This window comes from Lactuca sativa, chromosome 4 (assembly GCF_002870075.4).
Source record: "Lactuca sativa cultivar Salinas chromosome 4, Lsat_Salinas_v11, whole genome shotgun sequence".
NCBI classification, from domain to species: Eukaryota; Viridiplantae; Streptophyta; class Magnoliopsida; order Asterales; family Asteraceae; genus Lactuca; species Lactuca sativa.
The window spans coordinates 357,045,179-357,189,357 of record NC_056626.2 but is presented as its reverse complement, the minus strand read 5'-3'; positions in this window follow the sequence as shown (position 1 = coordinate 357,189,357).

The window sequence follows — 144,179 nt, the reverse complement described above, 5'->3', positions numbered from 1 at the left end:
AGAAATATTCTAACGGATTCCAGCCTTGCTACATGAGCAAAAGTTTCTTCATAGTCGATTCCTTCCTCCTGACAGTATCCTTTCACCACCAGACGTGCTTTGTTTCGTATCACGTTGCCTTGCTTGTCCATTTTATTTCTGAAGACCCGTTTGAGACCAACAACTGAGGCATCTTGACGAGTTGGAATGAAGCGCCAAACTTTATTCCTTTCGATTTCATTCAGTTCGTATTGCATAGCTTGAACCCAATCGGAGTGATCAAGAGCAGTGTTAACTGTCTTTGGTTCAACTTTTGAGACGAAGGAGTTAAACATACAGAATTCTACTTTTGAAAATAAGGAAGTTTGTTTTGCCTTAAGTTGTGATCGGGTCAGAACCTTTTCAGAGACGTTACCGACAACCTGGGAAATAGGATGATCTCTGATCCATTTGACAAGAGGAGGGTAATTTGGATCATAAGATGGATCCAATTCAGCGTTTACCATCTATTCTAGTTTAGATTGACTGTCATCGTCATAAAGCATATCGGCATGCTCCCCCTCGACAGATAAGCTTTCTGGTGTGTCTTGAGTTTCAGGAGCTACAGGGGTTTCGGGTGGTGTCGAGCTTCCGGGTGTTGACGCACCTTCGGGTGTTGTAGCACTTTCGGGTGTTGTAGCACCTTCGGGTGTTGTAGCACTTTCGGGTGTTGAAGCACCTTCGGGTACTGTTGTGCGTTCGGGAGTAGCTTGAGAACTGTTCTCCCCCTCAACATGTGAACTCGTCTGTGATGAAGAAGATGGATCCTCCCCCTCAACTGAAGCATCGTGATGTGAAGGTTCGTTGAAACTTGATCCTACTTCCTTCATTTGTTTGGCAGCATCTTCGATGAGTTGCTTCAGATGATCTACTTTGTTGTCTGCTGCACAGGCTTCCGAGAAAGTAGCCTTCTCTGGTTCATCGAATAATTCAACAAACTTCTCAAATAAGTTTGCAATCGAGGCTGTGACTTGGCCTGTTTGAGAAAACATTTCTCCAACTGTCTCTTCGTTGGCTTTTAGCTTTTTGACATAGCTATCGTCAAATGTCACATAATAAGTCTCTTCTATTTTCCTCGAGCGCTTGTTTAATACCCTGTATGCTTTAGAAGTGAGAGAATAGCCCAGAAATATCCCTTCATCGGCTTTGACATCGAACTTATTACGATGTTCTTTAGAATTGAAGACGAAGCACCGTGAGTCGAATACATGGAAAAATTTGACATTTGGCTTCCTGTTGTTGATGATCTCATAAGGAGTAAGTGTGAATCGCTTATTGAGATATGACATGTTCTGCGTAAAACAAGCTGCAGCAATAGCATCAGCCCAAAAATATAAAGGTAAAGAAGTAAAACTTAGCATGGTTCGGGCCGCCTCACACAAAGATCGGTTTCATCTTTCGACAATCCCGTTTTGTTGAGGGGTGTAGGGAGCTGAGAAGTTGTGACTGGTTCATTTGTCGGCTAAGAATTCTTCAAATTCTTTATTTTTGAACTCCAGACCATTGTCGCTCCTGATGTTGCGAACGACTTTCTTCAGCTGTACTTCAACCTGCTTGATGAACACCTTTAGCTTGAGAGTCGCTTCAGATTTATGCTTCAGAAAGAACACCCATGTAAAACGCGAAAAGTCATCAACAATGACAAGAATGTACTTGCTACAGCCGATGCTTTCGATAGATGATGGACCACACAAATCAATGTGAATTAACTCTAGTGGTTCAACAACTTTAGTGTTTACAATTGATGGGTGACTTTGACGACTCTCTTCCCCATTTCACATGCAGCACACAAATGTTCTCGATCGAACTTGGGCAATGGAAGACCTCGAACATGACCTCCAGTGATAAGTTTGTTGATGTCCTTAAAGTTGAGATGAGAGAGCCTTCAGTGCCACAGCCAGCTTTCGTCAGATTGTGCTTTGGATAATAGGCAGATAGTTGGATTCCCTTTGATGGGCTTGAGGTTCAGGGGAAACATTACGCCTTTGCGCTCCGATTTGAGAATAACTCTTTTCGTTTTCTTCTCAATGATTTCCGAACCCTCATCATCGAATAAGACCTTGAGACCGGTACCTCCAACAAGCTGAGATACACTGATGAGGTTGTGATGTAGGCCTTCAACGTATGCGACCTTCCTAACCGTAAAATCGCCATTTTTTATCATTCCATAGCCTTTTATTGTGCCGAATGAGTTGTTCCCGAACTTGACGTTTCCACCCTTTGAAAGAGACCGAAATTCCCTCAGCTCTTCCTTCCTTCCTGTCATGTGACGCGAGCAGCCACTGTCAATGTACCATTCTTCGTCAAACTGCTTGTCACTGATAACCTACAAAAATCAAGCAGATTTAGGAACCCAAAGTTTCTTGGGTCCACGTGAGCCTTTCACAGGAACAGGAATAGTAAGAGAGATGTCAACAAGATATGTTCTTTTTATTAATGTTGTTTCATCTTTCTTTTTAATGTTGAAAACCTTAATTTTATTGGGATTTGTTGCTTTCAGTTTGGATTTTGGTTTAGGTATTTGGACTTTGGGATGATTTTGATTTGTTTCGACTGATGAAACCTTCGATTTTCCTTTCAGATCTGTTGAAGATTTAGGTTTTTGATTGCGAACAGAATTGAATTTAGAATTAGGTTGAGAGGAATTAGAAGAATTAGAAGAAGTAGAACGAGAGAATTTAGACTGAGATGTTTTCTTGGCTTGAGGTTCTAAGTGCCCCTTTTATTTTTGATCATGAGTGGGACCGAACCTAGAACTTTGGTTGCTTTTGCTCTCAGAACCGAACTTATGCGTTCGGTAGATAGTGTTCTCTGAACCGAACCTTTGCCTTCGGTTGTCATAATTTTCAGAACCGAACGTATCCTTTCGGTTGTTATGACCTTCTTGCGATTTAACAACATTTTCTCTGATTTTGAGTTTCTGTCATGATAAGAGAAATGGGTGTTTTGAGATTGTCAAAACTGTTTTCGTTCAGAGAGATTCTTCTTGTATCTCTGATTCCTTTGTTGTTTTTGATTTTTCACCTGCTTCGGTTGATGATGGATATTCACTTTTTGTTTTTGCTTTCTGTCAGCTGGTTCACTTTGAACTGATGATGCTTCGCTTGAAGGAGTGACTTCTTTTGCAGAAACTTCTTTTTCTTCAGGAACATCTTTTGTACCACTAGTACTTGGTACGTCGAAGCTATCAGGCTTGTTCAAAGGCTCTAGCACATATCTGCCTTTGGTTTTCCATGACGTCCTTTCTAATAGACCAACGGTTTCATCAGCATTGTCGATAGGAGCGGACCAGAAGAACTCATCACAACCATGAACATTATCTTCGTTTACAATTGTTGTGAGTTCGGCTGTCTGATGTTCGGTTACACCTGATTTGGAGTTGTCCTTACCTTTTGGTATACTACAGCCTTTTCTTCAAGGATCGGGGACTTTTGTTGGGACAGTCGAGCAAACTCCACAGAATTTTCTGAAATAAGATTCTTGTGGTTTTTGGGTTCATTCTTGACAAACTCTGAACAGTTAACTACATCATCTACAGAAATTTCACTCATATCATCGTCCTCATTAAGCTCAGATGCATTTTCAACATCAATTTTATTTTCTGGGCTCAAGTTGGCATTCAATGAGTCAAACTTTTGTATGGTTTCGATTCTTAGTTTTAGTTTATCATTTTCATCCAAAAGATTTTTCAGCGTGTCCTTATGGTCCTTGGACTTTATGAAAGATTCGATTTTGTCTAAGCCATACATATATGTCGGATTAACATCCTCATACGAAACAACACTTTCACAATTGTATGCTTCAGCATCGGTTTCATCCTCCTTAAACTCAAGGAAGGGCAAAATCATGCGATGAATTTTCTGCCCTATTTCACAGTTCAAATGAAGTTGAGTGATATTAGTGTAAAGACGCTTAGCGATTAAACAAAAGACATTTCTCTGTTTTAAAAGTTTTAAATTGTCTCTTTGTAAATAAATGTTTTCATCCTTGGATTTGATTAACTCGACTCCTTTAGCTCGATCCACATCCTCCGTTCCTCACTCTTTGAAGACACCCTGCTTATTTGGTCAGTTAGGTTAGAATTGGTGACCCGTGTTTGAGTTAAACTGCTGTCTAGATGAGAGATTCTTGAATTAACATTTTTTAATTCTTTTTCATATGAACTTTGTGGGACTTTGAATGAAACAAAAACTGATTGTACCTTCTTTATTAATTCATCAAGCTCGTTAAACTGCACGCTGAGAGGTTTTGCTGTGAAGCATAATTCCTCTCGCTCCTTTGTGTCTTCATTCCCACCATCTGTGTTGTATCCCCTCATTTGAGATAAATCCGACACCATCAAGCACTTTCCACCACTACCTTCATCTTTCGCCACATAAGCCTTTCCATGAGATGGCTTCCTTACTTCATCATCCTCAGAATCGGTTGACCAGACCTCCACGCCACCGAACTCATCATCTGCTACCGAACCCTGCACAATTAAAGCATTCATTGAAGGCTTAGTGACAACTTTCTTTTTCTTTATCTCTTCCAGCTTTTTCATTAACATAGCTTCTTCATCTTTCTCCTCATCCTTTTCTGCCATTTTCTTGAGGAAACAATCTTTGGCATAATGGTTCTTTCCTCCGCAATAGTATCAGTTCACACCCGAATCTCCTTCAGCTTTCGGTTCCTTCTTTGGTTCTTCTGCCTTCGGTTCTTCCCTGACTTTTTCAGAACTATAACTTCCCTGCCAATTTCGGTTCTTATTGGTAGGGAACCTTTTCTTGATGAACCTCTTTGGGTTTGACACCATCATTGCATAGTCTTCAGAGGTAAGGTCATAATCCTCTAAGTTAAGGTCTTCATCTTCCATCACAACTTTGCTTTTGGACAGAAGGGCCAATGATCCCAAGCTTGAAACCACATTTTTCTCCTACAATACAATCTTTTCTTGGGATTTCAAAATCCTTACCAGTTTTGCCAAAGAGTAAGATTTGAATTGCTCATGTGCTTTAACAGTGGACACAACCGCTCTCCATTCAGATCTAAGACCGTTTAAAAACGTAACCTTTTGTGCAATCAACTTTCTTTCAATATCATGTTTAATCATCTTACTAAGAAGATGATTGAAGCGATCGAACGTCTGAGTTACAGTTTCTTCAGGACTCTGCTTGAATTCACCAAACTCGGACAAAAGTAAGGTTTGAATGGAATGCTCGAGATCTTCGTCTGTGGAATATAACTCTCACAGCCTATCCCATATTTCCTTAGCAGTGCTACACGAACTCACTAGCCTGAAAGTATCAGATTGAAGAGCGAATCTGATTAGTCTCAATGCTTTAATATTGCACTGAAATTTATCTTTTTTGTCTTGAGCAATATCTTTTACGTCTTTCAACAGATCATTATACTCTTTCTGAGTTTTAATGATTCTTGATGTTGCTGAATGAGCGAATGGTCCAGACACAATTGCTTCCCAAATAAGATATCCGTTGTCCTCAGATCCAACGACATAATCTTCAAAGTGATGTGCCCAGACTTCGTAATCCTGGGTGTAAAGGATGGGAATCTTCGTAGTTGATCCAATGCTGTTTGAGATGTTAATGGGATTTGACTGAGACCCGTCCATGCTTGATCAAATAACCTGTTTAAAAGATCAGACTTGTAATATATTAAATTAGGGCAACACGAATAAATGCTGAGCTACGTCAATTATGGGATGACGGCTCAATAAATATTAGTTAATGCGGAATAACCCTAATTGCAACCTTTTTCACAGAAAAGATGTGTATGAATTACACAGCCTCTTGCTCTGATACCAATTGATAAGTTATTAAATAAACTTGAAGATCAATTAGATCTTTGTAACAGGTATTACGATAAACACAAAACAATAAATAAGACAAGTATGGATCAAAATATGTCGAATGATTAGATCAAACAATCATCAGCAGAGCTCGACTAAGAACTTCCGCTGTCAAGGATTTAGGGTTACAAGAACGATAATAAAACTTCTGAATTAAGCTCTTATCAATCTATTCTATCGTTACTATCGTTAACCTAAGATGCATGCAAGCACCTATATTTATAGTAAACCCTACTAGACTCACGGATGGACAGGCCCATACCGGAGATACAAAAACGGACTAGCTAACGAGCCCAATAGACGCAACATATTACAAAACACGACCCAACAAAGTACAACGAGGAATGTATAGAAGTAATTACAATGATGAGCTAAACGAGGAATAATATGTAATATATTATTCTAATGATGAATAATGGTTGTATGCAATCTTATATACTATACCAAGTTGAAATCTTATTGTGCGTGTTGTTAATTTTAGTGATTGACCCATTAGGGGATTTGTAGGTTTTCAATTTGACATTGTACAAATGGTTGGCTCACTAAGCAATTGCTTACACTTGTTCTTCTTGTGTTTTCCATATTTTCCTTTCGATAGTACAGTTGCTTAGGAGTGTGGCTTTTTTAGCTTTGGAACTTTATGAGTAGTTTATTATTCTTTTTAGTTGATACCAATTGGACGTCTTTTGATGGTTATTATAATGCTTTTGTTTCCCATACTTAAATAGTTATCAGATTGGGAACTTTTGTACCTTGATTCGGTTAAAAATCGTAAAAATAAAAGAATTTTGTGTGGACAAAATCACGAAATTACAGCTGCTGCATGAACAAATGATCTTAGTGCTCATATTTTTTTAACAGAAAAGAAGTAGCTGATTAAGACACAAGGCCTAGGTGCAAGCTTTAAAAACCAAAAGGATCATCTAAGCTAAAAACTTCCTTTAATTACTTATATTGATAAATTTTCCAACCATAAAGACCATTCAAGCAATTTTGATTATTTTTAGAGTAAATTAAAATTTTGATCCATGTAGCTTGCAAAAAATTGTGGATGTAATACTAAACGTTTTCAACTTGCACCACTCAAAATTGGAACTTTTTATGATTTTGGTCCATAATAATTTTGAAAATACTCTTTTTCACTTGCTACTTGTTTTTTCATTTTTGTTTATATACTTTTGTGTTTCAGTAAATATATAAAACTCAAGTCCAACCTATGTCACCCACCATACATCTCTCTCCCTCCCTCCCTCTCTCTCTCTCTCTCTCTCTTTATATATATATATATATATATATATATATATATATATATATATATATATATATATATATATATATATAGATCCGGTAAGAAATTTTTTTTCAACTTATTTTTTTGGCGAACAAAACAAATGAATCAATAATAACATGATTCACCAAAAAACATTCGATGATTCATTTTTATGATGATTTTGTTGATATTCATTAAAATTGTCATAAAAGTGACTTTTTTTTTCTTGATTTACCTAAAAATGAATCATAAAGGTGTTTTTTTCGGAATTTTTTCTTGTGAATCATCTTAGTTTTTAATCACCTAATGATTCATTCTATTTTTTTGCTAAGAAAATATGCATATAAAAAATTTCTTACCTTCCTACCAAAATTTTCCTTCTTATTTGATCTTGACTCTCTCTCTCTCTCTATATATATATATATATATATATATATATATATATATATATTTCGTCCTAGATGTTGAACGGAAGATCATATACTCCTCTCTTCAATAACCTATATCATACAAACACCATTGACATTGTTACTAAAAGTTATTAAACTATATCTTTGTCTTGCATCCACACACCATGGGCATGTCTCTCTTCTTTAAACTCTATCCAACCAACACCATCTATGTCATGAATTTGGGCCACCATGAATATGAAATGAATTTGCATCCATTGTGAATCTAGATCATTATTAACGTGATGTAACAAGAAAGGGTTTATGATTGATTTTGAGATTGCGTATGAGAGATTTAGGGGTTTTAGAGATGATTATAAGGATGAGATAGGGTTTAGTGATTGCTTTTGAATTAAAATTGGAATATAGAGGATTGAAGGAGTACTACATGGTCTAAAATGTTGATAACACATATTATATATATATATATATATATATATATATATATATATATATATATATATATATATATATATATATATATATCGTGTGTTATCATATTATTTTTGTGTTATGTATTGATGTTATTTAGTATAAAAGTTGCTTAATATGCTCTAAAGTTTGGAAAGATATAATACGTTACTGGAGCAAAAGGAAAAAAAGTGGTTAGAAATGAAGTTGGAATGAAAAAGATAAGAAAATATTTTGAATAATGGTAGACGTTAAGCGTGCAATATGCACTAAAAATGTGTCTGTGAAAGGATAGCTTAGAGGGCATGGGACAAATGTGTAGATACATCGAGTCTATCCATATATAGCCTAAAATTTTGCACTTAATGATCATTATGATAATCTACCACAACTTAGTACATAAGTAACCTTCAAAACGTCGTTTTTAGGGTCTAGAAGGCAGTCGAAGGGCAAATAAGCTGATATAAATCAAGGATTTGAAGGATTGAAGAGTAGGAACATTCAAAAATCCATAGAGTTTGCTTTATTGACCATATTTGGCATTCTTCATGATTTTTGGTTTGTTTTACTTTTTGATTTATGGATTAAACCACTTTTCGTTGTGTCTAGAGTATATGAATCTTTAAGATTATGGTTTAATTTGACCAAATCCTAAGCTTAGGTTAACTATGAATAAGATTTAACATGTTCCCTTACATTAGAAGATAAATATGGGTAAGAGTTCTTATGACCAATAGGATTAACAAAGATCAAATATTACAAGAAAGAAGCTCATATTTTTTTTTATCTTAGAGATTAAGTAATTACATTATCATTATATTAATTATCTTTACATTGAATAGGGTTAGAAGACAACGAATAATGAACAAATATCCATAAATAACCATGATTTTGATATATAGTTTATCTGAGTTGATGTGCAAAAATAGTCTAATAAAATAAGCTTAATTCAAACTACAAATCCAGTTTTAAATTTATAAATCATACATACTAAACTGGCTACTAGCACTAGACAGTGTACATGATCATAAATAGTGAACTCAAGGGGAATCAAAGTGTACTAATATAATAAAAAAAGGAATTCTGAAATAAAAGAGGTACTATTAATTAAAGGATACATTTGATTAGATTTTTTAATCACTATAGAAATGTGGTTAATTAATATGAAGAGAAATGGCAATTAGATAGATATCCGTTAGGTTCTAATTTGACTAACCTAATGCTAATATCATTAGTCATATGATTCTACGTTATCTACCAGCAATGATAGCTTTCCTAGAATTCTTCTATTTGTTCATATATGTAATGAATTAACAAGTATGATTTTCCCAAGGATAGTGGAAACCTCTCAAATTGTCCAATTTAATGGATCAATCATAAATATTAATATCAATTCTATTATGTTTAACCTATGGTATCTCTCCATTAGCAGCCACTTCCTACACTCTTGAATCGGTTTTCTAACTTGGACAAGTTAACAAGCAATGTGATTCAAGATACATAATTTGAACCTAAACATAAATCATGCACTTAGTTACACAAACATAACAAAATCATTATCAATACTTATGGATCTTTACTCAATCATTATCATATTATATTAAATAACTATCAAGCTCCTTTAAATGAGTTAAACCATAGTCATATATCTTCTACATCCAATAAAAATATAAGGACTTAGCCTACATATTAATCGCTAAATAAGATATAAAGTTATACTATATAAGTTCCAAATCAAAACAACCAAAACTAAATACATTTAAGCCACATCTAATGTCTTTCGACCTAGTACGATAATTCTACTTGGTCTATAATAGTGGCTTAGTGAATGGATTGTCAATAGTCTCTCATGTTCCTTATACGTTTGTGACATATGCTCTATAGTCAAGCAACTACACCCGTAATATGACAAAAGATCTCAACATAACCATCAATGCTTAGAACAAAACTGAGATCTATGTTGAACCAATTTAGACACATAACCTACTTTATAGCCTTATTAGTTGTAATAAGTCTGGCTGGTATAGCCAAGGAGACAAAAACACAATGATTGAAGTGTTTGCCTCTAGAGTTCCTTAGGGACGGGTAAGCGGCAAGCTTACAATTGCATTCCCTTCGCTTACCTGGAAGTAGTGACCTCCAGTAAGTATGCTAAACAACCAATGACTCCATACCTTCTCATGATTGGAAGTCATTTAGAGAAAGGACTAACAACTTTTTTATGTCTCTTTTCATACTTACGGGGAGGAGGCCATAATATGTGAAGGCCCCCACCCTTATCGGTGAATGGGTTGTTTTTTCGGTCTACTAAAACAATGAATATATGGGCCTATCCAGAGGGTCTATTAGAGCCTCAGAACCATGATCTAAAAAGGCTAGAATATGTTCATATCTCTTAGTTACGAAAAGACAGAATGTATGAAGGCAACATGGTTATAAAATTCGTTTTAGGAGAGCAACACAAGCTACAATGGCAAGCTCAACATGTCTTATTTCGTGGTAGAAATGTCAGGTTGTTTTAGCTACTATTATTTCCGGAGCAGCATAAGGAACAACAAGCTAGCAATAACAACAACATCAACAACAACTTTTTCAAAGCACTCTTTCCTTACGGTCACTAGTTTCTCACTGTTGATTTGAGTTGTTAAGCCGATCAACTCTTTAGTTAGAATCGCCACGGAGGGAACTTGTACTATCACTTTGGATCTTTGTGTTGGGGGTGGGGGTGGGGAACCACTCACTATGACTAGCGTCCCCAGGTAAGTAACCTAGTGCTACTTTTTATAACCTAATCAAACAATATCATAATTATATAATTTTGCTAGCCGACCTCTGCCCGCTCCCAGCTGCTTGTCTATCGCAAGTCAGAAGATCAATCCACTGGTAAGAGCTTCTGGTTGGCATGCTTCATTTAATCCTACTATTGTCGATCCTTACATTTAACAATCCTACATAGGTTAGAGGACAAAAAAGAGGTGATTTATAAGTAAAAAGACATCAAAGCCTTGTAAGACTTATAACATCAAGGTCTTAAAGAACTATATCTTGATGTTGTCATTCTTATTTATGTCATCTATTCTTGTATATTACTGAGCTAATGTAACTTATTAACATGTCAGCTACAAATTTTAATATTGCATCCTACATATTTAAGTTATAATGTGGACGATCTATAAAAATTATTTCTAGGTGTTGTATAATGGGAAACAGATGTCTAACTACGAAGTTGTTTTAAGTATATTGTGTTAAACACATGCCTTAACAATTTTTTTCCTAGTTTCTTATTTGTTAGTTGTATACAACTATATTATATATACTCTCTAATTATAATTAAATTTTAAATGTTCATTATGTATTAAAAAATTAAATTCTTTTAATAAATATTAAATAATATTTCATTTTAAAGATTTGATTAAATATTAAATTATTAATCTTGATATAATATTTTTATATATTTTGTGACTATATATGTAAGAAATTACCATCTTTCGTAATTTTAGGATTTTTAGATGAAAGAATATGAAAATGTTATATTTATAGTTTTTGCTTTTTATGACACCATGTTTTTATTAACAGAAATTAAATATACTCCAACTTTTTCTAAGGGAGTGGTAATATTTTTAGCATATTGACATGTAGGATTTTTAAATTTTTTTTTCATGCCATGTAATATATATATATATATATATATATATATATATATATATATATATATATATATATATATATATATATATATATATATATATATATATATATTATTTTTTTTTCTTATTTTTAAGAAAAAAAATAATAAGATTTTCATTTTCTTTTTCTTCTCTGCTCTCGCTACCACCTTAGCATCTCATTCTTAGCAACTTGCTTAACACCTCCTAAAAGTAGTGCATAACACCTCTTAGCATCTCTATTGGGGGAGCTCCACTCCCTATAGTCTAATGACATTTAAAGAAAATTCAAGCATTACTTGGATTGTCAAACGGTTAAGGGGCAAGACACACCGGACTGATAAAAGATAAGCGGTTTAAGAGGAAGTAAAATAAAAAAATAATAAAAAAAAAAAAACAGGAATTTTGTACAATAATTAAAATTAGGTGGAAGGTATACGGTACTAGCACCCAAAACTGGATGCGTATCTCTTTTTAATAAATATATTTGACTACTTTCAATAATAATAATAAAAGGATGATTGCAAAAAGATATTTATCATTTTTTGATCATTTTATTAATAGATTTGATATAATTTTAACCATTGAATTTAATATATTACTTTATTGAAATTTACATAAAGTAATAAGAAATGTAATAATTTTATATAAGAGATAGTTAGAAAGATATATGATATATTGTTTTATAAATTAAAGAAAGTACCATGCACCCTTTTGCACATAAAGGTTAAAGCATAACAAATTGAATAAATTGTTTACCAAAGGTCAATCGGTTAACATAGGTAATAAAATATGTTTTTTTTTTTTTTTTTTTTTTTTTTTTTTTTTTTTTTCTTTCGTGTGTTCAGTTTACCTCACTTGATTTTCTATTTCGATTAGTTGATTTAAAATGTTCGGTTCAGAGAGTCGTTTCCCTTAACATATATAACCAAAACCTAACCACCAACTTTGGAAAAATTGGTTTAATCAATTCTACTTAAATAAAGTATTTTTTTCATTTTTTAACACAAATTTCATACCTTAAACATCATTAAAATATATAGACGATGATATATTGATGTTCTTTTTTGTGATACCTTATTTTAGGTATATATCATATCTAAAAGAAACTTATGATGAATGAGAAATTAATGACAAAAATGAGGTAGTTTGATGAATTCGATAATCACTAAAATGAGGAAGTTTGGTGAGTTGGATAATTTGGTTTAATGGATTCCATCTACATAGGTTAGAGGGAAAAAAATGACTTTATAAGTATATAGACATCAAAGTCTTGTAAGACTTATAACACCAAGTTCTTAAAGAACCACTTCTAGCATTTATGTCATCCATTTTTCAAGATTATTAAGTTGACGCAAACTTGTCAACAACAAATTTCTCTTACTAACTTTCAATGTTTAAAACGATATTGCATTGTGGGGTTACTTTTCTTTGTCATCCAAGTTCTTAAAGAACCACTTCTAGTATTTTGAAAACTATCAAATGTGTACAAGTCCACTGGATATTCAATTCCACACTAACTGCTCCACAAAATTTCTCAATTAAAAATATAGGGAAAATACATGCAATAATAAAAAAATGTAGTTTTTTTTTTTTTTCAAAATATAGACACAAAAATAGATATTTCTCGATATAGATATGCATTCCGCGGAGGTAGCTCCGCGGAATCTACTGTAGCTCTGCGAAATGGATCTTGAGTTTTTTTTTATTTTTTTTTATTTTCACATTGATTCTTCGGGGTTTATATAATTCCCCAACTAATTATTTTCAAGTAAATATTATAATAGTATGATAATCTTTTCTTAAAAATAATTATTTGGGGGAATGAATCTAAACCCCGAAAAATCAATGTGAAAAAAAAAAACACTAAAGATCCATTCCTCGGAGCTATCTCCGCGGAATGAGTTCATTCCTCGGAGGTAGCTCCGCGGAATGGATCTTTAATGTTTTTTTTAATACATTGATTTATTTACGATTTTGCCATTCCGCGGAGCTACAGTAGATTCCGTGGAGCTCTGCGGAGCTACCTCTGCGGAATGCATGTCTATATCCGGAAAAGTCCATTTTTATGTCTAGTTTTTGATAATACCCTCCATTTTTTTACTATTACCGGTATTTTCCCAAAAATATAACCCTTTATGTATTGTTTGGTATAACTGATTGGACAGTACAAAATCCTTTAGTAGGGTGTTTGATATGGATGAAATAAGAAGTCAATGGGACAAGAACTTGGTCATGGGACTAACATTTGTAAATTTAGTCCCACCAAAAAAGGGTGGAATAGAATTAGACAAAACAAATAAATAATTTTAAAGACGTATACACCCTCTACGCCTCTCACGACTCCTCTCCTCTGCAGATCATAAACATGGATAATTTTTCATCATTTGCCTCTATAAATCGATCTTTTGTTTGTCTCCACATTTCAGTAACGTAATTTCTTTTCAAAAATTTCGTCTTACAACTACACATCCAGGAGAGCTCACAGAGGTGCTAAGTCCCTCCTCTTTTTTTTTTTTTTTTTTTTTTTTTTTTTCCTGCAAAATGTCGAAGCGTTTTTCCCTTGAGCATAATTATTCTAGAAACTAGACATTTGAAATAAATCTTGGTTAAAGGAAAAAAGAACTCATTGAGAACTCATGGAGCATACGATGTTGCCATATTTAGTAGACATTTGAAATAAAACTTTTTTCTCTTAAGCATAATTATTCTTTTGTATTTGTTTTTTTTTTTTTTTTTTTTTTTTTTTTGTTATTTTTTTTAGAAATCGACTCATATAAGTATTTCTTAGACTATAGTTCCAGTATTTCTTCAACTATGGTTCCCATCATTGCATTCATGTGATAGTAGGAAGTTTGATAAGAGCAAATATGATGTTGCCATATTTAGTCATATATTTTTTGTAATATCTTGATAAAATAAGTTAAAATTTCATATATTTCAAGATAAATGATACTTAATATGATTTGAATTGGATAAATACAGAAAAAATCGAAGTTAATAAGTAAAAGGTAACTATTTTTCAAGTAAACTGTAACGTCCAAAAAATACAAAGTAAAAATTTGAATTTTAAATAAGTTAAAATCATTCCTTTATTGTTCCAAAAAATGACCATATTCAATTAATCACAAAACATTAGAGTAATTCGTAAAACATTCAGTGCATAATAAATCTTTGAGGGATGTAGTGCGATCAAGTCGAACCTTTCTTTTGAAACCAGAAGCACCTGAAATATTTTAAACATAAACTGTAAGTACAAATCTTAGTGAGTCCCCAAAATACCGCATATCGTACGTACATATCAACCTAAGGCTGTAACCGGTCTATTTCACCCTTGTGTCCCTTCCGAGTCTCTAAGTTCCTTCTGACTTCTTGAGACTCTTCTGGCTCCCTGAGTCCCTTCGACTCTATGAGTCCCTTTTTACTCCCTTTGTATCTTTTAACTGGTACGAGTCTATTTTACCCCACTACATCTAAGCATACAATCATATTATTATGAGTCACAAATACAACAAGCATATAAAAGCATGTCAGTGAGTTACATATGGACAACTATCAACCTACAAATGTAATCTAGTGAGGCGGAATTAGTTCCTTTACCCACAAGTATAACAAAGAGACTCACCTCAATCCATAGCTGGGTAAAACACATAATCGAGCTGCTACTATCAAAACCTCTTTACTCTAGACCTAACCAAAACAACACCGATTAACAATTAAGGAAATTTTACAACTTAATAGGTCCAAAAATAATAGGGCTAAAGTCAAACTAGTCAAAAAATCAATGGTCGACCCTTTGTTGACATACATGCTCTGTACTCTAGCTCTACGATGGGCGTAGAGCTTCAATCCAGAAAAACGGGCCTCAATTAGGCTATATGGGGCGTAGCCTGAACTACACATGGCGTATTGCCTCATGTTCCAATACTTGCATTAAACACTTATTTCATTAAGACCTTTCACTAAAAGCTTAGATGTGGTTCCTAATAGCTCCATAGTAGAAAAAGTTTCCAACTTTATCCATTAGGATATTCCAAACAACAAAGATCTAGTCTTTAAGTCTCAAAGGGACTAGAAAATGCAATTTTGTCATCAAAATCCATTAAGTCTAAGTCTCCAGCCTTCAAATCTAAATCACTATAATGTTTAGATGGATAATGCTTCCAACTTTATCCATAACAAGGTCACAAAATTTCAAGATCTAAACTTTATGTAGTCAAATGATCAAAAAGTGGCAAATATGACAAATGATTAGATCTATGAAACCAATGAACAAGTTAGAAGCTTTTTACTCACAATGGTCTAAAAATGATGTAATCTTGATAGATTTATGCTTGAAAACTTTTTCCATACACTTTGTCACCTCCTTAATCTTCAAGGTTCAACCTTCAAAAGGAGAAATAATCTCATAAATGATGCCAAGGATCAAAATAAGCAAGAGGAAGGCTAAGGTTTCTCAAGGATAGATCTTAGGTGATGGAAGCTAGAAATGAGAGTTCCCTATAAGATAGATCCCTTAAATATGGCTCAAAACCGAAGTTTTGGGGTTTTGGTTTGTTTAGATTACATCCTGCATAATCATAAATTATGCCATGCGTAATTCATTAAAACCCATTACGCCCTGTGTAACCCAAAAATCCCCAATTCCCACTTCAACTTCGTGTTTAGGACAGGATCCTCAAATCATTTAGGATCCTCAAACCTTATCAAATATGTAGGATCCTCAACTATCTAAAGATCCCGACTATTACCATTATTATTACTTACTAACATTTATAATGGTTATATTTAATTTTTAATTGACACATGTGCAGAAATAGTCAAGATAAGACATATTCTCAACAGAGAGTCATCTCAAATATGCTAAAGACCCAAAATACCAAGTCCAACAACGTTCATAGAGCTGGTCAAGAGGATCCTAAGAATATCTAACATCTTGTTAGCTAGTTTAGACTATAAAATAACACATGTATCTCGCACATGACACACCCTACTTACTCTTAGCATACTCTACGAACTTTTTGACTTGTTCTTACTAAAATACTCTCTATAATTATCATTTTATATTAACAAATTCATCAAGGAAGGTGAATATTATCACTTCCCAAGGTTTTGTGCCGGAGATCCTTGCAATGATCAAGGGATTTCCTTGTAAACAATTGTGTCATTCTCTTTACCTTTCTCTGTTGCACAATTCGAACATCACAACCTCATATTCAATTTGGTTGATTTATACTTGTGTAATTTTCGACCAAAAAAATTTGGCGCCCACTGTGGGGTCGTGGTGTTCAAAATCCTCAAAAGATCATGTCTACACAACCAATCCTTTCTTCATCCTCCGCTTCTATTCCAACAAAAAACTTACCACTTACTCCAAGTGGACCACCTGGTCAGAGGAAAGAGCCTGATACTTCCTAGAGAAACATCCTTCCGAGCATCAACCAAGGAAGTTTGGGATCTTTAGGACTCCAGGATCCGACTGCTCCGGTCACTACTGTGGAACTCTTCACTATGATGAGGAAAATAACGCAACAGATGAGTCATCAGCAAGAAGTGGAGAGGATGAAGGCGGAATTTCAGACATCCCAGGAAACGATGCCCACAGTTGTACAACAAGGATCCCGAACTTCGACAAGGAGGGATCCTCAGGAAATCACCTTGGGGATGACTATGAACAATCGAGCATCTATGATTAATGATCTCGATGAACGTTTCAATACTCCTAGCAATCTTGATTCTAGTAACTTCTTAAACAACAATACTATCAATACTAACTCTATGAATATTGATGTAGGAATATGTCCAAGCATGGCTAGGGAACTTCAGCAGTTGAGACAGATTATCTCAAGCATACCCGGGGTAGTTCAATCCATACCAGAGGCATCTCCAACAAGTCACATGATCCAAATTAATTCGTGACCAATACCAATTAAATAATATGATTTCTAAATTAATATATTATTATTATTATAATATATTAATAAAGCACAAATAAATTCTTTCTCAAATGTCCATCCTATCAAATTGCTCCGGTGAATGCAACCCAGAAGGACCATGCTACTATCGGGTCAAGTACATACTGGTTATAGTTATGGGCTTAGATACCTAATCCAAAAGTTTGCCACTTGGACAAGTCTAATAAGTATACTTTTACTGTAACTTCAAAATCCGATTAGCAATCATAACTCTCAAAAGCCACTATCGAACTTTGATCTTATCAGTAGCTCTCAAAAGCCGTTGTTGAACTCTGATCTTATCACTTGGATAATGGATCAAATATTACTCCATTCCACAAGATATCGTATGGACATGAGACATAGATTATAATCATTCTCTCTTTGTTTCCCGATTTCCGATTTATGAAAACTGACAACAGACTACAATTGAAGACATCAACTAAGTCCAGGCTTGGCCAACCGTTTAAGATGTCATCACTAAATCATCGAGGGGCGCACAAATATCGCTTTTATACCACTTTGGGTAAAAGGAACAGATAAACTTTGACTTATATTCTTGCTCAAGTTACACATCAAATCACACATAACAATATGTTTGATAACACCAAGTTACTGATGCGTTTACGTATCATCAATGTGCAACCGACTTGTAAACTACAAATCATATGTCTCTGTTTCAAGAATATAAGATATTATCGTTTCACAATCACCCGTGATAAAATCCATGAAGTGATTCACATAAGAGTGGGTTTAATCCAATACTTAAATCTTATTATTGGAGTACTCATTAAGACTGCAACAAACTTGTGCTATGTCTAAACACTTAGACAATCTACAGTCGGATTCATAACAATGTTACCTCATTACTTACTTCTAAAGTATGATTGACTGTGGATGTTTGAATAATCTTTATTATTCGGGATGTAAAACATGCAAAGTCAAACACACGAATAAACCAATCCAATATGGTCTCAACCATATTGATTACACATTATTCTTTGTATAATGTTTCGACTAATCAACTTAATACTTGAATTAAAACACTAGTTATCCCATGCTCCAAGCATGCACACTATGTTTGCCTATGGTCCTTACCTTGTGAAATAGATCAGTCGAGCACATTTCCAATGATGTTCATTTCACAATTCCCTAATCCTTATTATAAGTGGAAGAATACAAAATTCTTGCCACTACTAGAATCTTGTTAGATCTAAACTCACATGCAATGATCCTTTTATAATGTTATGGCACCAAAGTCACAAAGACTTTGTTAATGATATTACAAAGCTTTCCATTTGGAGATTATTACTAGACAACTCCATAGATATGAAGTCTCACATTCAAATTACATTCCTTTGAACATCCTTCTTGCATAAAATTTTCTAACCTACACACAGATTCTTGACATCCAACTCCCATTATGGAAACATTTCCATATTTACCATATGACAACTCATTCTTAATAGAATCCTATCTATTCATAATAATGCCAATTTGATCCATTCATTTACTATACTTCCAACTACCCATAAGTGGCCAATCCTTAGCGAACCTTTGATTGTTCTTGATAGTTGTTTAACTCCTTTAGTCATATCTGGTTCTGGTCCTTTTTCCCTCTTAATGCCCTAGGCATTTGGAACAGACAGAATGGTCGAATATTATAGCATACACAATCAATCCTATACCCGAAGCATATGGAATACGATTCATAATGTTTTACATAAAGACATGATACTTGATCAGTCGTTTGCTATAGTATTGCCATATATCGAATCTCTTATGTTGAAGCATTTCAACATGACATTTATGACCAAGTCTATTAAAATTTCAATCTAAGCTTTTAGATTCGAAATGAAGTATGATTGCCTTTCCCTTAAATCCTTCTATAGCGAAACAACTTTTCAAACTTTGGAACTTTGCAAATCAAATTTTGTTTTCTATAAATAGCATTGCCAACTCACAACACCTATCATAATGATTATGCTCCCACTAGCAAAATAATTATGTCCTTACTAGCATAACACTTATGCTCCCACTAGCTATGACATGTACCCAGAAATCAGATGGACTTCTAGAAATCAATACTTATTGACTTTCTTACCAAAGTTCAGATTTGTGATACAAGACGCTTCTATAAGACTTTATCTAGGCTTCTTAAACTCATACACGGTTTCTTATATAGCACATATGTGTGTCTAAACTATTTCAGAACCTACAGCAGTAATTCCTAAATGTTCAGATTATTTGCCATTTGTCACAATTTGAACTATGAAGAGGGATGCCGTAATCATAATAGAATTTGAGAATGAAATTAACACAACTACTATCTCTTTAAATCTACTTAGTGAAAGAATTTCCTCACAATCCTTTTATGAAGCGGAGAGAAACCTTTGCCACTTAGATTATATGGTACATGTGATCCTATCCATGTGAATTTGTCATAAACATAATCACAAGACAAGGTTTGTGACAAATCAGAAATCATATTGACTGAACTTGTTTAATCTTAATTTGTTTCCATTTGGTAGCACAAAGGCCTACCATTGCTTCCAAGGTATTCAGTAGCCCACCACACTAATCAAGGTGTTTTCACTTATACAATCAAATGAGGACTCATAGAACTCACATGTATAGTCGACTTAACTGGAATGGCACGAAAACAAGAATATGTCTACACGATGGGTTACAAACCTCAAGTTGTGTGCCAATGATAAACAATAGTTTTATTCTTGATTAGTTCTAGAAGCTATTCAAGATCATTAAGAATGACACTGACCTCTTGACATATAAGATTCTCTTGCCAAGAAACATTCCTTGACAAACAAATATTCAAGAGTTAGTGCGGGTTCTTTTCAAGAAAAACACTTCATACAATTGGTCTTAGTTGGTCTTTGTTTTATCCAAAACATCATAACTACCAATCTCAAATGTGCAAGAGTAAGAGAACATTTTTCTACTCCACATTTCATGATGTGTTATAAACCTACTTAGGATATGTTACTCATAACTCTAAGACTCGATTTTAGAAAAAAGTAGGACTCATCTTCTTGATTTAACCATTTCAATAATTCCCGATTCCTCTTCTAAGCCCTTAGAGGATCAATTGCGAGATGGTTTAATAATCACTAAGATGATCATAAAACACGATACTAAAGTACTCTACTTTTTATCTTTCTACCTAATTGACTCTTCTTATTCGTTCTGCTTATACTTTGAAACTTTTCAAGGTATTAGAATTATACTTAAACTTGTATGCATAACTATATTTACTGATCCATTAGTAAATTATGACGAATAGACTTTATCATTCTTTGTGGTGGATCTGATTTGTACAAATCAAAGTGTACAAGATCCTTTAGTCCTTCACTTAACTCACATACATATGCAAACAAGGAATTAGTCTCAATTTTCCTAAGTACTAAGATTTTCATACATCATATAATTCAAATCACATGATTCCAAGTTTCTGTCCAATTGAAACTTGGGAGATGAGAAACTTTCCTTACTTAGAGAATTACGAGATTACCATAATCGATATAACTAAGAATCAAACCATTTTCAACTGTTCTATTAACAGAAACATATAAATAATAATTTTCACAAGCCACCGTGTCTTTCTGGGAGCCCGAAACCGGTGCAAGTCATGGACTGGATCTCCGAGATGGAGATAATGTTTGAAAGTTGCGAGTGTAGCAACAGACAGAAGACCGCTATTGCAATTGCTCTGTTAAAATCTAGAGTACTGAGCTGGTGGAAGTTACTGGCCGGTTTGATGCCCAAGGGGGAAGCTAGCAAGATGTCTTGGGAAGAGTTCGTGGTGCAACTAAAAATGCAATACTGCTCTGAGCAGGATCTTTTGGAAATCAACAATGAGTTCCAGAATCTAAAGAAGGGGAAATTAAGCTTCACTGAATACGCTACAAGCTTTACGGAGAAGATGAAGCTTATTCCATACCTAATTCCAACTAAACTTTCCAAGGCCAACAAGTTTGCCAATGTATTACCAGCAGACTTTTGTCCGATAGTCAAGCAAGCAACCACTCTGAAAGCCGCCATCTGGGAAGCCAAGAATGTTGAGACCCAAATAAGGGAAAAGGGTCTGGAAAGAGCTGAAGTTGGAGAGAAAAGGAAACATGAAGGATCTTCAGCGATCAACAAAGAAAACAAGTTCTCGAAATCTAGGGGAAGAGATGAAGCTAAGTGCAGTGAGAAGTGTAAAAAGAAACACTTCGGGAAATGTAGTGAGGAGATGACTTGCTACAAATGTGGGAATACAGGGCATTACGCCAACTAGTGTGCACCTATCAAGAAGGTGTGCTACAGATTTAACGAAGAAGGGCATATTTCTAAAGACTGTCGAAAGAAAGACACACTGCCACAGCTGAGGGCATTCCATATGCACCTCGACGAAGCAGAAAATGAATAAGGGGGTGATAATTGTAACGCATGTAGATCAGGGCTAGTCAATTTAGAGACGATAAACATCAAAAATGACTTTTTTATGGAAGATTATTTAGAAGGAGTAATCATAACTAAGTTGTAGTATATGTTACAAGGATTCCGTACATATAAAGAACGTCGAAATCTGAGTTATAACGAAAAAGTTATGACCTGTCGAAGTTTCGCGACAGAACCGGCACGACACAACGCGACGTAAATAGTGAATTTATGTTAGAGCGATATTTGGCCTTAGCAATCTAAATGAAAGTCGTAGAATACGTTAAACCGAGAGCGTGCATATAAAGAACGCCCAAATCTGACTTCGTATGAGGAGGTTATGATTTTTCTGAAGTTTCGACTTAGCAATATGCAACCCGAATACTCGATTTGAGATCGAGCGGTTTTTAGCCGAAACAATCTAAACAAGAATTGAAGATCTCATTATTAGTAGTGCAATGATAAAAAGACAGACGGAAAAGGACGTCGGATGAAGAAGTTATGAATTTATAACGGAGTTTTCCTGTCCCGGTCTACTAAAAATAAATAATAAAAATAAAGTCAAAATTAGCCGACGGAGTCTAAACGTAAGTTGTAGAGCGTAGTTTCACCTACGTGTGGATATAAAGAACGTCGAAAACAGTGTTTGTATGAGGAAGATATGAATTTTTGAAGTTTATTAAATGATTAAAATATTAAATTTAAATATAAATTCGGATATTATCCAGGGGGGGGGGGGTTCACCAGGCTTATCTGGGGTACGCCCAGTGTACTTGGATTCACGCCCAGCGTAAATCGAGAATCCAGCCCCTATAAAAGAAGTCGAGGCTGACGAGTTCTTAGCTCCTTTTCTCTTCTTTCTCTCTCGTTTTTGCATCATTTTTCGTGCAAGAAATATCTTGAAGCCCCAGTATTAATCCCAAGCCCCGAAGCAAGTCCTGAAGCCCCAAAGATCCTGAGAAGTGAAATTCTCGAGCTGAAACTCTGCCCGCAAGAAGCCAATTTTTGTGAAGATCTTCCAGATCTACCGAAGAATACTACTTCTACAAGCCATAGTGCTGTCCGATCATCTTCTAATCAAGTGAGTGTGTAGTTACTTTCTTTTAACACATAAATACGAAGTATTTGCTATAAAATACGTGCTATGTGTCTATATATTGTTTTTCTATTTGATATGGACATAGAATTGATGTTTTATACAGGTGTTAAATGATTTAAACTGTGTAAGTATTTGTATCTTCGAAAATGTTGGGTAGAACATGGGTAGATGGGTATTTGGTGACTATGGAGTTAGCGCCTATTGTATAAACCTTGGTGACTATGGAGTTAGTGCCTATTGTATATAGCTTGGTGACTATGGAGTTAGCACCTATTGTATAAACCTTGGTGACTATGGAGTTAGCGCCTACTGTTGTGTAAAATTTGGTGACTATGAAGTTAGCACCTGATAACTTTGGATTTAGTACCTGATAGATAAACTTTGCCAACAATGGACTTCATGCCAAACCCATAGATAAATCCTTAGGAATGAATGGATGAAGGATTGTTGATTCTTAGGGTAAACCTTTAAGAAATAAATGAGATATGGGGATGGGTGTTTGGGTTGATTGTTTGATGATTGAATATAATAAATGTATTATTGTGGGTTGAAAGGATGAAAACCATATATGCTCACTAGGCTCCCAAGCCTGACCCACTTAGTTTTCTTTGTATCACAGGTATCGATGCGAAGACCCATTTCACTGAGAGATTAAAAGAGATGTAAATCACTAGTGTAAATGAATGTATGATATGTTTATGCTTATGTGTCTGTATCGGAACATGACATCCTGAGGTTTTATTATTAAATAAAAATACATTCTCTTTGAGAAATGTTTTGATAAGTTATTATCATATCTTGTTTTGGGAACAAATTCTGCAACTGTTTTATTTAAAAGATTACTCTGATTCTAAAAACAAAGCATAAACAAATTGGTCTTTTCTGGCCGTGAAATTGGGGATGTCACACCTGAGCAGACTCTCTCTTGCTGATGTGATGGATATCATCATGGCATGTGACATGGATGACAAGCAAAGACAAATTAATCATGCCAATTCCTACTCAACTGCAAGCTTAAGGAATCCACTAATAGTGCATTTTTAGTTGTACCATCACATCATGCTCCTCCATCTTTTGGTCTACCAATTGCATCTCCCAACTCTTCTGTGTCTATTTCCACCACCAAATCTACCTCGCAGACTCCAGCCGTTGCCAAAGGAGTTGAACAAAACATGGCTATGATGGTTGGATTCATGAACTGGTACAATGTCATTGTTTCTGGTGAACTAGTTCCTCTAGTTATGATTGAAGAACTCGATCAAATTCACCTTTCGGATGTAAACGAGATGTACATATGATGGCAAATTGCTATGGCAGTGTTCAGGGTAAAGAAGTTCACTCAGCAAACTGGAAAGAATAAGTAGGGAGTGAATGTGGATAAGAAAGTGGGCTTCAGCAAGAGTAAGGTGAGGTGTTACAACTGTCATGATGCATGTCATTTTGCTCGTGAGTGCACCAAGCCAAGAGTGGAGAATAATGCTGAGAGGGCTTTGGTTCCAGCTGGAAACAATAGAGAAGTGACTATGAATAATGAGAATGCTATGGTGGCACAACAATTTTCATGGGAAGATTAGATGCAAGCTCTTGATCTTCCTGAAGATGGAAGAGCTAATCTTGCCCAGATTGAAGATGGTGAGGATGCATATTTGGCTGAGGAGAAGATGATGGAGTTGCAGTTCGCTTTCATGGTCTCCACCATTCCTACCACCAAAGAGGAACAACTATGGAGGAATATCATCAGATCTTGGTATGTTGATAGTGGTTGTTCCAGGCACATGATAGGAGACATATCTCAACTGCATGACATTTAAAACATTAATGGTGGTTATGTGTTCTTTGTGGGAGGAGGAAAGGGAAAGATCACTCAAATGAAGACCGTTAGAAATGGTGTGTTGAATTTTCAAAACATCAACTTCGTTCCTGAATTGAAACATAGTTTGTTGAGTGTCTCTCAAATCTGTGATATAGACTTCTCAACTCATTTCACCAAGAAGGAGTGCTTAATTCTAAAGCCTAGTATCGTTATACCAGAAGAATGGATCTTGGTGAGATCCAAACGTCAAAACAATGCCTATATCATTGACATGAATCACAACATCTTGAAGAACATTACTGAAGGGTTTTGAGCATTCTAACACTCCTAAGTGTACATGCAACCATAAATACCTTGGATCTATGTTTTCTCTATTATACATACAAATATGAACATCCAAGGTATTATCCTAATCTAGCATACAATAGAATGATTATAACAAGATAGAATACATGCCTCTTTGATGTAGAATGTCTTCATGAAGCTTGAGTGCCTAGTGCCCAATGTGTGACACCTCAAATGGTTCACACAGCATCATATGCACTTGGAAGACTTAGAGAGAAATACCACACTTCATGAAAATCGGCTAGCCCTTTCTTATTATTCATAGTGCCGATTTTTCCAAAAGAATATGATCTTATATAGTTGTTACAATTAGGTAAACCCTAATTTTCATGGCTTTCCATTTCCTTGGATCCATGGGTTCAAATACACCGTGGAGCATCGTATGGGTTTTAGCCCAACTTGATAATCCATGGAGCATTAGCCCACTATACAAGTATGGATGATTTACACAATCAACCCATATATTTAATTAGTCTTCTTTTGATCACTTAATTAATTCTAGATTAATTCTTGTTCAATACTAATTAAATAATCTTATTAATATATTATAACTTATTATATATTGACAAACCTTAAGTGTTATTTCTCTCATTATAGTCTATCCAAATGCATGATGCCATGCACCCCAAATGGACCATGTCGGGTCGGGTCAAGTCTTACTAATTATTGTTATGGATTTAGACGTTAATCCAATAGTCTCCCACTTGGATAATTCTAAAACTATTATTGCGTATGACTTTAAGAACCGACTGGCAATCGTAGCTCTCAAAAGCTTCCGTCGAACACTGACCTTGCCGATGATCGCTGACCTTTGTCAATGACTTATCCATTAGATAAGGGATCATATATTCCTCCATTCTAGATATCATATGGACTGAGACATGGATTATCAATCATTCTATCTGTCCATTTGTTGTTTCCCGATTTCCGATTTATGACGACTGACTGATTGAACAGATCAAATCAGTCCTGGCTTAGCCAAGCACTCACATGTGTCATCGCTAAATCATCGAGGGGCCGACAGATATCGCTTTTATATCGAAGGTAAAAGGAATGAATAAACTTCGACTCATATGGCTTGTTATGCTCCTTGTTGAATCATACACAAAGACACGTTTTATAATATCGAGTTACCAATGCAGTTTCGTGCAATCAATGTATAACCAACTCATAGTAACAACTCATATCTCTATGTTTGAAGAAATAAGATATTATCGTCTCATGATCACTCGTGATAAAATCCATGAAGTGATTCAAATGAGCACGGGTTGAATCCAATACTCAGAACTTATGAACACTCACGAGCGTTGTAGCACAACTTTGTCCACCAACATGGACCTCTACAAGCCAACCCATGACAGTCTTGATTCATATCTACTTCCAACATATGACCGACTGTGGATGGTTTTGAATAACTTAGTCATTCCGGAAGAATAACCTAGTTATTATGGAAGTCAAAACATGCAAAGTGAAACACAAGAATAAATGAATCTAATATGGTATCAAAACCTATGAATATAAATAAAACACTTCCTATTTATCACCATACTGATTACTCATTATGCATTGTTTCAGTTTTATCAACTTTATACTTGAATTAAAAAACACTAGCTGTCCCATGCTCCAAACATGTACACTATGTTTTTCTTAAACAATAGCTTTGCCATACAGCAAGTATGCACTCTATGTTTGTCTATGATCCTTACTTTGTGAAAGAAACCAATTGAACATAATTTCAATGATTCTAATTTCACGCTCCCAAATCCTTATCGAAAAATGTGAGAATTTCAAATTCCTATCATTTATCGAAATCTGTTTAGATTTTAAACTTATATGCACTGACCCTCCTGTAATGAATATGTACAAAGTCACAAAGACTTATCAACAGTCATTATAAGGTATTCCAATGGAGATCAACTCCATGGAAACTAAGTCTCATATTCAAAGTACATTGCTTTGGACATGCTTCTTGCATTAAGTTTTATAATCTTACACAGATAACTTCCACCTATGGAGACAACTCCAAATTCTCATTTTGACTATCACTTCTGAATAAGAGATGCCTCTTTTCAGAATATGTCAATATGGTCTTTCCAAAATTCACACTATACTTCCAGCTGTCCTTCAGCAACCAATCTTTGGTAAACCTTAGGTTGTCCTCAACAATTGCTTAATCACTTTAGTCATATCCAATTCTTGACATTTTCCTTCTTAATGGCCCAAGGTATTTGGAAAATGCAGAAAGAATAAATATTATAGCACAAGTAATCGATCTTGTACCCAAAGCAAATGGGACACGATTCTGTTGGTTAAGGTGTCTAAGTCCAAAACTTATTTGGTATATACTTGACCCGACCGGCATGGTCCATTTGGGTTGCATCTCATCCAAACTATTTATGGATAATTTTATGAGAGTTATACACATATGTTTATTAATATATTATAAGTTATAATATATTAATATGAGGTTATGTTATTTAATTAGTTTTAGTCTTAAATTAATTATGAATTAATTTGGAGATTAAAAGGAAGACTAATTAGATTATGGGCTATTGATTTTATATGGTGTGGGCTAACACTCATTTGTTAATGGGCTAGGCTTGGATGGAAGTCCATGGATGATCCATGGAGATTTTAACCCATGGATCCTTGAAAAGGAAAGGTCATGGGTTATTAGGGTTTCACCCTAACCATGCACACTATATAAGCATGCTTATGGAGCATGAAATGGAAACTAGTGAACTAGTGTGTGTGAGCTTGTGTGTGGCCAAAATATACAAGTGTGTATACTCTCTCAAAGTTTTCCAAGAGTTTGTGGTGTTTTGTGATTCCATTTGAGGCATTCACACTGTTGGTGCTTGGCCCTCAAACTCCTTAAGAACCAAACTCATCAAAAGGTATGTAATCTCTTCTAACTCTTTTATGTTGAAATGTTCCCCATGCCATGTTAGAGAGGTTATAAACCTTGGAAAATTATTATTTTGCATGTATTTAGACAAACATAGATCAAAGGTTTATTAGGGTTGCATGCACACTTAGGAAGTGTTAGATTGCTCAAAACCCAACAATGGTATCCGAGCCTAGGCTTGCTTGTTTGATACTTGATGCAAAATAGTTGAAAAAGTCGAAAAACTTGTTGTATGACTGATGTACTCGCCGAGTCCATGGGGGGACTCGCCGAGTACAAGGCAAAATTCACCCTACTCGCAAAGTAGGTTCATGCACTCGGCGAGTAGAATGATCAGAGTGCAGAATTTCGACTTTTGCTGCTGGAAAGGGACTAGAAACATTACCCTAAACTGTTTTGGTGTTTTAAAACTTATTTTAGTTGGTGTAATCCATTTACAATAGCATATATCAAAATTCCATGATTTTTATGTGTTCATATAATTCTTGAAATTTTGAAGATCATGTTCATGTTCTTATGAATTTAGAAGATGATAGGAATTATTTGCTGAATTCTTTAGAATTAATTCTTGATCATTTATGTGTTTTAATGGAATCCATAATTTGTCCTCAAGTTATGGATATCCAAAGGTCACTTTCTTTAACACACACATTTAAACACATAAGTTACATGAAAGTGAAGAGTCTTCATTTTTATGAACCTTTAATTCATAAGTTATGAAATGAAAAGTTTTCGATAGTTACAAAACTTGTCCTCAAGTTTTGGAATTTGTAAATTTTCACACACTTTAATAAACTTTAATTCCAACCCTTAGAGTTTTAATAGTTAAAATTCAACCCTTATACTATTTATAACATTAATGGTTAATTATTATATATATGTATAAGAATAAGTCGTTCTACCGTTAGTAGGCCTCATTCATGAAGCCGGTCTATAAGGTGGGTATAAGGTTGTTGCGTATAAAATGGTGACTTAATGGGTGTCCATTCTCACCCACCGTTTGCTTGACTGGTGGAGGGTCGTTAGCCGAACGGGTAGGACAATGACTTTAAATCCTCATTAAAAGTATAATGATTATTATAAAGTAACTAAACCTTTTAATTCCCAATCTTAGTTATTTTAGGAAAAATGTGAACATGGTGCTAGTCCATGGAATTCACACTTTGTACCTTACCAAGTCGTTGGTGGAGCGTGTGTGGTTAACCGGCACACTAACTTGGACTAGTAAGGATCACGAAGGGTGACTTAATGTTTGTCATAGATCAATGGAGCGTGTGTGGTTAACCGGCACATTGATTAGGTGATAATATTAAGGGTCCAAGTGAATTAGCATGGTTATTCACACCTTGTTTTGTGATCCTCGGCATCCCAGTCACAAAACTTGAAGGGCACAATCGAGATTGAAACATGCCATTGAAAAGTTCAATGAATCTCAAAAGAATCTAGGAATTTCAAATCCAATTAAAACCTAATAATCCATTTTGTTTTTCATGGTGGAATTTGGTGAATCGTCATTCACCTACCTTTCAAATATATTATTACTTAGATTACGGCATCCCTCTTCTAAGTATAATATATTGTGATTGGGTCCTAGCCTTAATATTACATTTGGGTGTCTTATTAAGGATTCTATATATCTAATCTAAACTTGCTTTCTTCTTTCAGATGTCTTCCAACACTAATGCATCAGGCTCTAACCCAACTGGTTCTTTCTCTCTCATGAATCTTTGTGGGAGGGTCATCTTTGATGGTTCCAACTTCATGGATTGGATTAGGAACATCAGGATGGTTACTCGTTATGAGGACAAGGAATATGTCCTCGATAAGGAGTTAAAAGAACTTGATGAGTCTACTGCTACTCCTGAGGAGATCGCTGAATTCAAGACACATGAGAGAGATGCTACTAAGGTGGCATGTATCATTGTTGCCACGATGATAGCCGAGCTCCAAAAGTCATATGAAGATTACTACCCTTTTGAGATGCACCAAGACCTGATGGAAAGGTACCATCAGAGTGCTCGTCAGGAGCGGTATGAAATAATCTCCTCCATAATAACTACCCGCATGAAGGAGGGTGATTCCGTCACGGCCCACATGCAAAAGATGCAAAGGTATGTGGACCGTTTGCTGAAGCTGAATGTTAACATCCCTGAGGAGTTGGCAATTGACATCATTTTGCACTCCTTACCTTCTTGTTATGACCAATTTCGTATGACATATCATATGAACAAGGAGGAAGTTACCCTCAGCAAGCTTCAAGGACTCTTGAAGACCGCTGAATCCGGTCTTAAGGGCAAGGCGGTTGTTACCTCTCCTACTTCTACTCCAACATCTACCCCTGTTTTGGCTATCGGGCAAGGCAAAGGGAAAATGAGGAAGCACCCTTCGAAGGGTACCAAGGGAAAGTCTCTTGAAGGATCCTCATCGAAGACCAAGAGCGGTTCTGTCACTCCTTCTGCCATTCCCAAGGATGCTGAATGCTTTTATTGGCATGAAAAGGCACACTGGAAGCGAACATGCCCTAAGTACTTGCAGGATCTAAAGGATGGGAAAGTGAAACCCACCCATGCAGGTATTTACACTATATTGTCTAATTACTCAACATATTCTAACTCTTGGGTGCTTGATACAGGATGTGGTATTCACATATGTTCTGATTTGCAGGGCCTAAGAAGAAGTGAGGATGTAGAGCACGGGAAGATAAACTTGATCATGGGGAATAGGAAGGTTTCACCTATTTCCAAGATTGGAGTTTATACTTTGTTGCTTAATAATGGGTTAAAATTAGATTTGAATAAATGTGTGTACTCGTCTGATATGGCGAGGAATATTATTTCTTTTCATGCTTTGTACAAAAAAGGTTTTACCTTTTCGTTTGATAATGAATGTGGTGGTATTAATGCTTTTAAAATAATGTGTTTTATTTTAAAGCGTTACTTTGTGATGGTGTGTATGAAACTGTGTCGATTGTAGACAACTTAGGAAATAATGTGTTGTATATTGATTCTTCTACTAGCCTAGATAAAACATCATTGTGGCATTGTCGTCTAGGACATGTAAACAAGAAACGCATAGGCCAACTCCAAAAGAGTGGAGTCTTGGAATCATTCGACCTTAAATCGGATGATAGTTGTGAATCTTGTCTACTTGGAAAGATGACAAAATCACCCTTCACTGGAACTTGTGAGAGGGGTGAGGGTTTGTTGGACCTGATACATACTGATGTATGTGGGCCATTCAAAACCGCCACAAGGGATGCGAATGGTATTATGTGACTTTTATTGATGATTTTAGTAGATATGGGTATGTCTACTTAATCAAACATAAGTCAGAAACCTTTGAAAGGTTTAAGGAATTCAAACTGGAAGTAGAAAATCAATTGGGCAGGAACATTAAGATGCTTCGATCCGATCGAGGTGGTGAGTATCTTAGTACCGAGTTCCTTGACTATCTTAAGGAGTTTGGGATTGTCTCATAATTGACTCCTCTCAGGACACCACAGCTGAATGGTGTAGCTGAGAGGCGTAATCGAACCTTGTTAGACATGGTTCGCTCTATGATGAGTCGAGTTTCGCTACCAATCTCTTTTTGGGGGTATGCCTTAGAGACTGCCGCCCATATCCTTAATCTAGTCCCTACAAAGAAGGTTGCCAAAACACCTCATGAGATGTGGACTGGGAAGGTTCCCAATTTAGACCACATCAAGATTTGGGGTTGCGAGGCTTTCGTGAGATGTGAGACTCATGATAAGCTCGAACCCCTAAGTGAAAGGTGTATTTTCATCGGCTACCCACAGAAATCCTTTGGTTACCTCTTCTACAGACCCATTGAGAATGTGGTCTTTGTAGCAAGAAGAGGGGTCTTTCGTGAGAGAGAATTTATAAGCCAAGGAGACAGTGGGAGGCAAATTGATCTTGAAGAAATTCAAGAAGAAATTGGTGAAGGAACCTCAGACACTAGCAATCAACCTGAGGAGGAAACTCCTGTTGAGCAAGCTGACATGTCTGTACCTCCAAGGCGTTCCACACGGGTTAGGAACACACCTTCGTTTTATTATGGCTTTCATATTACTACGGAAGGTGATACGTTTATCAGTGATAGTACACTGGTAAATTTGGATGAACCTAGCAGTGTTAAGGAAGCCATGGCAGGCCCGGAGTCTGCTAAATGGAAGGAGGCTATGGACAGCGAGATACAGTCCATGTATGATAATCAAGTCTGGAACTTGGTTGACAATGTACCAGGCCGTAAAACAGTCGGGTGCAAATGGATCTTCAAGAAGAAGACCGACATGGAAGGAAAAGTGCATACTTATAAGGCTCGACTGGTTGCGAAGGGTTTTAGTCAAACTCAAGGTATTGATTATGATAAAACCTTCTCGCCAGTAGCAAAGATTAAGTCTATTAGGGTTATGCTAGCCATTGCAGCATTTCATGATTATGAAATATGGCAAATGGATGTCAAAACCGCTTTCCTTAACGGAAAGTTGGCTGAGGATGTGTACATGAATCAGCCAGAGGGTTTTGTCAGTGCAGAGTACCCCAATAGAGTATGCAAGCTTGAGAAATCCATTTATGGATTAAAACAAGCATCTCGTAGCTGGAATCTTTGTTTTGATGAAAAGGTAAAAGAGTTTGGCTTCTCGAGAAACGAAGATGAGTCTTGCGTGTATGTCAGAGCTAGTGGGAGTATAGTTAGCTTCTTGGTATTGTATGTGGATGACATACTACTTATAGGAAATGACTTCCCAACCTTGCAGGAGGTTAAGTCATGGCTTGGGAAGTGCTTTGCTATGAAGGACCTATGGGAGGCTGCCTATATCCTAGGGATAAGGATATTAAGAGAAAGGAGTAAAAGACTAATTGGACTTAGTCAGAGTACCTACTTGGATAAGGTGTTGAAAAGGTTCAACATGGAGAATTCCAAGAAAGGAGATTTACCGATCCAAAGCAATACCAAACTGAGTAAGACTCAGAGTCCGAGTACAGAGGCAGAGATAGCTGAGATGAGCCAACTACCGTATGCTTCCGCTGTTGGCTCGATCATGTATGCTATGACTTGTACCCGCCCTGATGTGGCATTTTCTTTGAGCTTGGTCAGCAGGTATCAGGGGAACCCTGGCAAGGCTCATTGGACCGCGGTAAAGAACATTCTCAAGTACCTGCGGAGGACTAAGGACTGGGTCCTTACCCTTGGTGGGAGTGATAACTTGAGAGTATTAGGGTATAGTGATGCTAGTTTTCAGACTGATAGGGATAATTTCCGCTCTCAGTCGGGCTGGATCTTTACCTTAAATGGAGGGTAAATTTCTTGGAAGAGTTCCAAGCAGGAGACGGTGGCTGATTCAACTTGTGAATCAGAGTATATAGCAGCGAGTGAAGCAGCGAAGGAGGCGATATGGCTAAAGAACTTCATCGGAGACCTTGGAGTTGTACCAGCTGTTAAGGAACCTATGGATATTTTTTGTGACAACAATAGTGCGGTTGCCTTAGCCAAGGAACCAGGAGATCATGGTAGATCCCGACACATTGACAGAAAATATCACTTGATAAGACACAAGATGAAGAAGGACTCCTCGTGGCAAGGAGGATATCGTCGGATGAGAATCCTGCAGATCCCCTTACGAAGGGACTGACGAGGGTTAAGCATTTTCAGCATGCAAGGCGCATCGGGCTGAGGGACGATATTAGTTTTACAGATTAGATAGTTTTTCCTGAAACTTGTAAAATGTAATCAACGTTTGATGATGAATAAAATTTGTGATTTATTTATGAGTAAAGTGTTACTATCATTGTCAATTATTTACTATTGTTTCAGTTTTGCATGTTTTGACTTCCAGAATAATTAATTTATTCAAACCTCCACAATCGATCATACTTCGGAAGTAGGTATGAATCAAGATTGTCATGAATTGGGTTTGCAGATGGCTAAAGGTGTTTAGACATGGAAATGGTTGCTGCAACATTCATGAGTACTCATAAGTTATGAGTATTGGTATAAACCCACGCTCACTTGTATCACTTCATGGAATTTATCTCGAGTGATCGTGAGACGATAATATCATATAAATCTTTAAACCTAGAGTTATGAGCTATTACCTATGAGTTGGTTGTGCATTGATTGCACGTAAACGCATCAGTAACTTGATGTCATAAAACGTGCGTTTGTGTACAATTCAATAAGTAGTAGAACAAGCATATCAGTCGAAGTTTATCTGTTCCTTCTAGAAATAGAAGCGATATCTGGGCCCCTCGATGATTTTGTGTTGACCCATGTGCCGGGCCCGGTCAGAACTAAACTGATGTGTTCAGCGAAGTTCTTTGTCAAACAAATCGGAAATCGAGAAACAACTGCCGGACAATAAGCAAGACATAGTTCCATGTGTTTGTCCGGCTGATATCATGAGAACAGAGGATTATATGATCACTTGTCTTAAAATGGCGCTTCATAGTTCGACGGAGTTTTCGAGAGCTACGATTGCTGGTTGGTTCCTGAAGTTATATAGGCAAATACAGTTATTAGACTTATCCAAGTGGGAGTCTGTTGGATAAGGTGTCTAAGTCCATAACTTATTTGGTATATACTTGACCCGACCGACATGGTCCATTTGGGTTGCATCTCATCCAAACTATTTATGGATGATTTTATGAGAGTTATACACATATGTTTATTAATATATTATAAGTTATAATATATTAATATGAGGTTATGTTATTTAATTAGTTTTAGTCTTAAATTAATTATGAATTAATTTGGAGATTAAAAGGAAGACTAATTAGATTATGGGCTATTGATTTTATATGGTGTGGGCTAACACTCATTTGTTAATAGGCTAGGCTTGGATGGAAGTCCATGGATGATCCATGGAGCTTTTAACCCATGGATCCTTGAAAAGGAAAGGTCATTTATTAGGGTTTCACCCTAACCATGCACACTATATAAGCATGCTTATGGAGCATGAAATGGAAACTAGTGAACTAGTGTGTGTGAGCTTGTGTGTGGCCGAAATATACAAGTGTGTATACTCTCTCAAAGTTTTCCAAGAGTTTGTGGTGTTTTGTGATTCCATTTGAGGCATTCACACTATTGGTGCTTGGCCCTAAAACTCCTTAAGAACCAAACTCATCAAAAGGTATGTAATCTCTTCTAACTCTTTTATGTTGAAATGTTCCCCATGCCATGTTAGATAGATTATAAACCTTGGAAAATTATTATTTTGCATGTATTTAGACAAACATAGATCCAAGGTTTATTAGGGTTGTATGCACACTTAGGAAGTGTTAGATTGCTCAAAACCCAACAGATTCATGATGTTCCATATAAAGACATGGTTCTAGACCAGTCTTTTGCCATAATAGTTTTTGTTTGCCATATTCTCAAAATTTTACTATGAAAAGGGATGCCATAATCATAATCGAATTTTGATTATTAGCATAACACTTATGCTCCCACTAGCTTTGACATGTACTAAGAAATCAGCTATTGACTTTTTTTACCAAAGTTCAGATTTCTGATATTAGATTGCTTTAATAAGACTTTATCAAAATCAGACACCTTATCTTAGATAGCTCACAAGTGTGTCTAAAAAATTTCAAAACTATGAAAAGGAATGTCGTAATCATAGTCTCAATTTGTTAGACGTTTGCTATTTCTCATAAGTCCATGTTATTGTACACTACTAACGACTTTGAGAATGCAAAGATTACTATCTACTTAGTGAAATTGTTTCCTCACCATTATTTTCATGAATCGGAGAGAAACATTATGACACTTAGATTTTTTATGGTGTATGAGTTCCTACCCATATGAATTTGTCAAAACCTTAGTCACAAGACACGGATAATGACAAATCCAAACACATATGGACTGAACTTATGCAATTTTAACTTCTTGCCACCTGGTAGTACAATTCCTGCCATTGCTTCCAAGTTGTTATGCAACCAATTGAGAACTCTAAGAACTCATATGCAAAGCCAACTTTAAATGAATGGGCACAGAATATGTCAACACGTTAGGTTATACACCTCAAGTCGTGTGCTAGTGAATAATTCCAGTTTTTATTAGATTTTGAGATTTTCAAGACCTTTAAGACTCCCACTGTCCTCTTGAAATATAAGACTCTCTTGTCAAATATTCAAGGGATAGTGCAGATTCTTTATCAAGACAAACACTTCACACAATTGGCCTAAGTTGGTCTATGTTTTATCCAAATCATCACAACTTACCAACTTCAAATGTACAAGAGTAGGACACTTTTACTCTTACATTTGACACATGTTTTTAAACCTTCTTTAAGACATGTCACTCAAGTTACACTCTTAGAGTATAACCCTAAGAATTTTTTTGGAACGAAGTATGACTCATCTTCTTCATTTGACCACTTCAAATAGCTCCTCTTCTTAGCTATCAGAATGCACTTAGAGGATGAACTATGATAAGGTCTCTTAATCATTAAGATGATCATATAACATGATACTAAAGTACTCTCCCATCTTTTTAGATTTGAGAAACTTTTATCCTTCTGCCTAATTTGATTCTTCTCATTCGTTCTGCCATACATCAAAAATTTTTCAATGTATCAGAATTATACTTAAGCTTGTAAGTATAATCATATTTACTAAACCTTAGTAAATCATGACGAATAGTCTTATCCATCTTTTATGGTGGACTTCGACAAGTGCACATGAATGTGTACTCAATCTATTAGTCCTTTACTTAACTCACACATCCATGTGAAAAAGGAATTAGTCTTAATTTTCCAATGCTTGAAAGTTCTCATTCATCATACTATAAAACTTGTATGATTCAAAGTTTCTATCCAATTGAAACTTGGGTGATGAGAGTCTTTCCTTATTTGGTAAATTTAGACACTACCACAAATGAAACAATCAATTTCATATTTCCAGTCTTGCTATTAATGGAATCGTATAAAAAAATTTCACAGATGCCATTGTAAGGATATTTTAAAATAAATAAAATCAGAAATTTTCCTTTTATTTTAAAAACTTTGCAGAAAACTTATCCTTACAATCCATATGAAAATCTTGTTGTTATCTATTCCTAAGCAATGTGTCATAACTCCTTAGTAATAGCTTCGAAATTCTGATGCAATCGAAATCCATCTTCACGATTAGAAGCAACATATACTTCCTTTAAGCTTTCTCTCTTTTCTTTGATTCTTATAACATCACCATGTGAGTCAGTCACATTATGTAATAAGAATCTCCAAATTTGAGCTTAACAGAGTTAGACAATGGACTTTACCTGAAGTAGAGTCAAACTTATTGACTTTAACATTCTTAGGTAAATCTGGCAGCTTTGCAACCAGTGCCCCCTTTCTTTGGAAATAGATACCTATGTACCCTTGATAATAGGACTATCTCAGACTTAGCCTCTCTCTTTACCATTTATTCAACCGAGTTGACTATGGCCGATCCCTTTCCATTGAGAAGAGTGAGCTTTTTCTGGATTTCCTGTGTCATCATTGTCAATGTCCATAAAGTTTTGGGAAGTCGATCTTCTAATCAAATTGTATTTACTAGCCTTTCAAATCATTGATGATTCAGCAGTACCAAGCAAATAGATAAGATCATTAAGGATCTTGTCATAGTCTGTTTCATAGGAGTCCGAAAGGAACTCACTATGTGACTTAGAAAGTGATTGAACCACCAACTTTCTCAAGACTTTGACACCCAACTCTCCCGCCTTGTCAATATGTGACTTCATCTCCAATATGTGATCATACCTTGACATTTCCTTGCCAATAGGGCTTGAGTGACCTAGAACTTGTGGGTTAGGGAGAATAATTGGAGGAGGTAGAGGAAGTGAAGTTCCAAGAGATTTGGGAGGATCATAGATGTCTGAACTAGATATCTTTTTGGGAGATATTCAAGTTTAGTTGATTTAAAAGTCCTTTATATAACACCTAATATGAAATATTTGGGCTAGGACCTAACAACCTATTTATAATTGGAAGAGGGATGCCGTAATCCAAGTTATAAAATATTTGAAGGTAGGTAAATGACGATTTACCAATTTCCACCATGAAAAACAAAATATAATTAAGTTTTAATTGGATTTGAAACTCCTAGATCTTTTGAGATTTATTGAACTTTTCAATGGCATGTTTCAATCTCGAGTGTGCCCTTCAGGTTTTGTGACTGGGATGCCGAGGATCACAAAACAAGGTGTGAAGTAACCATGCAAATTACTTGGTACTCTTAAATGTTTATCACCCAACCAATGTGCCGGTAAACCACACACGCTCCACCAGTCTATGATAAACTTTAAGAAAACCCTTTGTCTACCTTGTTAAGTCAAGCCAGTGTGCCGGTAAACTACACACGCTCCACCAACCGACTTAAGCAAAGTGCCAAGTGTAAATTCATCGGTTAGCACCATATTATCATTTTTCCTAAGTAACTAAGATTGGGAATTATAAGTGTGTGATTACTTAGTATTTATCATTAATAATTTTAATAAAGGGAGAACTTATAGTCTTTGTCCTACCAGTTCGGCTAACGACCCTCCACCAGTCAAGGAAGTGGTGGGTGAGAGTGGACACCCATTAAACTGCCATTTTATAGGCAGTAACCTTATACCCCCTTATAGACCGACTTCGTGAATGAGGCCTACTAACGGTAAGACTGACTTTTACTCTTATACATACATATATATATATATATATATATATATATATATATATATATATATATATATATATTATTGACTTATAATATTATAAAGTATAAGGTTGGAATTTTAACTTTTAAAATCCTAAGGGCTTAACTTGGAATTAAAGTATTCATAAGAGAAAACTTTTCAAATTCCAAAACTTGAGGGCAAGTTTTGAAACTATTCAAAACTAATTGATTCCATAACTTATGTGTTTAAAGTAGTTTTAATTAAAAGACTCTTCAAGTTCCATAACTTGGGGACAAGTTATGGAAGACTTTAAACTAATAAAAGAATGTAACTTTTCTTTATTTTTGTAACTTATGGAACTAATTAAGGTTACACATTCCAATGATTAATGAAGTGACTCTTGAACCTCCATAACTTGAGGACAAGTTATGGAGTCACAAAACCATTTAATGAGAACAAGACTCTTCATATTTGTAACCATTGCCAGCTTTTATGAGTTTTAAGTAACTTTAATGTGACTTTTCATGTAACTTGAGGACAAGTTACACAAACACATTTTAGAATCAATTCTTAGATTAAAATGGATCAAAGACACATAATCAATCAACCTTATCAATTAATCTAAGCAACTAATATGAACATGATAATTGGAACCAAACTTTTTCATGTAATTAGCATAACACTTAAACTAATACAAAACATGAATCTATTGACAATTATCTTTGAAATTGGATTAGTATGAACATTACCACATCAAAAATAAGTTTATAAGTCCAAAAACAGCTTAGGGTAATGTTCCTATTCCATTTCTAGCCAAAAAAGTCAAATATATGCTGTCTGGGGCTCCTACTCGTCGAGTGCATGAACCTACTCGACGAGTAGGATGATTTTACTCATGGACTCGACGAGTTCATCAGTGGACTCGGCTAGTCCAGTGCCCAGAAAGCTAGAAAATCGATTTTTTCAGCAATTTGCATCAAGTATAAGAGAAAGTAAGCCTAGGCTTTGATACCACTGAAGGGTTTTGAGCATTCTAACACTCCTAAGTGTATATGCAACCCTAAATACCTTGGATCTATGTTTTCTCTATTATACATGCAAATATGTTTTCTCTTTGATGTAGAATGTCTTCATGAAGCCTGAGTGCCTAGTGCCCCAAGTGTGACACCTCAAATGGTTCACACAACATCATATGCACTTGGAAGACTTAGAGAGAAACACCACACTTCATGAAAATCGTCTAGCCCTTTCTTATTATTCACAATGCCGATTTTTCCCAAAGAATATGATCTTATATAGTTGTTACAATTAGGGTAAACCCTAATTGTCATGGCTTTCCATTTCCTTGGATCCATGGGTTCAAATACACCATGGAGCATCCATGGAGCATCCTATGGGTTTTAGCCCAACTTGATAATCCATGGAGCATTAGCCCACTATACATGTATGGATGATTTACACAGTCAACCCATATATTTAATTAATCTTCTTTTGATCACTTAATTAATTCTAGATTAATTCTTGATCAATACTAATTAAATAATCTTATTAATATATTATAACTTATAATATATTGACAAACCTTAAGTGTTATTTCTCTCATTATAGTCTATTCAAATTCATGATGCCATGCAACCCAAATGGACCATGCGGGTCGGCTTAAGTCTTACCAATTATAGTTATGGACTTAGACATTAATCCAACAGTTACTTGCCCATTCTCAAAGACTTCTAAACAGAATGCTATACTCTGGTATCGTCACCTCTGTCATGTAAATGCAAAGAATGTAAATCGTCTTGACAAAAATGATCTTGTTAGAGGGTTGCGTATCAAAGATTTTGTCACCTTCGAGAAGTGTGTGACCTGTTCACAGGGAAAGCATCATCGAAAACCGCACAAGCCCAAACTGGTCAACTCAATCGACCTACTTCTTCAATTCCTTCACATGGATCTTTTTCCACCAATCAATGTTCTTAGCATCAACAAAAGCTCGTACTGTCTGGTTATAATAGATGATTACTCACATTTTACCTGGGTATTTTTGTTGGAATAGTGTCTAAGGCTGAAACTATATTAGGAAAGTATTTGACCCGATTGTGCATGGTCCTTTTGGGTTGCCTTCACCATACAACTTGACAGGATGATTTATAGTGAGAGAAGAAATATTATTAATATATTATGAGAATAATATAAGGAATAATAATATTGTTATTTGATTAATATGAATCATAAATTAATTAGGAATTAATTTGGTGACTTAAAGAGATTAATTAAATAAAAGGGCATAAACTGTCAATTGTATGATAGTTGTACTTTGGGCTATATTTCCTTATGAATAAGGGAGTGGACGATTTTAGGGTTAGGATAGGCCTAGAAATTGTCCAAGGCTTATCTATAAGGAGATTGGATTGCTTAGGGCCTAAGTTATCCAATTAGGGTTTAAGGGTGAAACCCTAGGAGGCTCACTAGTATAAATAGACCCATGGGGTCAAGGAAATCGACACTCTTGCCTTTGAAGAAACCCTGGCCGATTTCATGCCCTCCTCCCTCTCTCTCTAATCATCCTCTTGCTAAGTTGGTGTTTGTAAGCCATTAGAGGAGTGACATTTGTGACTCTAAGCTCCAAGGACAAGAAGATTGAAGCAAACAATTCAAGGTAATCTTTCAGATCTGATTTCATGTGTTATTATATGAATGTTTTCATTAGATCTATTTATCAAAGTCTTGGATACATTGCATGTTAAATTAGAGAAACCTAGATCCAAGCATTAAGGTTTACATGTGCACATAGGAAAGTTCTTATGGCTCAAACCCATCAGTGGTATCAGAGCCTTGATTGGTTTCTATTGAACTGATGTATTGGTTGCTTGATTGTTGATTGCAAAATTCGTTTTGTCCTTCTGCCTGATGAACTCGGCGAGTACCACTGTGTACTCGGCGAGTAGGCCTCAACTCGGTGAGTACATTGTGGTACTCAGCGAGTTCGAGTGTCAGAAGGAGTTAGTTTCGGGATTTTTTGCTTTTTATCTTATGGAAACTTGCCTTTATCTTGATGGGTCAATATAAATCCGATTTTAACATATATTTGAGTATATCCTTGACCTAATTGAAGATATTTACCAATAAATTGAATAATAATTTCCTTATGTGATAATTGATTGATTATTTTAATTAAATTGGTAAATTGTTTTGCAAGAAACATTTAAATAAATCAAATATGGATAATTATGTGATTAAATGTTAATTTAGATTATTTGTTATTTGATCCCTTATGTTTTGAAAAGTTTGAAACTTGTCCTCAAGTTTTGAAATTTACGTTTTGTGATTAAAAGTTTAATTTTGACAATTTAAATTTAAAACCCTAGAAGTTTACAAGTTTAAAATTCAACCCTATACTAATATAATATTACAAGATTAATATATATATATATATATATATATATATATATATATATATATATATATATATATATATATATATATATATATATATATATATATATATATATATGTATGTATGTATAATTAAAATTCTAGTCTTACCGTTAGTAGGCCTCATTCACGAAGTTAGTCTATATGGTGGGTATAAGGTTGTTGACTATAAAATGGGGCTTAATGGGTGTACACTCTCACCCACCGCTTGCTTGATTGGTGGAGGGTCGTTAGCCGAACGGGTAGGATAGGGCAACTCTATCTCCTCATTAAATGTATAATATTAAATACAAAGTAACTACATGTTTTTCAAATTCCCAATCCTAGTTACTTTATGAAAAGTGAATTGATGCAATCCCGTGAAATTACACTTTGCACCCTTGATAAGAAGTTACTGGAGCGTGTGTGGTTTACCGGGACACTAATTAGTTCTAAGCAAAGGTGGAAAAGGGTGATTCATTGTTTTATCATAGTTCGGTGGAGCGTGTGTGGTTGACTGATACATCGAATAGGTGATTGTTACAATGAAGGCACCGTGTAGATTTGCACGGTTATCGACACCCACTTTGTGATCCTCGGCATCCCAGTCACAAACGAAAGGGGCATATCGAGATTTAAACATGCCATTGAAAAGTTCAATGAATCTCATCAAAACCTAGGAATTCTCAATACATTTAGAACTTAAAGTTATGTTTTCATGGTGGAGAATTAGTGAATCGTCATTCACTTACCTTCAAATTGTTTGCATATTGGATTACGGCATCCCTTTTCTAATATGTAAATAATGTTGTTGGATCCTAGCACTAATTTTTCTTATTGGGTGATAATTAGGGATTTTAAATTCTAATCAATCTTTGTCCTTTCTATTTGTATATGTCGAAGGCGAACAATGCTGCTGCTAGCTCGTTCACATTGATGAGCCTTTGCCAAAAGGTGACTTTCGATGGAACAAACTTTAGCGAATGCATAAGATACATTCGCACGATTGCTCGCTACGAGGACAAGGAGTATGTCCTTGATGAGAAGCTCAAGAAGATCAATCCAGAAATATGCTTTTGAGACTCATGAACGTGATGCGATGAAGGTTCATTGCATCATGATAGCCACAATGAACGCCGAATTCCAAAAGTCCTATGAGGACATGTATCCATACGAAATGCATCAAGACTTGTTGGAGAGATGCCATCAAAACGCGAGGCAGGAGCGTTACGAGATCTTCACTAACATGATCTCCACTAAAATAGGACATGGAGAATCTCTAACCGTACACTTGCAAAAGATGCAAAGGTATGTCGATCGTCTTCGCAAGTTGAATGTTGACTTTGGGGAAGACTTGGCTATCGACATGATCCTTCACTCGTTGCCTCCATGTTACAACCAATTTAGGATGACCTACCACATGAACAAGGAAGAGGTCACCCTAAGTAAGCTCCAAGTTCTCCTTAGGGTTGCTAAGAGCAACCTCAACGACAAGTCTGTTGCACCTACTCCCAATCCACCCGTTGCTCTTGTTTTGGCTATTGGGCAGGGATGGGGCAAGAAGAGGAAGGCTCCATGTAAGAGCCACCGCAAGGGAAAGTCCCGAGATGGTTCCTCCTCTAGTGGGACCAAAGTTGATCATGCCAAGCCCAACCCTAACCCAAAGGAGGCAGAGTGCCACCATTGCCAAAAAATGGGGCATTGGAAAAGAAACTTCCTAGAATACCTGCAAGCCATCAAGGAAAGAAAGATCAAACCGTCTTTTGCAGGTATTTACACAATTAAATCTAATGATTCATCTCATACTATTTCTTGGGTCCTCGATACCGGGTGTGGTTACCACATTTGTTCTGAATTGCAGGGACTAAGAAGAAATAGGGATGTGGAGCGTGGAAGAATAAATCTAATCATGGGGAATAGAAGATCGTCGGCTGTGACCAAGATTGGAGTGTATTCTTTGGTTTTGAGTAATGGATTTTTTTGATTTGAATAATTGTTGCTACTCACCAGAAATGGCAAGAAACATCATTTCGTTTCATTGTTTGTTTAGACAAGGATTTAGATTTTCTTTTAATAATGAGAATAGTTTAATTTATGCTTATCTAAATGGTGTCTTATATTTTGAATCAATGCAATGTAATGGAATTTATGAAACTGTTATGATTGTAGATAACCTAGGAAATGATGTTTTGTGCATGGATTCTTCCAATAGTATGGATAGAGCATCCTTGTGGCATTGTCGTCTTGGACATGTCAACAAGAAGCGCATAGCCCAACTCCAAAAGGATGGAGTGTTGGAGTCACTCGACCTTAAGGAAGATGACACATGCGAGTCTTGTTTACTTGGAAAGATGACCAAGTCACCCTTCATCAGCACATGTGAAAGAGGTGAGGGTTTATTGGATCTCATACATACCGATGGATGTGGACCGTTTAGATCAACCACAAAGGATGGGAACCGCTTCTATGTGACTTTTACCGATGACTATAGTAGATATGGGTATATTTACTTAATCAAGCAAAAGTCAGAAACGTTTGAATAGTTCAAAGAGTTCAAGAATGAAGTGGAGAATCAATTGGGCAGGAAAATCAAGATGCTTCGATCCGATCGAGGAGGAGAGTACATAAGTCTTGAATTCCACGACTATCTCAAAGAATGTGGAATAGTTTCACAATTGACGCCACCTAGGACACCGTAGTTGAATGGTGTGGCAGAAAGGCGTAATCGAAACCTTGTTAGACATGGTTCGTTCTATGATGAGTCGTGTTTCACTACCTATCTCATTCTGGGGGTATGCCTTAGAGACTGCCGCCCATGTCCTTGACCGAGTCCCTACTAAGAAGGTTGCCAAAACACCTCACGAGATGTGGATAGGGAAAGCTCCCTCGTTAGCACATATAGAGGTTTGGGGTTGCGAGGCTTTCGTAAGATGAGATACTCACGACAAGCTCGAACCTCGTAGTGAACGATGTATTTTCATCGGCTACCCGCATAAATCCTTTGGATATCTCTTCTATAGACCGAAGGACAATGTTTTCTTCGTTGCGAGGAGAAGAGTTTTCCGAGAGAGAGAACTCATAAGCCAAGGAGACAGTGGGAGGCAAATCGAGCTTGAAGAGATTCAAGAATCGATTGATGAAGGAACCTCTACCGCTGGCGCTCAACCAGAGGAGGAAACTTCGGTTGAACCAATTGACGAGTCCTTACCTCTTAGACGTTCCGAAAGAGTTAGAGTTCAACCCCAGTTTTATGGTTTTCATATTACTACCGAAGGGGACACGTATATAAGTGATGGTACACTAATAAATCTAGATGAACCTAACAGCTATAAGGAAGCCATGGCAGGCCCGGAGTCTGCAAAATGGAAAGAGGCAATGGACAGCGAGATCCAATCCATGTATGATGTAACATCCCGAAATATCAAGAGTAGAGTTGAAGGGCTAAAAGAGTAAATTGGGAAAGAGTGACTCGGCGAGTCCATGGGCGGACTCGGCGAGTAGAGTCGCGACTTGGTCGCGTGTTAAGTAGCCGACTCGGCGAGTCAGTAAGATGGACTCGGCGAGTAGGCTCTGAGTGGAGAAAACCCTAATTCTCCGGGTTGAGCCCTATATAAAGAACATAACATTCTTTCCCCCAGCCTCTTTACTCATCCTCAAGTCCAGAAACCCTTAGCCTTCGTGTGTGAGTGATCATATTGCATTGGGAAGCTTGAAGAAGCAATTGTTGAGGAAATCTTGAAGAAGAAGAGGCTTGGAGTAAGGGGCTTTGCTTGGATTCGAGTTCCATTGCAGTTGGGGCGTTCTTTTGAGGTAATATCTCGTCCTTAGGCTATTACTCTTATGGATTCATCATTTTGGGGTTTGTGGGGAGCTTATCTTGGTATGTTTTGGAGTTTGGAAGTTAGATCTTAGGTTGCTACCTCAGATCTGGAATGGTGATGGTCCTAATGTGCATAAAGTCCCTGTGTTGAGTGTTGGGTGAAGCTATCATGTCCCAAACCTTAGCCCTAATGTGCAAAAGGCATAGATCTCTTTGGATTCACGTAAAGTTTGCCACTTTATGTGATGGATGGGTTGTAGGAGGCTAGATCTATGTTTTGGATCAATTGCATGGCCTGGAATGCTTCTGTTTGGATTCAAACCTGTGGTACTCGGCGAGTCACATGGGTGGACTCGACGAGTTGCTTGAAGATGAGATGGAACTCGAAAAGTTGGAAGAACAACTCGGCGAGTTGGATGAAGATGGCCTGGAACTCAGCAAGTTGTATGAACAACTCGGCGAGTAGGTTGAAGATAGTCGTAGACTCGGCGAGTCTTGTCGAAGAGTCCCAATATTTTCTGGTTGAGTCGAGAATCGGCGAGTCAAGGGATGACTCGGTAAGTTGTGGGCGAGTGGACTCAGAGTTGTTGGACTCGACGAGTCTTGGGGTGACTCGGCGAGTTAGGTCGCGGATTGAGGGAAGTTCTGAGTATGGGGACTCGGCGAGTCATCGGGTTGACTCGGCGAGTAGAGTTAGTCAGGGGTTGACTTTGACCTTGTCCAAAGGTTGACCAGTTGTCTTTCAGGGGAATTTTGGTAATTAAGGGTATTTATTGAGTTGAGTGTGTTGGTGTTCAGTGGAGGAGTTCGTGTCGGAGCTTGGAGCAGCGAGATGTTATCCTTTCAGCCGGCAGTTTCGAGGTGAGTTATCCTCACTTTATCAACAGGGTCTAAGGCACCAAGGCCGGCCCTTCTCGGATTGAGATCCGGGTAGTTGTTGTTATGTTGTTGCTGTGATATGTTTGCATCCTGAGAGCTAGGATGGTATATGTTAGAGACCTGATTGAGATCGGTATCCTGAGAGATAGGGAGACGCTATGCTAGTGACCTGTTAGGTCGGTATCCTGGTTAGGATGATGATATGTTATGTGATCTGTTTGATCTGCTTGTTGACTGTGAATTGATATATGATTGTATGTATATCTGCACATGGTTGTTTGGATTGGAGTTGGGTTGAGGCGGGTCCTGCTTTGTTCTGTAGGCCAAGATATCCAGGGCGGACCGGTTGTTTTGAAGGCCCAGCGAGCGGTCCGGATAGGCTGTAGGCCCCAAGAGGGCGGACCAGATGTGCCGAGGTTCGGAGAGTGGACCAGGCAGACTGAAGGCCCGGTGTGGGCGGACCAGTCATACTGTAGACTCAGAGAGTGGACCAGGTGGATTGAAGGCCCGGTGCGGGCGGACCAATCACACTGCAGACTCGATGTATGTGGAGAGTGGACCAGGTGGATTGAAGGCCCGGTGCGGGCGGACCAATCACACTGTAGACTCGAGGTTTTTGGCTAGACTCAGAGGGTGGACCAGGTGAACTGTAGGCCGGTGCGGCGGACCAGTCACACAGTAGACCCGAAGTGCATGGCTGTTCTGTGATCTGATATGTTGTGGCATGGTATGCGTGCATGGTGTATGTGGTTGGTATATTGGGGATATCTCACTAAGCTTTCAGGCTTACAGTTGTGGTTTTATGTTTTTCAGGTTCTTCAGGAGACTGTGGCAAGGCGAAGGCGTGATGGTACCGCTCCTCATGATTTTGTAGTAATGTGATTCTAGGAACATTCGGGCTTATGTTAAATGTTTTGTATTGAAAACCTTTTTGTAAAGATTTAATGGAATCGAGCTGTTTTTGGAAAATTTAAAATTGGTTGTATTTTCGGTCGTTACAAGTTGGTATCAGAGCCTTGGTTTGAGTGAATTGGAGGAACATTCGTGTGACTCCAGTCTCAAATCGAGGAGAGTTTTCAAAAGAGTATTTAAAATGGTTTTCAAAATGAGTAAGGGAGGACGCGGAGGTACGATCAGCCGGAGCCAGTAAGTAACCCCAAAATACCATGCATGTTATTTGTTTTTGAGCTTTGATAGAACAACATGCTAGTGATAGGCTAGGGATCTTCAGGATTTCATGATAATGTTGCCTGATTTGTGATGCCTGTAGCTTAGGGTTCCTTATGGGAGATTTTCAGTGTTCCTCTAGTGGTGAGGGTTGAGCGTTGTTATGCATGTTTCTTTAGGGTGTTATGGTAGTACTTCATACAAATATGGGTAGGTGTGGAAGGTAGTATGGGCCCGTACTACTGAAAGCATAGGACCCATACGCGTATCAGGGAAACCGTGATCTCTAGGGTTGGGTTGAGAGAGAGTTGGATCCCAGGATAGTGGGAAGAGTCTGAGATTTTGTGTGGTGTTTTTCAGTATGGAGATTCCGAGGCATGATGAGAGTGGATCCGGATCAGGATCGGGAGCAGGAGAGAGAGTTCCGGGCGGATCGGTACCGCCAAAGGTTATCGGTCAGATGAGCACGTGCGAGTTGGATGCGAGGATTCGTGAGATCCTGGGTGATGAGATTGCTGAGTTGTTCCGGGCTGAGTTGCCGGAGCTGTTTGGGTCGATCAAGACCGCCATGGTTGAGTATTTTGATGAGCGCTATGCGGCTCTCGCAGAGACGGCTGCCGCGGCGGCTACAGCGGCTATAGCGGCGGCAGGGGGAGGAGCTGGTCGGGGCTTTCAGTATCGGGACTTCGATAATACGAAGCCTCCCACCTTTGATGGAGTTCAGGACCCGATTGTTGCTATGAGGTGGTTATCAGACATGGAGGGGTGTTTCTTCACGTGTTCATGCCCTGCTGATCAGAGGGTGAGGTGTGCTCTGAACCTGTTGAGGCACTGGGCGAAGGATTGGTGGAGATTGACCACGGGGTCATATTTGGATGCACAGAGGGCTGCGGTTTCGTGGGATCAGTTTAGAGAAATGTTCAGCACTCGTTATGTTCCGCAAGTTGAGAGGGAGAGATTGGCTCAGGAGTTCCTTGAGCTGAAGCAGGGTTCGGAGTCGGTGCCTGAGATCACCAGGATGTTCACTGAGAGGGCGATGTTTTGCCCAGAGTTCGCTTCGGAGCAGGCTCAGATGTCTCGATATCTGAGCATGCTCAAGAGGGACATCAGACAGTTTGTGTCTGCCCAGAGGTGCGAGACCTTGTTGGAGTTGCAGGAGGCCGCTAGGCGGCGTGAGTTAGAGATTAAGTTGCAGTTGCGTGAGCTGAGGCAGGCTCCAGTGCAGTCACAACCGGCGCCGAAACGGTCCAAGACCGTTGATGTTAGAGTGGGGGATCTGAGCAACCACACTTGTGGGAAGTGTGGGAGGGGTCACACTGGAGTTTGTAGGTCTGGTGGTGCATGCCGCAAGTGCGGAAAGGTTGGGCACTATGCGAGGGATTGTCGGCAGTCAGCGCCGGTTCGGGATTTGAGGATCTGTTATCATTGTCATCAGATTGGACATTTGAGGGTCAACTGTCCACAACTTGCTGCAGGACTGGTGCAAGCTCCAGCACCGGCCACATTGAGGATTTCAGGTGGAGGTCAGGATGGAGCGGAGCCCCCAAGGGCTCAGGGTCGTGCTTATCAGCTTGCGGCAGAGGAGGTCAGAGCAGTGCCGGATGCAACCGCGGGTATGTTTCTTTCTTGATATCTTGTTATCTTGTGATTATTGTGGTGTATTGTTTATGTGCTGGTATCTTTGTGTGGTTTTCGATGCGGTATTCGTCGTTTTGAGGGTTGCGGTTTGTTTATGGGTTATTGTTTTTGGAATTTCGTTGGTTATCATCCATGAGAGTTATTAGTGGGAGCCTGACATTGGTTTGAAGGCCGGGTAGCATCTGCTTTCTGAGGAGTGGTTAGATGCAGATTGAGTTTCTTTCGAGCGGGTTAATCGGTGTTGATGTGAGATCTCGTTAAGGTTGTTTATGCTTGTGGGAAGCAGTCCGCGTGTAAGCGTTTTCTTCGTGCAGAGTTGTTCTGGGAGGTCGGTGATGGGGACCGGTGGTTGTTAATCAGTGCTACAAGTGGGGGAGAATTGGAGAATTCTCCGGGAGGTCGATGAGTATTTGAGGGTGCTTAGCTGTTGGGATTCAACAGTGTCCTGTGAGCCCAGAATATAGGCTGATAGGAGCAAGTGTCGGGCATGCGGGGTGGGATACAGACCTAGGGCATTTGATTGTGGAGGGCCTGGGAGCAGGCGGGGTTCGAGCATTTGTGGTTGAGACAGAGTTCGGAACCCTAGAACAGTACGCATAGAAGGATTTCCGGGAGTGATAGCTCGGAATGATGAGTGCTAGTTGAGCGGTCCGGATAGACTGAAGGCCGGTAGGCGTACCATTCAGGCCGAAGGCTCGGAGAACGGTCCAGCCAAACTGAAGGCACTGAGAGCGGTCCAGATTGGCTGAAGGTTCTGAGAGTGGTCCAAATTGGCTGAAGGCCTGGTGAGGCGGTCCAGTCATGCTGAAGACTCTGCAGGTATTGTTGGATCGGTTCGAGGATGTGGATTGTGTATGTTGCAGTGTGATTGCATTAGAAGGTTTGGCCCTAGGTAGTGATCTTGATTAGTTGAGATAGTGCATGGGCTTGAGAGTCCCTACGATGAGAGTCAGAGTATGTGTGTTGGATGGATAGCGGATACGCTATAAAAAGGTGATGTAGCGTTGGGCGAGCACCGTGACGCTTGTCGGAGTGACAATGTGGCCAAGTGGATTCTTTGGTAAAGGAAAAGAGAGAGGTGTGTAACTCCGAGAGGAGTAAAAGTTCGCGGAAGTGAATGCGGCAGAGCAGAGTTATGATTAGAGTAATTCGAGTATGGTTATTGAGCAGCGTGTTTGCGGCAGTGGAATAGAAGCTCATCCGGTTTGGGATGTCTGTTGAGGTCGCGGAGGGAATTCCGCAGGTGTAGAGCCAAGAGGCTCGAAAGGGATGCAGGGAGAGAGTATTGGGCTCTCAGTGTGATTCTGATCAGGGTATTGGGTCTGTATTAGTGGTTCATCCTGGGGGATGTTTGAGGATATTATCAGTGTATCGGGTTTTACCAACCTGAGGGTGCTAGAGCTAGTTCAGCATGTGTATGTGATTGCAAGAGGAGAACTCGTGGGAGTTGCTCTGAGATTGAAGAATGGGTCTTTCCGTCGACATGGAATGGATAGAGTGGGATTCGGATCGGGGATCCGATGGTTCATGGTTTTCTAGCCCATATGGTCGAGTGATTGTTGAGATTTGTAGTAGTGATTCATCATGGGTAATTCTCGGTTGTTGAGTGTGATTATCAGAGGGTACAGCCAGTGCCCGGCTCGAGACGGTGGTCAGGACACCATAAGGAAGGAGAAAACGAGTTTCTGGTTCTATGGTTGTGTTTTGAGAAACTTGGTTGGATTAATGCCAGGTGGTGCATGACAACAGTATTTCTAAGAGTTGTGTTGCCGTAGGCTTCGAGGACGAAGCCTAATTTAAGTGGGGGAGAATTGTAACATCCCGAAATATCAAGAGTAGAGTTGAAGGGCTAAAAGAGTAAATTGGGAAAGAGCGGACTCAAGGGATGAATCAGTAAGTTGTGGGCGAGTGGACTCAGAGTTGCTGGACTCGACGAGTCTCGAGGTGACTCGGCGAGTTAGGTCGCGGATTAAGGGAAGTTCTGAGTATGGGGACTCGGCGAGTCATCGGTTTGACTCGGCGAGTAGAGTCAGTCAGGGGTTGACTTTGACCTTGTCCAAAGGTTAACCAGTTGTCTTTCAGGGGTATTTTGGTAATTAAGGGTATTTATTGAGTTGAGTGTGTTGGTGTTCAGTGGAGGAGTTCGTGTCGGAGCTTGGAGCAGCGGGATCTTATCCTTTCAGCCGGCAGTTTCGAGGTGAGTTATCCTCACTATATCAACAGGGTCTAAGGCACCAAGGCCGACCCTTATCGGATTGAGATCCAGGTAGTCGTTGCTATGTTGTTGCTGTGATATGTTTGCATCCTGAGAGCTAGGATGGTATATGTTAGAGACCTGATTGAGATCGGTATCCTGAGAGATAGGGAGATGCTATGCTAGTGACCTGTTAGGTCGGTATGCTGGTTAGGATGATGATATGTTATGTGATCTATTTGATCTGCTTGTTGACTGTGAATTGTTATATGATTGTATGTATATGTGCACATGGTTGTTTGGACTGGAGTTGGGTTGAGGCAGGTCCTGCTTTGTGCTGTAGGCCAAGATACCCAGGGTGGGCCAGTTGTTCCGAAGGCCCAACGAGCAGTCCAGATAGGCTGTAGGCCCCAAGAGGGCGGACCAGACATGCCGAGGCTCAGAGAGTGGACCAGGCAGACTGAAGGCCCGGTGTGGGCGGACCAGTCATACTGTAGACTCAGAGAGTGGACCAGGTGGATTGAAGGCCCGGTGCGGGCGGACCAATCACACTGCAGACTCGAGTTATGTGGTGAGTGGACCAGCTGGATTGAAGGCCCGGTGCAGGAGGACCAATCACACTGTAGATTCGAGGTTTATGGCTAGACTCAGAGGGTGGACCAGGTGGACTGTGGGCCGGTGCGGCGGACCAGTCACACAGTAGACCCGAAGTGCATGACTGTTCTGTGATCTGATATGTTGTGGCATGGTATGCGTGTATGGTGTATGTGGTTGGTATTTTAGGGATATCTCACTAAGCTTTTGGGTTTACAGTTGTGGTTTTATGTTTTTCAGGTTCTTCAGGAGACTGTGGCAAGGCGAAGGCGTGATCTTACCGCTCCTAATGATTTTGTAGTAATGTGATTCTGGGAATACGTTAAATGTTTTGTAATGAAAACCTTTTTGTAAAGATTTAATGGAATCGAGCTGTTTTTGGAAAATTTAAAATTGGTTGTATTTTCGGTCGTTACATATGACAACCAAGTTTGGAATTTGGTTGATAATGTGCCCGGACGTAAGACCGTTGGGTGCGAATGGATCTTCAAGAAGAAGACCGACGTGGATGGAAACGTACACACATATAAGGCGTGATTGGTTGCGAAGGGCTTTACTCAAACTCTCGGAGTTGACCATGATGAGACCTTATCACCAGTTGCAAAGATAAAGTCTATTAGAGTGATGCTAGCTATTGCCGCATTTCATGATTATGAGATTTGGCAAATGGATGTCAAGACTGCTTTCCTTAATGGAAAATTGGCTGAGGATGTTTAAAAGGCTTAGCCAGAGGGTTTTGTTAATCCGAAGCATCCAAATAGAGTGTGTAAGCTTGAGAAGTCCATTTATGGACTTAAGCAAGCGTCTCGCAGATGGAATCTTTGCTTTGATGAGAAAGTTAAAGAGTTTGGATTTATACGAAGCGAAGATGAATCATGCGTATATGTCAAAGCCAGTGGGAGTATAGTCAGCTTTCTCGTTATGTATGTTGATGACATATTACTCATAGGAAACGACGTCCCGACACTGCAGGAGGTTAAGTCCTGGCTCGGGAAGTGCTTTGCTATGAAGGAACTCGGAGAGGCTTTCTATATTTTAGGAATAAGGATAGTGAGAGAACGAAGTAAGAGACTAATAGGACTTAGTCAGAACACTTACTTAGGTAAAGTATTAAAACGTTTTAGTATGGAAAATTCGAAGAAGGGAGAATTACTGATACAAAGTAATGCCAAGTTGAGTAAGACTTAAAGTCCGAGTACCGAAGCTGAAATAGCAGAAATGAGCCGAGTACCATACGCTTCCACAGTTGGCTCAATCATGTATGCTATGACTTGTACTCGCCCTGATGTAGCCTTTTCTTTGAGCATGGTTAGTAGATATCAAGGGAACCCTGGCAGTGCCCATTTGATTCCGATTAAGAATATCCTTAAGTACCTTCGGAGGACCAAGGAATGGGTTTTAGTCCTCGGGGGGAGTGATGACTTAAAGGTGCGAGGGTATAGTGACGCCAGCTTTCAAACCGACAGGGACAACTACCGTTCACAGTCGGGCTGGGTCTTTACCCTTAATGGAGGAGTAGTAACTTGGAAGAGTTCCAAGCAGGAAACTGTAGCTGATTCAACGTGCGAATCAGACTACATTGCAGCGAGCGAAACGTCGAAGGAGGCAATATGGTTGAAGAACTTCATTGGTGATCTTGGAGTTGTGCCTGCCATAAAGTAGCCTATGGAAATTTTCTGTGATAATGAAGGAGCGGTTGCCTTGACCAAGGAATCGAGGGATCATGGTAGATCTCTTCATATCGACCGAAAGTATCATTTCATTAGACATCCGGTAGATGAAGGACACCTCGTGGTTAGGAGGATATCATCAGAAGATAACACAGCAGATCCGCTTATGAAGGGACTGAGTAGGGTCAAGCATTTGCAGCATACTAGGAGTACTGTGCTGAGAGATGATATTAGATTAGATTAGATAGTTTTAGGAACTTGTAATAGATAAATGTAATTAACATTTGATGATTAAATAAAGGAGTATTATTTATAAGTAAAGCTACTGTCTTCTGTTAATTGCTTAACTATTGTTTCACTTTGCATGTTTTGACTTCCTGAATAATTGAGTTATTTAGAATAATCGAATTATTCAAACAACCCACAATCGTTCATATGTTGGAAGTAAAAATGAATGAAGATTGTCATGAATTGGTGTGTAGATTGTCTAAATGGTATTAGACATAGCAAAAGTTTGCTGCAACGTTCATGGGTGCTTATGAACTAGTTTTGAGCATTGGAACATACCCGCGGTTGCTAGAATCACCTTATGGAATGTGATAAAAAGGGTGATCGCAAGACGATAATATCATATGGTCTTAAAACCTAGATATATGGTTTGTTATTTGTTAATTGGTTGTACATTGATAATGCGAAACCGCATCAGTAAATTGATGTTATAAAACGCATTGTTGTGTATAATTGTTTAATGAATAAGTAAATGCATAAAGTCAAAGTTTATCTGTTACTTTTATCCTAAAGAGGGTAAAAGCGATATCTCGGCCGCTCGATGATTTGATTTGACTAATGTGTCGGGGCCGGTCAGAACTAAATTGATGTGTTCGATTAAGTTCTATGTCAAATAAATCTGAGATCGAGAAACCAACTACTGGACAAATTGGTTCCATAGAATTGTCCGCAAGATATCTAAACAGAGGACTGTACGACCCCTTATCTAAAGGACAAGATTGATAAGATCAGAGTTTGACAACGTCTTTGAGAGCTACGATTGCTAATCGGATTATGCTTGTATATATAGTTACTAGACTTATCCAAGTGGGAGACTGTTGGAATAATGTCTAAGGCTGCAAGTATATTTGGCAAGTATTTGACCCGATTGTGCATGGTCCTTTTGGGTTGCCTTCACCATAGCAACTTGACAGGATGATTTATAATGAGAGAAGAAATATTATTAATATATTATGACAATAATATAAGGAATAATAATATTGTTATTTGATTAATATGAGTCATAAATTAATTAGGAATTAATTTGGTGACTTAAAGAGATTAATTAAATAAAAGGGAATAAACTGTCAATTGTATGATAGTTGTACTTTGGGCTATGTTTCCTTATGAATAAGGGAGTGGACGATTTTAGGGTTAGGATAGGCCTAGAAATTGTCCAAGGCTTATCTATAAGGAGATTGGATTGCTTAGGGCTAAGTTATCCAATTAGGGTTTAAGGGTGAAACCCTAGGAGGCTCACTAGTATAAATAGACCCATGGGGTCAAGGAAATCGACACTCTTGCCTTTGAAGAAACCCTGGCCGATTTCTTGCCCTCCTCCCTCTCTCTCTAATCATCCTCTTGCTAAGTTGGTGTTTGTAAGCCATTAGAGGAGTGACATTTGTGACTCTAAGCTCCAAGGACAAGAAGATTCAAGCAAGCAATTCAAGGTAATCTTTCAGATCTGATTTCATGTGTTATTATATGAATGTTTTCATTATATCTATTTATCAAAGTCTTGGATACATTGCATGTTCAATTAGAGAAACCTAGATCCAAGCATTAGGGTTTGCATGTGCACATAGGAAAGTTCTTATGGCTCAAACCCATCATTTCTTTCTAAAGAATAAGAGTGAGACTGTAGAGATGATCAAGAGTTTAATCATCCCGATTGAGAATCAAACCAATGACAAGGTGAAAGGTATATGGTGCGACAATGCGACAGAATTCAAGGATGTTATTTTATGATCTATGCTGAAAAAAGGGGTGCAGTGTCAATACTGTGCTACTCACACACCAAATCAAAACGGTATTGCTGAGAGAAGGAATAGAACCCTAATTGACGTTGCTTGAACAATGCTTTGTGACTCAAAATTACCGGTGTTCTTTTGGGCTGAGGCTATCAATACGTCATCTAATGTTCAGAACTGGATCCTAATAAACAAACATCATATGAAGACTCCGTATGAAATGCTCTATGATCACAAACCAACTGCTACTCATTTCCACAGTTTTGGATGCCCATGCACTCTTCTTTATCTTGAAGCCACTCTATAGTTAAATTCAAAGGCTTACGAATACTACTTCCTTGGGTATGCTGGACGCACTGCTTATCGAGTCTACAATAAAGCTACCAAGCAGATTGTGGAGTCCTTTAATTTTCGTTGGCTAGAAGAAAATGAGACAAATGCTCGAGTCGGCCCTGATTGGTTATTTAATTATGCTGAATTGTTTAAACCATTTATGTGTTTTCTGATAATGTTTCAGGTACCCATCCAAACTCGTGTGGATCAAGTAGGGACGATTAAGAAGATGTGATCATTGCTGAACCTATCAAGCCATTGATACTTCGGGATGAAACTACAAGCTTGAATGATGGCACTCTGGATCCCCTACCAATAGATGATGACCCATCTGCTGAATCTCCAAAAAAGGCTGACGATTCACTGGTTCGAGAAGAAAATGTCACTTCTACTAAAAATGTCATCTTTGACTCTATAGAAACATTTGATTCTACTTTTATTGATTTTCTCTTTCATGAGAGAATAACTGATGAGTATGTTGCGAGTACTTCATACGACTTCCGATCATCAGATAGAAGTGATTCAGCCATAGGTAGGGTAGAGAACATCATGAATCTTCCAATCTTTTCACAAGCGGTGGATCATGAGATTCTTCAAGGCTTCAGCACGACCATCCCATAAAAATGTTATAGGTTCCCCGTCGGATGGAGTCAAAACCAGAAGCCAGAGAGGATATGTTAACTAATGTCTATATTCGTGCTTCATATCCCAAATCGAGCCAAAGAACATTGAGATGGCTCTTAATGAACCATGTTAGGTGGATGTTGTGCATGAAGAGCTGAATCAATTTGAGAAGTTGATGGTTTGGCTACTGGTAGAACTTCCTGAAGGAAAGAAGTCTCTTGACACAAGATGGGTTTTTTGCAACAAGCAAGATTATAGCGAGGTGATTGTGCAAAACAAGGCACGTTTGGTTGTTCGTGGTTTCAGGAAAATAGAAGGTCTAGATTACACAGAGGTGTATGCTCCCGTGGCTCGACTGAAAGCAATTCGTATCTTCATAGAATATATGGATGATATCATTTTTGGGTTAACAAATTGTGTACTATGCAAAGATTTCGAAAAGCTCATGAAGATGAGGTTTAAGCTGAGTTCTCAAGGTGAAATGATGATGTTTCTAGGATTACAAGTGCGTCAGGATTCTTCGGGCATTCTACTGCATCAAGGTAAATATGTTGATGACATTTTGGAGATATTTGGGTTCAAGGATGCTAAAATTGCTTCTACTCCCATGGCTGAATGACCTCTGTTGACACCAAATCCGGATGGAGAATCTGTTGATCAAACTCTATATTGAAACATGATTGGTTCTCTGATGTATCTGACCGCTAGCATACCAGATATACTCTTTGGAGTCTGTCAATGTGTGCGTCATCAGGTTAATCCTAAACTTCTCATTTAATTTCTGTCAAACGCACTTTTAGGTACCTTAAAGGGAGACCTAAATTGGGTCTTTGGTATCCTAAAGATCGTGAATTTAATCTTTTTGCTTTTGCTGACAGCAAGTATGGAGGTTGTGACATTGACAGGAAATCTACAAGTGTTGGACGTCAATTCTTGGGAGACAGATTGATCTCGTGGCAGTGCAAGAAATAACAAACTGTGTCCACTTCTACATCTAAGGCTGAATAAGTTGTTGCATCTGCTTGTTGTTCTCAGGCCATCTGGATGCAATATCAACTGCTAGACTATGGTTTGAATTTACTTGACACTCTATCTTCTGTGATAATGATGTTGTTATTCAAATTGTTAAAAATCCAGTTCAACATTCTAAAACCAAGCACATATATATATTAAAGTTCATTTTATATGAGATTGTTTTGAGCGTAAACTTGTTCATTTGGAACAAATCCGCACTGATAATAATGCGGACGATTTGTTTTTGGAAATGCTCGTTTTGATGTGCTTGTGAGTTTTCATAAAATGATTCGTTTTGAAGACTGACAAATTCTTTTTTGTACATTTTGTATGTTATTTTTGATTTCGTTAAATTTGTTCATATTTTTTTTCTTTCTCCTCTACGCACTAAGGGGACAATTAAAACCAAACAAAAATCTTAAAATTCAAAAGTTTCAAAAGTATGTTTATTTCTGTTTTTATTTGTTTTTCAGAAAAGTAAAAAAATTCCAAAAACATGTTTGTTTCTGTTTTTATTTCTTATTTAGAAAAATCAAAAATCCAAAAATATTGTATTGTGTTTTAGCATATTTTAATTTTATTTATATTTATATTTTTATTTCTAAAATTTCTTTGTCTTGAAATGTGAATGAGCAAGGAGAAGAGACATGGAAAGGAATTTACAGACATTACACTTCACACTACTTTCACAAGGAATTGACAGCTTGTAGATCTAAACTGTTTAAGTTTCTTGATCTCGTTGTTACAAATTGCTCTGGACGTCTGGGCTTAATTGCCTTGGGTATTCCAACGCAGCCGAAAGGCAAACACTCATTCTCAATAAGTGAGAGAAGATGGGAAATTTTTATGTTCAAGTCGGTTTTGGTAGTATCTTCATAAGAACTGTTATATTTAAGGAATTGAAGGCATGAAACTATAAAAATTGTCATGTCATACCCTGTTAAGACAAGTGTTGCCCTTTACAGGCTGACCATGTTAATTCAACGAGCAGTTGTTAGGAGTTATGACTCCATGTCGGTCTTGTCAGTTCATGTAACCTAAGAATTGTCATGATGTGAGAACAAGAGATCTGATGCGCAGGGACAAGGTTTGAAAACTCAAACCATGAGTTAATTCTTAAGCTCAATGTCTGCTTGCTAAGGAATGTTCCAGTGAAGTCTGGCAAGACCAGTCAAGTCTGATTTAATGCAAGCAACAAACTTTTCAAGATATTAATGAAGGGTAAAAATAATGATCAAGTTAAAGACAATAAATGAAGAACAATGAGAATGTTTGAGATAATAACTTAGAAGGTGAAGTAAACTAGAATATTGCTATATTTTTTTGAACAATCCGTCACTTGTTTGATCATAGAAAGCTCCTTTAAATAGGAGAACATATTACATCGTACAAACTGAATACAAACATAGGACCGGATAATAGAGACGTTTCTGAAACTCTAATTATCTAGGTTTGACAAAAGAGACTAAGTCCTATGATATGTTAAATCAAGCTAAATGACAAATACAATTAATTATGACGGTCAAAAGTACACTCGGCCAACTGATGAGTTTTGAGCATTCTAACACTTCCTAAGGGGTCGTTTGTTTCGTTTGATTCCTAGGGAATTGAAAGGAATTGTAAACTAAAATCCAATACAAAATGTGTTTGGTTTACAAAAGGAATGGAATATAATTTCCATAATCACTTTATAGTTCCCTATATGAAAGATTTACAATTCATTCCCCATGCATTAAGAATCTACATTCAATGTCTTAATTTATTATATTTTTTTTTCGGATTGCACAATTTTCTTCCCATGTAAGGTTTTGGTAACAAATATCATCTACGTATTTTATATTTATTATATAATAAATGACTTGTTGATTTATATGATTATATATAATAATTTTATTTCAATTTTTAAAAAAAAATATTATTTAATTGTGTTCAACGAAATGTTAATTATTTTTTCAATTTATATTTTATAGAATAGTTTAATAAAAGATGTTGTAATTAAATAAAATTTTATCTTGTTTATTAAAAAATATAAAGGGTATTTCTGTCATATTATAAAAATTATTTTCTATTTTCTTTGTAAAATCAGCAAACTAATTAAAAAACAGATTCCATTACTTGTCCTCCAAACGCATTTCAACTTCTAGTACATTCAGATTCTAATTCCTTTTGATTCCAATTCTTTGGACAAATTCCATTCCTTCAAAAAACATTCTGCGAACAAACGCCCCTTAAGTGTACATGCAACCCTAATAACCTTGGATCTATACTTGTATAATTATCATGCAAAGTTGAATTCCAAGGTTATATTCCTATCTAGCATACACGGGGAACAATTTTTAACTTCAATGAGAGATAGAATAACTTACCTTGTTGTTGCTTATGATCCTTGAAACCTTATGAGCCTAGCACCCCAAGAGTGATGCCTCAAATGCTTCACACAACACCAAATGCTTTTGGAATCACTTTAGAGAGAATACACACTTCTAAAATCGGCCTAGCCCTCTTGTTTCTTATGTGTAGCCGATTTTGGTGGAGGATGGGTTCCTTATATATTGTTGACACATCTAGGGTTACACCATGTAAACCCTAATGTGTCATGACTCTTCATTTCCATGACACTTGGGTTTGTAACTCCCATGGAGCATCCTATGGGTTTAACCCAACTTGATAATCCATGGAGCCTCTTAGCCCACTATACAAGTTATGGACGATTTACATAATCAACCCATATATTTAATTAATTATCTTTTGATCACTTAATTAATTCTAAATTAATTCATGATCAAACTAATTAAATAATATTATTAATATATTACAACTTATAATACATTAATAAACCACAAGTGTTATTTCTCTCATTTAGTCTATCCAATGGCATGGTGCCATGCAACCCAAATGGACCATGCCGGGTCGGGTCAAGTACATACCATAAATAGTTATGGACTTAGACACCTTATCCAACAGGCTCCCACTTGGATAAGTCTAATAACTATAACTGCAATACTTCAGGAACCGAACGACAATCGTAGCTCTTTCAAGGTCTCTCGAAACTGATAAGATGATGATACGCCATTTAAGATAAGTGATCATATAATCCTCTGTTCTAGATATCAGTCGGAAAAATACATGGAACATTGTCTTACTTATCGTCCAACAGTTTGTTTCCCGATTTCTGATTTGTTTGACAAAGAACTTAATTGAACACATCAACTTAGTTCTGACCGGGCCCCGTACATAGGTGAAAACAAAATCAATGAGGGGCCCAGATATCAGCTTCTAATCCAAGAAGGAACAGATAAACATCGACTCATATGTTTACTCTACTACTTATTGAATTATACACAAAAGCACGTTTTATAACATCGAGTTACCGATGCGTTTACCTACAATCAATGCATAACCAACTCATTAGTAACAAACCATATCTCTAGGTTTGAAGACTTATATGATATTACCGTCTCACAATCACTCGAGATAAATTCCATGAAGTGATTCCAGTGAGCATGGGTTGAGTCCAATGCTCAGAACTTATGAGCACTCATGATTGGTGTAGCCATGTCCAACACCTTAGACCTCTGCAACCAATCATGATAGTCTTGATTCATACCTACTTCCAACATATGACCGACTGTGGAGGTTCGAATAATATGATATACCAAACATAATTATTCTCGAAGTCAAAACATGCAAAAGAAATATAGTAAACAATCGACAAGAGATAGCAACACTTTACTCATAAATAAAACACCTTTTATTCATCATCTAATGTCAATTACACTTTACAAATTTCAAGGTTATCTAACTACTAAATCTAATATCATCCTTCAGCCCTATGCTCCGAGCATGCTGGAGATGCTTAACCCATGTCAGTCCCTTCGTGAGGGGATCTGCTGAATTCTCATCTGATGATACCTTCTTCGCCACGAAGAGTCCTTCTTCTATTCGATGTCTAATGAAATGGTATTTTCTTTCGATGTGTCTGGATCTCCCTGTTGGATTAGTGTCTAAGTCCATAACTATTTTGGTATGTACTTGACCCGATGGTGCATGGTCCTTTTGGGTTGCCTTCAGCAAAGCAACTTGATTGGAGAAATAAATAAAGAGAGAGGTTATTATGATTTATTAATATGTTATAAGAATAATATATTAAAGGAGAAATCATATTTATTTAATTAATATTGGTCAATAATTAATTAAGAATTAATTTTGTGATCAAGTGTAATTAATTAAACTAGAGAGGCTGAATTGTAATTATGTGATAGTTATAAAATAAGGTAAGGATTATCTTATTAATAGGTTGGACGGATTTAAGGTGATAAGGCCTTAGAATTCGACTAGGATAAGGGTTTTCAAGGCTTATCTTATGGTTACTTGGTGGACAAGCAACTAGATAAGGATAAGGACTAAAACCCTAATCTCTACACCTATATAAAGACCCCAAGGCTCATGAATTCGTCCATTCCTTCCCAAGAGGTCCTAGAGACGAATTCAATACCTCCCCTCTCTCCTTATACTTTCTCCATTTGCTCTTGGTGTTTGTAAGCCATTAGATGAGTGACACTTGTCACTCTAAGCCTTTCAAAGTCAATTCTAGGAGGAATTGGGATTGTTATTGCTACATAACAATCAAGGTAATATCATAAACCTAATTATATGCTAATATCGATTTCCATATACTAGAATTAGGGTTTATAGTCTTGGATTCAAAGCATGTACAATAGAGGAACCTAGATCCAAGCATTAGGGTTTGTATTAGCACATAGGATGTCTTATGACTAAAACCCATCAGTGGTATCAGAGCCGAGACTGGTTTCAATTGTATTGATGCTAGATATATTCAAAAAATTCGATTTTGGTGTTCTGGAGGCTGGACTCGCCGAGTCCAAGCCTGACTCGACGAGTCAACTCGTCAGATGGAGGGTATTTCGTGATTTCTTGCTGTTTTTGCTTATGGATTCTTACCTTATCATACTAGATCAATATAAATCCGATTTTTTTGATATATATGACTATATTTTTGATCTAATTGAAGATATTTATCAATTAATAAGATAGTTGTTTCCTTATGTGATAATTGATTAATTATGTTGACTAAATTGATAAATTGTTTTGCAAGAAATCATTAAATAAATCAAATATGGATAATTATGTGATTAATTGTTAATTTAGATTATTTGTTATTTGATCCTTATGTTATAAAAAGTTTCATATTTTCCCCTTAGGTTTTATAGTTTAAATTTGAACCCAAAAGTTTTGTTGTTTTGAAATTTAAATAGTTAAAACCCTATTGTTTTGGAAAAGGTTTCAAAACTTGCCCTCAAGTTTTGGAATTTAAATTTTGATTAAATGGTTTAACTTTGATGTATATTTAAATTCTAAACCCTAATGTGTTGAAATGTTTCAAAACTTGCCCTCAAGTTTTGGAATTTAAAAGTTGATTAAATGTTTAATTAGGAATGTTAAATTCTAAAACTCTAGTATTGTTTTGAAAAAGTTCAAATCACACCCTTATGGTTTTATTAATTAATTGAGGTGCATAATTAAAAGAGGTTTAATAAATCCATAAAAGTTTAGGTTTAAAATTTAATTGAATTAAAAGTATAATTGTTAAATTAGACCACCTAATATTTTAAAAGTATAAAATACACCCTATACTATATATAACATTAAAAGTCTAACATTATATATATGTATGAGTAAAATTCAGTCTTACCGTTAGTAGGCCTCATTCACGAAGCTGGTCTATAAGGGGTGTTTAAGAAAATTGCCTATAAAATGGCGATTGAATGGGTATCCACTCTTACCCACCGCACTCTTGACTAGTGGAGGGTCGTTAGCCGAACGGGTAGGATAGGACAAATCCTTCAATTATAAGTATAATAAAGTATAAAAGTAACTAAATGTTTTCATAAAATTCCCAATCTTAGTTACTTAGGCAAAAGTGAATTGATGAAACTCCATGAAATTACACTTTGTGCCCATGCGAAGACGTTAGTGGTTTACCGACACACTAAATGGTTCTAAGCAAAGGTAGCAAAGGGTGACTCAATGTTTGTCGTAGTTCGGTGGAGCGTGTGTGGTTTACCGGCACATCAAATAGGTGACTGTAACATGTGAGGTCAGCATGTAAGTTTGCATGGTTATTCACACCCGCTTTGTGATCCTCGAAATCCCAGTCACAAACTAGAGGGGCATATCGAGATTTAAACATGCCATTGAAAGTTCAATTAATCTCAAAGGATCTAGGAGTTTTCATAAACATAAAACTTAAATTTCTTTTTCGTTTTTCGTGGTGGAAATTAGTGAATCGTCATTCACTTACCTTCAAATATTCTGCAAATAGGGTTCCGACATCCCTCTCCCGAGTTGTAGAATATTGTGTTGGGTCCTAGCCGTAGTATCTCATTTGGGTGATTTACTAAGGACTCAATCAATCAACTAACTTGAATTTGTTTTTCTCCCGTTTTGTAGATGTCAAAGTTCGACAACTATGGTCTTCCCAAATCCCGTGGAACAAGCATTCCACATGAAGATGGTATTCCACGATTCAATCGAGGAACGAGAAATCATGCTTCACTTCCTCCTCCTCCTCCTATTGTTCTCCGTAACCCACACGATCGAAGAATTGAAAGGTTCAATATCACTAAGGCCCTATTGGAAATGAAACATGAAGATGGTAAACCCGTGTGTGCCCACGTTCTAGGAATGAAATCACACATTGATAGGTTGATAATGTTGGGTGTGTCATTCCCAGATGAGTTGGCTGTAAATTGGGTTTTGCAGTCACTTCCTAAGTAATATAATGAGTTATTATATGATGGATCATGATGACAACCTCATTGACCTAACTTACATGCTCATTGTTGCTGAATCAGAAATGATTTGGCGAAGCAATGGAGCGTATTTGTTGGAAAAGTCAACCGACCATGCTTCCGAGGACGTTCTAGGAGAACCGACCTACGTTTACTGCCAAAAGAAAGGGTGTTGGATACAAGTCTGCCCAAAGAACCTGAAAAGTCCAGAAGATGGGAGAGTCAAAGAGTATGGCTGCGCTTCAGGTAAAATCCACTATCTAACTCCATTAAGTTCCTATTCATTAATTCTTAATACATAATGTAATAAGATTGCATTTGAATGTTTTACAAGATCGGTGAAAAGAAAGGAAGCTTGGTGAAAGAGCAAGATGAATCTAATCACAAGGAATGGATCTTGATCGCATGGACTTGAAGATTCGATTTTGAGCTTAGATAGTTATGATAGAGTTGTTAGAAAATTTTCTTTTGAAATACATAGTTTTTCAATGGATTTTGCATTGTAAGGACAAATGTTTTCCGCTGCTTTTATAGATAAAATAAATTTTCGTTTGACTTATTTATTTATTTTTTTATTTCCTTGCAATGAAATTGTTATGAAAATTGGTGTTTGCATATTTCTACAACAAATGGATATAATTCTTATTTATGGTGTTTATGGAAAAGTTGAGAATTTACGAAATAAGGAGAGTTTCTCATCACCCAAGTTTCAATTGGACAGAAATTTGGATTCATGCAACTTGGTGGCACGATGAATGAGAAATTTCATAATTGGAAATTAGACTAATTCATTGACAAAGTGTCAAGTGAAGGACTTGGAGATCGAATACACAAAGTTGCGTGTTGATGAAGTCTACCATAAGAGTAACAAAGATATTCATCATGATTTACTAAAGGTTTAGTAAATATGATTATACTTACAAGATTAAGTGTAATTCTAAATTGATTAAAGGGTTTAGATCAATAGCAGAACGAATAAGAAGAATCAAGTAGGTAGAAAGATAAAAGTTTCTCCATTCTAAGAACATGGGAGAGTACCTTTTATGCTTTATGATAGGTCTTAAGAACCATATCTCAATTGATCCTCTAAATGAGTCTTAGTACAATTGTATGTCTAAGAAGAGGAATCAAGAATTGAAGAAATGGTTAAATCAATAAGTCAATCATACTTCGTTCCAATAACAATTCTTAAAGTTAAGATTATGACATCGAGTGAAAAAGTAAGGTTTATAACATTCATCAAATGTGGAAAGTTGTGATGTCTTGGATAAGACAAAGAATAACTAGGACCAATTTATGAAGTATTTTGATATGAGCTACACTAACTCTTGGATATTTGTTTGTCAAGAAATGGTTATTGACAAGAGAATCTTATATGTCAAGGAGTAAGTGGGAGTCTTAATGGTCTTGAAAGGTTTCAAGAACAAATCAAATAAACCTTATCGATCATCGCTAGCACATGATTTGAGGTTTACAACCTATCGTGTTTACATTATTTTGTTTCTGTGCCAATCCAATCGAGTTAATTATGCATGTGAGTTCTATGAGTTCTCATTTTGAATGCATAAAAGGCAAAGCACCTTGATCAATGGAAAGTACATTGAGACGAAAAGGTGAGCTGCTTAACTACTTGGAAGACGTGGTGGGCAGCTGTGCTACCATAAGGCAAGAAATTAAGATTAAGAAAGTTCGGTCCATATGAGTTTGAATTTGTCGTAAACTTTGGTTTTAACAAATTCACATGGATATGAACACATACACCGCTCAAATCTAAGTGTCATAAGATTTCCTTCTTCATGAAAATGATTGTGAGGAAATGCTTTCACCAAGAAAGATTTTAAGAAGATAGTGATTGTAAAATTGCATTCTCAAATTCGATTATGGTTACGGTATCCCTTTCCATGATTTGAATTGTGATGTTTGGCAATTAGTCTTAATTGTTTAGACACACATATGAACTATCGAAGGCAAAGGTGTATAAGTTCAAGAAGCCTTGATAAAAGATTATCAAAGCACTAAGTATGAGAAACATGAACTTAAGAAATTCAATAAACATTGTTTTTCTGAAAGTTAAGATGTTTATGAATACATGTCGAAGCTAGTGGGATCATAAGCGTTATGTTTTATAATAATCATCATGATAGTGGGAGCATAAATATTATGATTGTATGATTATTAAGGAACGTATTGCAAGTTGACAATATTAATTATAGAAAACAAGAGTTATACCTTGCAAAGTCGTAAGGGTTGTAAAGTTGTTTTGCTATAATTAAGGGAGAGAATATTTTGCTTCATTTCAAATCTAAAGGTTTAGGTTGAGAAATGTTAATAAATTTAGTCAAGGGTACATAGTGTGTTCTTAAAATTTCGATTATGATTATGGCATTCCTCTTCACAATTCGAATTTTGAGAACATAGCAAATAAAACATTATGCGTCGTGTCCCATACGCTTCAGGTATAGGATCGATTGCAAATGCTTTGATATTTGACCATTCTAAAATTTTCCAAATGTCGAGCGCATTTAGAGGGAAAAGGGACTAGAATTGGCTTTGACTAAAATAATTAAACAACTATCAAAGGACAATCCAAAGTTCGATGAGGATTGGTCGCTTGTGAGTAGTTGGAAGTATAGTATTGAAAAATATGGAAATGATTCCATAACTGGATGGATAATATCGACATTATCATGAATAGAAAAGATTCTATTAAGAATGAGTTGTCATATGGAAAATATGGAAACGTGTCCATATGGGAAATTGAATATTGAAATAACTATGTCTAGATTAGAAACCTTTATGCAAAAGGATGTTCAAAGGAATGTACTTTGAGTGAGAGACATCATATCTAAGGAATTGTCTTGTAACAATCTCCGATAGAGGACTTTGTAATATCATTGGCAATAGTCTTTGTGACGTTGGTGCAGTGACATTACGAAAGGATAGTTGCATAGAATGTTAGAATCTAGCATATTCTAAAAGTAGCAAGAATTTGATATTCTTTCACTTATGGAAAAAGGATTTGGTGTTATGAAATGAGAATGATTGGGAATGTGCTCAATTTGGTCTATTTCACAAAGTAAGAACCATAGGTAAACATTGTGCATGCTAGGAGCATGGGACAAGTGTAATAATTCAAGTAAGAAGTTGATTACCCGAAACGACAAATAATGAGTAATCGATATGGTGATAAGTAAAAGGTGTTTTATTTATGCTCAAAGGTTTGAGGCCATATGGGATTAGTATTATCCTTGTGTTTCACATTTGCATGTTTTGACTTCCAGAATAATTGAGTTTATTAAGAATAATCGAATTATTCAAATGGGCCACAATCGTTCATATGTTGGAAGTAGATATGAATGAAGATTGTCGTGAATTGGTGTGTGGATTGTCTATAGAGCATTAGACATAAGCAAATGTTTGCTGCAACGTTCATGAGTGCTTATGAATATTAATTTGAGCATTGGATCAAACCCACGCTCACTTGGATCACTCCATGAATTGTATCACGAGTGATTGGTGAGACGATAACATCTTATATTCTTGAAACCGAGATGTGTGAGCTGTATCTAGCGAATCGGTTGCACATTGATAATATGTAAACGCACTAGTAACTTGGTGTTATAAAACATATTGTTGTGTGTGATTCGGTGCGTGAGTGCAAGCAAGCATTGTATCAAAGTTTATCCATTCCTTTTATCCAAAGAAGGATAAAAGCAATATCTTTGGGCCCCTCGATGATTTTGTGATGAAAAACGTAAATGCTCGGCCGGGCTAGGGCTAATTTGATTTGTTCAATTAGTCAGTCTTCATAAATCGGGAATCGAGATATAGTACAAAGAGAATGATTTGAAATCATATCTCATATGATATCTAGAATGGAGGAATATATGATCCCTTATCTAAGGACACGCGTATCTGATAGGATCAGAGTTGACAGCGGCTTTGGAAAGCTACGATTGCAGACCAGGATCTGAAGTCATACGCAGAATAGTTGTTAGACTTATCCAAGTGGGAGACTGTTGGATTAGTGTCTAAGTCCATAACTATTTTGGTATGTACTTGACCTGATGGTGCATGGTCCTTTTGGGTTGCCTTCACCAAAGCAACTTGATTGGAGAAATAAATAAAGAGAGAGGTTATTATGATTTATTAATATGTTATAAGAATAATCTATTAAAGGAGAAATCATATTTGTTTAATTAATATTGGTCAATAATTAATTAAGAGTTAATTTTTTGATCAAGTGTATATAATTAAACTAGAGGGGCTGAATTGTAATTATGTGATAGTTACAAAATAAGGTAAGGATTATCTTATTAATAGGTTGGACGAATTTAAGGTGATAAGGCCTTAGAATTTGACTAAGATAAGGGTTTTCAAGGCTTATCTTATGGTTACTTGGTGGACAACCAACTAGATAAGGATAAGGACTAAAACCATAATCTCTACACCTATATAAAGACCCCAAGGCTCATGAATTCGTCCATGCCTTCCCAAGAGGTCCTAGAGACGAATTCAATACCCCCCCTCTCTCCTTATAACTTCTCCATTTGCTCTTGGTGTTTGTAAGCCATTAGAGGAGTGACACTTGTGACTCTAAGCCTTCCAAAGTCAATTCAAGGAGGAATTGGGATTGTTATTGCTACATAACAATCAAGGTAATATCATAAACCTAATTATATCTAATATCGATTTCCATATACTAGAATTAGGGTTTATAGTCTTGGATTCAAAGCATGTACAATAGAGGAACCCAGATCCAAGCATTAGGGTTTGTATGAGCACATAGGATGTCTTATGACCAAAACCCATCACTCCCGTGATCCCTTGGTTCCTTGGCTAAGGCAACTACAGTTTCACTATCACATAAAATTTTCATTGGCTCTTTAATAGCTGGTACAACTCCAAGGTCTCCAATGAAGTTCTTCAGCCATATCGCCTCCTTTGCTGCCTTGCTAGTTGCAATATACTCTGATTCGCAAGTTGAATCAGCCATTGTCTCTTGCTTGGAACTCTTCCAAGAAATTGCTCCTCCATTTAAGGTAAAGACCCAACCTGAATGAGAGTGGAAATTATCCCTATCAGTCTGAAAGCTAGCATCACTATACCCTACAACTCTCAACTCATCACTCCCACCGAGGGTAAGGACCCAGTCCTTAGTTCTCCGTAGGTACTTGAGGATATTCTTTACCGCAATCCAGTGTGCCTTGCCAGGGTTCCCCTGATACCTGCTAACCATGCTCATGGAAAAGGCTACATCAGGTCGAGTACATGTGATAGCATACATGATCGATCCTACAACCGAAGCATAAGGTATTCGACTCATTTCTGCTATCCCAGCCACAATACTAGGTCTTTGTGTCTTACTCAGTCTGGCGTTACTCTGGATGGGTAACTCTCCTATCTTGGAGTCCTACATGCTGAATCTTTTAAGCACCTTATCCATGTAGGTACTCTGACTAAGTGTAATTAGTCTTTTACTCCGGTCTCTCAAGATCCTTATCCCTATAATATAAGCAGCTTCTCCTAGGTCCTTCATAGAGAAACACTTCCTAATCAAGGACTTAACTTCCTGCAGAGTTGGGATGTCATTTCCTACGAGTAGTATGTCATCCACATACAATACCTAAAAGCTAACTATACTCCCACTAGCCTTGACATATACACAAGATTCATCTTCACTCCTAGCAAAAGCCAAATTCATTGACTTTCTCATCAAAGCAAATATTCCATCTGCGAGGTGCTTGCTTTAACCCATAAATGGAGTTCTCAAGCTTACACACTCTATTAGGGTACTCTGTATTGACAAAACCCTCTGGCTGACTCATGTAAACATCCTCAGCCAACTTTCCATTAAGGAAAGCGGTTTTGACATCAATTTGCCATAATTCATAGTCATGAAATGCGGCTATGGCTAACAGAACCCTAATAAACTTAATCTTGGCCACTGGAGAAAAGGTCTCATCATAATTAACTCCCGGAGTTTATGAGAAACCCTTTGCAACCAATCGAGCCTTATAAGTGTAAACCTTACCATCCATGTCGGTCTTCTTCTTGAAGATCCATTTGCACCCTACAGTCTTACGACCTGGTACATTCTCAACCAAGTTCCAAACTTGATTGTCATACATGGACTGTATCTCACTATCCATTGCCTCTTTCCACTTGGCTGACTCAGGGCCTGTCATAGCTTCTGCATAACTGCTAGGTTAATCCAGACCTATCAGTGTCTTATCACTGATAAGTGTATCACCTTCCGCAGTAATATGGAATCCCTAGTAATGCTCATGTGCATTCCTAACCCTTGTGGAACGCCTCAGAGGTACATACATGTCAATTGGCTTAACATGAGTTTCCTCCTGAAGTTGAGTGCTAGGGTTTGAAGTTCCTTCACCACTTGAATCTTGAATTTCTTCAAGGTCAATGTGCCTCCCACTGTTTCCTTGGCTTATGAACTCTCTCTCTCTCTCTCTCTCTCTCTCTCTCTTTCTCTCTCAAGAAATCCCTCCTAGCTACAAAGACCACATATTCACTAGGTCTGTAGAAGAGGTACCCAAAGGATTGTTGTGGGTAGCCAATGAAAATACACCTCTCGCTTCGAGGTTCGAGCTTATCATGAGTCTCACGTCTCACAAAAGCCTTGCAACCAAAAATCTTTATATGGTCTAGTTTGGGTATTTTACCAGTCCACATCTCATGAGGAGTTTTGGCACCTTTCTTTGTAGGGACTAGATTAAGGATATGGGCGGTAGTCTCTAAGGCATACCCCCAAAATGAGATTGGTAGCGAAGCTCCACTCATCATGGAATGAACCATATCCAACAAGGTACGATTACACCTCTCAACCACACCATTCAACTGTGGTGTCCTAGGAGGTGTCAATTGTGAGAGAATCCCACATTCCCTAAGATAGTCGAGGAACTATAAACTAAGATACTCACCACCTTGATCGGATCGAAGCATCTTAATGTTCCTGCCCAATTGATTCTCGACTTCCTGTTTAAATTCTTTAAACCTTTCAAAAGTCTCTGACTTATGCTTGATTAAGTAGACATATCCATATCTACTGTAATCATTGGTAAAAGTCAAATAATAACGATTAGCATCCCTTGTGGCACGTTTGAAGGGTCCACACACATCGGTGTGTACAAGATCCAACAAACCCTCACCCCTCTCACAAGAACCTGTGAAAGGTGACTTTGTCATTTTTCCAAGTAAGCATGATTCGTAACTATCATCTGACTTTAGGTCAAATGACTCCAAGACTCCATCCTTTTGGAGTTAGCCTATGCGTTTCTTGCTTATACGTCCAAGATGACAATGCCATAATGATGCTTTATCCAAGTTATTATCATTAACATAATCAATACACAATACATAATTTCCTAAGTTACCAACCACATATACTGTTTCATACACACCATCACAAGGTAATGCTTTAAAATAAAAAAACATTATTAAAGAAAGCATTAATCGAACTAACTTCATTACCAAATGAAAAGGTAAAACTTTTTTTATACAATGCATGAAAGGAAATAATGTTTCTTGCCATTTCTGGTGAATAACAACACTTATTCAAATCTAAACTAAACCCACTACTTAGCGATAAAGTATAAACTCCAATCTTGGTGACAGGTAAAGCTTTCCTATTCCCCATGATTAAGTTTATTCTTCCTTGCTCCACATTCTCACTTCTTCTTAGTCCATGCAAATCAGAACCGATATGAATACCACAACCGGTATCAAGGACCCAAGAGTTAGAATGGGGTGAGGTATTAGATAAGATAGTGTAAATACCTGCATGGTTGGGTTTAACATTCCCATCCTTCACATCTTGCTGGTACTTTGGGCAGTTCTGCTTCCAATGTGACATTTCATGGCAATATAAGCATTCAGCCTCTTTTGGGTCAGAAGAAGGAGTGACGAAACCTTTCTTGGTTCCACTTGAAGAAAAGCCATCAAGGGTCCTAGCCTTGGTACCCTTTGAAGAGCTCTTCCACTTCTTCCCTCGACTTTTCCCGATTGCGAAAACCGGGGCGGAGTTTGGAGTAGGAGTGTTAACAACCGACTTCCCCTTAAGACCTATTTCTGCGGTTTTGAGAAGTCCCTGAAGTTTGCTGAGTGTGACCTCTTTCTTATTCATGTGAAATGTCATGCAGAATTGATCATAGCATGATGGTAAGGAGTGCAAAATGATATCTATTGCAAGCTTGTTAGTGATGTTCACATTAAGCTTCAGCAACCGATCCACATACCTTTGTATTTTCTGCATGTGGCTCGTGACAGACTCCCCGTCCTTCATCATGGTTGTTATCATGGAGCAGATGATTGCATACCTCTTTTGTCGTGGACTTTGATGGTATCTTTCCATCAAATCTTGGTGCATTTCAAAAGGGTAGAAGTCCTCATAGGACTTTAGGAGTTTTACTGTCATCGTGGCCAACATGATGCATCCCACTTTGGTAGCATCCTTTTCATGTGCCTAGAAGTCAGCGATCTCCTGGGGAGTTGCAATGGTCTCATTAATCTCCTTAAGCTCCTTGTCAAGGAAATATTATTTGTCATCGTAGCGGGTAATCATCCTGATGTTTCTCATGCATTCATTGAAGTTGAATCCATCAAAAGTGACTTTCCCACACAAGTTCATAAGGGTAAAGGAGCCATTAGGATTAGATCCAGAAGCAACGTAGTTTGAATACATCTAAACGAAGAGGACAAGATTAGTTTAGATATTAAGAGAGTCCTTAATAAAACACCCAAAATGTAATATTAAGGCTAGGATCCAATAACAATATATTATAACTTAAAAGAGGTATGTCGTAATCCAAGCTATAACATATTTGAAAGGTAGGTGAATGACGATTCACCAATTTCCACCATGAAAAACGAAATATTAAATATTAGGTGTTTGATTGGTTCTTAGAAATTCCTAGATTCTTTTGAGATTCAATGAACTTTTCAAATGCATGTTTCAATCTCGAGTGGGCCCTCCAAGTTTTGTGACTGTGATACCAAGGATCACAAAACGAGGTGTGAAGTAACCATGCAAATCACTTGGTACCCTTAAAGTTTATCACTCAATCGATGTGCCAGTAAACCACACACGCTCCACCGATACTATGATAAACCTTAAGTTACCCTTTACCTACCATGTTAATGTGACAACCCGATATTTAGAGACAATGTAATGTAAAACCAGTCAAATTTAGGTCAAAATATAACTTTCCTAAAATCTTATTTGGGTTAAATCAAGTGGTAGGAATCATATCAAGGTTTTAGTACATATACGGAACACAAAAATCTGAGTTATAACGAAGAAGTTAAAACCATTCTATAATTCCCGATAAAACCGACAACAACGATTAAACAAAAAACGTGAAGTTTCAATACAATAGTTTTTAATCTTAGGTATCTAAATGAAAGTTGTAGATATCATTAGACTGCGAACATACGTAAAAAGAACATCCAAATCTGACTTCGTATGAGGAAGTTATGATTTTTCAAGGATCCGGATATAGCAGTAGACAACTAAAAAGTCGAAATAGAGATCGAGAAACTTTTGGCCAAAATAGCCTAAATGAGAATCGAAGGTCTCAACAATAGTAGTGCAACGATGAAAAGTCTGACGAAAACGGACATCAAATGAATATGTTATGGATTTTAAACGGAATTTTCGTGTCCCGGCCCGCTAAAAATAAATAATTCAAAATAAATTCAAAATTTGCTGATGAAGTCTAAACAAGAGTTGTAGAGTATATACTCACCTACGCGTGCATATAAAGAACGTCAAAAACGGAGCTCGTATGCGAAAGTTACGGATTTTACAAGCTTGAGGCCCGAAATCCGAGGCTGTCAGGCTTGCCACGACGTGGCACAGTTTGCCGCGACCCGACAAGTGATTGAGGGCGTCCAATAAATGGAAGAGGATAAGGTTGACTCCCCACAACGTGGTCATCCCTTTCCACGACGTGGAACACCAGAAATGCCCCTATAAATAGATTTCAAGGGCTCCAAGTTCCATTGTTTCTCGCGCCGAAACTCTGCGTTTAAGCCCCCGAAGCCCTCCCAAAGCCCTAGTTTTCACCTTCAAGTCCCGAAGGAAGGTTTTGTGTTTCCGAGATTCCTGAGAATCCCGATATTTTCCCGCGTTTTCAACTTTTCTTGTCGAAGTTCAGCTCGATTCTACTCTCGACTACTTCAAATCAACCACTTCAATCATGTGAGTTCATACCCCTATAAACTACACTTTCAAATGTTTATCAATTCTTTTTATACACTTTTAAGGGCGGGGAATACAAGTAAACACACGGTTATCCCCGTGTCAAAGACATAAATCTTTGCTATACTTATTGGTTATATAATCAATCACATGTGATTTATAACTAACATACAATTGGATTTACTACACTTTTAGCCGTTTCACCAAATAGAGTACTTCAAATAGCTTTCTCAAACGTTTTTACATGTTAAAACACTTTTATAAACTATCTTACAAAATGTATGTTTCCTTTTTTCTCGCACCCCCAAACCAGACGGCGAAAACGTCTGGGGGTGGAGGACTTCATTTGTAGTATCACAACACATGTATCATAGTAATCAAAGCATAAACAACCATTGTATTTAAAAGTATAATATTTACATGTGTTCAATAATTGTATATTGAAACCAAAATAGTTATACAAAAGAAGAAGATAAGACTCCTAATGGCTCCATCTTCTCAAAAAGCTCGGGGAGTACCTGTTATTATTTCCCTGATAATGCAAGTAATTTGAAAAGAGAGTATCAACAATAAGTTGAGTGAGTACATAAGTCTTTATGTTTGAACGGGTTTCTTTGTATTTTTAATATGAAAACACTTCTAGAAAATCCCATATTTTATGTGGTATGTGAAAAATAGTTTTATTCCCATAAAACCATCCTATTTGTAAACCAATGTATTTGTAAAACTTGTATTTGAGAGTGTGCCTGGCTTCACCAGATGTTATTGAAAACTATAGTATACCATTGTGCTTTGCATTTTGTAAACTGGTACTTTGAGGATGTACTTACGTTTAGTTGTTTATACACTAACGTGTTGTTAATATCTTGTTAATGAGTTATTATAACCATACTAAGACATGAACGCCTGAAACAACCGCCTGATGAGCGCTTAAACTGTTGATAACAATTACCACTCATTGGCGTGTATGCCTGACTGTAGCTAGTAGCTTGAGTGCGGGGTTGTCAATCCCGATATAGATCTACACACAACTTGTTTCGATACCCGGACTGGAGATTCTGGTTATAATGTCAGGGCTTTACTTTCGTTGTCTAAAATGAATTAAACAACCTGAATTGAATGTCTAATAAAAAGCATATAAGCGTTACATGTATATTAGTTATGAAAACCCAATCATTCTGAAATAAATGATTGACAATATGTTCTTGACTTAGTATCCCGAACATGTATTTGATAAGTGTAAACCCTTGATTTGTTTTGAATTAAAACCCTTGTTGCATGTAAAACAGTGTATTCATATGAATTATTGCTCTATGTATCGTAAATTATACCTATTATAATTTATATGTACTTTATGAATTGGTAAATAACTATTTTTGTATGTAATCCTTTGCTCAACATGTTACAAAGGGTGATTAAACTGATGAAATAACTTTTATTTTTATATACATACACAATTTTATATATAAGTAAAATTTGAACGACCTTCGGACAAATAACTGGTACTATAAGTCCACATCAAAACAAGGAAAAGCACCTAGAATGAATTATTAGTCCTAAGCCTTTTAAATCTTATTTATATTAAATTATATATACAAATATGTATATTTGGGAAAAATATAAGTTTATAAAAGAGTTCAATATTTGAAGTATTTTTGATGCTTTAAAATCATTTTATCGTGATTTGAAATCATTTATTTATAACACAAAGTTATTGTGTTATACTTGTATTTCTCCCCTTAAAACAGTAGAACTTATTAAAATACGGGGGTATGAACTCACTTGATAGGTGGTAATACGGGCAGCATTTCGTTACCTAGAAATTACTTTGTTTGCCGAAAAACCGGCTTAAATCGGGCAGAGTTTTGACAGGAGAGAGGATGAATTCTCGAGAATTTCGGGGCTTCACAGCTTACTTTGGCCTCGAGTCTTGATACTAGGGCTTTAAGGGTTGTATATGAGCTTAAGGGAGTGGAAAATGTGAAAGAGGGTGAAATTTAGGGTAAAAAAAGTGAAAATATTCGGAAGCCCTCGCATGCTATAGATAGCCCGAAGGTTCGGACCCGAAGCTGCGCGAGGATGACACGCGTTTGACAGATGGCGAGGCGAGGGGGAATCTTCAGACCGGAGGCTCGCTGCTAGCTGGATCTGATTGGTCTAACCCTCGGCCCAATGGAAAGAAGACACGTGCGAAGGAACGGGTGCCAAGGTGTGCGAGGGGCGTGCGACGAGCGTGCGAGGGCGAGGTCCGATGTGTCTCATGCGAGGCAGTCCGGTTCTTACTGGACCTTGGACTTGGTCGAATTAGAGGGTGACACGCGAGGCTGCGGTCCAATCAGAAGATGCCACGTGGAGGCTCGCATGCGAGGGTGACGTGACAGTTACTGTGCATGCGAATATTCCCGGTTTTTGCTATTTTTCATTATTTTTTTTGCCAAAACTTGTAAAATCCATAACTTTTGCATACGAACTCCGTTTTTGACGTTCTTTATATGCACGCGTAGGTAAAGTTATACTCTACGAATTTTGTTTAGACTTCGTCGGCTAATTTTGAATTTATTTTTAATATTATTATTTTAAACAAACCGAGATGTGAATCCGTTATAAATTCATAACTTCTTCATACGACGTCCGTTTTTGTCTGTCTTTTTATCGTTGTAATACTAATGACGAGACCTTCAATTCTCGTTTAGGTTGTGTCGGCTAAGAACCACTCGAACTTTATGTAACAGCCCGGAATCTCAGGTATTGCTAAATTATGTTTTTGGGGTGAGTTAAGAGGGGACTCGGCGAGTTGGAGCCTAGACTCGCCGAGTAGGATTGCAGACTTGGTCGCGGGTTCGCGACTGGACTCGACGAGTCCGATATGGACTCGGCGAGTCTATGCTGTTTAGCGAAAACCCTAACCGTTCAGGTTTGGGTCGTATATAATGCACTTATAGGCCGTCATTGTCCGTCTTTAGTCGACTGAGAAGTACCCTAAACGGCTGTGGGCATCTAGAGCATGATTGAAGGATATTAGGGCTTTGAAGAAATTGTTGTGCAAGGAGGAGAAGAGCTTTGGCTAAAGGAAAAGCAAGGGATTCGAGTTCTGCGGTTTGGGGACACAGAGAGTACATATTTCAGGTAATATTTCGGATTCCCTTCTGTTATGTTGATGTGTGCATGGATTTAGGGTTTATGGAACCCATTTGGTGATTAGATGAATTAGTACCTTGTTACCCAACGACTATAATCCTGTATTAGGACCTTTAGAGGTCCAGAAGGTCCCATGCTTGTGTATTTCGGGACGAAACTTATCTCAGGAAGCAGTTTAATCGACTGCATGGCATGGACTCGCCGAGTCCGATGAACACACTCGGCGAGTAGCTTGGAGATTGACTGGAACTCGTCGAGCTGTTCTTCAGACTCGGCGAGTGGAGTCGGGGTGGCCCCGCGATTCTTCCAGGAGTAACTCGTCGGGTCAAGGAGGATACTCGACGAGTAGATAGGGACTCTCAGAGAGTTGGAGAACGTCTAGACTCGCCGAGTCGCCATGGCACTCGCCGAGTCCGGTCAAGTTGACCATTGACCGTTGACCGTTGACCAGGGTTGACCTGCATGTAAATTCTTAGGGTCAGTTGTCTTGAATGATAAGAGTATTAATAAGGGGTATATGGTATTATAGGGAGTCTGTAGCTCGGCGGATCGAGCACGAGTGATTTCGAGATTTGCTAGCTTTCGATATTCACGAGGTGAGTCTTTTCACTATACTGTACCCGGAAGGGTTTGACTGTATGACCGGAAGGTCAGATATGATATGTGACATGTATGCTATATTTGGTAAGCTGTTTGTTATGTATGTTATGGGCCGGAAGGCGATTATGTTATGGGCCGGAAGGCAATATGTTATGGGCCGGAAGGCAATATGTTGTGTGATGGACCGGAAGGTCGGCGTGGGTAGGACCGGAAGGTTTACCCAGCAGGGACGGAAGTCCCCTGAGACACATGGACCGGAAGGTCAGGGCCTGGATAGGCGTATGTGCGTAAGTTGTATATTGGGGAACTCACTAAGCATTTATGCTTACAGTGGTTATGTATGTGTTTCAGGTACTAGCGAGGACCGTGGGAAGGCGCCGGCGTGATCGATACACACTGAAGAATGCTTTTATGATCTTGGGATTTTGACTATTTGTACTTGACAGAATACTTAAACTATTTATGCCTTGTTTTGAATGGAAATACTTTATTTTAAATAAATGAAAATTTTGTTGAAAATTTGAGTTGTTACAATTGGTATCAGAGCCTTGGTTTGAGGGATTCGGGAGCACCTTCGGGAGTAACTGAACTCAAACCGAAGATTTGAGGAAATTTTTTAAATAAAGGCATAAACTTTTGTAAATGGTTTTGTGGTGAGCAAGAAAGAAGCAGTGTGTACGATCAGCCAGCGCCCGAATGGTAAAGATCCCCAAAATACCTTACAATGTTATATGATATAAATTGTTATGCATGCTAGGAGACTAGGTATTCATGATAGGACTAGAGTGGCCTGATTTGTGATGCCTTAGTCTAGGGAAGTTTGCCGATATGAGATGCTTTCCTAGTATGCGGGTAGATAGTGCATATCAGAAGTAGAGTACTCACTATCCGGGGTTTGGGGAGGAAGACTTGGGATGAATGCTGATGCGGTGTGGTCGGTAGTATTGGGCCCGTACTACCGAAGACACCGGGTCAGTGGGAGACCCAAGTACGAATCCCTGGATATCGGAGACTGAGTAGGGTTGCGTTATCGAGTACAATTACACTCGATGGAGTCTCTGATAGTTTTATGTTGTATTTCAGAGACATCATGGTTAGACCACGCCACGGAGCGAGTACGAGCGGTGTGAGTGACGAGGAGATTCGTCAGATGATTCACGAGGAGGTGGCGGCGGCGATCCGGGCTGAGATCCCGGAGATGTTTGGGTCTATTAAGACCACCCTGATGGAGACATTCGATGAGCGGTACGCCGCATTGACTGAGGCTGCAACCGCTGCAGCTACCGCAGCTATGGCCGCTGCTAGGCCACAGGGGAGTGACTCGTTGCTGTTCCGAGAGTTCAGCAACACGAAGCCACCAGAGTTCGATGGGACGCAGGATCCGATTGCTGTGATGAGGTGGATCGCGGATATAGAGGGGTGCTTCTACACCTGTTCATGCCCGGAGCACCTGAGGGTACGGTTCGCATTGAACCAGCTCCGTCTGGGAGCGAAGGACTGGTGGAAGTTCGTGACGGCAAACTTCACTTTGGCAGAGACTACAGCGGTGACATGGGAGGGGTTTACTGCCATGTTCAGGGATGAGTACGTTCCCCCGGTGGAGCGGGAACGATTGGTTCAGGAGTTCTTAACCCTCAAGCAGGGTACTGATTCTGTTGCGGTGATCACACGGAAGTTTCATGAGAGGGCGATGTTCTGCCCCGAGCTGGTGTCCACTGATCAGGCTCGGATGAGCCGGTACTTGGGAGTGTTGAGGAGGGATATCCGGGAGTTTGTGTCAAACTCCACTTACCATACTTTTGCTGAGCTTCAGGCGAATGCCAGGAAGCGCGAGATCGAGTTGGAGACCCAGGCCAGGGAGGAGGCCGAGTCTCAGCGGGTGGACCGGCGACCGGCTCAGTTCCAGCCGGCAGCCAAGCGGATAAAGTCTGCCGATGCGAGCAAAGGAGGTTCGAAGGGCCGCAATTGCGGAAAGTGCGGCAAGGGTCATGAGGGGGCGTGTCGATCTGGTGTTTGCTACAAGTGTGGCAAGGAGCGGCACATTGCTAGGGAGTGTCCCAAGGGATTTACGGTTTGCTTTCATTGCAACCAGACAGGCCATAGGAAGGCCGAATGCCCTCAGCTTCTTCAGGGATCTGCACCTGCTGCCGGAGCTACTGCGACTCGCCCGGTGAAGGCCGAGGCCCCGAGGGCTCGGGGAAGAGCCTTTCAGCTGACTGCGGAGGAGGTCCGCGCTGCGCCCGATGTCGTGGCAGGCATGTTGTAATTCATGTATGTATTTTAATGTCGAGATGTTATGCTTAGGTTATTATATGTGTAGGTACTTTCCTTGTGAACTCTGTGCCTGCCTTAGTGTTATTTGACTCGGGTGCGAGTAGGTCCTTTGTGTCCTTAGCCTTTAGTCAGCATATCAGCGTTAGTCGTGAGTCATTGAGTCGACCTTTGAGAGTCTCTATAGCTGACGAGAAAGTGATTTGTGCCACGGAGGTTCTTCGGGGATGCGTGCTAGAGATTTTCGGGGTCGAATTCCCGATTGACCTGATTCCTATTGCGATGGGTGATGTCTGTGTCATTGTAGGCATGGACTGGTTGAGCCGATTCGGCGTTGTCATCGACTGTGAGCGTCAGTTGGTGACCATACGAGACCATAGTGGGGGAGTTCTTTCGGTGTACGGCGAGGGTACCCGTTCGGGATCAGCTTTTTGTTCGGCCGCTAGGGCGAGGCAGTGTCTACAGCAGGGCTGTAAGGGTTTTGCGGCGTATGTGATGGATACACGGGTGGTTTCCGAGAGACTGAAGTCAGTTGAGGAGGTCACTGTGGTGCGTGAGTTTCCAGATGTTTTCCCCGAGGAGCTGCCGAGAGTACCTCCTGTGAGGCAAGTAGAGTTTGGTATCGATCTGGTTCCGGGGGCCGCGCCTATTGCTAAAGTGCCTTATCGTCTTGCACCTCCAGAGATGCAAGAGTTGTCCTCGCAGCTCCAGGAGTTGCTGGGGAAGGGATTCATTCGGCCGAGCAGCTCGCCGTGGGGAGCACCTATTCTGTTCGTCAAGAAGAAGGATGGTTCACACCGGATGTGCATTGATTACCGGGAGTTGAACAAGTTGACGGTCAAGAACCGTTACCCGTTACCGAGGATCGATGATTTATTCGATCAGTTGCAGGGAGCGTCATGGTTTTCCAAGATCGATCTGAGGTCAGGGTACCATCAGGTGAGAGTGCGGGATAAGGATGTCCAGAAGACAGCGTTTAGGACGCGATATGGGCATTATGAGTTTGTGGTGATGCCTTTCGGGCTCACCAATGCCCCGGCTGTGTTCATGGATCTCATGAACAGGGTATGCAAACCGATGTTGGATCGATCAGTGATTGTATTTATCGACGACATTCTAGTGTATTCTAGATCTAGAGAGCAGCATGAGGAGCATTTGAGGGAAGTCCTCGAGGTATTGAGGTCGGAGAAGCTTTATGCAAAGTCCTCCAAATGTGACTTCTGGTTGTGGGAGGTCCAATTTCTAGGACATGTTGTCAATCGGAAAGGGATATTGGTCGACCCGGCCAAGGTTGAGGCGGTGATGAGTTGGGAGGTTTTGAAGTCACCTTCTGAGATCAGGAGCTTCCTTGGGTTGACAGGGTATTATCGGAGAATCATCAAGGATTTCTCCAAGATCGCAGTGCCACTCACCAGATTGACCCGGAAGGGTGTTGCATTCTCATGGGGGCCCGAGCAGCAGAACTCCTTTGAGACACTTGGCCAGAGGTTGTGCGAAGCCCCGGTATTAGCTCTCCCAGAAGGGATGGAAGATTTTGTGGTATATTGCGACGCATCGATTTCGGGATTGGGTGCAGTGTTGATGCAGAGAGGTCATGTGATAGCTTATGCGTCGAGGCAGCTGAAGCCTCATGAGGCGAGATACCCCACGCATGATTTAGAGTTGGGAGCAGTAGTGTTCGCTCTCAAGATTTGGCGTCACTACCTGTATGGGGTTCGATGTACGATATATACGAACCATAAGAGCTTGAAGTATTTGATGGATCAGCCCAACCTAAATATGCGTCAGAGGAGGTGGTTGGATGTGGTCAAGGATTATGATTGTGAGATCCTGTACCACCCAGGTAAGGCTAATGTGGTAGCCGACGCGTTGAGCCGCAAGGCGGAGAGCACTCCATTGCGAGATGTATGCTTGAGACTGACTGTGATGACTCCAGTATTGGATGCTATTCGTGGGGCGCAGACCGAAGCTGTGCGACCAGAAATGCAGAAGAAAGAGCGGGTTGTGGGGTTAATTTCAGAGTTCGTTAAGGATGGGCGAGGGCTTATGACGTTTCAGGGTCGGATTTGGGTACCGTTTGTGGGCGGTACGCGTATTACTTTGATGGAGGAGGCTCATAGATCGAAATTTTCGATCCATCCCGGTGCTACGAAGATGTATTTGGACTTGAGGAAAGAGTATTGGTGGCCCTGTATGAAGAGGGACGTCGCATGGTTCGTTGAGAGGTGCTTGACCTGCCGTAGGGTCAAGGCCGAGCACCAGAAACCGCATGGCAAGTTACAACCATTGGAGATCCCCGAGTGGAAGTGGGAACAAATCACTATGGATTTCATCACCAAATTGCCGAGGACTGCCAGGGGAGTTGATGCAATTTGGGTGATCGTGGATAGGTTGACGAACAGTACACACTTCCTTGCCATCAGCGAGAGTTCTTCAGCGGAGAAGTTGGCAGAGATATATGTGAGAGAAGTGGTATCTCGGCATGGAGTGCCGATCTCGATTGTTTCAGACCGTGATGTGCACTTCACTTCCAGATTCTGGAAGAAGCTCCATGAGGAACTGGGTACTAAATTGCATATTAGTGTCGCATACCATCCCCAGACAGACGGTCAGAGCGAACGGACAATTCAGACGCTGGAGGACATGCTCCGGGCGTGTGTGTTAGACTTCGGGGGTAGTTGGGATGCGTATTTACCATTGGCATAGTTTTCCTACAACAACAGCCATCATTCGAGCATTGGTATGCCACCTTTTGAGCTGTTGTATGGTAGGAGATGTCGGACCCCCATTTGCTGGGGAGAGGTGGGACAGAGAGTGATGGGCAGCACAGAGATCGTGCTTCAGACGACAGAGCAGATTCAGCAAGTTAGACAGAGGTTATTGACCGCCCAGAGCCGACAGAAGAGTTATGCAGACAGGCGCCGATCCGAGCTTGAGTTTCAAGTCGGCGACTTCGTTCTCCAGAAGGTTTCTCCTTGGAAAGGAGTGATTCGATTCAGGAAGAGGGGCAAGTTGGGGCCCCGGTATATTGGGCCATTTCGTGTGATTGCAAGGATAGGACGGGTAGCCTATCAGTTGGAGTTACCAGCGGAGTTAGGACAGATCCACGACACCTTCCATGTGTCGCAATTGAGAAAGTGCATAGCCGATGAGTCGGCAGTGGTTCCATTAGAGGACATTCAGGTGGATGCGAGCTTGAATTATGCCGAGAGACCAGTGGCCATCAGGGATCGGAAGATCAAGGTTCTGAGGAACAAGGAGGTACCTCTGGTGTTGGTTCAATGGCGACACCGTAAGGGATCGGAATTGACTTGGGAGCCGGAACGTGAGATGCGGGAGCAGCATCCGGAACTATTTTCAAAGTGAGACTTCGAGGGCGAAGTCTAATCCAAGTGGGGGAGAGTTGTAACAGCTCGGAATCTCAGGTATTGCTAAATTATGTTTTTGGGGTGAGTTAAGAGGGGACTCGGTGAGTTGGAGCCTAGACTCGCCGAGTAGGATCGCAGACTTGGTCGCGGGTTCGCGACTGGACTCGACGAGTCCGATATGGACTCGGCGAGTCTACGCTGTTTAGCGAAAACCCTAACCGTTTAGGTTTGGGTCGTATATAATGCACTTATAGGCCGTCATTGTCCGTATTTAGTCGACTGAGAAGAACCCTAAACGGTTGTGGGCATCTAGAGCAAGATTGAAGGATATTAGGGCTTTGAAGAAATTGTTGTGTAAGGAGGAGAAGAGCTTTGGCTAAAGGAAAAGCAAGGGATTCGAGTTCTGCGGTTTGGGGACACAGAGAGTACATATTTCAGGTAATATTTCGGATTCCCTTCTGTTATGTTGATGTGTGCATGGATTTAGGGTTTATGGAACCCATTTGGTGATTAGATGAATTAGTACCTTGTTACCCAATGACTATAATCCTGTATTAGGACCTTTAGAGGTCCAGAAGGTCCCATGCTTGTGTATTTCGGGACGAAACTTATCTCAGGAAGCAGTTTAATCGACTGCATGGCATGGACTCGCCGAGTCCGATGAACAGACTCGGCGAGTAGCTTGGAGATTGACTGGAACTCGTCGAGCTGTTCTTCAGACTCGGCGAGTGGAGTCGGGGTGGCCCCGCGATTCTTCCAGGAGTAACTCGTCGGGTCAAGGAGGATACTCGACGAGTAGATAGGGACTCTCAGAGAGTTGGAGAACGTCTAGACTCGCCGAGTCGCCATGGCACTCGCCGAGTCCGGTCAAGTTGACCATTGACCGTTGACCGTTGACCAGGGTTGACCTGCATGTAAATTCTTAGGGTCAGTTGTCTTGAATGATAAGAGTATTAATAAGGGGTATATGGTATTATAGGGAGTCTGTAGCTCGGCGGATCGAGCACGAGTGATTTCGAGATTTGCTAGCTTTCGATATTCATGAGGTGAGTCTTTTCACTATACTGTACCCGGAAGGGTTTGACTGTATGACCGGAAGGTCAGATATGATATGTGACATGTATGCTATATTTGGTAAGCTGTTTGTTATGTATGTTATGGGCCGGAAGGCGATTATGTTATGGGCCGGAAGGCAATATGTTATGGGCCGGAAGGCAATATGTTGTGTGATGGACCGGAAGGTCGGCGTGGGTAGGACCGGAAGGTTTACCCAGCAGGGACGGAAGTCTCCTGAGACACATGGACCGGAAGGTCAGGGCCTGGCTAGGCGTATGTGCGTAAGTTGTATATTGGGGAACTCACTAAGCATTTATGCTTACAGTGGTTATGTATGTGTTTCAGGTACTAGCGAGGACCGTGGGAAGGCGCCGGCGTGATCGATACACACTGAAGAATGCTTTTATGATCTTGGGATTTTGACTATTTGTACTTGACAGAATACTTAAACTATTTATGCCTTGTTTTGAATGGAAATACTTTATTTTAAATAAATGAAAATTTTGTTGACAATTTGAGTTGTTACACTTTATTTCGAGTTTTTAGCTGTACACTACTATATTGAAACTTAGAAAAAAATCATAACTTCCTCATACGAAGTCAGATTTTGGCGTTCTTTTTATGAAAGTTATCGGTTTTACATAAACTATAACTTTCATTTAGATTGTTAAGGATAGAAAGCCTTTTATTAAAAATTCAGTTTTTACACTGAATAGTGTTTTGCCGGTTTTGTTGCGGATTTTCGATTGGTCATAACTTCTTCGTTATAACTCGGATTATAGTGTTCTTTATATTTTTGGAAACCTTGTTACAATCTCTATCACTTGGTTCAACCCAATTTAGATTATTTAATAATTTATTTTTGAGGGTCAATTATGTAAATATACACAGTATGCCAAAATTTCTCTTTATTTATTTAAAAAGAAGTACAAATTGACCTACACTATTACATAAGTTTGAAATAATGGATTGTTACATTATCCCCCCGTTAGAGAGAATTTCGTCCTGAAATTTACTTTACAGATAGACTAGGGAAAAAGATGTGGGTATTTTTGTTGCATTTGATCCTCCCGCTCCCATGTGAATTCAGGTCCCCGCTTTGCATTCCAGCGAACCTTCCCTATTGGGATGCAGCTTTGTTTGGTTTTCTTAACTTCTCTGTCTAGTATCTCTACGGGTTCTTCCACAAAATTCAGGCTCTCGTTTAGGTCGATTTCCTCGAGTGGTATCACAAGAGTCTCGTCGGAAAGACACTTTTTCAAGTTCGAAACGTGGAAGGTAGGATGAATGTTACTTAGTTCTTGGGGTAATCGAAGTTTGTAAGCTACGGTGCCGATTCGGGCAAGAATCTCGAATGGTCCTCTATACCTTGGGTTCAGTTTGTCACGCTTTCCAAAGCGTATCATGCCTTTCCAGGGTGAGACCTTTAGCAAAACTCGGTCGCCAACCTGGAATTCCAAGGGTTTTCTCCTTTTGTCTACGTAGCTTTTCTGTCTATCTTTGGAAGCTTTAAGTCGTTCCCGAATTTGTACGATCTTTTCGGTAGTTTCTCGAATAATTTATGTACCAGTGAGAGCACTGTCAGAAGTTTGACCTCTAGCTAGCTGCGTGTCACCCACTTCAGCCCAACACTGAGGGGATCTGCACTTGCATCCATAGAGGGCTTCGAATGGAGCAACTTTTATGCTAGTGTGATAGCTGTTGTTATAAGAGAACTCAACAAGGGGTAAATGAATATCCCATGCCTTTCCAAAGTCTATCACGCAAGCTCGTAACATATCTTCTAACGTTTGAATCGTCCTCTCACTTTGTCCATCAGTTTGTGGATGGTAGGCTGTACTCATGTCTAGCCTAGTTCCCAGAGAGTTTTGTAAAGACTGCCTAAAACGAGAGGTGAATCTACTATCTCAGTATGAAATAATAGATATTGGTACACCATTTAGTCTAACAATCTCCTTGAGGTATGTCCTGGTTAGCTTTTCCATCTTGTTAGTCTCCTTGATTGGTAAGAAGTGTGCGGATTTGGTTAATCTATCGACGATTACCCAAATAGTATCATAACCACTTGATGTCTTGGGTAACTTGGTTATGAAATCCATTGTAATCCGCTCCCACTTCCATTCAGGGATTTCAGGTTGTTGTAATAAGCCTGAAGGTTTCTGGTACTCTACCTTAATTCTGGCGCAAGTAAGGCACTTGCCCACAAAGGTAGCGATTTCGGCCTTCATGTTAGGCCACCAATATAGCTTCTTAAGGTCCAGATGCATCTTGTCTGAACCTGGGTGGATGGAGTATCTGGTTTTGTGTGCTTCATTCATAACCACATCTCTGTAACCACCGAACTTTGGTGTCCAGATCCGGTTCATGAAATAATAGACTCCATCATCCCTGACTTCGAAGTTCTTATCCATTCCTCTCGAAGTTTCACCTGCTACGTTTTCAGGTTTCAAGGCTTCAAGTTGAGCTTCCTTGATCTACGTGGACAGATGCGAATGGATTGTCATGGTCAACGACTTTACCCGACACCCCGAGTATTCTTTTCTACTTAGGGCGTCAGCTACTACGTTTGCTTTACCAAGGTGATAAAGAATTTCACACTCATAATCGTTCAGTAGCTCCACACATCGTCGTTGTCTCATATTCAGCTCTTTTTGATCGAAGATGTGTTGGAGACTTTTGTCATCCGTGAATATTGTGCATTTCGTGCCATATAAGTAATGTCTCCAGATCTTCAAAACAAACACCACTACTCCTAGTTCAAGGTCATGTGTTGTATAATTGACTTCATGTGTCTTTAGCTGTCTTGAGGCATAGGATATAACCTTTCCTCTTTGCATAAGAACACATCTATGCCCTTGATTAGAAGCATCACAGTACACTACGAAATCCTCTGTCCCTTCAGGGAGAGACATGATCAATGCACTACACAAGGCTCGCTTCAGCATGTGAAACGTTGTTTCTTGCTTTTCTCCCCAGCTAAAAGTTACACCCTTTTGGGTCAGAGTAGTAAGAGGCTTAGCTATTCGAGAGAAATTTTGAGTGAATCTGCGATAATAGGTAGCAAGACCTAAGAATTGACGGATTTCTGTAGGTGCTTTAGGTGCTGACCAGTTTTCAATTGCCTTTATTTTGGAAGGGTCGACGTGTATTCCTTATGAACTGACCACGTGTCCTAGGAAATCTACCTTCGTGATCCAAAATTCACACTTTGAAAACTTCGCATAGAGCTTCTCCGATCTAAGAGTTTGTAATATTTGACGAAGATGTTGGCCATGTTCCTCTTTGGTCTTTGAGTAGATAAGGATATCGTCAATGAAGACTATAACGAATTTGTCCAAGAATGGACGACACACTCTGTTGATTAGGTCCATGAACACTGCAGGTGCATTCGTCAATCTAAATGGCATCACTATAAAATCGTAATGACCATAACGAGTTCTGAACGTGGTTTTGGAAACGTCTTCCTCCAAAATTCGTAACTGGTGATACCCGGATCTTAAGTCTATCTTCGAGAAGTAGTTCGCCCCTTGAAGTTGATCGAACAGATCGTCAATGCGAGGCAGAGGGTATCGATTCTTGATGGTAAGTTTATTCGGCTCGCGGTAGTCTATACACATGCGGAATGATCCATCCTTCTTCTTTATGAACAAAACCAGTGCTCCCCAAGGTAAGAAGCTTGGTCTTATGAAACCTTTGCTTAGGAGTTCGTTAAATTGGCTGGATAATTCCTGCATTTAAGAAGGTGCAAGACGATAGGGGGATTTGGCTACAGGGGTAGCTCCAGGGATTAAGTCGATTCGGAATTTCACTTGTCATTCGGGAGGCACCCCTGGAAGATCATCGGGAAATACATCGGGAAAGTTGCAGACCTTAGGAATGCTTGCGATGTCTTTCACTTATTGCTTTTTGTCTACCACATGAGCTAGGAATGCACAATACTCCTTGCGAAGGTATTTCTATGCCTTGATGCATGAAATGATCTGAAGGTTCATTCCGGGTTTGTCGCCATAGATAATAAGAGTTTCGTTAGTTGGCAAGTTCAAACGAATAACTCTTTCATAGCATAGGATGTCAGCATGGTTGGGGCACAACCAATCCATACCGATTATGATGTCAAAACTTTTGATAGAGACCGGCATAAGGTCTATTGGGAAAGACAACTCATTTAAGGTAAGGGTACATCCTATGTATATATCATTGGTGGATTCAGATTTCCCGTTATCCATTTCTACTGTGAAGGTTTTATTTAGTGGTTGGGAGTTCTGATTTAGCAGATGTTTAAAGTTATTGCTCACGAAGTTCCTCTCGGCACCAGAATAAAAAAGAATGTATGCATAAGTATTGTTGAGAAGGAACGTACCCGTGACCACAGCAGGGTCTGCCACCGCTTCTTCGTGACCTAGTGCTAGAATTCTCCCAACCCCACCGGCATTTCCAACTTTTGGACAATCTTTCTTGAAATGCACCACATCACTGCATTGGTAGCATGCTCTACTTACTCCAGCAGCCTGTACTTGGTTAAGGGGTTGAGGTGGTGTTCTACAAAATCGGGCAGTATGCCCTTTCCTATTGCAATTAGGGCACTGCATTTCAGGGCAATTTCTGGTGTGGTAAAAATTGCACTTGTTGCATTTAGGGAGGCTACCGACATAAGGCTTAGTTGGTGCTGGGTAGTTAGGGGCAACAGCAGGTGCAGTAGTAGGTATGGTAGCAGGCACAGTAGTAGCATGGACTGCCACTATTTGTTGCTTCTTTGAAGGTTGTTCTGAAGCAGTAACCACAAAGTTTTAAAGGTTTTCGTGGTCAATAAGTGACTGTACCAGTTCCTTGGCACTGTCAAAAGTGACAGGTTTAAATGCAATGACACTTGCTTGTATCTGGAGCAACAGTCCCCAGATATACCTTTCAATCTTTTTGCTCTCTGGGGCAACTATCTCCGGACACAGAATCGCCAAGTCACATAATCGATTCGTGTAATTCGTTATGTCGGCACCGGCCATAATAATACCCCAGAGTTCTTGTTCCAGTTTCTGAATTTCCCCTCGCGGGCAGTATTCCCGCATCAACATGGTTTTTAGGTTCTCCCAGCTTATAGTATTAGCCACTACAAAAGTTAGTGAGTTAACATGGCCATTCCACCATGTTAGGGACCTATCTAAGAAAGTAAAGGTAGCTAATTTAACTTTGCTACCCTCTAGAAAGGAGCAAATTTCAAAGACTGCTTCTATCTTCTCAATCCACTGCCTTAAAACCATCACTCCTCCAGTTCGATTAAAGGTCCTGGGTTTGGCATTCGATAAGTCTTTATAAGTGCACTCTCTCGAGTGCTCGTGACCCTCGACAAGGTTAGAAGGACGTGGACCAACTCCCGACCCACTAGCACCAGGAGTATTGATATGAGATAAGGTAGCCGCTACAGCTGCCTTGACTGCCGCTTGGAACATTGCAGCATCGAATTTAGGGGGTGGTGGTGGAGGTGGCGTCGGTGCTTCCATTTCATTGTTACGTCTTGGATTCACACGAGGAGGCATCTTTTTCTATAAAAGTCAATAGATAAAAAAGATAGTGAGATATCAACGATGAATATGAATTTGATATCTCTGAACTTAAACACTTAATTCAACAAGAATCTTGTAAAGAATTGAAAATGGATGTCCATTGCAAGTACAACTTGCAACTGGATAGATTAAAATGAAGTGGTTATTTTTTAAAGAGTATGAAAGTACATGTCGATTGTATTGGTATATTAAGTATATGTAATTTGGATACTTAACCCTAAAGTAGGTCTTTAATAAACCACAATATTGCAAAAGTATCGACATCAAACCGGTCTACCGAAAATAAAAATTTTCGCAGTCGTATTTGAAAAGTATGCAAAATAACAATGGAACATATCCAAAATCCCAAATCTTTGGAATGGAATGTTTATGTAAATTGTAATAACTCTTGTTGATGTAAAGTGCTTATTATTTTACTGATACTTGATTTATACATATCCTGAAAGTAGTCTATACATTTAGTATACTAAACTAGAAAGTAGTGTAACACTACTTGCGGCGGTTGCTACGATGTTTACTGGGTTGCACTTCGTCTAGCGATTTCCAGCGCCTTTCTTGGGCAGCTTGATGCTCCCTCAGTCCTCTGATCTCTGATTCGGTAGCATTAAGTTGCCTTTGAAGGGATTCAGTATGGTGTTGGGTATCATCTTGCATCTCGTCAAGACGAAGGATATCATCAACGTTAGCCTGCACAGCCGCATTCACTTCTAGGATACGATTGATTGACATCCTTGATTGATCGAATTGTTGGGAAATTCGGTTCACTATAACTGGAAGAGCTCTGTCGGCTGTTCCTCCTTCTGAGACGTTATAGAAACCCCGTGCCATTGCAGCATCGAATTTAGGGGGTGGTGGTGGAGGCGGCGTCGGTGCTTCCATTTCATTGTTACGTCTTGGATTCACACGAGGAGGCATCTTTTTCTATAAAAGTCAATAGATAAAAAAGATAGTGAGATATCAACGATGAATATGAATTTGATATCTCTGAACTTAAACACTTAATTCAACAAGAATCTTGTAAAGAATTGAAAATGGATGTCCATTGCAAGTACAACTTGCAACTGGATAGATTAAAATGAAGTGGTTATTTTTTAATGAGTATGAAAGTACATGTCGATTGTATTGGTATATTAAGTATATGTAATTTGGATACTTAACCCTAAAGTAGGTCTTTAATAAACCACAATATTGCAAAAGTATCGACATCAAACCGGTCTACCGAAAATAAAAATTTTCGCAGTCGTATTTGAAAAGTATGCAAAATAACAATGGAACATATCCAAAATCCCAAATCTTTGGAATGGAATGTTTATGTAAATTGTAATAACTCTTGTTGATGTAAAGTGCTTATTATTTTACTGATACTTGATTTATACATATCCTGAAAGTAGTCTATACATTTAGTATACTAAACTAGAAAGTAGTGTAACACTACTTGCGGCGGTTGCTACGATGTTTACTGGGTTGCACTTCGTCTAGCGATTTCCAGCGCCTTTCTTGGGCAGCTTGATGCTCCCTCAGTCCTCTGATCTCTGATTCGGTAGCATTAAGTTGCCTTTGAAGGGATTCAGTATGGTGTTGGGTATCATCTTGCATCTCGTCAAGACGAAGGATATCATCAACGTTAGCCTGCACAGCCGCATTCACTTCTAGGATACGATTGATTGACATCCTTGATTGATCGAATTGTTGGGAAATTCGGTTCACTATAACTGGAAGAGCTCTGTCGGCTGTTCCTCCTTCTGAGACGTTATAGAAACCCCGTGCCATTGCAGCATCGAATTTAGGGGGTGGTGGTGGAGGCGGCGTCGGTGCTTCCATTTCATTGTTACGTCTTGGATTCACACGAGGAGGCATCTTTTTCTATAAAAGTCAATAGATAAAAAAGATAGTGAGATATCAACGATGAATATGAATTTGATATCTCTGAACTTAAACACTTAATTCATCAAGAATCTTGTAAAGAATTGAAAATGGATGTCCATTGCAAGTACAACTTGCAACTGGATAGATTAAAATGAAGTGGTTATTTTTTAATGAGTATGAAAGTACATGTCGATTGTATTGGTATATTAAGTATATGTAATTTGGATACTTAACCCTAAGGTAGGTCTTTAATAAACCACAATATTGCAAAAGTATCGACATCAAACCGGTCTACCGAAAATAAAAATTTTCGCAGTCGTATTTGAAAAGTATGAAAAATAACAATGGAACATATCCAAAATCCCATAACTTTGGAATGGAATGTTTATGTAAATTGTAATAACTCTTGTTGATGTAAAGTGCTTATTATTTTACTGATACTTGATTTATACATATCCTGAAAGTAGTCTATACATTTAGTATACTTAACTAGAAAGTAGTGTAACACTACTTGCGGCGGTTGCTACGACGTTTACTGGGTTGCACTTCGTCTAGTGATTTCCAGCGCCTTTCTTGGGCAGCTTGATGCTCCCTCAGTCCTCTGATCTCTGATTCGGTAACATTAAGTTGCCTTTGAAGGGATTCAGTATGGTGTTGGGTATCATCTTGCATCTCGTCAAGACGAAGGATATCATCAACGTTAGCCTGCACAGCCGCATTCACTTCTAGGATACGATTGATTGACATCCTTGATTGATCGAATTGTCGGGAAATTCGGTTCACTATAACTGGAAGAGCTCTGTCGGCTGTTCCTCCTTCTGAGACGTTATAGAAACCCCGTGCCATTCCGTAGGGAGGGCGTTGGCCGTCTTGTCGACTCCAATGGTTTATGTATTGGCCCCACTCGGGTATGGGTATTGCTTCCTCTTTTCTCGAGGGACGTATCCCCGGGTTGCAGGCTTGTGGCTCTGTATCTGTACCGCTTGATTCGTTGTCCTCAAATGGTTCTTCATCTGAGTCTTCTTGTAGATCCTCCTCCGGATCTTCCTTCGGATCCTCCACTATCCATCCTTGATTGCCATGATTTGGAAAATAAGGGTCCCCCGGTAGATGATGTCCTGCCATTGTGTCTTTACGAGAATAAGGTTATGAGAAATGCCTGAAAAAAACTAAAGCATATCGATGTTTATAATATTCTTATAGTATTTTATGTTCTGTTCTTAGAGTTTCTTCGGTACTTGGTAAGTTTTAGACATGTCAAAACACTACTATCTCTCCAAAACACATGTTGGTCATGTATGAAATCAATATAGTTGATCAGGCTATATTAATTCTAGATATGATTACATAACTGCCCAGGTTTAACTGTAGTGTTCAACATCCAAATACTTTTAAGTTCTTATGACTATGTACTTGTAGGTATGAGGGTTAGTATACTTCTTGTAAAAATACTTAGAATTCTTAAAAGTATACTTGTATTCAGAGCTCTCAGCCCCAATGTATTTATAGTTTGTATATCTTTTATGGATTGATATACTGAGTTCACTATAAACAATGCTCTGATACCAATCTTTCACACCCCCAAACCAGACGACGGAAACGTCCGGGGGTGGAGGACTTCATTTGTAGTATCACAACACATGTATCATAGTAATCAAAGCACAAACAACCATTGTATTTAAAGGTATAATATTTACATGTGTTCAATCAATGTATATTGAAAGCAAAATAGTTATACAAAAGAAGAAGATAAGATTCCTAATGGCTCCATCTTCTGAAAAAGCTCGGGGAGTACCTGTTATTATTTCCCTGATAATGCAAGTAATTTGAAAAGAGAGTATTAATAATAAGTTGAGTGAGTACATAAGTCTTTATGTTTGAACGGGTGTGAAGAGTAGTTTTATTCCCATAAAACCGTCCTATTTGTAAACTAATGTATTTGTAAAACTTGTATTTGAGAGTGTGTCTGGCTTCACCAGTTGTTATTGAAAACTATAGTATACCATTGTACTTTGCATTTTGTAAACTGGTACTTTGAAGATGTACTTACGTTTAGCTGTTTATACACTAACGTGTTGTTAATATTTTTTTAATGAGTTATTATAACCATACTAAGACATGAACGCCTAAAACAAACTCCTGATGAGCGCTTAAACTATTGATAACAATTGCCACTCATTGGCGTGTATGCCTGACTGTAGCTAGTAGCTTGAGTGCGGGGTTGTTAATCCCGATATAGATCTACACACAACTTGTTTCGATCCCCGAACTGGAGATTCTGGTTATAATGTCAGGGCTTTACTTTCGTTGTCTAAAATGAATTAAACAACCTGAATTGAATGTCTCATAAAAAGCATATAAACGTTACATGTATATTAGTTATGAAAACCCAATCATTCTGAAATAAATGATTGACAATATGTTCTTGACTTAGTATCCCGAACATGTATTTGATAAGTGTAAACCCTTGATTTGTTTTGAATTAAAACCCTTGTTGCATGTAAAACAGTGTATTCATATGAATTATTGCTCTATGTATCATAAATTATACCTATTATAATTTATATGTACTTTATGAATTGGTAAATAGCTATTTTTGCATGTAATCCTTTGCTCAACATGTTACAAAGGGTGATTAAACTGATGAATTAACTTTTATTTTTATATACATATACAATTTTATATATAAGTAAACTTTGAACGACCTTCGGACAAATAACTGGTACTATAAGTCCACATCCAAACAAGGAAAAGGACCTAGAATGAATTATTAGTCCTAAGCCTTTTAAATCTTATTTATATTAAATTATATATACAAATATGTATATTTGGGAAAAATATAAGTTTATAAAAGAGTTCAATATTTGAAGTATTTTAGATGCTTTAAAATCATTTTATCGTGATTTGAAATCATTTATTTATAACACAAAGTTGTTGTGTTATACTTGTATTTTCCCCCTTAAAACAGCAGAAAATATGAAAATACGGGGGTATGAACTCACTTGATAGGTGGTAATACGGGCAGCATTTCGTTACCTAGAAATTAGTTTGTTTGCCGAAAATACGGCTTAAATCGGGTAGAGTTTTGACAGGAGAGAGGATGAAATCTCGAGAATTTCGGGGCTTCACGGCTTACTTCGGGCTCAAGTCTTGATAGTGGGGCTTTAGGGGTTGTCTATGAGCTTAAGGGAGTGGAAAATGTGAAAGAGGGTGAAATTTAGGGTAAAAAAAGTGAACATATTCGGAAGCCCTCGCATGCTATATATAGCCGGAAGGTTCGGACCCGAAGCTGTGCGAGGGTGACACGCGTTTGAGAGATGGCGAGGCGAGGGGGAATCTTCGGACCGGAGGCTCGCTACTGGCTGGTTCGGATTGGTCTAACCCTCACTCCAATGGAAAGAAGACACGTGCAAAGGAGCGGGTGCGAGGGCGTGCGAGGGGCGTGCGAGGAGCATGCGAGGGTGAGGTCCGGTGTGTCTCATGCGAGGCTGTCCGGTTCTTACTGGACCTCGAACTTGGTCGAATTAGGAGGTGACATGCGAGGCTGCGGTCCAATCAGAAGACGCCACGTGGAGGCTCGCATGCGAGGGTGACGTGGTAGTTACTGTTCATGCGAATATTCCCGGTTTTTGCTATTTTTCTTTATTTTTTTTGCCAAAAGTTGTAAAATTCATAACTTTTGCATATGAAATTCGTATTTGACGTTCTTTATATGCACGCGTAGGAAAAATTATACTCTACGACTTTCGTTTAGACTTCGTCGGCTAATTTTGAATTTATTTTTAATATTATTATTTTAAACAGACCGGGACGTGAATCCGTTATAAATTCATAACTTCTTCATACGACGTCCGTTTTTGTTTGTCTTTGTACCGTTGTACTACTAATTACGAGACCTTCAATTTTCGTTTAGGTTGTGTCGGCTAAAAACCACTCGATCTTTATTTCGAGTTTTTAGCTGTACACTGTTATAGTCAAACTTAGAAAAATCATAACTTTCTCATATGAAGTCAGATTTTGGCGTTCTTTTAATGAAAGTTCTCGGTTTAACATCAACTATAACTTTCATTTAGATTGTTAAGGCTAGAAAGCCTTTTATTAAAAATTCATGTTTTTACACTAAACAGTGTTTTACCGGTTTTTTCGCGGATTGTCGATTGGTCATAACTTCTTCGTTATAACTCGGATTTTAGTGTTCTTTATATTTTTGGAAACATTGTTACAATCTCTATCACTTGGTTCAACCCAATTTAGATTATTTAATAATTTATTTTTGAGGGTCAATTATGTAAATATACATAGTATGCCAAAATTTCTCTTTATTTATTTAAAAAGAAGTACAAATTGACCTACACTATTTCATAAGTTTGAAATAACGGTTTGTTACATTATCCCCCCGTTAGAGAGAATTTCGTCCCGAAATTTACTTTATAGATAAACTAAAAAAGGTTTAAAAGACTTGGAACGACTAGCACGCCTTATTTCTTTTTCTGTTCACGTTGGGATGTGGCCTTAGGGTATCAGTTATTCGTCCGAGTGTCGTCTAAATATTAGTTATATAGATCATGTATACGTATATAGACATAAAATTTCCATCAATTAGTTCAGTTCCGACACTCTTGGGTAGCTAGGGTGTATAAACCTACTTGGACACTCATCAATTACATGCCAGTAAACTATTATTGGAATAGTTTAGGGGATACAAAATATTATTCCTATTACAAGGAATCAAGCAAGAGTCAGTTCATTCATGAGTCTATACCAACGTTTTATTTACAAGTATGCATTCTTCATAACAAGGATAATCTTTTCATACAAAAGGTATTTCATTATATTACTCGTGAACTTATTGTTAGCAATCATGTGAGACATATGGCTTTGTTAGTACCAAAATGAAAGTCCCCATCTTTAACCAGAGTCTCCTGGAGGGAGAGCGCAAATTTATGTATAGATCTCTACGGGCTTGACGAACCCGCACCTAAACTGTAAGCTCCAGTTAGACCGGTAGGTCTGGGGTGACAAATGTCGACATTAGTACCACGTCTAGTATGGTTATGAGAACCTTACAAACAGCGGAAACAACTCTTGTACGTAGTAATATACATTTAACTCAATCATGCTTAGGGGGTAATAACTATACCATGGGATATTATTAGCATGTTCACAATTCGGGATAAACACCCTTTTAACCACTTTTACTTAAACAAAAGACTCACAGGGAGTATTAAAAACATATTCGATATAGATAAACTGTTTTCCTTATTACCTTTATATTGTGACTCATACACATAAACGACGAGGTAGACTATAACTTTTATAATAATAGTTAAACAAGGGAAAAAACGTCACATCTACAATGATGCTTACTTTCAAAACATTCAGGTCTTGGTTGAAGACTACTTTCAAAACGGCCAGGTCTTGGTAGAAGGCTACTTTCAAAACATTCGGGTCTTGGTAGAATATTACTTTTTATACTAGTAGGAAATATGGGATTTTCTTGGGTTTTCATACTTATACTAAATTTTTCATCAAACATTCACCAGTGTTTCATAACAAGTTTTCAATGCAATAACATTAAAATACTTCTGAATTCACCAGCTTTATTGTTGATACTCGCTTTCAAAATAACTTGTATTCTCAGGTTACAAATAGGAAGGTACCGATGCAAGGTTTAGAGAAGACGGAGCAGTCAAGACTCGTCTTTTATTTTGAGTATTCTTTATGTTGTTTTATACTATGAAAGAGCATACATGTAATCAAAATTATACTATTAATGCAATGGATGATGTTGTTGCTTGGTTACTACTTTACATTTGTTGTGATACATTACACGACGTCCTCCACCCCACAACGTTTCCGCCGTTCTCGGTTTTGGGGTGCAACAGATTGGTATCAGAGCATTGTTTATAGTGAATTGAGTATATCAACCCATAAAAGATATACTAATATAAATATAATGGGATTAAAAATACTCGGACTTAGACTTTATACTTCTAAATAATAAAATATTTAAGTAAGTATACGTGCCTGCATTCATACTAAAATCGGTGTCACAACGACAAGAACAAAAGTATTACGATTGTTGAATATCACAAGTAAGCTTGGGGATGTATAGTCAGTCTTGGGAGTGGCATAGCCTGATCAACTATGCTGGCCCGAGGAGTGATTAGCATATGCCCAAGGATGGTTGTGATATGGCAACAAGTCTAAAAACTTACCAACATTACCACAATGAGAGCATTATAACAGAACCTAAGTCTAAAATACCATAGGGGTGTTTTGGGTTACCATAATTACTTACTTAAGAACTAAAAGGGATCTTCATTTCTAAGTTGATAGTTGCTAAGTGGATACACTACGGCTATATGTAACTAGGATGTTATAGACTTAGAATCGGTGAAAATTTTGCTTTACCCCTATTCCTTGTGAATTCGTAGTTAAGGTCACTTATTTGAAAGCCTATCCTATGTTGATTACATATGACTGGTATGCACTTTTCAAATAGCGATGTAACTAATGAAGATTTTCTAATAATTATCTAGATAGTTTGTCTAATAATTATTTCCTTACCCCAATTCTCACGTAGATAACATGGTTGGACTCCATCCCCATGGCAACCCGGACCTTCCGAACGAAGGGAATGTTGGATGGTTTGAAGAACCCGAGAATGATCATCCAATCCCTTTGAATGATCACCATGTTGAAAACCTTTCAGATGTTGATAACTCTGAACCCGAGGTTGAGAATCTACCCCCGATAGCTCCATTTCTAAATCCTAACCCTCGTCCCGCTTTTCATGGCTCGACGCCTCCTTGGGTAGAATGATTGGAAACATGGAGCGAAGAGCATGATCTACCTATGCTGTTTAATTGAGACCGAAGCTTCTACAACGTAAATGAAGGGAGCTCAGCAGACAGAGTTCTACCAATCCTAATCCGTAGAGTTGCCCGAAACGAAATTTAGGGCAGGACGGCTCTCCAACGTATCGAAGATGTTGATACCAATGCGAGAATGCATACCCTCCGAACCATTCGTTTGGAAGATGCTCGTGAGAGCTCTGAGAGAGACCATGAATCCCTAATTCAAGCACTGGCTGAATCACGAGGCAAAGTCATAGAGCTCCAAGAACGCTAGAGCATGTACGAAAGATACCTGCTTGATATGGAACGTCAACTAGCCGAACTAAGGGTTCACCATAGGGGTGACCGTCGCCAGTAGGACATACCTTACTTCCTTCTTTGTTTTAAAGAACCGTGTTCCTGTCTATGTTCTGTTTAGTACTTTCTATGTAATTACCTTGTACTATAAGTACTTTTATTTAAGTCTTTTGCTGTCGAAGACTTTTCTACTCCGAATATGATGTAAGACCTACAACAAGGTCAAATTCCACAAACCTATTACATCTTAAACATCAATGATATCGACAGTCGGCTAACTTCCGTGTCAATCTTCGTTCAAATGCTTTCATCATGCTTTCATTGGAGTCTATCTGAAACCCACTCTAGTCAAGTTATTGGACTAGGGTAATTTAGCTCAGGGATCATTCCCAACTCTCTTTCAAAGGTTGGATCATGTTATCCACCAACCAATAATAGCATGGTTTGGACGATAAGCATTTTGAGACCATTCTATTAATTTACTTCTACTCCATACTAGGACTGCATCATAGGGATGTAGGTCACACCTTCGAGAACATACTTCTATTCTCTACATGAACAATCGAACTACGTCTAGGTTCAACCATACTCGCTCACAAATTCATTTTTCTTTCGATGTAACAGAATCATGTCGACGAAGAAAAACGATCAACCTATCAACCAAACACCAACTCTTTAGATTGATGCAGTTACCTTTCAAGCTGCAGTCTCGGCTGCCGTGTCAGCTGTTCTGACCCACCTTAACGCTAACAACGTGAATGTTAGTGGGATTGTTAACAATAATTCCAATCCAAGTAACAATCAAGTACCTCAATGAGCAACAAACTACCACGACACCCCGAATCCCAAGCCCAAGAATAACAAACGAAAGTTCTGGGCTAAGGCTCAAGGCAAATCACCCCAAGGGGCAAGCAAAAGACAACAACCTGTGGCAACCTTCACAGCCACGACTTCTGTAATGCCTACTACAATCCCCTCTAGTATCCCAGTTATCCCTAACCCGGCCAGACAATATGCTTGCAATCTCCCAAAGTGCAAAAAATGCAACTACCACCATCATGGATCTTGTTGGAAATTGTAGTGCTTAAACTGCAATAAAAAGGGACACACCGTCTGTTACTGCAAGACTCAGATACAACACATTACTTCAACCAATAATGTCGAAATCCCACTAATGTGCCATCTATGTGGCGTAATGGGACACTTCAAGAGGGACTGTCCAACAGAGGAGAACGACGGTGAATCCAAAGGATTTTGACGACATAATGGAAAGAGGCAACGAAGGACCCTACTATAGTATAGGTTCACTTCCAATTATCAGTATTATGTATGTTTTTTTTAAAACATGTTTAAAACTAGTGCAACTCAAGTCTTATCTTTTGCGAGATCCCGTCAGTCAAGGGAACCTCGTGCTACGTATACTTGCCTTTTGTAGTATACTTTGTTTGTAGCAGTATTCCTGTAGTTACTCTAAAGTACTGTAACTATGTTAAAAAGTTGCACTGTTGTGTTTTTCTGTAACGCCTTTATGATCATATCTAGTGCCTTTATTTCCATGTGATTCTGATTTCATCATACGATCAGAGTCTATTTGATCTTCACAATACCAGTTTCGTGCGTAAATCTCTTTCTCTGAAATCATCTTTCTAACGAAACTATCACTTCAGAACTCCGAAGTACACATGCGTAGACTACCTCATGTTGCTTACGCTTTCCAAAGAAACCTCAGCAAACCTACCCAAAATACCACTCGTGCAGTACGTCAAGTTCAATCCAAAGACCCACAATTTCAATCTTAATTATATACGACTCGTATACCCGAGACTGTGACGGATGAGCCAGGTATGAGCTCTACTATGAACTTCAGGACGGAGACTGCCAAGACTGCGAGTGATCGTGCTTCCGTGAGAATAAACTTAGAAATACCTATCCTTTTCCCTAATTCATGAGTAGTCATACTTTCTTTTAGATCTTCACGACATCTAATCCACCCCAACTTTTTGACTTCATAATCAGTAGGAGTTGGTTAAGTCTACATCGAGCCAACATCAGGTGCTTTGATAAAGTCGTTCATCCTAACCTCCCTAAACAACGAAGCTCTAGTTATTTACAGCGACGAACCAAGTATGAACCTTCTCATCATTTCGTGTATGCAAGCTCAGAAGTGCTTACGAAAGGAATATCATGCATTCCTTGCACACATCGCCGAGACGTACCGAGAAGTGAAGGACATTCAGAACATCCAAGAAGTACGTGGTTTTTCCGACACCTTTCCAGAAGGACTACTGAGACTACCACCACAGCATCAAGTAGAATTAAGAATCGACTTAGTTCCAGGGGCTACCGCAGTAGCCAAATCATCTTATCGTCTAGCTCCAACTAAGATGCAAGAACTTCCTAGTGAGCTTAACAAACTCATCAGAAGGGGATTCTTTAGGTCAAGTTTCTCTCCTTGGGGAGCACTGGACTTGTCTGTAAACAAGAAAGAGCGTTCCAAACGCTAAAGTAAGCCTGATGCATCGCATCAATATTATCCCTCCCAAAAGGGATAGAATATTCTGTGGTGTAATGTGATGCGTCCAACCAAGGGCTTGGTTGTGTTCTTAAGCAAGAGGAAAGGTCACTGCCTATACCTCAAGACAACTTAAGACGCAAGAAGTTAACTATACGACACATGATCTTGAGTCAGGAGCAATGGTAATTGCTCTGAAGATCTGGAGACACTACTTGTAGGGTAAAAGGTGTAATACTCTCACATACCACAAAAAAAAACACTCAACACACATTCAACAAAGAAGAGTTATCATACTTGTGAAGTCAAACAAAAGAAGCAAAGTCGTATCCCGATAGTGAAAGGTTCGCTGGAATGCCAAGCGAGGACCTGAGTTCACTTAAGAACACGAGAAGCAAATAAAACCTCTATCCGTAGCATGTTTATCAATTCTGCTTAAACTCTAATTTCGAGATGAAATTCTCTCTAACGGGAGGATGATGTGACATCCCAATATTTAGAGACAATGTAATGTAAAACCAGTCAAATTTAGGTCAAAATATAACTTTCCTAAAATCTTATTTGGGTTAAATCAAGTGGTAGGAATCGTGTCAAGGTTTTCATACATATAAGAAACACAAAAATCCGAGTTATAACGAAGAAGTTATAACCATTCTAAAATTCCCAACAAAACCAACACCGATTAAACAAAAAACGTGAAGTTTCAATACAATACTTTTTAATCTTAGGTATCTAAATGAAAGTTGTAGATATCACTAAACCATGAACATATGTAAAAAGAATGTCAAGATCTGACTTAGTATGAGGAAGTAATGATTTTTCCAGGATCCATATATATAACAGTAGACAGCTAAAAACTCGATATAGAGATCGAGAGACTATTGGCCAAAACAACCTAAATGAGAATCGAAGGTCTCAACAATAGTAGAGCAACGATGAAAAGTGTGATGAAAACGAACATTGGATGAAGAAGTTATGGATTTTTAATGGAATTTTCGTGTCCCGGTCCGTTAAAAATGAATAGTTAAAAATAAATTCAAAATTTTCCGATGAAGTCTAAAAGAGAGTTGTAGAGTATATTCTCACCTACGCGTGCATATAAAGAACGTCGAAAACGGAGCTCGTATGCGAAAGTTACGGATTTTACAAGTTTGAGGCTCGAAAGACGAGGCTGTCAGGCTTGCCACGATGTGGCACAGTTTACCGCAACCCGACAAGTGACTGAGGGCGTCCAATCAATGCAAGAGGATAAGGTTGACTCCGCACAACGTCGCCATCCTTTTCCACGATGTGGCACACCAGAAGTGCCCCTATAAATAGATTTCAAGGGCTCCGAGTTCCATTTCTCAGTTCCCTTCTTTCTCGCGCCGAAACTCTGCGTTTAAGCCCCCAAAGCCCCGGTTTTCACCTTCAAGTCCCGAAGGAAGGTTTTGTGTTTCCGAGATTCCCGAGAATCCCGAGATTTTCCCGCGTTTTCAACTTTTCCTGTCGAAGTTCTGCTCGATTCTTCTGTCGACTACTTCAAATCAACCACTTCAATCATGTGAGTTCATACCCCTATAAACTACACTTTCAAATTTTTATCAATTCTTTTTGTACACTTTTAAGGGGGGGAATACAAGTAAACACACGGTTATCCCCATGTGAAAGACATAAATCTTTGTTATATTTTTTGGTTATATAATCAATCACATGTGATTTATAACTAACATACAATTGGACTTACTACACTTATAGCCGTTTCTCCAAATAGAGTACTTCAAATAGCTTTGTCAAACGTTTTTACATGTTAAAACACTTTTAGAAACTATCTAACAAAATGTATGTTTCCTTTTTGAATCTGTTATAGTTGTGCTTCAAACAAAGGTTTTCTTACACTTAAACTGTCTCGTCAACTGTTTTCGAATTGTTTTATAAACTGACATCAACTCGTAAATTCTTATTTATTAAACTTTTCAAAGGTTTTACAAAACCTCTTTATACTTTTATATTGTTAAATGCTTGCATATATATGTATAGTTAAATAAGAAAGGTTTAAAAGACTTGGAACGACTAGCACGCCTTATTACTTTTTCTGATCACGTTGGGATGTGGCCTTAGGGTATCAGTTATTCGTCCGAATGTCGTCTAAATATTAGTTATATAGATCATGTATACCTATATAGACATAAAAGTTCCATCAGTTAGTTCAGTTATGACACTCTTGGGTAGCAAGGGTGTATAAACCTACTTGGACACTCATCAATTACATTCCAGTAAACTATTATAGGAATAATTTAGGGGATACAAAACATTATTCCTATTACAAGGAATCATGCAAGAGTCAGTTCATTCATGAGTCTATACCAACGTTTTATTTACAAGTATGCATTCTTCATAACAAGGATAATCTTTTCATACAAAAGGTATTTCATTATATTACTCGTGAACTTGTTGTTAGCAATCATGTGAGACATATGGCTTTGTTAGTACCAAATCGAAAGTCCCCATCTTTAACCAGAGTCTCCTGGAGGGAGAGCGCGAATTTGTGTATAGATCTATACGGGTTTGACGAACCCGCACCTAAACTGTAAGCTCCAGTTAGACCGGTAGGTCTGGGGTGACAAACGTCAACATTAGTACCACGTCTAGTATGGTTATGAGAAACTTACAAACAGCAGAAACAACTACACTTGTACGTATTAATATACATTTAAGTCAATCATGCTTAGGGGGTAATACATATACCATGGGATATTATTAGCATGTTCACAGTTCAGGATAAACACCCTTTTAACTAGTTTTACTTAAACAAAAGACTCACAAGGAGTATTAAAAACAGATACGATATAGATAAACTATTTTCCATATTACCTTTATATTGTGACTCATACACATAAACGAAGAGGTAGACAATAAATTTTATAGTAATAGTTCAGCATGGGAAAAACCGTCACATCTACAATGATGCTTACTTTCAAAACATTCAGGTCTTGGTAGAAGACTACTTTCAAAATTGTCAGGTCTTCGTAGAAGGCTACTTTCAAAACATTCGGGTCTTGGTAAAGGACTACTTTTTGTACTAGTAGGAAATACGGGATTTTCTAGGGTTTTCATACTTATACTAAATCTTTCATCAAACTTTCACCAGTGTTTCATAACAAGTTTTCAAAGCAATAACATTAAAATACTTATGAATTCACCAGCTTTATTGTTGATACTCGGTTTCAAAATAACTTGTATTCTAAGTTTACAAATAGGCTGGTACCGATGCAGGGTTTAGAGAAGACGGAGCAGTCAAGACTCGTCTTTTATTTTGAGTACTCTTTACATTGTTTTATACTATGAAAGAACACACTTGTAATCAATATTATACTATTAATGCAATGGATGATGTTGTTTCTTGTTTACTACTTTACATTTGTTGTCATACATTACATGACGTCCTCCGCCCCAGAACGTTTCCGCCGTTCTCGGTTTTGGGGTACGACAGTTAAGACCAAGTTAGTGTGCCGGTTAACCACACACGCTCCACCAACGACTTAAACAAAGTGTAAAGTGTAATTTCATGGGTTAGCACCTTATTCACATTTTTCCTAAAGTAACTAAGATTGGGAATTTAATAAAACATTTATTTACTTTATAATATTCATCATACTTCTAATGAGAATTTATAAGTCCTTGTCTTACCCGTTCGACTAATGACCCTCCACCGATCAAGGAAGCGGTGGGTGAGAGTGGACACCCATTAAGTTGCCATTTTATAGGCAACAACCTTATACCACCCTTATAGACCGACTGCGTGATTAGGTGTACTAGCGGTAAGACGATATATATATATATATATATATATATATATATATATATATATATATAATTACCTTGTAATATTATAAAGTATAAGGGTTGAATTTTAACTTATTAAATTCTAAGGGTTGGAACTAAAGTTTTAATCAATACTTTACTTGTTCCAAAACTTGAGGGAAAGTTTTGTAAACTTTCAAAACTTTTCATTTCTTATAACTTATGAGTTAATTGAGTAACAAAATGAAGACTCTTCATTTTTATAACTCTTGTGTTTTTTTAATGGTTTTAATAAAAGTGTGACTTTTGATTTACCAAAACTTGAGGACAAGTTATGGACTCCATTAAAACACATTATGATCCTGAATTAAACCGCCATGAAGGTTACAAGCAATTCCTATGATCATCTAATCTTCATAAGTTCAAGAACATGAATATGAACACTTTCAAGAATAAAAAATTACACTTAAAAACTTTGTAATATTTATAATTGCCATTGCAAATGGATTAGCATAAACGTTACGCCATCTAAAACAAGTTTTCAAGTACCAAAATTGTTTAGGGTAATGTTTCTAGTCCATTTCCAGCAACAAAAGTCGAAAATCAGCATTCTGAGGCTCTTACTCGTCGAGTGCACGAACTTACTCGGCGAGTAGGATGAATTTTCACAAGAACTCGACGAGTCCCCCCATGGACTCGGCGAGTTCGCGGGGGACTGCAAATCCTTTTTCCCCAGTTCAAATCCGGGTGCCGCCTCATCAACAAACGAATCAAAATTTATTATCTGCTAATATAAATCACCCAAATTTTACCCAACAGATAAGGCGATTGTTGATACTTGGTTGATTCTAAACATCTGTTCTGGGGATTGATCGGGTCATGTAGGAACAAGGTTCAAGTCTATCGGTCTGTTAGGATGCCTCAGCTGCATACATCACTGCACTTCCACTTGACACCTGCAGATTGCACAATATCGACTTTTTTCAACAATTTGCACAAACAACAAACAAACAAGCCTAGGCTCTGATACCACTGATGGGTTTTGAGCATTCTAACACTTCCTAAGTGTAGATGCAACCCTAATAACCTTGGATCTATGTTTGTCTAATTATCATGCAAAGCTTAATTCCAAGGTTATATTCCTATCTAGCATACATGGGGAACATGTTTTAACTTGAATGAAAGATAGAATAACTTACCTTGTTGTTGCTATGATCCTTGAAACCTTGTGAGCCTAGCACCCCAAGTGTGATGCCTCAAATTCTTCACACAACACCAAATGATTTTGGAATGACTTTAGAGAGAATACACACTTCTAAAATCGGCCTAGCCCTCTTGTTTCTTATGTGTAGCCGATTTTTGTGGAGAATAGGTTCGTTATATAGTGTTGACACATCTAGGGTTACACCATGTAAACCCTAATGTTTCATGACTCTTCATTTCCATGACCCATGGGTTTGTAACTCCTATGGAGCATCCATGGAGCATCCTATGGGTTTAACCCAACTTGATAATCCATGGAGCCTCTTAGCCCACTATACATGTTATGGATGATTTACATAATCAACCCATATATTTAATTAGTTATCTTTTGATCACTTAATTAATTCTAAATTAATTGTTGATCAAACTAATTAAATAATATTATTAATATATTAGAACTTATAATATATTAATAAACCACAAGTGTTATTTCTCTCATTTAGTCTATCCAATTGCATGGTTCCATGCAACCTAAATGGACTATGCCGGGTCGGGTCAAGTACATACCAGAAATAGTTATGGAAATAGACACCTTATTCAACACCAACATCATTCAAAACATCAACTCCGGAACATAGACTTTGTTCTGGACACAATCTTCACTCCGAAGAACTGAACGACTCTGGAACTGCTTCTGACTATAGATACACCATCTGACATCGGAATAGGCTTACAACAGATCATACAAAGATAGTGATTGCTAAAGTTTATCTTTCAGTTCCCAACAATCTCCCTCTAAGTGAACTTAGCAATCTGGTAAGTTTAACTTGAATCTTCCTTGATGAAAATGTATGTCGTGTACATCCAATCTCTAACTACAATATACAATTGAAGTTGGCTTACGAACTTTGCCTTCACATGCTCTGGAGGTTTGAACTTGGATGCTTGACTAATGAACTTCTAAAGAGCCTTAGTGGGAACCAGGTGTTTGTCTTGGAATCGGAAGAAGTCCTTCTGATTTGTTTTTCTTTGAAGGTGGTCAAAGCCAAACACCGGTGCATCGATGGGTCCTTCTACAAGGATTTCAGCTTCAGGAAGTTTGATGTCGATTTTGGCCAAAAATTTATCTGTTCCAAACAAATGGGCCAATTCATAATCACATCTGCTGAACTTAGCAACGTAGTACTTAAGAAAGCTTAAGGCAGAATGGTAAGCTCCCATATTGAGATCATCAGACCAGATACTTCGGAAGTGAGCAATAATAGTCAAAATATCATTCAGATTAAGAGTAGGGAAATCAGTATCAGTAATGGTCTTGCAGGTTGATTTGTTCCAGAAGATGTGGTACCGGAATAAATTGCAGTTGAGTTAAAACTTTGTCAGAACTCTCCGAATCCGGAAATCTTAGTGATCCTTTTCCGAGACCATACTTCTTTGAGAGGAAGTGAGTTATTGTCATAAAAGGTCTTCGGTCTTTCTCGTTCAGTCCAGATGATCATTTGAGGGCCATCCTCCGGATGGAGAGGAGCAAATTTGGTGTAGAACTTGCTGAAAGGGGAGAGAGGAAGATTAAGTTGTTCCGAATCAGTGTTGGGGATGTTATAGTACATAAAGGACACTATATCGACATCCTTTTGGATTCCTTCTCTGTAGAGTGGAGAGATCCCTAGCATCGGATGTGTATTGTCATCTTTAAAGGATTGAATCCGGATGCTTTCTTCAAGGGTTCGAAGGATCTCTACTTGAAACCAGCCACTATTTTCCGTCATGTGAGGAGTACTGAAGGGATGGTCCAAAATGGGCTTCTTTCCTTTATCTTTTGGCTTCTAAAGTGTGGAGAGGATGTGTTGAATATTTTCATCGATTGTGAAATTTGGAGGAGAAGAAGGCAAAGGTTATTCCAGAATGTCATCAGGCTTCCAGAGTGGAGAGCCTTCGCTGATAGGAGTGATTGCTGGCCAAAATCGAAGGCAGCATCGAGGTAGTGGCTCAGAAAGCAACAACAATCAATTCTCTTTCGGCCTTATCCATTTCAATGCTTTTATTTAGAACTTCAGCCAAAGTGGATGGCCATGATATTGCGGACCATATTTGTTGTTCTTCCTCCATAAAGACCATGGCAGGGAACTTCCTCAAAGCTTGTAGTCCTAACACTCCATTTGTTACAAACACAAGTTCATCCTCGTTTTCATCGTCATCCTTAACACCTAGGATACCTGAAAGAACTTGAATACTATCATCAGAAGTTTAATTTTCATCTCGGAGCTGATATTCTGAGGCAGATTTCTAGGGTTGACTTGGACCTTATCCCCCTCTTGCAATGGTGGGCCTGACAACCGGTGCAAGGAAAAGTGACTCCATCAAATCAGAAAATCTCTCAAACACCTTCTGAAATCTGGTGTTGAGTTGAAGGGTCAGGGTGTCATAGGCTTTAGTGGTGGGGGCTTGGGCCTTGAGATGATTAAACAGCTCCAGAAGAATAGACATCATTTCATCGAATTTGTTGTTTGGAACATCCACAATGTTCCAACAAGCTCATAGAAGCTTAAGGAGAACTTGCTGCATTATGAGGTTCATTTCTTCTTTCTTCCAAATCTCTTTCTCCAGTCGCGGAATTTGCTTCTCATGACGAACATGACTTTTCTTGTTGAGGTCATTTGTGGCAGCAACTAGGTCATGATGAACCTTCAGCATCTGGGTAATGGTATACAAGTAATGATCGAAGCATCATACTTTTTTTCAACCTCTTCTATGGTGTGTTTGAGTTGGAGAGAGATAAAATGATCAAGTTGGGCTTCGCATTCAACAATGGTTGGTCCAGATGTGTTGACTACGGACAAGGATTCCAGGATTGCATCCAATTTGGAATCCAATCCAGAAACCTTGACGCCAAGTCCGGTGTTGAGTTTGGCCACTGAACCTTCTATAGTGTTTACTTTCTTCATGGTCACATAAATGGAGTCTTGGATTTCAAAGAGTGCAAAAGGATCAACGTGGTCTCCTGTGGAAGATCCGAAGTCCGAAGTGGAATTCTGGGACATGTTCTTGACATCCTCAGGATTAGGTTGCTTTTGACGAGAGTTAGGAGGAGAGGAACAAAATTGACGTTCTTGGAGGTGGACTCATTTTCAACTTCAGGAGTGTCTTGGACAATATCCTCCATATTGTGACGTTCATTGGCAGGTTCCAAAGAAGAGGAGGATAGTTCGAAATCCAAATCTGGTTTGGATGTGGAAGGCTTCAATGGAAAAGGAAATGACGAGAACATCTTGGGAGGAGAAATTAAGGCTCCTTCATCATCAAACATCACTTCATCAGAGTGTTCTTCATTGGGATCCAAATGTATGGCATTATGAAGTGGATTGGTGGGAGATTCTCCGGAAGCAAATTCCAAGTCAGCTCCTTCATCAGTAGGGACAACGAAGGGCATGTTGCTTTGGGTTACCCTCTTCCTCATGGAGATGAGGATTGCTTCTACTTGGGATCTTGTCAGTTCCAGATTTCTAGCTTTGGCCCTGTCAATAGAGTCTCCCCATAGTGGGTCGTTAACACGTAGTCATCATGTACTCCTTTCGGGTATCAGACCAGTTGAGGCATCAGAAGCAAGAGGGACAGCTCCCGCTTCAGAATGCTTGGGGTCCGGAACAGGACTTCCGGACCGTGCTTGTGTGAAAGAATGGTGGATAGAAAAAGAGAAACGTGTGATTGTTCTAGGGGGGGGGAAAGGAAATATCATTACCATCAACATCACCTTTTTGGCATGGTGAGGGTGGATTATGAGCAGACTCCCCATGAGTATGTGATTGTGATTTTGAAACATCGAGGGGTGCCTCGGATGAGTGGGCAGGAGGGGTGGATGGATGGCCAGAGTCAGCCTGAACGTCTTTGACTTCTTCCTGTTGAGAGGAGGAGTCGAATTTGGATCTGTTTTTGGCCTTAGGCTTTGAGAGTGAAGTATTTCATTAAGCGAACTTCTTTTTCTTACCTCCAGAAGGCACTACTTTGTCCTCGTCCGAAATGGGCTCAATAGAGACGTGGGTAGATTGTGTGGGTCTATATACAACCGAACTCTCTAAATGTGGTTTCAAGAAAAGAGAATTGGACGGGATAAGGGCTAACATATGTTCTGGTAAACGTCTAACAGGTCTGAAAGATCTTTGGTCCGGAAGGCGATAGGTCTTGATAGTTTTAAAAGAGAGAAATAACTCTTCCGGAATGACATTGACAGGAATGGGTTCTTGGCGTTCCTTGTATAGCTGTTGAACAGTGAGAGCCAAAAGCGAGGACTAGAGATCTCGTGAGGGTTACGGTTGATGGCAAACTTCCGAAAGTCTTGCCATAGTACTTCAGAAAAATCAACGACACTAGTTCTTCCGGAGTAGATGTTGAAGACCACATACAACCAATCTTTCCTCAATAAATATCTATCGCTGTGCTTGCCCGATAAATCTCGAACGATGAAGTACATCAAGACAGTCCATAACCCGGACACAACTGATTTCTTGAAGTTCTTGACTTTATACTCTTCGTAATACCCAATGTGATTAAGAAACAAATGGAACTCTTTAGTTGTAGGTTCTTCAACAGCGAAGTTTGGTAGGTTTTCTTCCACCCCAATTGCTTTCAAGAACGTCGATTTGTGAATGGGCACAATTCGATCACTAATGATTTGTGTTTCCAAAACTCGGTTTTCAATCTTGATATGACCAAAGCCTAAATGCAGTAGAGAAAAAGGAATTGGAGGGTATGGAACCTTTGAGAGAGGTACTGAAATTGGGTGATGAGCGATGAACTCGATCATGACTCGAATCGATTCATCATAATCGTTGGGGTCAAGGGAGAAAAGTTGAGTTTTCTCCATGAGAAACAGTTCAGTGGACATTGTTGATGATGAACCCTTGGAGGACTTCTTCTTCGGGATGGATTTCGAGGTCTGGGTAGCAGTTTGAGATTTCTTGGTAGGAGAAGAAAATGCCAATGATGAAGGTGGGATGATAGCTTCAAGAACACAAGAACACTAAAGGAGATATGAGGGTTTGGAAGGATTTGTGTGCGTAAAGAGACAAATGAGGGTTTAAAGAGGCTTATATAGGTGATGTGAATGGGTCGGGTTAAGAAGTGTAGTGATGAGATATGAAATTAGAAATGGGTCACATTTAATGTTTTGATATTTTTTGGGTGATTTGACCAGTAAAGACGAAAGTTCTTATTGGCTCAAGGCAAAAATAAGAAATCGTTGTTTGAGTGATATGTTGTTTTCGTTTTGGAGTCATGCAAAAGTGGTGCGGATTTCACGGATATAGGATAGGTATCGACAAAAGTAACCGTTGGAAACTTTTCTCCTTATAAACCTTTGGAATTCACAGAGTTTGATTCCGGAATAATGGTATTTCGGATGTTTTGAAAATGAGAGAATGTGATTTGTTTCGGAATGAAGGGTAGGAGCTTAAAATTTTCCAGAGTTATTTTGAAAAATTCCAGAGACAAAGATTTGGAGATGATTCCGAAATGAGGTTTGAGGAACATGTCTGAAATGAAAATTTTGAAAAATATTTCCGGAGCAAATTTTTAGGATGTTCCGGAGCAAAAGACAGAAATTCAGTTTGAGATTCCAGAGAAGAGTTTTGAAATTCAGGGATGACCATAGAGATGTTCCGGAGATCATTTGAAAGAAAATTTCCAGAAAATAATTTTAGATTTGAGCAAATTCTGAAGTTTAGAATATAATACCTTTCCGGATTTGAATTCTGGGATGATCTCATGAAGTAAATTCCAAGGTGAAAATTTGACCAATGAGACAATGTGGATTACGGACTTCATATGATAAGATGAACTGAACAGCTTAAACTCTAGTGGTGCTTAGAGATAAGGACAAGTAAAATGATCCTACGTATTCCGAGAGATAATAGTTCCAAGATTAAATTTTTTTTGCATTCAGAACCATTTTTCTATCTGATGTTTCCATCAGATAGTGCAAGTCTCATGAAAGAACTGAGGATCACACATCATCATACCCATTTTGTTCAGAAAACCATTTAATTTGGTTTCATCAAATTCCTTAGGAAAGACATCAACAATTTCATCATCAGATGGAACAAAAATGAGTTCAATGTTGCCATTTAAGACATGATCTTTGATGAAATGGTACTGTTTGTCGATGTGCTTTGTCAAGAGGACAGTGGGAGTCTTAAAGGTCTTGAAAGTCTCAAGAACTAGTCAAGAATAAAACCTGAAGTTCTTCACTAGCCACGACTTGAGGTTTATAACCTATCATGTTGACATATTTATATATTTGTGCCCATTCCAGTTAAAGTTGGCTTTGCATATGAGTTTTTAGAGTTCTCAATTGGTTGCACAACAACTTGGAAGCAATGACAGGCCCTTGAGCTGCCAGATGGCAAGAAATTAAGATTGAGTTCAGTCCATATGAGTTTGGATTTGTCATTATCCTTATCTTGTGACTATGTAAGAATGTCAGTAAGGTATTGATTTCTAGAAGTCCAGCTGATTTCTGAGTACATGTCAAAGCTAGTGGCAGCATAAGTGTTATGCAAATAATCATCATGTTATTGGGAGCATAATAATTATGATAAAGGTTGCAAGTTAGAAATGTTAATTATAGTAAAAAAAGGTTTCAATTAGGAAAAAGTTGTTTTGCTATAATTAAGGGAGAGGAAATTATACTTCATCTTAAATCTAAAAGCTTGGATTGAGGTTTTAACTGTATTTAGTCAAGGATACATACATATATATATATATATATATATATATATATATATATATATATATATATATATATATATATATATATATATATATATATATATATATATATATATATATATGAATTTCTTGTTGGAATGGCTCAACATAAGGAAATTCTATATTTGGGTCCATTATTTGCGTTTTAAAATTCGATTATGATTACGGCATCCTTTTTCATAATCTGAATTATGAGAACTTGGCAAATAGAAATGGAAATATTATAGAAAAAAACTAGTTTAGTCTTAATGTGAGATATCATGAATCATGTCCCGTATGCTTCGGATATAGGATCGATTACATGTGCTATATTCATCATTTCTAAAATTTTCCAAACGCCTGAGGCATTAAGAAGGGAAAAGGTCTAGAATTGGATATGACTAAAAGGATTAAGCAATTATCAAGGAAAATCTAAGGTTTACCAAAGATTGGTTGCTCAAGAATAGTTTGAAGTATAGTGTTAATTGTTGGAAGGATCATATTGACATATTCTGAAAAGAGGCAAATCGTGTTTAGAATTGATAGTCAAAATGGAATATGGAAATGTTTCAGACTTAGAATTTGTTCAATCTAAGTAAGATTAGGAAACTTAATTCAAGAAGGATGTTTCCAAGGAGTTGATCTCCTTTGGAATGCTCTGTAATGTTTGTTGTCAAGTCCTTGTGACTTTGTTCATAATCATTACAAGAGTATCAATGCATATAAGTTTAGAATCTAACGGATTTTAGTAAATGGCATGAATTTGGAATTCTTGCATTTGCAGTAAGGAATTGGGAGTGTGAAATGAGAATCATTGGAATTATGTTCAATCGATCTCTTTCACAAAGTAAAGATCATAGACAAAATAATACACAAACTTGGTGTATGGCATGACTAGTGTTTAGAAAACATAGTGTACATGCTTGGAGCATAGGACAACTATTGTTTTAATTCAAGAATAAAGTTGATAGCTGAAACAGTATACATTGAATAATGTGTAATCTTATGGTGATAAATAAAAGGTGTTTTATTTATATTCATAAGTTCTGAGACCATATTAGATTCGATTATTATTGTGTTTCATTATGCATGTTTTGACTTCTAGAATAACTAGGTCGTTCTTCCGGATTGACTAAGTTATTCAAACCATACACAGTCGGTCATATGTTGGAAGTAGAAATGAATCAATATTGTCATGGGTTGGGCTTGTAGAGGTCTAAGATGTTGCACAAGGTGGTGCTACAACACTCACGAGTGCTCATAAGTTCTGAGTATTGGATTCAACACGCGCTCGTTGGAATCATTTCATGGATTTTATCATGAGTGATCATAAGACGATAATATCTTATATTCATCAAACCCAGAGATATGAGTTGTTACTATGAGTTGGTTATACATTGATTGCACGAAAACGCATTGGTAACTCGATGTTATAAAACTTGCCTTTGTATATGATTCAACAAGTAGTAGAACAAGCCATATGAGTCGATGCTTATCCATTCCTTTTACCTCTGGGATAAAAGTGATATATGTGGGCCCCTCGATGATATGATGATGACAAATGGAAGTGCTCGGCCGGGCCAGGACTGATTTGATTTGTTCAATTAGTCGGTCATCATAAATCGGAAATCGGGTAACAACAAATGGGCAGAGAGAATGATTATAATCCATGTCTTAGTCCATATGATATCTATAATGGAGGAATCTATGATCCCTTATCTAATGGACAAGTCATTGAAAAAGGTCAGATATCATCGACAAGGTCAGAGTTCGACAGAAGCTTTTGAGAGCTACGATTGCCAGTCGGTTCTTGAAGTCATACTTGCAATAATAGTTTTAGACTTATCCAAGTGGGAGAATGTTGGATTAATATCTAAGTCCATAACTATAATTGGTAAAACTTGACCCGACCCGACACGGTCCATTTGGGTTGCATGGCATCATGCATTTGGATAGACTATAATGAGAGAAATAACACTTAAGGTTTGTTAATATATTATAAGTTCTAATATATTAATAAGATTAGTATAGATCAAGAATTAATCTAGGATTAATTAAGTGATCAAAAGAAGGCTAATTAATATATGGGTTGATTGTGTAAATCATCCATACCTATATAGTGGGCTAAGACTCCATTGATTATCATGTTGGGCTAAAACCCATAGGATGATCCATTGATGCTCCATGGTATATTTGAACCCATGGGTCCAAGGAAACGGAAAGCCATGACAATTAGGGTTCACCCTAATTGTCACTAACTATATAAGCATCTTATTGTTGACAAAATCGGCACTATGTACGTGAGAAAAAGTGATAGCCGATTTTTATGAAGTGTGTATGTTCTCTCAAGTTATTCCAAGTGTATTTGGTGTTGTGTGAACCATTTGAGGTGTCACACTTGGGGCACTAGGCACTCAAGCTTCATGAAGACATTCTACATCAAAGAGGTATGTAATTCTAACTTGATATATTCATATAAATCAATGTTATTATGCTAGTTAGGATGAATACCTTGGAAAGTTCATATTTGCATGTATATTAGAGAAAACATAGATCCAAGGTATTTAGGGTTGCATGTACACTGAGGAGTGTTAGACTGCTCAAAACCCAACAGTATGAACAACTCGCCGAGTTCATCTTCATTTGAAGAACAAGCCCTGTCCTTGACTCGTCGAGTTGTATGAAGAACTCATCGAGTTCATCTTCATGTGCAAGGAAATTGCCTTCGACTCTTCGAGTCTGTTCACGTACTCGCCGAGTCCCATGAGCTCCAGGTCTAAGGCTAAGTCCAATACGTCTAAACTTCTATGGGACTCCCTTTTCTAACAACTGACCATCGCAGAATGGTTTAAGATGGATGAAAGCGCACCGACTCACCGAGTCCCAAGAACAACTTGCCGAGTCCAACCTTGACCATTTATATACAGTCGATCTAAAAGGGATTTAACACACCAAAACCATAGATCTGGCCTCTTAATGTCCATTTTTTACGTAAAGTTTCGAACTTGATGCACATGCATGGGGTTCTTAGCTCAAAAGTCCATAGAACTTGCTCTACAATGTGCATGGGGCTCTCATGACCACAAAGTTGGCACCTTTATGCCATGAGACCCCTCAAATGACTCAGATCTGGAAGTAGAACCCCATGAATCACCTTACAAACCCGAAAATGGCGTTTACCTTGCTTGAGCTGAAGATGAAGTAAGATCTCTGGATCGACAAGTCCCAAATCAAAATCCCAAGCTTCCTCTTTCCTTCCAAGCTTCACAAACCAACCAAGAACACCAATATGGCATTAACACAACACAAACGGCTAGGGTTTCGATATCCAGCTCTAAGGGAGTGCTAGGGACAAGGGAGGCTGAGTTAAGGTGTTTAAATAGGGTGCAAACCCTCAGATTTAGGGTTTTACTCGCACAGTGCCCACTCGCCGAGTCCGTCTTCCAACTCGTCGAGTAGGTCACTTAAGATGTTTGTGGACTCATCTATACTTGACAAGTGGGTCCTCCGACTCATCGAGTCCCAGGGTAAAACATAAAAATTCTTCAATTAAATGCGTACTAGGAATTGCGTGTTACAAATCTCCCCCACTTATTTTAGACTTCGTCCTCGATGTCTGCTGCTCGTTCTTGGAAAAGTTCTGGGTAATGCTCCTTCATCTCATCCACCGACTCCCAAGTCCATTCCGAGCCGTTCCGGTGCTGCCATTGCACCTTCAACAGCTCAACCCTCTTATTCCTCAAATCCTTCGTCTTCCGGTCGAGGATTGCTACTGGTCGCTCGATGTAATTCAGGTTGTCAACAACCTGAATATCCTCTAAGGATACCACTGCTAAGTCGTCCATCAGGCACTTCTGCAGCTGGGACACGTGGAAACTGTTGTGGATTTGGCTGATTTCGGCTGGCAGATGCAACCTGTACGCCACCTTGCCCACCCGGGCTAAAACCCTGAACGGTCCAATGTACCTGGGGCCTAACTTGCCCCGTTTCCTGAATCGGATGACTCCTTTCCATGGCGAAACCTTTAGAAGAACCATGTCCCCGACCTAGAACTCCAGGTCAGAGGGTTGGATGACTATTTGATGAGATTAAAACTTAATCTTGTAGATCGATTAGATCTTAAACAAGTGAATAAATATTTAAACAGTAAGAACGAATGAAAAATAAAGAACAACTCAACGATGAATCAAACGTGTCGAATGATTAAAACAAAATCCTCAGAAGAGCTCGATTAAGAACATCAACTGTAGAGGATTGGTAGGTTACAAGAACGATCAAAGAAATCTGTAAATACTATCGTTATGCTCTACATCAATCGTTAAAAATCCTTAACCTAATATGCATGCAAGCATATACTTATATAATAAACATAATCGGCTCTCGGTTGGACAGGCCTAAACCGGAATACAAAATAAATAAACAAACAGCCGAGCCCAAAGACGCAACCCTTGAACAAATCTTCAACCCAACAATCTCCCCCTTTGCGTCAATTGGAGCGAGATCTTCACTTGAGACTTGGGCCAGCAGCGGAGGCAGGTACCTTCTTCTTCACGGTGTTAAACAGATGAGAGATAAGAGCCAGAATCGTCTGCCTAAACCTGATGTACCACTGGATCATGTCATTGAAGTACTTAACATCATCCGCTGAATTCTCTTTACACCTTCGAATGATCGATAACACATGCTCTAGACAAGCAGTGGTGTAAAGATGTTTGTCAGCTAAAGCAAAGAGACATTTCTGTCCTTCTACTCTAGTGAACATAACCGAATTGCGTCTCGGGTCGATCTTGCCCATCTTCATCTGATTGAGATCACTGGCCGATCCCACAGGAGCTATCTTCGGTTTCTTCTTGAAGACAGTGGCTACCTCCTAATCCATAAGGGCAACCTCCATGATGTAACAGACAATCATCCTCTTGATATGGTCTATAATCGGACCATATTCAGCTTCCTTTGTCAAGAGGATGTTATGCAAAACAATCCAATCATGAGGATTTAAGTTCGGTAGATCTGCCAGGGAAATATGATGTGCAGTTCTTGCAGATCCTCGAATCACCTTGAACCGAACGTTTATGAATCGTCCTTCGGTATAAGGCTTCAGTACCCAAACGTTCACTATCTTCTGGGCGCTCCAAGTTAGATACTGAGGACGAGCAGCCTTCAGATAGAAGTCGATCAACTCCCTATCAAGCTCAGCGTTCGGATGAGGGACTTCAAAGATATTTGAGAAAGCGTGGAAGATAAACGCCTTTCGAGTCAGCGGCATGTCGAACTGCGAATCGATAGAATTATTGCAGTCGAACGAAATCACCGGCTCGAACCATAAGATGATGGGAGTGTCTATGGCCTCTTTGATCATTCGCTCCCGAGTCCAGGCAGGGAAGAGAGTCTTCCTGCTCTCGAGAAGATCGTGGGCTTCCTTCTGCTTGCGTTCGGCTTCTTCAGCCTCTCGCGCCACACGATTAACATCTTCATCAGCATTGCGACTGTTCTTTCGTTTCAACAGGTCAGCAATGGTTTCATCATCTTCATCATCATCTTCTTCCTCAGCTATGTTTTTCCCTTTATCCTTCACACCCGAACCCGAAGCTTGACCAGTCGGAGGTGGTTCGGTTGTGTGAGTAGCTTTGGAGGAAGGAGGTGGTTTCAATCCAGACTTCAACTCTTCTCCCCCTTGTTTCGGATTGGACATGAAACTGGGTAAACCTTCGATTTTGCTGAGAAGGTCCATGGTAGGAGAAAGCTTTTCAGCAAGGGTGTGCCTCACCGAATGGTTTAGAATTGGATCGTGTGCTTCAAGGATGTTGGATAGGGCAGCGTGTATATCCGAAACACATGTCTTGATGACCTCCCTTTCGGATCGAAGAGCTTCAAGCTGTTGTTGTGAGTTTGAAAGTTGTGTGCTCTTGACCTTTAGGGAGGTGGTTTTGCTTGCCAGAACGTCCATTAAAGAGTTTTCAGCTGCAAGATCCTCTTGTAGCTTAGCAAGGTGCTCATCAATGGAGGCACGAAGGGCCGAGTTGTCGTCGCTTATGGTTTGGCGAAGGGTAGCGAACGATGTCAACTCCATTGAGACAAACTTTGCCAATTGCTGAACAATCGGTTCCAAAGTTGTCTTGGTGGCGTCAATGCTTTCCTGTAAGGACTGCAACAGGATAGAAGCGTATGAGAATAGTTTATCGACTTTTACGGTCGCAGCCTCACGGGCTTTTGTGGAGGCGTCTATGGCGGCAGTGGCTGAGGCTACCGAATCATGCTGAGCCCTGGAGAAGGCATCAACAATCTTCTGAAGAGCGGCTTCAGAGAGAGATGACTGTTGGTTGGAAGATGAGGTGAGAAGTAAGTCAACCTTCTTGTTGAGCTCCTTAAGATGCTTCTTTGTCACTGGAGCATCATCCTCTTCGTCACTTTGAACCTGAAACGGACTATAGTAGACCGAATCGAAGGTCATATTGTCACCGCCAAGAAACGGGTTATCTCCATCAGAGGCATGATCTGGAGATGGTGGGGTTGGTGAAGCTGGGGGTGTGGTTGTTTGGGTATGTTCAGGTTGAGTGTGGGGTGGGGTAGTTTCGGGTGGTGGTTGAGTATGGGTAGGTTCGGTTGTATGCTGTGTTTCGGTTTGAGGTGGTTCGGTTACGGGTGGTGTTTCGGTTGTAGTGGTATGAACCCCCGTATCAGATACGTTGGTTGTAACCTTTGTAGTGGTTGTGGTGGTATCTGTGAAAATGGGTGGTGGTATAGGGAAAGAGGTTGGAGGAATAGTGGTAGTGGGGATTATGGTTGGAATGGAAGTAGGGATGGTTTGAGGAGGTGAAGGAACTGGTGAATTATGAAGTTCCATCTCTGGGGTAGGTGAGCGGGGTGGTGTGTTGCCTCTTTGAGGGGTTTCGCCTCCTTGAGAGCCATCCGAACCCGAACTCTCGTTTTCTGGGGTAGGAAGGGATTATAAGCTTTCGCTTCGGTTGAGTCTTCCTCCTCTTAGGCTGTGGGGACTGAGCAGGTTTCGTTTGTTTCCTCTTCTTGGGAGAAGGACCTTTAGCAGCTTTGGTCACTTGCTTCCCTTTGTCCGCCTTTTTGCCCCTATTCACCGGTTTGTCAGCATCATGGGTGGATTTCAGCATTTCCGGTGTAAGGTCCCTAGGTCCAGTTGCCTTGAAATCCTTGATCGTCCGGATTAGCCTGCTGTCAGAGGGAACGTCGCCATACATTGTCTCTGGAATAGAGCCAATGAACGAGAATTTAGATGCATCAGAGACGATGATCTTCTTGGTATTAAACGTACCGATCGAAGACATCGATGCACCAACAGCAGTGGGAATATCAAACCTGTCCATTTCCCACTTTGTGATTAGGATCCAGAACCGGGCATACGACACCTCAGAATGTCGTGATGAAGAAGAAAGACTCTGGATGAGCTATTGCCAGAGAACCAACCCAAAATCTAAGTTGATCCCGTTGTAAACTGCATACATGATCGACAAGAAAAGTCGACTAGCACCGTCGGATCCTGAGCTCCGTTCCGACAAGCCCTTGAAGAGGACTGTGAACATGCCGTTCCACTGAGGCGGCAAGCAGGATTTCTTGAACTTTGCGACTGAGGTGAGGACCTCCGTGTACCCCATATTGTAAAACATGCAATACAGATTCCCAACCGGAATCGTCTCCGGATTAATTCTCGGTGGGTCAGCAGCCAACCCTAGCAGTGTGCAGAAACGTTGTCGAGAAATGGAGGTCTTGTGATCAGCAACCTCGAAGAACACCCGCTCGACTACTTTGTCGTAATAGGCAGTTGCATAAACCTGCGAGAGAGTCGCCATGGGAACAGACTCAATCCTAGAGAGAGCCGGAGCGATTTGGGAGTACTCCAGGCACTCGATGATCGGCGACATGTAGGAGTCGTACGCCAGAGGGTTGAGATCGATCACCAGGCATTGTTGAGGACGAATAGGAAGGATGTGGGAGGTAGCATGGACTGAGGGTGATTCCGCCATTGTTGAAGGTAGTAGAAGAAGAAGATGAACAGTGAAGCTTTTGGGAGTTTTTGCTCTCTAGAAAATCCGGAAGTAGTAAAATGGTAAATGAGAGTGTAGACTGCCTTTTATAGTGAGGGAATGGAGAGAGAAAAATCGTTTCAAATCTTCTATGCGATGATCACGTAGGAGAGAGAGTGTCAGATTCTTAGGATCACGCCACCCAACAAGCGCCGTTTCAGAAGAAAACCATTTCAAATCCTCACGCGCCTTTAAATGCCAGAGAGAAATCCCTTGAACTTCGCACACACGTCCATGATGTCAGTAAAAGTATGGGCGTTTCAGATCCACACGCGCCCCATTTTTACCATCATTTGAAATTCAATCCTTTTAACTCCCGCCGAATCAGCAACCTTTCGTCTTATCTTGTAAATCGCATCTTTTGAATAGACTGCCCACGTCGAGGATTGTTGACCACGTCTTAATTATTAACCACCAATACAACAAATCAGCCGGAAATTAATTAGTAACGGAATTTTGGAAAATCAAAGATTTTCGTGCAAAGAGTGTAAAAAGAAAAGAAATAAAGCAACTCTTTTTAGGATTAACTGTGATGTCAATAATGACACGAAACTGATGATCCCGGGCACGAATCTCTTCCTTCAAGGTCAAGAGAGACCTTAAAGTGTTAATGTGGATTCCCGTTGAATTACGATCAATCACTTTTTAAGAAATGTTGAAAGGCTTCTTTTAATTAGGCTACTTTAGGGTGGCTTTCACTTTGATGCAACAATTCTAATCTTGAAATAAGAAAGAAAGGGATCAAAGTACTTGTGAGACCGGTGTAGTCTGTTGAACAAGTAGGTGGGAATTTATTTTAAATTGGCTTGGAAAAATATAAAATCTCAGATGAAAAAATTAAAAACTGGATCCCAAAGGAAGAAATGTTATGGTGTTTAACAATTTCATAGGAATCACACAAAATAAAATTTGAGATTTCATGAAGGTACATTCGTCAATTCTTTGGTTAAAACTTGAGCAAATTAATTGGTCACCGTCAATTCAGATTTGGTGTTGAATTTTGGGTTTCACTCAGCTCGTAGTGGCACGAAACTAAGATCATAAACACAGATGTTGTGTAACCATAAACGTCAGTGGTAATTTCTGAGAGTCTCAAGGGTTACGTTGATGAAACGAATGTAATGGAGAAATGTAATGGAGATGGTGTAAGAACATTAAGTACCTCTGTTGTGAAAATAAGGACCAAGCAGGAAACTCTTAACTTATGTGAGAAGAGAGTGAGGTAGCTCACGATTAGAATAAATGTGTTAGCCTTATTGGGAAGACAAGGTTTGTGTATACTAGGTCATGAAGGCTATTATTCAAAATCTTATGAGGCTTGGGACACATACAACAACATGCTTCTAGGGACACTTAAGTAATTCATCAATTATATCCCCATAAACAAATGAACACACAAACAAAATTAAAAGAGAAAGATATTTTTGGAGTTTTTGAGATATATTAAAAAAAATAAAAGAAAACAATAGTAAGAAAAAAATAAGTAAAAAAAAGTATGACTTAGAAAGGGAAAAAAAAACTTTGGAAAAATTTGAAAAACCGAACCCGAGCGTTCGGTTGGTTTCGGTTCCAGAAAATTTTGAAAAACCGAACCCGAGCGTTCGGTTGGTTTCGGTTCCAGAAAATTTTGAAAAACCGAACCCGAGCGTTCTGTTGGTTTCGGTTCCAGAAAAATTTTGAAAAACCGAACCCGAGCGTTCGGTTGGTTTCGGTTCTAGAAAATTTTGAAAAACCGAAACTGAGCGTTCGGTTGGTTTCGGTTCAACAAAATTTTGAAAAACCGAACCCGAGCGTTCGGTTGGTTTCGGTTCAACAAAATTTTGAAAAACCGAACCCGAACCTTCGGTAGGTTTCGGTTTTGGAAAATTTTGAGAAACCAAGGAATTTAGACATGCAATCAGAAAATACTTTTTAAAAATAAGACAAACAACTTTGTACAAGAGATATACAACCAAGAAAAACTACCTTTGAAGTGATGAGCGAGTCAGATGGTTTAACTGAACCCGAACGTTCGGTTGGTTTCGCTTCTTACGTTTGAGGTTGAGAGGTAGTGTGAGGTACTGACTCTGATTCCATCATACCTAGCCCTTGTAGTATTCTGTTGAATGATGCTTCAGGAAGAGCTTTGGTAAAGACGTCAGCCAGTTGATCAGTGGTTCTTACGAAGTGAACTTCGACGTTTCCATCTTCCACGTGATCTTTGATGAAGTGATACCTCAGTGCTATGTGTTTGGTTTTAGAGTGTTGCACTGGGTTATGACAGATCCTAATTGCACTTTCAGAGTCACAATATAGTGGGATGTTCTTCATATTGAGTCCATAGTCTCGAAGTTGACTCTGGATCCAAATCACTTGTGAGGTGCAGGTAGCAGCGGCTATGTATTCCGCTTCGGCAGTAGACAACGACACACACGTTTGTTTCTTGGATTGCCAGCTGACCAACTTCCCGTCAAGGAATTGATAGCCACCAGTAGTGCTTTTTCTGTCGAGTCCACATCCTCCAAGGTCAGCATCAGAATAGGCTTGAACGAAGAAGCCTGAGTTGGAAGGATACCATAGACCTAAGGAGGTGGTTCGCTTGAGATAGCGTAAAATGTTCTTCACTGCAAGCATGTGTGGTTCGCGTGGGTTTGCCTGAAATCGAGCACAATAACACACAAAAAACATTATGTCAGGCCTGCTAGCAGTAAGATACATTAGTGAGCCTATAATTTGACGATAGAGCGTGATATCGACAGCCGGTTTGTCTAGGGATGGAGTTAGCTTGGTGCCGAATGCCATTGGGACTTTGACTTTGGAGTCTCCCATCATACCAAACTTTGCTAGGAGAGTCTTCGTGTAAGCTTCTTGATTGATAAAGATGCCTTCGGGTCCCTGTCTAATATTTAAAACAAGGAAAAAGTTAATAGGACCCATTGAGCTCATTTCAAATTTAGTCTCCATCAACTTTCTGAATTCAGCTGTTAAGCTGGGATTCGTAGAGCCAAAGATAATGTCATCGACATAAATTTGAACTATCATAAGGTTGTTACCTTCCTTTTTGCGAAAGAAGGTTGGGTCAACCGAACCTTGTTTGAATTTAGACATCTTTAAGAATTTAGTTAGCGTTTCATACCAGGCTCTCGGAGCTTGTTTAAGGCCATACACAGCTTTATCCAGAATATAACAATGGTTTGGATACTTTTCGTTCACAAACCCAGGAGGTTGCTCCACATACACTGTTTCTTCGAGTTCTCCATTAAGAAATGCACACTTGACGTCCATTTGGAAAACTTCAAAGTTTTTGTGGGCAGCATAAGCAAGAAATATTCTTACAGATTCCAGCCTAGCTACAGGAGCGAAAGTCTCTTCATAATCAATCCCTTCCTCCTGACAGTATCCCTTTACTACCAGACGAGCTTTGTTCCTTATAACATTCCCTTCCTTATCCATCTTGTTCCTAAAGACCCATTTGAGACCAACAACCGAGGCATCTGGAGGAGTTGGAATCAGGCGCCAGACTTTGTTCCTTTCAAATTCGTTCAGTTCGTCTTGCATTGCTTGAACCCAATCAGAGTGATCGAGGGCAGTGTTAACTGTCTTCGGTTCAACTTTTGATACGAATGAGTTAAACATACAAAACTCAACCTTTGAAAATAAGGATGTCTGCTTTGCCTTCAGTTGTGATCAGGTCAGAACCTTTTCAGAGACATCACCAACCACTTGAGAGATAGGATGATCTCTGGTCCATTTGGTAAGAGGAGGATAATTTGGATCAAAGGTTGGGTCTAGTTCAGCATTGATCATTTCTTCTGGCTCGGATTGGCTATCGCAGTCAAGCGTCATATCATCATGCTCCCCCTCGATTGATGAGCTTTGAGAAACATGAGGTTCAGAGGTTTCTTGTGATGCTGGACTTGCAGGCGTTGATGCACCTTCGGTTGGAGAAGCACTTTCGGTTGGAGAAGCACTTTCGGTTGGAGTTGTAGAGCTTGGCTCTTCTTCGACATGTGAGCTTGGCTCCCCCTCGACTTGTGAGCTTGGCTCCCCCTCGACTGAAACATCGTTGGATGGAGGTTCATCAGAAGTCGATCCTCCTTCATTCATTCTCCTGGCAGCTTCTTCGATAATTTTCTTCATGTGGTCTACCTTCTTGTCTGCTGCACCTGCTTCTGAGAGAGAAGCTTTCTCTGGTTCGTCAAAGAGCTCCAGAAATTCCTCGTATAGATTAGCAATCGAGACTGTGACTTGGCCAGTTTGAGGAAAGATTTCCCCAGCGGTGTCTTCTTTGGCTTGTAGCTTTTTGACATAGCTATCGTCAAAGGTCACGTAATATGTCTCTTCAATTTTTCTCGAACGCTTGTTTAGGACTCTGTATGCTTTGGATGTGAGAGAGTAGCCCAGAAAGATTCCCTCGTCGGCTTTGACATCGAACTTGTTGCGGTGTTCTTTAGAGTTAAAGATGAAACACCATGAGCCGAACACGTGGAAAAATTTCACATTGGGCTTTCTGTTGTTTAGTATCTCATAAGGTGTGAGCGTGAATCGCTTGTTGAGATAGGACCTGTTCTGTGTAAAAAAAGCAGCAGAAATAGCATCAGCCCAAAAATAAAGAGGTAAGGAAGCAAAACTTAGCATAGTTCGGGTAGCTTCACAGAAAGATCGGTTTCGTCTTTCGACAATTCCGTTCTGTTGTGGTGTGTAAGGAGCTGAGAAGTTGTGACTTATTCCCTTTTCTGCTAGAAATTCTTCAAACTCCCTGTTCTTGAATTCCAGACCATTGTCGCTCCTGATGTTGCGAACGACCTTCCTGAACTGTACTTCAATCTGCTTGATGAACACTTTCAGCTTATGAGTCACTTCAGATTTGAGCTTTAGAAAGAACACCCAGGTAAATCGTGAAAAGTCATCAACAATAACAAGAATATACTTGCTACCACCTATGCTTTCGATAGATGAAGGACCACACAAATCAATATGAAGTAATTCGAGTGGTTCAACAACTTTTGTGTTAATTACAGATGGATGAATTTGACGACTCTGCTTCCCCATTTCGCATGCAACACACAAATGATCTCTATCAAACTTAAGTAATGGAAGACCCCTAACATGACCTCCAGTGACAAGTCTGTTGATATCTTTAAAGTTGAGATGAGAGAGTCTTCGGTGCCACAACCAGCTTTCATCAGATTGAGCTTTTGATAACAAGCATATAGCTGGGTTTCCTTTGATGGGTTTAAGGTTTAGAGGAAACATTTCACCCTTTCGCTCTGACTTGAGAATTACTTTCTTTGTCTTTTTCTCAATAATTTCAGAACCTTCATCATCGAATGAGACTTTGAGACCTGTACCTCCAACAAGCTGAGATACACTGATGAGGTTGTGTTGGAGTCCTTCCACATAAGCCACCTTCCTTATAGTAAAGTCACCATTTGTTATCATCCCGTATCCCTTTATGGTGCCGAAAGAATTATTTCCAAACTTGACATTGCCGCCATTTGCAAGAGCCCTGTATTCCCTAAGCTCCTCTTTCCTCCCTGTCATGTGACGTGAGCAGCCACTATCGATGTACCATTCTTCGTCGAACTGCTCGTCACTTATAACCTGTAAAAATTAAGCAGATTTAGGAACCCAAAGTTTCTTGGGTCCACGTGAGCTTTTCATGGGTACAGGAACAGTAAGAGAGATGTCAACAAGATATGTTCGTTTTATAAGTGTTGTTTCATCTTTCCTTTTAATGGTAAAAACTTTTATTTTATTAGGATTGGGAGTGTTCAGTTTAGACTCTGGTGTGGATGCATTAACCTTCTGTTTGCCCTTTTGTTCAGCTGACGAATGAGATTTTTGAGAACGAACAGAATTAGCTTTAGAGCAAGATGGAGATGTATTGGAAGAATTAGAAGAATTAGATGAATGAGAAGGAATGGACTTAGATTGAGATGACTTCTTGGCTGGAGACTCTAGGTGACCCTTTTGATTTTGATCATTGGTGGGACTTACCTTAGAGTTGTGATTTCCTTTGATTTCAGAAACGAACCTATGCTTTCGGTTGGAGTCGTTCTGTGAACCGAACCTATGCTTTCGGTTGGAGTCGTTCTGTGAACTGAACCTATGCTTTCGGTTGTTGTGACCCTCATGTTTTTCGACAGGATTGTTCTCAAACTTCAGATTCTTGTCTTGATGGGAGAAGTATGCATTCTGGGATTGCCAGAATTGTTTCCTTTCAGAGAGATTCTTCTTGTATCTCTGGTTCCTTTCACGTTTCTTATTTCTCATCTGCTTCGATTGATGATGAATATTGGCTTTCATTTTCGGTTTCTCCTTAGCAGGTTCACTTTGAACTTTGGGAGTTTCGCTTTGAACTGAGGAACTAGAGGAAATGTCTTCTTTTGCCGAACTTCCATTCTCTTGAGGAATATCTTTCGTACCACTGATGCTTGGCTCACCGAAATTGTCTGGCTTATTCAAAGGTTCTGGTATGTATCTACCTTTACTCATCCATGAGGTTCTTTCTGATAAGCCTACCGTTTCGTTTGCATTATCTATTGGAGCTGACCAGAAGTACTCATCGCAGCCATCAACATTGTCTTCGTTCACAATAGCTGTGAGTTCAGCGGTCTGATGTTCGGTTACTCCAGTGACCTTGTAGACTTGATTTGGAGTGGTCCTGACCTTTTGATATACAACCGCTTTCTCTGCTAAAATCGGGAACTTTTGTTGGGACAATCGAGCAAACTCCACAGAATTTTCAGAAATTAGATTTTTGTGGTTTACAGGTTTGTTTTTTACAAATTCTGAGTAGTCAACCGTGTCCTCTACAGAAATTTCACTCATGTTGTCGTCCTCATTAAGCTTAGATGCATTTTCAACATCTATTTTGTTTTCTGAGCTCAAGTTGGCGTTTAACGAGTCAAATTTTTGTATGGTTTCGGTTCTCAGTTTGAGTCTATCATTTTCATCCAAAAGGTTTTTAAGCATGTCCTTGTGGTCCTTGGATTTAATGAAAGATTCTATTTTGTCCAGTCCATACATGTAGGTTGGATTGACGTCATCAGATGATATCACACTCTCACAATTATAAGCCTCGGCATCGATTTCATCCTCCTTAAACTCAAGGAAGGGCAAAATCATGCGATGGATCTTTTGGCCTATTTCACAGTCCAAGTGAAGCTGAGTAATATTAGAATAAAGACGTTTTGCAATTAAACAAAAAACATTCCGCTGTTTTAACAACTTTAAATTGTCTCTTTGTAAATAAATGTTTTCGTCTTTAATTTTAACTAATTCAGACTCCTTCAACTCGATCCACATGCGCCGCTCCTCACTCTTCGAAGACACCCTGCTTAATTGATCAGTTAGGTTAGAATTGGTGACTCGAGTTTGAGTTAAGCTACTATCTAGATGAGAAATTCTTGTATTAACATTTTTTAGTTCTTTCTCATATGAGGATTGTGGTACATTAAATGAAATGAAAACCGATTGTACCTTCTTTATCAGTTCATCAAGCTCATTGAACTGCTGGCTGAGTGGTTTGGCCGTAAAGCACATGTCCTCCTGCCCCTTCAGTTCATTGCTTCCACCATCAGTGTTGTATCCCCTCATCTGAGATACATCAGACACCATGAAACATCTTCCTCCACTGCTCTCCTCCTTTGCCACATAAGCTTTTCCATGAGTAGGCTTCCTCACTTCATCGTCTTCTGAGTCGGTAGACCAAACTTCCACGCTACCGAACTCGTCATCAGTAACCGAACCCTGCACAATAAGAGCATTCATGGAAGGGTTAGCGGTAGACTTCTTATTTCTCATATCATCAAGCCTTTTCTGCAGCACAGCTTCCTCATCCTTTTCATCATCCTTTTCAACCATCTTTTTAAGGACACAATCTTTAGCATAGTGGTTTTTCCCACCACAGTAGTAACAGCTTACTCAAGAATCACCATCCACCTTCGGTTCCTTCTTGGGCTCTTCAACCTTCGGTTCATTGTTAACTTTTTCTGAACTATAACTCCCCTGCCAGTTTCTGTTTTTATTGCTGGGGAATCTCTTCTTTATGAACCTCTTGGGGTTAGACACCATCATAGCATAATCCTCAGACGTGAGGTCATACTCCTCCAAGTTAAGGTCTTCATCCTCCATCACAGCTTTACTTTTTGACAGGAGGGCCAGCGAACCATGGCTTGAAACAACGTTCTTCTCCTGCAGTACAATCTTCTCCTGGGACTTGAGAATACCCACCAGTTTCGCCGAAGAGTATGATTTCAACTGCTCATGGGCTTTAACTGTTGACACCACAGCTCTCCATTCTGACCTTAGACCATTTAAGAACGTAACCTTCTGCTCGATAAGCTTCCTTTTGATGTCATGCTTGATCATCCTGCTGAGAAGATGATTGAAGCGATCGAATGTTTGGGTCACTGTTTCTTCGGCTCCTTGCCTGAATTCTCCAAACTCAGATAAGAGCAAGGTTTGGATAGAATGTTCAAGATCCTCGTCTGTAGAGTACAGTTCTCGAAGTCTATCCCAAACTTCCTTTGCCGTCGTGCATGAGCTAACCAACCTGAAGGTGTCAGATTGAAGGGCAAATCTTATCAATCATAACGCCTTGATGTTGCACTGGAATTTATCCTTTTCATCTTGTTGAATATCTTTAACATCCTTCAGCAGATCATTGTACTACTTTTGAGTTTTGATAATCCTGGACATTGCAGAGTGAGAAAACGGTCCATTAATGATAGCTTCCCATATGAGGTATCCATTATCCTCAGATCCTATCACATAGTCTTCGAAGTGATGCGCCCAGACTTCATAGTCATGGGTATATAGGATTGGAATCTTCGTGGTTGAACCGATGCTGTTGGAAATATTGATGGGGTTTGATTGCGACTCGTCCATTATGATCGAAAAACCTGTTTAATGATCAGACTTGTAATAAATCAGATTAGGGCAAAACAATAAATATCAAGATACGTCAATAATGAGATGACGGCTCAATAAATATCAATGATTGCGGAAAAACCCTAATTGAAACCTTTTCACAGAAAAGATGTGTATCGATTACACAGCCTCCTGCTCTGATACCAATTGATGCGATTAAAACTTAATCTTGTAGATCGATTAGATCTTAAACAGGTGAATAAATATTTAAATAGTAAGAACGAATGCAAAATAAAGAACAACTCAACGATGAATCAAACATGTTGAATGATTAAAACAAAATCCTCAGAAGAGCTCGATTAAGAACATCAACTGTAGAGGATTGGTAGGTTACAAGAACGATCAAAGAAATCTGTAAATACTATCGTTATGCTCTAGATCAATTGTTAAAAATCCTTAACCTAATATGCATGCAAGCATATACTTATATAATAAACATAATGGGCTCTCGGTTGGACAGACCCAAACCGGAATACAAAATAAATAAACAAACAGCCGAGCCCAAAGACGCAACCCTTGAACAAATCTTCAACCCAACACTATTCTCCCCCTTAACTTGAGAAGGTTGAAATGGATCGGAATCAAATTGAGGAAAGGTTAGGGTCGGACCAGAGACATTTTGAGAAATCAGAGTTTTAGTTGATGAGGACAGTCTTGATGGAGATTCTGAATCAAGAGTAGTTTCTATTGGTCCGAAGAAGCTTTCGAAATCAACTTCATGGATAATTTGGGTATTTGGACCCAAGAGGTGGAGCATCACACTCCATGATGTGTCTTGTAACATGAATAAGATCTGAGTTCCAAACAAAATTATAATAAAAAATGACAACAAAGCTTTCTTTGAGTACATGAATTCTACGATTCGGAACTCTATAGGCTTTGGATTTGGCTGAGTATTCCAGTAAGATTGCTTCATTCGCTTTTGGTTGAAACTAGGTGAGTTAATCACGGTTATTTTTTATAAAGCATTTACAACCAAAAATGTGTAAGAATGAGATACTGGGCTTCCTAACATTCATAGCTTCATATGGTGTCATGTTGAGACAACGATTGATGATGCTTTGATTTTGAGTGAAGTAGGTAGTGGATACGACTTCAACCCAATGATAGAGAGGAATGTTTGAGAATTTCAACATCGATCAAGCGACTTCAACGAGAGTTTGTTCTTTCAACCACATTGTTTTGTTGACGAGTGTTGGGAGTAGAGAAATTGTGGTTGATGCCATTGTCGGAGAAGAATTTCTTAATGGTGGCACTGGTGAAATCAGAGCCATTGTCACTTCGGATTCATGGAATAGGGAGTTTCACAAAAACTTCAATTCCTTTAATGAAATTAATGAGTTCAAAGGGTTTTTTGGATTTTAGCCTAAGGAAGAAGACCCAAGTGAACCTTGTGCAGTCATCAACAATTATAAGAATATACTTTTTCTGATGCATGCTTTCTATGGTGGATGGTCCATAGAGATCGATATGTAGAAGTTCTAATGGTTCTAAAATGGACTTTTCAATTATTATAGAATGAACTCTCATGGATTTCTTCCCACATTCATACGCAACATAGAGATTATCATTTTCGAATTTGAGCAGTGGCAGACCTCGGACCATTTTGCCAGAAACAAGAACACTCATGTATCGAATGTTGAGTTGAGCGAGCCTCCAATGCCATAGCCAACTTATATCAGGAACGACCTTTGAAAGAAGACAAATTTGAGGCTATCTGATGATCATGTTGATGTCTAAAGGATACATGTTTTTGATGAGGTTGGATTTGATAAGATAATCTTTTCGGTCTTCTATTATAACGTAGCTATGCATTCTGTAGAATTCAACTCTTCGGTTTGCATCAGTAAGTTGAGCCACACTGATCAGATTATGCTTCAGATCAACCACATAGGCCACATTGGAGACATAAAAATTTTCGTTGGTCAAGACACCATAACCTCGAATTTGTGAATTTGAATTCTTGTCATATTTCTCACAACCAATGTTAGGAGCGAGCTTCACATCATGCAGAAAGTCTTTCCGCCCAGTCATGTTCATGGAAGAAGCACTATCATTATACCATATTTTATCTTGTTCCGAAGCACAAAATGATTACAAAATCAGTGAGTTTTGGAGCTTTTAGGCTCCGGATTAGACTTAAAGACTTTGGTATAGGCTTTGGACTTGGATTGTGACTTTTATGCAATTAGCATCTTACAATGCTTGTTCTGAGTAGGGATGTCAACAGGACCAAACGGGAGCGGAAATATCTGCCCACGCCCCTGCTCCCGAAAACAGTTGTTTCCCCCGCCCCCGGATCCCCCGTTTACATAGCCCGCGGTTACCTCCATCGCCCCCATTCCCCCAGTTTATAGACTTAAAATTTGATTTATTTTTTCTAAAAAACTGCTTTTTTTAGGCTAAAAAAACTATTTTTAATAACTTTAAAAGCTTAAAACCTAATCTTTTAGAAAGTAAAAAATTAAAAATCGAACATTATGAATCCAACATTACAAAACGACAATTCCAACAATCTTACAAATATAAAATACGACAAATCCAACATTACAAATATAAAATACTTACATGTCCAAAAATATATTATCAATACGCTACATCTTCAACATCCATTAACTGGAAACGAGAAAGTGAAACCTACACTAAACCCATAATTAGAAAATCTATTTTGTATATGTATTTTATAGTAAATACATATTTTTTACATAAATGTAAAACCGGGCCCCCGGCGGGAGTACGGGACGGAATTACCGACTCCCGACCCCAGTCCTGAAAATAAACGGTGTTTAAATATGCCCCCGTCACCCCTCCGGCACCTATTTTTTTAAAAAATTTAGTCCTATACGATATCAGGGTCCCGTGGGAGCGGGGTGCCACGAGGGTTTCTGACATCCCGAGTTCCGAGATACTTTTGGAAAGAAGTAGAAATTCATTGTCTTTTCATTTATCCGAATATCATATTCAAGCAATGGTTTTTTGGGTACTGCTTTTCTCGGAGAAATACTTTTCTAAGATGTTGTAGGAATGACTATGTTTACAGATATTACAGATGTGTTTTCTGACTTTTTCACTTTCCATTCAAACCTTTGTTTTGAGTCTTTTGAATGTTTCAAAACAATAGTGTTCCTAGCATCTTGTCGTTTTTTTATTGCTTTCGAAGGCACATTAGGTTTTGGAAGTTGTTTTGGTTTGAGAATCGTGCCATCGGATTTCACAATAAACACAGGAGAATAAATTGTCTGAGGAGAGTCGGTATTCACAAAAAGAGTCTCAACAGTGACCTTTTTGTACAATTACTGAAAGATTTTTTGAGCAACCGAACAAGCAGGATTTGATGGCCTCTTAAGGATCCTAACAGACATGAAGGTATTGTGGTTCCTAGTAGTGGACTAATGTTCGGGACACTTTCTTCTCGGATTTCTCAAGGAATTTAGAATCTTGCCTAGACCTAGTTTCTTTCTTAAGGACATTCTTAGCTCGGTCTTTGGGTGAACAATTTCTTTCTTCTTTAGCCAAGGTTTTTTCAAGAGTTACATGATGGCTTGGAACTTTGTCCAATTGTTGGATTATTGAAACGAGGCTTAATTGGCACCATATTCGATGTCGAAATCACATCAGAGTTAGACATATAAGATTCAGATGAATAGTCACGTAAAATTTCTTCATCTACATCACTATCAAATGACGCCCAACATCACTATCAAATGATTCCCAAACAAATTTGGATTTGTCAAAGTCATGTCCATTTGTCTCAGGAATGATTTCGGTTGGATAAGGTGTCGAAGTCCATAACTTATTTGGTATATACTTGACCTGACCCGACATGGTCCATTTGGGTTGCACTTCACCCAAACGATTTATGGATAATATTATGAGAATTGTATACTTATGTTTTCTTAATATATTATATGTTATAATATATTAATATAAAGTCATGTTATTTAGTTATGTTTTTAATCTTAAATTAATTATGAATTGATTTAGTGATTAAAAGGAAGACTAATTAAATCATGGGCTATTATATTTATATGGTGTGGGCTAACACTCATTTGGGAATGGGCTTAGCTTATATGGAAGTCCATGGATGATCCATGGAGCTTTTAACCCATGGATCGTTGGAAGAGGAAAAGACATGGGTTACTAGGGTTTACCCTAATCATCTCCACTATATAAACAAGCCTATGGAGCATGAATTGACACCCAAGTATGTGTCAGAAGTGGTGGCCGATTTCTAGTGCAAAGTATACACTTCCATAAGGTTTTCCAAGTTTGTGGTGATTTGTGATTTCCATTTGAGGCATTCACATTATTAGTGCTTGGCTCTCAAAATCCAAGGAATCAACACACATCAAAAGGTATGTAATTCATCTAGTTCTTTTATGTTTAAAAGGTCCCCATGCCATGCTAGATAAGTTATAAACCTTGGAAAACAAATTTTGCATGTATTTTAAAAAAACATAGATCCAGCGTATAATAGGGTTGCATGTACACTTAGGAAGTGTTAGAATGCTCAAAACCCAACAGTGATATCAGAGCCTAGGCTTGTTTGTTTGATACTTGATGCAAAATAGTGAAAAAAAAGTCGATTTTCTTACTGTCTGCATGATGAACTCGCCGAGTCCATGGGGTGACTCGTCGAGTCCATGACTAAATTCATCCTACTTGTCGAGTAGGTTCGTGCACTTGACGAGTAGAAACCTCAGAATGCATATTTTCGACTTTTGCTGCTAGAAATGGACTAGAAACATTACCCTAAACTGTTTTGGTGTTTTAAAATTTATTTTAGTTGGTGTAATGGTTGTTCTAATCCATTTACAATAGCTTATCTCAAAATTTTATCTTTTGTATAAGTTCATATAATCCTTGAAACTTTGATGATCATGTTCATGTTCTTATGAATTTAGAAGATGATAGGAATTATTTGCTGAATTGTTTAGGATTAATTCTTGATCATTTATGTGTTTTAATGGAGTCCATAATTTTTCCTCAAGTTATGGATATCCAAAGGTCACTTCTTTTAAACACACATTCAAAACACATAAGTTACATAAAAATGAAGAGTCTTCATTTTTATGAACCTTTAATTCATAAGTTATGAAATGAAAAGTTTTGAATAGTTACAAAACTTGCCCTCAAGTTTTGGAATTTGTAAAGTTTCACACACTTTAATAAACTTTAATTCCAACCCTTAGAATTTTAATAGTTAAAATTCAACACTTATACTATTTATAACATTAATGGTTAATTATTATATATATATATATATATATATATATATATATATATATATATATATATATATATATATATATATATATGTATAAGAATAAGTCGTTTTACCGTTAGTAGGCCTCATTCTCAAAGTCGGTTTATAAGGGGGTATAAGGTTGTTGCCTATAAAATAGCAGCTTAATCAGTGTCCACTCTCACCCACCGCTTCCTTGATTGGTGGAGGGTCGTTAGCCGAACGGGTAGGACAATGACTTTAAATTCTCATTAAAAGTATAATGATTATTATAAAGTAACTAAATATTTTAATTCCCAATCTTAGTTACCTTAGGAAAAATGTGAACATGGTGCTAATCCATGGAATTCACACTTTGTACCTTACCACGTCGTTGGTGGAGCGTGTGTGGTTAACCGACACACTAACTTGGACTACAAGGGATCACGAAGGGTGACTTAATATTTGTCATATATCAATGGAGCGTGTGTGGTTAACCGGCACATTGATTAGATGATAATATTTAGGGTACCAAGTGAATTAGCATGCTTATTCACACCTTGTTTTGTGATCCTCGGCATCCCAGTAACAAAACTTGAAGAGCATAATCGAGATGGAAACATAACATTGAAAAGCTCAAAGAATCTCAAAACAATCTAGGAATTTCAAATCCAATTAAAAACCTAGTAATTCATTTCGTTTTTCATGGTGGAAATTGGTGAATTGTCATTCACCTACCTTTCAAATATGTTATTACTTAGATTACGACATCCCTCTTCTAAGTATAATATATTGTGATTGGATCCTAGCCTTAATATTACATTTGAGTGTCTTATTAAGGATTCTATATATCTAATCTAAACTTGCTTTCTTCTTTCAGATGTCTTCCAACAACAATCCTTCGGGATCTAACCCAACTGGCTCTTTCTCTCTCTTGAATCTTTGTGGTAGAGTCATCTTTGATGGTTCCAACTTCATGGACTGGATTAGGAACATCATGATGGTTACTCGTTATGAGGACAAGGAATACGTCCTTGATAAGGAGTTAAAGGAGCTTGATGAGTCCACTGCTACTCCTGAGGAGGTCACTGAGTTCAGGACGCATGAGAGAGATGCTACTAAGGTAGCATGCATCATGATGGCCACGATGACAGTCAAGCTCGAAAAGTCCTATGAGGACTTTTACCCTTTTGAGATGCACCAAGACCTCATGGAAAGGTACCATCAGAGTGCTTGTCAGGAGCGGTATGAAATAATCTCCTTCATGATAACAACCCGCATGAAGGATGGTGAATCCATCACGGGCCACAAGCAAAAGATGCAAAGGTATGTGGACCGTTTGCTCAAGCTAAGCATGAACTTCCCTGAGGAGTTGGCAATTGACATCATTTTGCACTCCTTACCTTCTAGTTGTGAACAATTTCGTATGACATATCATATGAACAAGGAGGAAGTTACTCTTAGCAAACATCAAGGACTCTTGAAGACCGTTGAAACTAGTCTTAAGGGCAAGTCGATTGTTACCTTTACTACTCCTACTACAACATCTGCCCCTGTTTTGGCTATCGGGCAAGGCAAAGGGAAAACGAGGAAGTCACCTTCGAAGGGTACCAAGGAAAAGTCTCTTGAAGGATCCTCATAAATGACCAAGAGCGGTTCTGTCACTCTTTCTGCCATTCCCAAGGATGCTGATTGCTACTATTGCTAGGACAAGGGGCATTGGAAGCGAAACTGCCCTAAGTACTTTAGGATCTAAAGAATGGGAAAGTGAAACCCACCCACGCAGGTATTTACACAATATTGTCTAATAACTCACTGTATTCTAACTCTTGGGGTGCTTGATACAGGATGTGGTATTCACATATGTTCATATTTGCAGGGCCTAAGAAGAAGTGAGGATGTGGAGCACGGGAAGATAAACCTGATTATGGGAAATAGGAAGGTTTCACCTGTTTTAGACACTGTAGTTTATACCTTGTTGCTAAGTAGTGGGTTGAAGTTATATTTGAATAAATGTGTGTACACGTTTGAAATGGCGAGGAATATTATTTCTTTTCATGGTTTGTACAAACAAGGTTTTACCTTTTCGATTGATAATGAATGTGGTGGTATTAATGCTTACTTTAATAATGTGTTTTATTTTAAAGAATTACCTTGTGATGGTGTGTATGAAACTGTGTCGCTTGTAGACAACTTAGGAAATAATGTATTGTATATTGATTCTTCTGCTAGCCTAGATAAAGCATCATTGTGGCATTGTCGTCTTGGACATATAAACAAGAAACGCATAGGCCAACTCCAAAAGGATGGAGTCTTGGAATCATTTGACCTTAAATCGGATGATAATTGTGAATCTTGTCTACTTGGATAGATGACAAAATCACCCTTCACTGGTGCTTGTGAATGGGGTGAGGGTTTGTTGGACCTAATACATACTGATCTATGTGGACCATTCAAAACCGCCAAAAGGGATGCTAATCGGTATTATGTGACTTTTATTGATGATTTTAGTAGATATGGTTATGTCTACTTAATCAAGCATAAGTCAGAAACCTTTGAGAAATTCAAAGAGTTTAAGCAAGAAGTGGAGAATCAGTTGGGCAGGAACATTAAGATTCTTCGTTCCGATCGTGGTGGTAAGTATCTTAGTATTGAGTTCCTTGACTATCTTAAGGTATGTGGGATTGGCTCACAATTGACACCTCCTAGGACACCATAGTTGAATGGTGTAGCTGAGAGGCATAATCGAACCTTGTTAGACATGGTTCGCTCTATGATGAGTCGAGCTTCGCTACCAATCTCTTTTTGGGGGTATGCCTTAGAGACTGCCGCCCATATCCTTCATCTAGTCCCTACAAAGAAGGTTGCCAAAACACCTCATGAGATGTGGACTGGGAAGGTTCCCAATGTGGACCACATCAAGATTTGGGGTTGCGAAGCTTTCGTGAGGCGTGAGACTCATGATAAGCTCGAACCCCGAATTGAAAGGTGTATTTTCATCGGCTACCCACAGAAATCCTTCGGTTACCTTTTCTACAGACCAGTGAGAATGTGGCCTTTGTAGCAAGAAGAGGGGTCTTTTGTGAGAGAGAGTTTATAAGCCAAGGAGACAGTGAGAGGCAAATTAACCTTGAAGAAGTTCAAGAGTCAATTGGTGAAGGAACCACAAACACTAGCAATCAACCTGAGGAGGCAACTCCTGTTGAGCCAGCTGACGAGTATGTACCTCCAAGGCGTTCCACACGGGTTAGGAACACACCTGAGCTTTATTATGATTTTCATATTACTACGGAAGGTGATACATTTATCAGTGAAGTAAACTGGTAAATTTGGATGAACCTAGCAGTGTTAAGGAAGCCATGGAAGGCCCGGAGTCTGCTAAATAGAAGGAGGCTATGGACAACGAGATACAGTCCATGTATGACAATCAAGTTTGGAACTTGGTTGACAATGTACCAGGCCGTAAAATAGTCGGGTGCAAATGGATCTTCAAGAAGAAGACCGACATGGAAGGAAAAGGGCACACTTATAAGGCTCGACTGGTTGTGAAGGGTTTTACTCAAACTCAAGGTATTCATTATGATGAAACTTTCTCACCGGTAGCAAAGATTAAGTCTATCAGGGTTATGCTAGCGATTGCTGCATTTCATGATTATGAAATATGGCAAATGGATGTCAAAACCGCTTTTCTTATTGGAAAGTTGGCTAAGGATGAGTACATGAATCAGCCAAAGGGTTTTGTCAGTGCAGAATACCCTAATAGAGTGTGCAAGCTTGAGAAATCCATTTATGGATTAAAACAAGCAACTCGTAGCTGGAATCTTTGTTTCGATGACAAGGTCAAAGAGTTTGGCTTCTCGAGAAGTGAAGATGAGTCTTGCGTGTATGTCAGAGCTAGTGGGAGTATAGTTAGCTTCTTCGTACTGTATGCAGATGACATACTACTTATACGAAATGACATCCCAACCTTCTAGGAGGTTAAGTCCTGGCTTGGGAAGTGCTTTGCTATGAAGGCCCTAGGGGAAGCTGCCTATATCCTAGGGATAAGTATATTAAGAGAAAGGAGTAAAAGACTAATTGGACTTAGTCAGGGTACCTACTTGGATAAGGTGTTGAAAAGGTTCAACATGCAGAATTCCAAGAAAGGAGATTTACCAATCCAAAGCAGTGCCAAACTGAGTAAGACTCAGAGTCCGAGTACAGAGTCTGAGATAGTAGAAATGAGTCGATTACCGTATGCTTCCGATGTAGGCTCAATCATGTATGCTATGAATTGTACCCGCCCTGATGTGGCCTTTTCTTTGAGCATGTTTAGCAGATATCAGGGGAACCCTAGCAAGGCTGATTGGGCTACGGTAAAGAACATTCTCAAGTACCTATGGAGTGGGAGTGATGCCTTGAGAGTATTAGGGTATAGTGATGCTAGTTTTCAGTCTGATAGGGATAACTTCCGCTCTCAGTCGGGCTGGGTCTTTACCCTAAATGAAGGGGCAATCTCTTGGAAGAGTTTCAAGCAGGAGACGGTGGCTGATTTGACTTGTGAATCAGAGTATATAGCAGCGAGTGAAGCAGCGAAGGAGGCGATATGGATGAAGAACTTCATCAGAGACCTTGGAGTTGTACCAGCTACTAACGAGCCTATGGAGATTTTCTGTGACACCAATAGTGCGGTTGCCTTAGCCAACGAACCGAGAGATCATGGCAGATCTCAACACATTGACAGAAAATATCACTTCATAAGACACAAGATAGAAGAAGGACTCCTCGTGGCAAAGAGGGTATCGTAAGATGAGAACCCTGCTGATCCCCTTACGAAGGGACAGACGAGGGTTAAGCATTTGCAGCATGCGAGGCGCATCGGGCTGAGGGACGATATTAGTTTTACAGATTAGATAGCCTTTTCTGAAACTTGTAAAATGTAATCGACGTGTGATGATGAATAAAATTTGTGATTTATTTATGAGTAAAGTGTTGCTATCATTGTCAATTATTTACTATTGTTTCAGTTTTGCATGTTTTGACTTCCAGAATAATTAATTTATTCAAACCTCCACAATCGGTCATACGTCGGAAGTAGGTATGAATCAAGATTGTTATGAATTGGGTTTGTAGATGGCTAAAGGTGTTTACATATAGCAATGGTTGCTACAACTTTCATGAGTGCTCATAAGTTATGGGTACTGGAATAAACCCACGCTCACTTGTATCACTTCATGGAATTTATCTCGAGTGATTGTGAGGCGATAATATCATATAATTCCTCAAACCTGGAGATTTGAGTTGTTACCTATGAGTTGGTTGTGAATTGATTGCACGAAAACGCATCAGTAACTTGATGTTATAAAACGTGCCTTTGTGTGAAATTCAACAAGTAGTAGAAAAAGCATATGAGTTGAAGTTTATATGTTCCTTCTAGAAATAGAAGCAATATCTGGGCCCCTTGATGATTTTGTGTTGACCCATGTACCGTGCCTGGTCAGAACTAAATTGATGTGTTCAGTTAAGTTCTTTGTCAAACAAAATCGAAAATCGGGAAACAAATGCCATATAATAATTAAGACATTGCTCCATGTATTTGCCCGGCTGATATCATGAGAACAGAGGATTTTATGATCACTTATCTAAAATGGCACTTCATAGTTCAATAGTGTTTTCGAGAGCTACAATTGTCGGTTGGTTCCAGAAGTAATATAGGCTAATACAGTTATTAGACTTATCCAAGTGGGAGTCTGTTGGATAAGGTGTCTAAGTCCATAACTTATTTGGTATATACTTGACCCAACCCGGCATGGTCCATTTGGGTTGCACTTCACCAAAACGATTTATGGATAATATTATGAGAATTGTATACTTATGTTTTATTAATACATTATAAGTTATAATATATTAATATAAAGTCATGTTATTAAATTATGTTTTTAATCTTAAATTAATTATGAATTGATTTAGTGATTAAAAGGAAGACTAATTAAATCATAGGCTATTATATTTATATGGTGTGGGCTAACACTCATTTGGGAATGGGCTTAGCTTATATGGAAGTCCATGGATGATCCATGGAGCTTTTAACCCATAGATCCTTGGAAGAGGAAAATACATGGGTTATTAGGGTTTACCCTAATCATCTACACTATATAAACAAGCATATCGAGCATGAAATGACACCTTAGTGTGTGTGAGAAGTGGTGGCCGATTTCTGGTGCAAATTATACACTTCCATAAGGTTTTCCAAGTTTGTGGTGATTTGTGATTTCCTTTTGAGGCACTCACATTATTGGTGCTTGGCTCTCAAACTCCAAGGAATCAACACTCATCAAAAGGTATGTAATTCATCTAGTTCTTTAATGTATAAACGTTCCCCATGCCATGCTAGATAAGTTATAAACCTTGGAAAACAAATTTTGCATGTATTTTAGACAAACATAGATCCAAGGTTTATTAGGGTTGCATGTACACTTAGGAAGTGTTAGAATGCTAAAAACCCAACAATTCCTCAACAACACAATTGTTTGGTGGCCTGGAGTTGGGAAACTGAACTCTAGTACATCTGATGTCAGGGAAAGAACCAGAAGACTGATTCAGGTCCATGGATATCAGAGGCGGAAGAGGCGTGGAATGATGAAGTTTAACAGTAACAAGTTTGAACTCAGGAATCAGATATTGGAACTTATCTTAAGTCTCATGTTGGGAAAATAATGGTGAGACAGGGGTATCTGAATTAGTATGGTTTGGAACGTCTCCCATAAATGTTACGTTTTGAAGTTCCTTCAAGGGATGAACAACAGGTTTCAGAAATTTGCTTCCGAGACCTTGTGCTTTAGACCATGGGTGATGAAAATTATGTGTCATCAGTTCGTTTTCTTCAACAATATCAATACAGTTATCTAAAGCATCAATTTTAGCATTAAGACGTTTGTTATCAGTAACTAAGGTGTTTCTTTCAAAAAAAAGTATTTTCACATTTTTCATCCAAAATAATACATTCATCCTTAGTCATTACAATTCCTCTTTCTAAAGATTCAATCTTAAGCTTGCGGTCTTCAAAATATAATCTAAGACGAGTCAATTCACTAATCCATCTTCTCACTAACTTCTATGCTTGACTCATAGGCTCTATGAATAACTATAATATCCGATTGAATTGAGTTGGATAGGGTTCACAAATAGATAAATCAAAATTATTGTACGTGATCATGCATTTTACCTGCTAGATGATGCTTCTACTTTGTGGATCATTTGTAGCCATGTTGCAAAAGTTTGGCTCAGCATCGTCATCATCTTCTTCTGAACCAGAAGACCAATTTCCTTCATCATACTCAATCAATTGTCTAGCCATAAGACACATGCTCCTTGCAGGTCTTTCTTCACCCACGTCACTAAAAGACCAGTACCCATCAACACTTCTTGACACCGTAGTAACAAAATCCTTTTCACTTTCAGGGAGTTCTTGGGATTTACGAGCATAGAAGGAAGAG